This window comes from Cervus elaphus, chromosome 15, assembly GCF_910594005.1.
Source record: "Cervus elaphus chromosome 15, mCerEla1.1, whole genome shotgun sequence".
In the NCBI taxonomy this organism is placed as follows: Eukaryota; Metazoa; Chordata; class Mammalia; order Artiodactyla; family Cervidae; genus Cervus; species Cervus elaphus.
The window spans coordinates 5,241,860-5,386,038 of NC_057829.1; the positions used below are offsets into that span (position 1 = coordinate 5,241,860).

The 144,179-nt window shown below is 42.1% G+C and overlaps 4 protein-coding genes and 2 non-coding genes across 10 annotated transcripts in view; 3 read left to right on the forward strand and 3 right to left on the reverse strand.

Moving 5' to 3' along the window:
- The first annotated feature begins 9,704 nt into the window (after nt 1–9,704).
- On the forward strand, nt 9,705–57,300 carry HEATR1 (HEAT repeat containing 1). Of its 2 annotated transcripts, none has more exons than XM_043926989.1 (45): nt 9,705–9,835; nt 10,151–10,311; nt 10,832–11,048; nt 12,910–13,051; nt 14,542–14,643; nt 15,065–15,205; nt 16,186–16,397; nt 16,556–16,689; nt 18,481–18,583; nt 19,709–19,819; nt 20,233–20,350; nt 21,473–21,580; nt 24,875–24,970; nt 25,428–25,516; nt 26,479–26,690; nt 27,030–27,151; nt 27,717–27,908; nt 29,529–29,712; nt 29,861–29,997; nt 30,966–31,158; nt 34,450–34,619; nt 35,003–35,161; nt 37,044–37,286; nt 37,546–37,677; nt 38,488–38,591; nt 38,730–38,873; nt 39,507–39,625; nt 39,720–39,841; nt 41,560–41,688; nt 43,080–43,310; nt 44,065–44,191; nt 45,383–45,543; nt 47,992–48,038; nt 48,144–48,267; nt 48,893–49,033; nt 49,541–49,830; nt 50,791–50,941; nt 51,867–52,025; nt 52,185–52,319; nt 52,464–52,568; nt 52,653–52,821; nt 53,498–53,652; nt 54,154–54,312; nt 55,675–55,783; nt 56,756–57,300. In XM_043926989.1, exons 2-45 carry the CDS (start codon nt 10,170–10,172, stop codon nt 56,842–56,844), a joined length of 6,429 nt encoding a protein of 2,142 aa, XP_043782924.1. In that variant the 5' UTR covers nt 9,705–9,835; nt 10,151–10,169; the 3' UTR covers nt 56,845–57,300. The 2 variants fall into 2 exon arrangements, with proteins under 2 accessions (XP_043782924.1, XP_043782925.1); XM_043926990.1 differs by having other exon boundaries at nt 9,738–9,835; nt 10,154–10,311.
- Nucleotides 57,301–57,881: 581 nt separating this feature from the next.
- Nucleotides 57,882–81,135, reverse strand: LGALS8 (galectin 8). 4 transcript variants are annotated; one of them, XM_043926994.1, is made up of 11 exons: nt 80,140–80,555; nt 78,551–78,694; nt 68,554–68,642; nt 67,474–67,684; nt 65,912–66,031; nt 65,231–65,287; nt 64,399–64,425; nt 64,156–64,278; nt 63,569–63,657; nt 62,476–62,641; nt 57,882–59,949 (listed from the first exon to the last, which is right to left on the reverse strand). In XM_043926994.1, exons 2-11 carry the CDS (start codon nt 78,590–78,592, stop codon nt 59,800–59,802), a joined length of 1,074 nt encoding a protein of 357 aa, XP_043782929.1. In that variant the 5' UTR covers nt 78,593–78,694; nt 80,140–80,555; the 3' UTR covers nt 57,882–59,799. The 4 variants fall into 4 exon arrangements, with proteins under 4 accessions (XP_043782929.1, XP_043782926.1, XP_043782928.1 ...); XM_043926991.1 differs by lacking the exons at nt 64,156–64,278; nt 80,140–80,555 and adding an exon at nt 80,863–81,135; XM_043926993.1 differs by lacking the exon at nt 64,156–64,278 and having other exon boundaries at nt 80,253–80,555.
- Nucleotides 79,754–84,076, forward strand: LOC122709176. Its single transcript, XM_043926325.1, has 4 exons — nt 79,754–79,786; nt 80,430–80,817; nt 80,899–81,398; nt 83,613–84,076. The coding sequence occupies exons 1-4, from the start codon at nt 79,754–79,756 to the stop codon at nt 83,685–83,687; spliced, it is 996 nt and encodes a 331-aa protein (XP_043782260.1). The 3' UTR covers nt 83,688–84,076.
- Nucleotides 84,077–96,713: 12,637 nt separating this feature from the next.
- EDARADD (EDAR associated death domain) overlaps nt 96,714–144,179 on the reverse strand; it is a 67,955-nt gene continuing 20,489 nt past the window's right edge. The window contains exons 4-6 of the mRNA XM_043926996.1: nt 139,239–139,297; nt 116,022–116,067; nt 96,714–102,504 (exon numbers count right to left, since the gene is read on the reverse strand). Coding sequence (XP_043782931.1) covers nt 102,122–102,504; nt 116,022–116,067; nt 139,239–139,297 — 488 coding nt within the window. The 3' untranslated portion in view covers nt 96,714–102,121. The remainder of the gene's footprint in view (nt 102,505–116,021; nt 116,068–139,238; nt 139,298–144,179) is intronic.
- TRNAW-CCA lies at nt 131,282–131,354 on the reverse strand. The gene has a single exon. It is a non-coding gene; the product is annotated as a tRNA-Trp (tRNA).
- On the forward strand, nt 140,162–140,234 carry TRNAG-UCC. The gene has a single exon. It is a non-coding gene; the product is annotated as a tRNA-Gly (tRNA).

A 144,179-nucleotide genomic window follows, 5' to 3' on the forward strand; every position in this document is an offset into this window, starting at 1 on the left:
TTCTGTTACAGAAATCTGATTCCCAGAATTGAATATCTTCTTCAAAGTATGCTCTTTTGTTCCAAGGCTAAAGAAAAGCCCTTGAAAAAAATAACATAATTCAAAAGGTGCAAGCATCGAGTTATAAGTATGAAGGATGTACTGTACACCATGGTGACTATGGTGACCAGTGCTGTGTGATAGATAGGAAAGTTATTAGAGAATAAATCCTAGGAGTTCTCATCACGAGGAGAAACATTTTTTCTCTTCCTTTTACTGGATCTATTCAAGAAGATGGATTTTAGCTGAACTTATTGTGGTAATCATTTCACAATATATGTAAGTGAAACCATCATATTCTATGCCTTATATAGTGATGTAGGCCAATTATTGCTCAATCAAATTGGGACTAAAAAGCATATCCCAAAATGTCCTTTTTTATTTAAATACTTGTTAACAGATTTTCTTTAATCAATTATGTGGAACTATTTATGAAAAACACTTAACTATATTACAGTTCAAATATTAGAAGCTGACTGAAAATGAAAACTAACATTATGTAAAAATAGTTGGTATGCATAGATAATTCAGGATTTGATTTTTTTTTTCATTTTTCAATTGATCTGTGATTATTTTTGTTTTAAACTGTTAAGCTATATGCTTATATTTAAAATCTATACTTGTAATTAACTGTACATTTAATTATATGTAACTTTACTTTTTAGAATCCACCATTCCACATAATAAAGTGACAACAGTCTTGTTTACAGCTGTGGCATGTTGGGTGGCTACAGACTTAACAGAAATGAAATTAGGAAGTTGATGGATATAAACATATTTTGAATTCCTGCTGCATATTTCCAAATTGCGTCTAAAAGGGTGATACCGATTTATAGTATCACTTGTAATGCATCAAAATATAAATTAACATCTGCTTTTTCCAGGAATAAACATTACTTTGTAGAAAATTTAGTAGGTATATGGAACATTAGTTTAGTAGGTATATGGTACATATTTAGTAGGTATATGGTATATTAATCTAATCTACATTCCTAGAGTTGAACATTTTCCTGTAAATTTGATAATTGGACTTTGTACATGTGAATCATTTGTTTATATTTCTTGGCTGTTTTTCTATTGAACTCTGTTTTTCTCATTATTATTATGAGCTGTGTGTTAAAAGCAAACATATATACATAGTTTATCCTTTTATTTTCTGTATTTGTTGTTTTTTCACTCTGTTGCTTGTCTTTTAAAGGTCGTTTAGTTTGTTTACCCATTATTTTAAAAAGCAGAAGATACTTAAATTTGCCATTTATATGTAGTTATATCTGCTGAACGTTTCCCTGATAATTGTTTTCTGAAATGTCTAGAAAGTCTTCTCTGACATCATTCCCCATATTGATAAAAATGCAGCTCCATTATTTTCTGGGTTTTCTACTACTTGTTTTAATATAAATTTTCAGCATTTGATTATGATGAGACTCGGTGTTGTTTTCATCATGTTCCTTGTGTGGGTGTTTATTGAGCTTCCTGGGTCTATCTATGGATGATCATTCTTCATAAATTTGGAAAATGTCCAGTGATCGCCTCTTCAAATATTTTTTCTGCCTGCCCCATTTCTTTAGGGACTCAAATTACAAACACGTTAGTCCACTTGAAATTGTTCCATAGTTTACTGATGTTTTGTTCATTAAACAAACAAACAAAAAAACCTCTTTTCTCTGGATGTTTCATTCTGATTCCTTTCTATTGCTATGCTTTCAAGTTCTTTTCTTCTGTGATTCCGGTGTGTGTGCTCAGTTGCTCATTCACGGCCTATTCTTTGCAACCCCGTGGACTGTAGCCCGCCAGGCTCCTCTGTCCATGGGATTTCCCAAGCAAGAATGGGAAGTGGGTTGCCATTTCCTCCTCCAGGGGATCTTCCCGACCCAGGGATCGAACACACGTCTCCTGCTTCTCCTGCACTGGCAGATGGATTCTTTACTGTGTCACCTGGGAAGCCCGCTGTGGTATTTGCTTTGTCATTATTCCCATGGGGTGTTTTTTTCATCTCACACATTGTAGTTTCTTTCTCACTGGTGAAATGACTGAGATGGCAGCCTCATGATTGGATAGAATTTCATTCCTGGTCATGTGTGAATACAGGTATTGTCCCCTCTGATTCTTTCAGACTGTTCTTTCCTCAGCTTGAGGTCGTTCCCTCACCAGCAAGTGCCGACCGTTACTCGAGGGCGCCCTCTGCAGGTCTCCAGAGCCTTCTCTCAGGTTCTCTCTTCATACTCTTCTACAAATTTCAGCCGCCTCGTCTCCCCTGGACTCTTAGGTCCATTTCTTCAGCTCAGAGGGTCCATCCTGCTCGGCCTGGGTTTCCTCTTCTTGGGCCGCGGCCAGGAGACTCACCCAAGGTGGTAAACTGGGGCAACCATGGGGCAAACCTTGCTTATTTCATTTCTTTCCAGGGTCCTTGACAACTTAGTTGCCTGATGTACAGTGTCTTGAAAAGCATTGTTTCGTATATTTGTCCACGTTTTGGTTGTTTCCAGTGGAAGTGTAAATAGGGTACCTGTTATTCCATGCTGTTCAGAACTATACTTTCTTTAGGTATCTGGAGTCCCTTCTTGCATTTTGATTTTTTTTTTACTCCATTCAAAGTATTTACCCCAACACCAATTAGTGAAAATTTTCTTCCCTGATTGTTTTTGATACTTACATTGTACTATTTTAAACGCTTACTAAAATTGGGGTTTGTTTCTTGATTAGCTAACTCTTTGGGTAATGGTGGTGGCGGAAGCGGTGGCTTAGTCACTAAGTCCTGTCCAACTGTTTTCTGACCCCAAAGACTATAGCCAGGCTCCTCCGTCCATGGGATTTCCCAGGCAAGAATACTGGAGTGGGTTGCCAGACCCTCCTCCAAGGGATCGTCCCAACCCAGGGATTGAACCCACCTCTCCTGCATCTCCTGTATCACAGGCAGGTTCTTAACCACTGAGCCACCTGGGAAACCCAGCTCTTTGGGTATTGAGGGTCTATTTGTCTGATTTTTCCCCAGAGCTATATTCTTTTACTGGCAGCTGCTTTGTCATATATTTTTAATACATGATAATGCTAATCTTCCCTATTATACTTTTCCATTAAGTGTTCCTCTGAGAATTTTTAAGATGTATTCTTTTATATCAATTTAAGAAACATTTTGTCAAATCTGGGATTTTTTCTTAAGACTGAATTAAACATGTATATTAACTCGGAGATGGCACACAGACATTTTATATAATATTTGTCTTCCTATCCAGGAGCATAATATAGCTATCAATCTTCTCCATTCATTCATTTTAATTTTCTAATGGCTTTTGTAGTTTCTTCTCAAAGACCTTATACATTTTTCTCTCAGGTACATTTATGTGTGTGTGTTGCTATTGGAAATTGGTCTTTATTTTCTCAGTTTGTTTTCTTGAAATTACAGATAAAATGTTCTAGACATCACATGTATGTCTGTATGTGTATATATATTTGCACTGATTTAATGTCCTATATTCTATACTATATCCAATTGTTTTCAGAACTGAATCCTTGACTTTTCTAGTATATAACAATATCACTAGGAAACACTTTTTTTGTTACTTTATTTACACTTAAATAACTCCATAAAATTAGACTGACTTACTGAGTCATGAAGCTAGCTACAGCATAGTTATACAACAAGAAATATTAGTCTGGATCCCAAATAGAACTGAAAATAAATTGAAATCTTCATAGAAGTCTTTTAAAAACACCAAAGGAAGAATTCAAATGTAATACAAATCAAATAAATTGTATTTTTTTTTTCTGTTTACCTCTAATCTGTCTAATATGTCATACAGAGAACTGGTCTTCTCTTCAATTTATCCCCCAAACTGCTCTCTCTGCCCCAAGTTCTTCTTCAAATTTGACTCACATAGAGCCAAGTCCTTCCCCCCACCCCCACTCCCACCCAAAGTTTTCTGATAACTATTTATTTCACTTTGCTGGCTTTCCTGGTTCTCTACTTCACCATTACGCTAATAAACAAAAAATCTTTCCAGTGGCAAAAATTTAATGGAATTTAACTTAGGATGGGGTGGGAGTGAGGGGACTCAGGCCACCCACACCTATCATTTAGGGTACTTATTAAACAGATGATTGTGAATGCTTCTCATTAGCTAAGAAAATATAAACATTTAGAAGTCCCATCGCTTTCCAAATAATGTTTTAAAACATTATTTTTATAAAAATCTTAATTTATGTGGAAGAGTTAATGAACCAATTTTTATCATTGTACATCACATTCAAACCTTAAATTTGAATACTGTAGATCCTTTAAGGTACCTGGAGATACAGCTGAATTCACTCTGGGGTCAGAAAAATGCTCTGGTGCTATCTGCTGGTTGTTAAAGATATAGCAGCTATTTGCTGTGGTTTGATTTCCAATTTTTTTTTTTTTTCCCCAACTTTCTACCAGTACCTTTCAAAATAACCAGAAAAAAATAGTTGTAATTTTGGGTGACAAGACCACAAGTGCTCAGCTTCATAATAATGTATATGACTTTGTACAGGACACAACATGACGAAACAAATTCTTAACTTCTCAGTTCTCATTGAACCAGTCATCTATTTGTTGGCACTTGGCTAACGTAAGGTTTCACATGCTGCATTTACAGTGTTAATTATGTACATCTTATTTTGTTTCTCATCAATAGATACATTTTCAAGAAGACAGTATGCTATCAGTTGTGATATATGGTGAGAATAATCTGCTAATATGTGGTGAGAAAAATCTGCAATTTTGAATTTTCTGAATAACTTTCTTTTATTTATAGTTAGAATAATTCTAAGTTATTCCTGTAACAATGCTACTCTTACTTACTTGCATTCTGATACACACTTCTTGAACAGGAAGGAGATAGGGCTAGAGCTTACACGCATTTACATTCGTTAATAAATATTTACTGTCAAGCATATGCTAGGCATTTTACTTTGGAGCAGTGATTCAGTCACAACCTTGGGAAAGTCCTGTCTTCAACAGCATCCTTGGACCAGCCTAAGGTCTGCACATCAGTTCAGTTCATTTCAGTCACTCAGTCCGACTCTTTGCGGCCCCATGGACTGCAGCACACCAGGCTTCCCTGTCCATCTCCAACTCCCAGAGCTTACTCAAACTCAAACTTACTCAAACTCGGTAATGCCATCCAACCATCTCCTCCTCTGTTATCCCCTTCTCCTGCCTTCAGTCTTTCCCAGCATCAGGGTCTTTTCCAATGAGTCAGTTCTTTGCATCAGGTGGCCAAAGTACTGGAGTTTCAGCATCAGTCCTTCCAATGAACACCCAGGACTGATCTCCTTTAGGATGGACTGGTTGGATCTCCTTGCAGTCCAAGGGACTCTCAAGAGTCTTCTCCAACACCACAGTTCAAAAGCATCAATTCTTTAGCACTCAGCTTTCTTTATAGTCCAACTCTCACATCCATACATGACTACTGGAAAAACCCTAGCTATGACTAGACAGACCTTTGTCGACAAAATAATGTCTCTGCTTTTCAATATGCTGTATAGGTTGGTCACAGCTTTTCTTCCAAGGAGCAAGTGTCTTTTAAATTCATGGCTGTAGTCACCATCTGCAGTGATTTTGGAACCCAAGAAAATAAAGTCTGTCACTGTTTCCATTGTTTCCCCATCTATTTGCCATGAAGTGATGGGACCAGATGCCATGATCTTTTTTTAATGTTGAGTTTTAAGCCAGGTTCTTCACTCTCCTCTTTCACTTTAGTCAAAAGGCTCTTTAGTTCCTCTTTGCTTTCTGCCATAAGGGCGGTGTCATCTGCATATCTGAGGTTATTGCTATTTCTCCTGGCAATCTTAATTCCAGCTTGTGCTTCATCCACTAGCATTCATTCAGCCTGGCATTTCGCATGATGTACTCCACCTAGAAGTTAAATAAGCAGGGTGACAATATACAGTCTTGACACACCAGTCTGTTGTTCCATGTCCGGTTCTATCTGTTGCTTCTTGACCTGCATACAGATTTCTCAGGAGGTAGGTAAAGTGGTCTGGTGTTCCCATCTCTTGAAGAATTTTCCACAGTTTGTTGTGATCCACACAGTCAAAGGCTTTGACATAGTCAATAAAGCAGATGTTTTTCTGGAACTCTCTTGCTTTTCCTATGATCCAACATGTGTTGGCAATTTGATCTCTGGTTCCTCTGCCTTTTCTAAATCCTGATTGAACACCTGGAAGTTCTCAGTTCACATACTGTTGAAACCTGCCTTGGAGAATTTTGAGCATTACTTTGCTAGCATGTGAGATGAGTGCAATTGTGCAGTAGTTTGAATATTCATTGGCATTGCCTTTCTTTGGGATTGGAATGAAAACTGTCCTTTTCCAGTCCTGTGGTAACTGCTGAGTATTCCAAATTTGCTGGCATATTGAGTGCAGCACTTTCACAGCATCATCTTTTGGGATTTGAAATAACTCAGCTTGAATTCCATGACCTCCCCTAGTTTTGTTTGCAGTGATGCTTCCTAAGGCCCACTTTGCACTCCAGGCTGTCTGGCTCTAGGTGCGTGAGCACACCATCGTTGTTATCTGGGTCATTAAGATCTTTTTTGTACATTTCTTCTGTGTGTTCTTGCCACCTCATCTTAATATCTTCTGCTTCTGTTAGGTCCTACAAACTGCAGAACAATTATACCAAAAAAAATTCTAGCACTGTTAAGAAAGTTCTAGGACCCACAACAGATTTCCCAACCTCGGGATCCAGCAAAAGACTGAGAACCCCCCCAGGGAATTTGACTTTGGAGGCCAGTGGGATTTGATTACAGAACTTCCAGAGGACTGGGGAAACAGACTCTTGGAGGGCACAAACAAAACCTTGTGCACACCAGGAGCCAGGAGAAAAACAGTGTCCCCACAGGAGACTGAGCCAGATTTGCCTGTGAGTGTCCAGGAGTCTCCAGCAGAGGCATGGGCCGACAGTGGCCTGGTGCAGGGTCAGGGTCACTGAATACAACAGTGTGTGTCCAAGTCCTTTTGAAGGAGATCGCACTACCTTCATTACCCCTACTGTAGGGGCCTACTGTAGGCCTCAGACCAAACATCAGGGAGGGAACACAGTCCCGCCCATCAACAGAAAATTGGATTAAAAATTTACTGAGCATGGCCCCGCCCTTCAGAACAAGACCCAGTTTCCCCTGAAGTCAATCTCTCCCATCAGGAAGCTACCATAAGCCTCTTATCCTTCTCCATCAGAGGGCAGACAGAATGAAAACCACAGTCAAAGAAAACTAACCAAACTGATCACATGGACCACAGCCTTGTCCAATTCAATGAAACTATGAGCCATGCTGTGTAGGGCCACCCAGGATGGATGGGTCATAGTGGAGAGTTCTGACAAAACATGGTCCATTGGAGAAGGGAATGGCAAACCATGTCAGTATTCTTACCTTAAGAACCCTGTGAACAGTATGAAAAGGCAAAAAGATACGACACTGAAAGATGAACTCCCCAAGGGCTGCACATGAATATCACAAATACATGAGAAATTTGTTTTAAAATGTAGAAGTCTGGCCTTCAGAAGCTGCCATCTAGCACTGCTGTGGCACATTCCATAACTCTGAATCTCCAGTCTTTGATTTATATACTTAAGCTTCAGGAAAACAGTTTCTCACCCTGTGTTCTCAAATAAAAGACAAACTTGTCTGAATGTTCTGAAGGTTTGTGGATTGTACTGTTTCTGGACACAGCTTTAGCATAGGGGAAGATTCAAATCCAGAAGTGCTTAAGTAAGAGAAAGACAAATTGATGAACTTGTCACACTTTTCCTTTTAGACTGCATGTACATATTAGATTTTTGCATAGAAAAGTATAAAGTATTATTTCTAAGTAGTTCCAAACATGCAATTTCTTGTTTCCTTTTGTTTTCCAATTTACAGTTCTGGAGGTACTCATGAACTACTGTACTACATATTCTCAACAATTGGATGTGGTAATTAAAGATCCTTTAACAGCATTAAAAAATTCATATGACCCTTAAATTTGAAAATAGGTAGATATACATAACGGCTTCCCTGGTGTGCCTGCAATGTGGGAAACCTGGGTTCCATCCCTGGTTGGGGAAGATCCCTTGGAGAAGGGAATGGCTATCCACTCCACTATTTTTGCCTTGTGAATCCCAAGGACAGGGGAGCCTGGCAGGCTACAGTCCATGGGGTTGCAAAGAGTTGTACATGACTGAGTGACTAACACAGATATAAGTATAGCATGAATGAAAGGGAATACTGATTTTTCCTTTTTTTGGCAGAGGGGATGTGGTGGGATATTGATTCTTTACACTGGCAACTAAATAGACATAGAATGACAAACTATTCATAACTTTTATGAATAGTTTATTATAATAAAGTAATAATATTTTCCAAAAATAAAAATTAGCTTTATTTAATTTTATTTAAAATGTTGACATTATAACCTGTGCTTTTGCCTTGTTGAGGATAATTCTTTTGAAAACATTGAGAATAAGTGAAAAATATAATGTACGGATTTTTTACATAATTTATATTTTTATGAAATACATTCAAATTTTGTACACTTTGAATATAATTAAATTTTATCTTTTAATCTTTTCGATCATTTTTGTCAATAGGACACAATTTGTGAAAGTCTGAATCAAACAACATAATTGGTAATTATGCTGACATGAAGGCAAAATTCTATGGGCTAAATATATAGGAAATCTATTAACTCTCAATCAATATTGTATCCAGTACGTGCATGTGTGCATGCTTAGTCACTCAGTTGTGTCCAACTCTTTGCAACTCCATGGACTGTAGCCCACTAGGCTCCTCTGTCCATGGGATTTCCCAGGTAAGAATATTGGAGTGGGTAGCCATTTTCCTCCTCCAGGGGATATTCCCAACCCAGAGATTCATCCTGCCTTTCCTATATTGCAGGCAGATTTTTTTACCGCTGGGCCACCAGGGAAGTCCATATTGTATCCAGACAGGTATGATAATAATTAAATGCTGTCATCTTTTGTATTTTGCTGTATTTCAGTCACATGAAAATATTTTTGTTTTGTCATTATACTTGTTTTTTTTTTTTTCGTCAAAGTTAAAGGTTATACCATATCCGAGGTTACAGTGTGTTAGGTTGATCTTTATCTCTTAAGTATTTTAGACTGACAGCTGCGTCTCCATCTGCAACTTTGCCTTGGTACCAAAATCTTAGGGATGGGCTCCACGCCAGTGTGAAGACAGTATTCTGTGAGTGGATACAAGAAATAAACAGGTAAGCAAACAAATCAGATCATTCCAGGTAGTTGCAACTCTGTGAAGAAAATACAAACTTGGTATACTTGATAGGCAGAAAAGAGCCTTGCTGTGATTGGAGTGAACATCAAGATTGATCCTGTCTAGGTTATTTCCTGGAGAAGCGGGTATATTAACCCGGGCTGCGACGGCATGGCTCCGTTTTAACCACTGCGTCATGCTACCATACGTAGTAAAAATCTCGATAAGTATGTTGAATGAAGGATTCCTGCTACGGAACGTCAAAGCTCACAAAATGCCCAGTCAGAAACTGAAACCCAGCAGCGAGCCAAGCACAGACCGCAAGCCTCCAACAGATCAGGACCGCGCGGCGGAGGGGCGGGGCTTCGCCGCCTGGGGGCGGAGTCATCGTTTCGCTTTCCGGCAAGCTTGTACCTCTTCTCTTGCCGTAGTGCCTGAAACCGGAAGTTCGCGCGAGGCGTGCTCTACAGTTCCGGCTGAGAGCTGGACTTCTTGGTACCCATGTGGGAGCTGCTGTGAAGATTCATTGGTTTCTGAGTCCTGCCCAAAGTCGAGCTCTGGTGAGCAGGGGCTGTGAGTCGGGGCGGTATGGAGGGGAGGGTTAGGTGTCCTTGAGTTTTCGAGTCTCCCCGGAGTTGGAGCTGAGAAACGCTTGGCGCGGCCCTCGGGGATGTCATTAGCTATTAGTGCTGTGGTTTTAGGGTTTGCACGTTTGGCGTCTGGGGGTTCCTGGACAGCAGGTGATGTGTCCGCAGCCTCGCTGAGTGCGGAGGAAAGTTGCTTGTACGTGAGACATTTGCTGTTTGCCGTTACGCCGTCTTACAATTTTGTAGAGGGTTCTCACGGTGGGTCTGCTTCTTAACCTGTGTTTTTAGAAGTCTGCCAACGTGAAAGATGACGTCCTTAGCCCAGCAGCTCCAACGGCTTGCCCTCCCTCAGAGTGACGCCAGTCTTTTATCTAGAGATGAAGTTGCCTCTTTGTTGTTTGACCCCAAGGAAGCGGGCACCATCGACAGAGACACCCTCTTTGCCATTGGTGAGCTGCCCTTTAACTTACAAAAATCCCTGGGAAGCGTGTGTTACCCGGATGTTGCTGTGTTTTCTGACCCGCTCTCTTAGCGGTTTGTATCTTGCTAACTCGACTTACGTTGTTAGGGAAAGAGAATGGCAAATAACTACGCTCTAGATGCTTAAAATGTGTGTAGGTAGCGGTGTCTGAATTTCACACCACGGTTGGGGGGAGTCATCTAAGGTGTAGAAAGGAAGAGGCTGGAAGCAGTGGTTGGGGGGTCAGGGAGGGGTCTTCCAAGGACTGGCCTAGTTACTGTACTGAAATTGTATTGAAAAAAAAAAAAAAGGCTCCCTGCCTCGAGGTACTTTTTCTTCTCCTTGGTGAGATGAAATTTATTTTCTATGTTGGATAGAAATCTATGTTTGGGACTGTATTACAGATTATTCTAAAAGAATAGAGAGTATTAGAGAAAACTTCAACTGTAAAAGAAGGGTGAGGCATGTTTACTTGCAAAGAATTGTTAAATCAACTGGAGTTTTCCTAGGATGCACTGGACTGGAAGAGCTGCTTGGAATTGATCCTTGCTTTGAGCGATTTGAAGCACCGTTGTTCAGCCAGCTAGCAAAAACCTTGGAGCGCAGCGTTCAGACCAAAGCGGTGAACAAACAGCTGGATGAAAACATTTCATTGTTTCTTATTCACTTGTCCCCTTACTTCCTGCTGAAGCCGGCACAGAAGTGTCTGGAGTGGTTGATCCACAGGTAGCAAATGAAATTACAGAAATAACTATGGGATGATAACATTGATGTTTTTAAGTAATGAGAACGTTTATTAATTTAAATATTGAGATAAACATGATTTGTATTGGGTGAGATAAGCATGCCCTTCTATGTTGAACTCATTGATAGTGAAAAGTAAAACTACTTTTTAAAAGATCTTGAGTAAAAAAAAAAAAAAAAGATCTTGAGTAAATAGTCTAACCTCATTGGTTCTAAGGGGCTTATGTCACTTCGCTATTACAAATTACTTTTGCATATTTGGGGCAAAGAGTGTTATTGAACTTCTTGCCAAAATAACAAAAATGGTGGTTTGGGAAAAGAATAATATTATTCTTTAAAATACTATAACTTAAGGAAAACAAAAAAAAAAAGAAAAGCAGTAATTGCTAATGTGTATGGAACACTTTACACCAGGCCTGATGGTAAGCACTTTGTATGCCTTATCAGTGCTTACAGCATTCCTGTGAGCGAGGTGGTGCTTTTATCCCCATTATACAATTGAGAAAACAGGTGTAGAAAGTTAAGTTGGCAGAGTCACATGACTAGTAAGCGGCGATATAAATTTGTTTCCAAGGTCTGATCTTTCATCTCCTTTTGAAATTGTCTAAGTTTACTCAGTTTATTTTCTCATTTATTTACATCATGTTGGTATCACACCATAGTTTACACTTTTTTTTTTTTCTTATGGATGTTTTAAAAGTAGAAAGACTTCCAATTCATTAACTGGAGGCATGGAGGTAAGGGAGGCCAGTGAGTCATTGAGAAAACATAGTTTAACCTGATTATCACATCATTAGATTCTTCAGACAAAAAAAGAATCAAATTTGTACTATTTCTCTCTGTCTTCTAGCATTTAATTTCCCCCAAATAGATCATTATTGTAAGGAGTACTTTTTGCCTTTGGTTTTGCATTTATTTATTCATGTAACTTATTTAGCAAACATTAAGTTCAATACAAGGATAAATGTGCTGCCCTTTCTTAAACCATTGTGAAATGAATGCCACAGTGAGGGTGTATGCAAGGTTTTGGGAGTGTGTGGTGCTGCCTGAAGTAGTTGAAGAAAGCTTCATGGAGGAAGTGAAGACTAGCCACTAGTCTTGGCTAGTCCTAATGCCCTATTAGAGAACTAATAAAAGGCAAGAGGTGTGGTGCTATAGAGAGAAGGGATAGGAGAGCTTCGACAGAGGGATCACTTGGCTGGGAGAATTAGTAAAAACATCTCGAGAAAGAAACCTGGAAGGGATTTAGATCTTAAAGGCTAGAAAGGATTTAATGAATCTGACAGAGTTAATACATCTATCTTATGTTAATGGGTGGCATGACCAATACCAAGTTTTGTAAAGTTCATGGACAAATTAAATAGGCTTGTAATTTCATAATTTTTTTTATTCAAAGAAGGTAATATGATTTTCTTTGTAATTAGTCTTCTGGTTTTAGGATGATGATATTAATAGTTAGGTAAACTGAGGAAACAGCTGTGGAAGGTGAACTTTGGAGAACAGAGAGAAATTGAGTGTTACCTAGTTGACCCAGTTTGCTTTTCTGTTGGTTTGACTGCAGTGATCCCAAAATTATGTTAATGTAATAAATGGGTTTTTTAAAAAGTTGAGAAAAAGTGAATGGATGTCAATTTTGATATTGAATATTTAAAAATATTTCTGCATAAGAATTGGCCAACCCTATTGAATACTTTAATGCCTGTGCTTTAAGTGTGCTATACCTTGCTTCTAGTTTTATCGTCGTTTTAAGTGGGTTTAGGTCACTGGTGTACCATTTGGGCACATAAGGAAATATATGCTTGTAAGTTTTGTATCAGTTTGAATTGTTTGCTTCTTTCTCCAGGTTCCATATCCATCTTTATAATCAAGATAGCCTCATTGCTTGTGTTCTGCCATACCACGAGACAAGAATATTTGTGCGGGTTATACAGCTTCTAAAAATTAATAATTCAAAGCACAAATGGTTCTGGTTATTACCAATTAAGGTATGATTGTTGAATGATATGTATCTGTATTAATTGCAAGCCTTCATAAAAGGTATTATTAGGAAAAATTAAAGCCATTGGTGTTCCTAAGAGTACACCAAGTATTACCTCCATCACTTTTATTTCCTAGCTTCCATTTGAAACTATTATGAATAATAGCTGGCTTTTATTTGGCACGTAATAGTAGGATAGGCAGTTTGTATTTTGTTATCTTTGATTCTCACAAAAAAACTTACAGATGAGTACAGGCTTAGAGTATTAAGTTACTCACCAAAGTTCAAGCAGCTCTAAAGTGGCAGAGTTGAGATTTGAATCTAGATCTGATTCTAGAGCTTGTCTTTCCATTATACTGTGCTGTCTGGCGTTTAGAATTTTGGAACTGAAAAGCTTAAAAAAAGTTAGGTGAGGAAAAGCATAAAATACTTAGAAAAAGTTAAAAAAAAAAAAAAAAAGAAGGACTTCAGGAAATTAGTATTGGAAGAAGATGCTAAGAATTAATTTACAGATAAATAATAGGGTGCTTGCCTTACAGGAAGGCTCTGGCTGAGATCAGATAGCATGATTTTGTAGGAAAACAACTGACTTGTCATTACCACCTTGTCTGTAACTATAGTAAAGAAAGTAGATGTATGTTGTTAGCAAGAATTTGATTAAATGTTGAATGGTGATTTGGGCCAGCAGGCAGCAAATGGGATGAAAGTAGGCTAACAGGTTGTTACCATGGAACAAGTAACTCTCTGGCTGATGACAGGCAGTCCATGATCAGAATTAGTAAAGAGAAAGGAATGGGAATTTTAATTAGAAGAAGAAAAGAATTTGGATGTAAAGCACTTAATCTAAAGAATATTCAGGAAGAAAAGGCCAACCTGTAATAAAGCCTATCAAACTTTTACTCAGTATTCATTCTGCTAATAACATTATTTTTTTTCTCTAATCTACACACAGACTTTGCTGTTCTCTAGACACACTTGTTTCGGGTATCCAAACCACACTTACCTATTAAAATTTGCTGCAAATTATCTTTTCATTGATCTATTCAAAATTTATTGAGCACTTATATATGCCATGCACAGTGCTAGGTCATGGGAAGAGCAGTATAAGTTGACTGGGTTCCTAGTCTATTTCTGTTACTAGTGTTATTGTAAAGCAGTGACAAAACCATATCACAGTGACTGAAAAATCAAGTCTAACTGGTAGAATTACTAAGAATCTAGAGAATCTGGATTTAGATAAATACATATCAAAATGCAACACATGATAAGTAACCATTTTTCACTGAGTACCTCCACACTCATTGCTGGCCCTTCTCTTTTGAATTTCTTAAGTTTGCACAATTTTATATGTTACTCTCTTCTTTACCACCAGTTATAATGGAAGACTATATTTTGTATATGAACTGTAGCAGTTTGAAGCTGTTACTTTGGTAGGTACTTTAATGATGAGTTGATGAATTATCCTTACTAATAGTTGGTTCTTCCTCTCTGTAACAGCGGTCTGGAGTGCCCTTAGCTAAAGGAACTTTGGTTACCCACTGCTACAAAGATCTTGGATTCATGGATTTCATTTGTAGTCTGGTGACAAAATCTGTGAAGGTGAGTAATACGCTGTTTCATGAACGTGTAATTCCGTTAGCATGTTGCTTCCTCGGCCTGGAAAAAGCGAATGAGGGCCTTCTGTAGCAGCAGTGGGACTTTGAAGAAGTGCCTTTTGTTAAGTGCTGTCCTCTTGTGGAGCATGTGCAGCTTAATCCGTCTTTCACCACCAAAGCTGTTTCTCTACAAAAATAAATTATTGTCTTCCTTGCCAAATACTTTACAGTGACTGTTTAAACAAAGACACAGTCTAAAAATGTCAGGAAGGTTGTTCATTCTTGCCATGTTTAATTGTTTAATATTATACGGTAAAAGTAAAGTGTCAGCCTGAAGTAGTTGAGGAGAACTATAAATATTTTCATAATTCTGTCTCATTAGCTTTTCACTCCTAAATGTGTTTGGTTTGTGGTTTTTGTTCCAGGCCTTTGCTGAGTATCCTGGGAGTTCCACTCAGTTGAGGGTGCTCTTAAGTTTCTATGCCTCTACCATTGTGTCTGCTCTCGTGGCTGCCGAGGACTTATCCGACAATATAGTTGCCAAGCTGTTTCCATATATTCAAAAGGTTGGCCCTGCTTATGTGTAAAATAGATTATTTTGTACTGGAAGAAATTTTCTTGCTTTTGAAAATTTCACTTAGGCATAAATGTTTTTACATTGGCAGTTTATTTCAGATGGTTGATGAAATTTAATTTTTAGGTAAAAAATATGACTTCTTAAAAACTTACCAGAGTGGAACCTTAGTTAGGAAGCTCCTTAAGAATGAACACTGAAAAAAAAAAAAAAGAATGAACACTGGGGGACTTCCTGGCTGGTCCAGTGGTTGAGATTTGGCCTTCCAACGCAGGGGGTGCAGATTCAGTTCCTGGTCAGGGAGCTAAGATTCCACATGCCTTGTGGCCAAAAATCCCAAAACCTGAAACAGAAGTGATATAGTAACAAATTCAGTAAAGGCTTTGAAAAATGGTCTAAATCAGAAAATCTTTGAGAAAAAAAGGAAAAAGTGAAATTGTTTTTAAAAGAGAATGGATTATAAAATCTCTTGAAGGCAGAGGCTCTCTTTTAATTCTTTTTGTATTGACTTCTGCTTCTTGATGTTTCTTCTACCCAAGTACCTCATAGCCTCCCGCCTTTCTAGGTTCCCCATAGACGAACTGCAAAAGCCCCCCCACCAAGGTCCCCAAATTATTGTCTTTAGTCAGATACTGTTTTGTTTCTGATTGAAGTCTCCCTTACACAGGTGAATGTTTGCATACAAAAGAAGACTCCTTTGTTCTTTTAGCATGTGTAGTGGATATTTGAGTTGGGAGACCTTCTGAGATCCCTTCTGTCATCCATGAATCTTGTCTCATTTCCATGTCCCCTCAGGAAAGGGGGCCAGCATCTTGATTTTTCACTTCCGAGGAGTGTTGACTCTCAATGTGCATTAGGTTGTATTTACCTCTAATTTATGACACTTCCAATTTGTCAAAATAAAGTAATATTTTTCAGCAGGCTAAAATAACATAGTTTGTCGCTTTTCCTTATATTTTAAAAAATATTCAGGGATTGAAATCATCTTTACCAGATTACAGAGCTGCAACGTACATGATAATATGTCAGATTTCCGTGAAAGTGACCATGGAAGATACCTTCGTTAACTCCTTGGCTTCACAGATTATCAGAACACTGACCAGAATTCCCTCTCTGATCAAGGATGGATTGAGTTGCTTGATAGTTCTCCTTCAGAGACAGAAGCCAGAGAGCCTGGGGAAAAAGTACGTACGATTGAATTGAGAATGATGATAACTGGAGGTGAATGAAGTTATTTTGAGTAGTTTTTTTCATAGGATAAATTTTATGCTATTTTTAAAAATTGCCATTCATTGTCTTCTAACATGTAAAGTCAACATCTTTTGTCCTTGCTTCTTCAAAGGCCATTTCCTCACTTGTGTAATGTTCCTGATCTTATTACACTACTTCATGGGATTTCTGAAACATACGACATTAGTCCTCTTCTGCGTTACATGCTTCCCCATCTGGTCGTCTCCATGATTAATCAGGTTACAGGTAAATGGTTTTGCTTGTTGTGTCCAAAAACTTACTTTCTCATATTTGATTTTCTTACGATAAAAATCACACCCTGGTTAATATCTTTGAGATATCTAGCGTTTCTGCTGTCCACCTCTTTTTGTGTAATTTGTCTGTTTTTCTGACATGAGAATCGTTTAGGGTGGGGAGCAGGTTGGTTGAAGAGAGAACCTTGTTAGTTGAGTGATACGCTCAGTATTTTTTTTAATTAATTTTTATTGAAGTGAAGTTGCTTTGCAATGCTGTGTTAGTTTCTGCTGTCCAGCAAAATGAATCAGTTATAAATGCACCTGTATCCTTTTGGACTCCCTCTCAGGTTACCCAGAGCATTAAGTAGAGTTCCTTATGCTATATAGTAGGTTCTCTTTGGTGCTGGTGGTTTGGTTGCTAAGTTGTGTCCGACTCTTGTGATCTTGTGGACTGTAGCCTGTGAGGCTCCTCTGTTCGTGGGGTTCTCCAGGCAAGGATCCTGGAGTGGGTTGCCATTTCCTTCTCCAGGGGATCTTCCAACCTGGGGATCAGACGCGGGTCTCCTGCACGGCGGGCGGACGATCTCTCAGCTGAGCCATGAGGGAAGCCCAGGTTCTCCTTAGTTCCCTACTTTATACAAAGGGCCAGTAGTGTGCATACGTCAGTCCCAGCCTCCCACTTCCTCCCGCCTGCCGCCTTTGCCTCTTGGCATCCATACGTGTGTTATCTATATCTGTTTCTCTATTTCTGTTGCAAACAAGATCATCTGTATAATTTTTCTAGATTCCACGTGTATGTGTTAATATACAATATTCGTTTTTCAGACTTACTTCACTCTGTGACACTCTCTAGATAGTTTTTTTTTTTTTTTAATGTGTGTTCTTTTACAGTTTCTACATGAAAAAAGACTGTGGAATTATTTTAAAACAGTTAAAACACATTATTGAGTCAAACTTTCCCTTTTCATCTAAATATTTAACAAACTTTAGTGATTTCTTTCCAATAAATATCTAGTTGCCCAAAAAAGTTTTTCTCCCTTGAGTCATTGAAAATATAAGAAGAAAAATCTCATGTGTGAAAATCCAGATTTAAAAAAAGGCCAGAAGTTAATTAGAAACTGATTATTGGCATTATATGTTTTTCACCTTTCAATAAGTATGGAAAGACAAGGAAGACATTCTTGGTGCTCTTGCTACTAGACTTAGAAAGACATAGTAAGAAAGTCGTCTCTAAAGTTACATCCATTTATTGGAAAACAAGGCTTACTTAACCCAATCTCAGTTTAAATACAAGTTTCAGAAACACAACTAGCACAAATGAAAGGGTACATTTCCTGTTCAGATGGTGAGTAATGAAGTCTGGGCCCACATTCAGTCTTACATAATGGAAGATGACAGCTCTGGATTCAGTAAGGAGGCATTGAGATGAAAGTTTAGCCTGTATTCAGATAGTTTATTGAGATGTAGATTCAGGTCCCAGCTTCACTGCTTGTAATGTGGCTTGGGGAAAGACTGTGTTCTTTGGACTTCTGTTTGATTAATGAGAGAGTCATGATAGTACTTGTTTTTAAAAAATACAGAGGATTTCAAGTAAAGGATAAATGAGGGTAATATATACAAAATGATTTTAAAAGATACAAATGACCAAATAGGTGAATTGAAAATAGGTATAAAGCTGGATGTGGATATATGTTTTAAAGTTATTCCTATAGAAAGATTTTCTGCTATAAAAAAAACCTAATAGTATGCACATGCAAAAACATTTTTCTCCAGTCAATTTTAATTTGTTATGTATGCTAAGGAGAAGAAACGGAAGAGATGGATGGTCAAATCTATAGGAGACTCTTAGAAGCCATACTTACAAATATATCCCTGAAGAACAACTTAGACCATTTGTTGGCTGGGTAAGCTCTTACTTTTGACATGCTTTTGATATTTGTATTTCTGTGGCTTAGTATCCTCCTTTTCAGGGTTGGTTAACAGTTTTCCAGTATCCCTTTATAATGTATTTCTTGCTTTGTCCATGTTCATTTAATTGCAAGTACTTAGTAAAGTGATTGTGGCAACAGAAAAAGAAGTAATTTCTCTTGTTTGTCTTTAGTGTATATATGTGATCATGCAGAGTTAATAGTGAAGATAAATTTGCGTTATATTATATGTACCTTTGGTTGTTTAAAATTTCCTCATACTAAGTGGACCAAAATGCAGGAAACAATATATCACAGTTGGTAATCAGTAAATGTCATTAAGAAACTTAAACCACTAAGTAAAAATAGTTGAGAGTCTCCCATTTTCTTTTCTTACTGGAAGGGCAACTTGATACGGTAAAAAGAATGTCGTCATAGTAGTCAGAAAAAAAGTGGAGGTGTTAGTTGTTCAGTCACTCTTTGTGACCGCATGGACTGTAGCCCGCCAGGCTCCTCTGTCCATGGGATTCTCCAAGCCAGAGTACTGGAGTGGGTTGCCATTTCCTTCTCCAGGTGATTTCCCAACCCTGGGGATTGAACCTGGGTCTCCTGCAGTGCAGGCAGATTCTTTACCCTCTGAGCCACCAGGGAAGCCCAGACATAAGTTAAATCCTTCCTCCTATCACCTCCAGGCAGGTAGAGTAGTGAGTTCTGAAGGTCAGGCTCTGGATCTGGCTTCGTCTTTGTGTATCCTTGGGCACATTTATCTACAGGGTGTGTCACTTGTGCACCCTGCTCCCAAGTTGTCTTGTGAATTAAGTGAGTTTAAGTATACAAAGTACTGTTGAGAGCCTGGCTGTGGACTCAGACAGGGATTGAAAACTGTGCTCCACTTTTTATGATGTAATAGTGCTCACTGAGTATTGCCTCTTGTTGCTGTTCTTGTTTAACCTCAGGCAAATTATAAGACTTCTTAGTCCGAGTTTTTGTATCTGTAAAGTTAATCTAACTTTTACCCTGTGGAGGTCTGACAGAGATAATACATTCTAAAGCACGTAGTACGTAGTAGGTGTTCAATACATAGTAACTCTCATGCCTGCTGGTATTTGCTTTGCTTTGCAGCCTTCTTTTTGAAGAGTATATTTCATATAGTTCCCAGGACAAAATGGATTCTGATAAAGTATCTTTGCTTAATGAACAGTTTCTTCCACTTATCAGACTTTTAGAAAGCAGGTAAGCTGTGTGTATGTGTGTGTCTGTGTGCACTTACTAATGTGTACCTCTGGTTTTATAGAGATGATTTACAAGTTACTTAATATAGTGAAGGAATTATAAAGGGATTGTTTTTCTTTTCTACCTTTTGGGGAGGGACAATTATAGGATTTAAATATATTTGAAATATAAGGGAATAAAGGTTGTATGGGGGCTTTAGAGAGTATAATTTTTTATATAGACTGTTGTTGAAATAGTCATAGTAACAAACTTGATCAATGTCATTTGGTTTTACATATTCTGTTTGTCAAAAATTTAAGTCTTAATCTCAGTAATATTAAAAAGTTAGATTTTTTTTCTTTTATACCTAGATGGTCTGTGTAGTTTAATAACTATATTAAGCATAATGAACTGACTCTTTGATTTCATCCCAGATACCCCAAAACATTAGATGCTGTATTAGAGGAGCGTCTGAAGGAGATTACAGACCTGAAGAAGCAGGAGCTTTTTCACCAGTTTATCTCTCTTTCTACAAGTGGAGGGAAGTACCAGGTAACTTTTTCTTCAGGGGACTTGTGGCACGGATATTCATGGGATTATTTGGAGAGCTTGGGAAGGAAATTTGCTACTTTCCTCCTGTTTGAGAAGTTCCATGGAGAGAGAAGATTTACTCAGTTTGCCCTAGGTACAGAGTAAGACTCTGAGGCAGGAATTAAATAATTGCAGAAAGGTACAGTAATTTTTAAATAACTGAACCTGATGCTTATTTCAGGAAAAGTGTTGTTTGGAAATTTTATGTCTAGTGCTCATTAGCAGTCACCAAAAGATGGCCTAACTTAGATTTCTAGAGATCCTTATCTTTCTCCTGTGTCTTCACTTCTTAGCACAGCACCCGCCAGCCACATGTGGCTATTTGAGTCAATGATTAGGAAAAGGGAAATAGATTTTGTTTCATGATTATGTTAGGACTTCAGAAGTTTTCTAGGGACAATTTGCCTCAAGTCTTTATGCTAGAAGTTAGATACTTAAGTAGTTCTTATTGTTTACCTTGAAAACAAATGTTATGAAGAGAAATGTGATTGTTTTGGTGTTTCTCTTCCATAATTAGACTTTCATCTTTAGTGGTATTTCGTTTGCAGATCACAGGTTGATAGACTTCCTTCTTAGTCTAATTACATAAATAAATGAAGTTGTCAACAACTCCAGTGCAGTATCACATCATTTTCTTAATAGATGTAATGCATTCTCTCTTCAGTGATCAATTTTTTTGATATATATTTTCATTTAGGTCCTAATACCCAGTGGTTTATCTTAGGTGTTTTTCCCTTTGCAAACTTACATATAAAACTTATGTATATATGTTCAGATATACATAAAGAACACAGAATCACTTCATAAATTACTTCACTGATTAAAACCTACATATAGACACAAGTATACATGAAATCACAGCATTTGCAGTACAAATTTTTGTATCTATTTACAAATCATACTGTGTTTTGGAGGCAAAGATTTTGCTTTACTTTTTACTTTCGGTTTACTTTACATTTTGCTCTCTGAAATTAGATGGTTATTGAATATGTCAGCATGGTGTGGTTTTCTTTGGTTCTTCTTGATTATATGCTGCTCAGATTTAATGGTGAGATCATTTGCTAATTGTGATGAATCCTGTAGTTTTTAGCAGATTCTGATACCTCCTTGTTGCTCAGTCTGAATCATCCGCTTGCTCCTGTGAGACTTCTGGCCGTTAATCATCTGAAAAATGTCATGACAACACCAGAGGTTTGTGTCAAATAGCTTTCATTTGTGATGTTTTTATCCTTGTGATGAACAGTGTAATTCTAGAGTAAGAAATTGAAGTTACCACCTAGAATCAATATTGTTTAATTATAGAGGTTTACCTAATAAAGCAGATGGGAGTTCATTGGACAAAAATTTAGGACCATACATACTGGAAGCCACCATTTTTAACCTGTATGTGTCCTAGCTGGTAAAGAATCCACCTGCAATGTGGGAGACCTGGGTTCAGTCCCTGGGTTGGGAAGATCCTCTGGAGAAGGGAAGGGCAACCCACTCCAGTATTCTGGCCTGGAGAATTCTACAGACTCTATAATCCACGGAGTCGCAAAGAATCAGACACGACTGAGTGACTTTCACTTTCTTTCATTTCCTAGTAACAACTTGTTATCAGTATGTTTCCACATTGCAGATGATTAGCTTTAGTTGAGAGTTTTTCAAGCTGGGATTAGGAATGAATTTATAGAGGGTCACAAATTATCTGAGTTTTCAGTTTTGAAATTTGAATTTGACAGTCTTACTTAACGTGAACATATTTGAGGATATCAGACTGATAGCTTTTGGAACCCTGTTCACAGTTTTGGTACCTAGAAGTCTCATTTGTGTTTAAAATTTTGGTGACTCCAAATAGTCAGTACAGAAGCTGATGTAATTTGTAAATAAAGCTTTTATGCCAAAATAATATTTTACAAAGACTTTGCAGTGATTTGACTAGAGTGGTATTTTCCGAACTTTAGTCATTCAGCCACATTTTTTTTGTTGTATTAATTTACAACTGATGTTATTTTTTAGCTTCCTTTAAATGGACTCACTGTTTTTTCACGTAGCCTTGTTTGTTTATTTTCTTAAAATATGGTGGATTTGGGGCTTCCTTGGTGGCTCAGTGGTAGAGAATCTGCTTGCCAAAGAAGGAGACTTGGGTTTGATCCCTGGGTTGGGAAGATCGCCTAGGGAAGGAAATGGCAACCCACTTCTAGATTCTTGCCTGGGAAATCCCTTGGACAGAGGAGCCTTGTGGGCTGCAGTCCATGGGGTCACAAAGGAGTCGGATATGATTTAGTGAGTAAGCTACAACAACAATGGTTGATTTAAGTATTGTATTTCTTTTTTTTTTCCTAACTTTTTATTTTGTTTTGGGGTATAGCCGATTAACCAACAGTGTTGTAATAGTTTCAGGTACAGTATTATATTTCATGTGAACAGCTTAGTAATTCAGTATTTTTATAGGTTATGCTTCATACAGAGTAAATATAAAATATTGACTATATTCCCTGTGCTATGAATGAATTCCTTATAACTCACTGAATTTATACCTAGCAGGCTTGTACTTCTTTATCCTCTTCATCTGTTTCACATAGCTTTTACTTCATGAGTTTGAAGTGCTAATTGTATGTACATTTTATTATAGTTAGGACAGTCGGAAATGTTCATCTATATAATATCTAAAATCACCTCATGCTCTGCCACTTGCATATTTGGGGAATTTTTGGACTAGAGACAAACAGTAGGAGAAATTCATTTCTCCATAGCACATAGCAGTGTAAACAGGCTGAACTCTAAACTTGTGTCTTGGCTGTTAAAACCAGATTCATTAGTGCACGTAGAATTTAATTTCAGCTAATCATAATTACCGCTTTAAATTTATTGATGACTTTTTTTTTAGTTTTTTAGCTTTTGACTTAGAATTTTATAAATATTTTGAAAATATTATATTTTATATTTTTAAAGAGTTACACTTTTTAAAATGGTTGACATACTCATATTTGAAGAATACTGCTTTGCTTGATTCATTCCTGATCTGGTACAAATTATGTTTCTTTCATGAATTGCTAGTAGATTTGTCTTACTGACTTATAGGATAAGTAAACTCAGTGAATACTGTTCTTTGTTGTAATAGGAAAATTTCAGTGAGTAGACTAAGAAAGGCGTTCCTGAAATCTCCTAATATTCTTGAAGTCATTCTCATCCTTCTTTCACTCTTAATCCAGTCCTACCCTGGATTTGTTAGTTTTTCAGTGAAGGGCAGTGTATATGTACGTTCAGCTTACAGGCTTTAGTACTGTAATTGCAGTTAATGTCTGTCTTCGCATGCATTGATTTCCTTTCACTTCTCCATTAATGTCTGGACACAGGTTCTGTTCCCGAATTCCAGATTGAGCTATTGGGCTATTTGTTAGCTTTTGAGGAAAATTTGACATTATACTTTGACTTAGTTTTGTAGATTTGAAGGATTTTACTTTTTCTTTCCCAACCTTCCCTTCTGATCTACATTTTTCTTCTGTAGGATTATTTACTTTTTTTTTTTTCTTTTTACCACCTACAGGCAGAGCTATATTCAGTTGGGTTAGGAGTCTTATATTTTTTTTGTGAATGATTTTATGTTTTGTTTTCTTTCATAATTTAAAAGAAAAATATGAACTTTTTTTGGCAGAGTGCATGTCATCAGTGCATGTCATCATCCTTATAAAAACTTTGAAAGTTAATATGCTTAATTTTAACATTGCTGATGTCTAAGGCACTGTTTTAGCATTGATATGTATTATTTGATCCTGTAGCAACCTTTTGAGGGAGGTACTGTTATTTGCCCTGTGTTATAGATGAGAACAATGAGGCTTAGGAAAGTTAAGTAACTTACTCAAGGTCTCGCAGCTTGTCCAGTGGTAGAGCTAGGATTTCAACCTAGACATTCTGGTTCTGTAATCTCTGCACTCGCAATATGTAGGTTTTCTCTCATTTTAACAAAATAAAAATTGCATTTCGATTATACATGTTATATTTTAAGTGGAAACTGGAAAAAGTTTGTACCAAACAGTTATTCCTCTAAAAAGGACTTCTAGAGATTGCCTGCTGCTGCTAACTCACTTCAGTCGTGTCCGACTCTGTGCGACCCCTTAGACGGCAGCCCACCAGGCTTCGCCATCCCTGGGATTCTCCAGGCAAGAACACTGGAGTGGGTTGTCATTTCCTTCTCCAATGCATGAAAGTGAAAAGTGAAAGTGAAGACACTCAGTTGTGTCCGACTCTTAGCCCACCAGGCTCCTCCGTCCATGGGATTTTCCAGGCAAGAGCACTGGAGTGGGTTGCCATTGCCTTCTCCAGAGATTGCCTAGTTCAATGCAAATTCAGTTCACGTGAGCTTAGTTTTGAATGTGCACCAGGGCAGCAGAGCCTGTGCTCCTTGAGTGGAATTCTGGAACGCCTTTCACAAACCATACTTCCTTTCTAATTTAACGTCTCAAGAGATTTTAGCAACAACTGATTTTTCCCCCTGTTGTTCAGGAGAGTATCGATGAGTCTTTCATAAAAGAGGCTATTTTAACCCGATTAGATGATGACTGTATGGATGTTGTTTTGTCGGCTATAAGTGCTTTTGAGGTGAGTGACTTTGTTGTTCATTGAAGTGCATGTTTTGCTTGTAAATATTTATTTACCCTTCTCACATGAATCACCTCTAGGCAAGAATATATTTGTAAATTATTCTTTTTTTGGAAATATGTTCTGTTGCGATCACAGACTTTTAATTGGGGAGAGCACATAGGAGTAATTAGATTACACAGCTTTATATATCTGGAAGTTCTAAAATGGAAAGGTGCTTTTCATTGATAGTAAATTCCTGAGGTTTATGGGAAATTGGCTCCTCAGTGCCACTTTTGAGAAACTGCTCACATACAAGTTTTAAATTATGTTGGGATTCTTGGGAGATAAATTCTTTTTTTTTTTTTTTTGGAGTGGGGGAGATAAATTCTTTATAATTCATAATTTTTTAAGGTTTAGTAAGCACCATATTTGAAGCCAGTAAAAATTTACTCATGGGTATTTTTTTTCTCTCTAGATTTACAAACAACACTTTACTTCAGAAGTGACAGTTTCACATCTCCTGAATCTCTTTCGAAGAGCAGAACTTTCAAAAAATGGTGGATGGTAAGTATTTATATCTCCTCTTACAAATAAATTAGTGAAATTCTTGTATTAAGTTCACTTTTATTTGGGTTTGTATGGGTCAAAATATTCTCTGTGTTTGAAATTTTTCTTAATAAAATGGAAAAAGAAATATAATGTATGACATAATGCTAAGATCTGGGAAGTAGGGTGGGAGGCGACTTTAATTTTTTACTTTATATAATTTTGGGGGGTCTTTTTTTTTTTTACAAGAATAATATAATACTTTATAACTAAAAACATACAAATATACTAAACAAAAAATAAACTCAGAAGCACACAACACTTTTTGTAATATTTGATGAGCTTTTATTATTTCGTTTTTGACACCTACGCTTTTTACATGGAAAACTGACTAAGCTCTTTAGAGAATGAGAGCACGTCTTACAAGTTTTTATATCCTAAGTAGTTGAACAGAACAGAATATCTGTTCAGATATTATTTTTTGAACTTAAAAGAGTGAATCTTGGATTTCTAGTGGAGTTGAGACATAATATAGTGTGATCTGTGTTTTATGTTATAATTAATGATCTCTCAAAAAAAAAATTTGGGCTTCCCCTATGGCTCAACTGGTAAAGAATCTGCCTGCGATGTGGGAGACCTAGGTTCGATCCCTGGGTTGGGAAGATCCCCAGAAGGGATCTTCCTGTATTCTGGCCTGGAGAATTCCATGGACTAAGTCCATGGGGTTGCAAAGAGTCAGACACGACTGATCGACTTTCACTTTCAAAAAAAAAATGATTTGACAGAATTGATTTAAAATTCATGTCCCAAATCGCCCCTTTGTTAGCATGGATTTTAAGTGATGTCTTGGTGTTTCTTAGTAATGTATTTGTTAAAGAGATCAGGATAGTGTCAATTGAGCTGGGAAAGTATAATGATGAGTTTTTGCTGAACTGAAGTCTCTAATGTGTCTCAACCAAATGTGTTTATGTATTTTTTAGGTACAAAGTGCTTGAGATAGCAGCAGACATACTGATTAAAGAGGAAATACTGGGTGAAAATGATCAGTTGTCAAATCAGGTGGTGGTGCACCTGTTGCCATTTATGGTCATCAACAGTGACGATATGGAATCTGCTGAGATGAAAATGGCTGTTTATTTATCAAAATCAGGAATTTGCTCTTTGCATCCTTTATTAAGAGGCTGGAAAGAAGGTAAGAGATGAAGTTGTTTTTCAGAAAAAGTGAACAAGTGATACTTTAAAGGAAGAAGATAATGACAATTAAAAATGGGCAGTGATTGTTATTTGAAATTGTTTATGTTACCTGCCAGCAAGATTTTTAAAAATCTTTGCTAATATGAAAAGTATACTTTGAAAAGGAAGCTGACCCACTGATGAATTCTGAATTGTATGAAAAGAAAAATACAAAGCAAACCTTCACAGGAAGATTGTAAAACTTTTAAATTCCTTACCCTGTACTCAAGTGAATGTTGGTGACTAAGAGCCCCTGGAGTTCGATTCTTATATATACATATGTATTTTTTTTAAATAGCTCTTGAAAATGTGATTAAAAGCACAAAGTCAGAAGAACTAATTGGTGTAGCAAATCAGAAGATGATTGAGTTGCTGGCTGACAATATAAATTCAGGGAATCCCTCTTCAATGTTAAAGATGGTAGGTACACTATTGAAGTTCACCCCCTGGGTTTCCTTCTCAGAATATTTCTGGATTCTCAGTGGTTGCTTTACTAGAGTCTTCTTTTTTAAAATATAACTTTTCCATTCTTGAGTATTTTGTTTTGTTTTAAAAATATATAGTGTTATATCTTGCAGATAGTTTGAAATCCTTAACATTTTGGAGAATTTATTTCATCGTGGTTGTTTATTGAACCAGTAGGAATATAATGTATACTTTTTAACCTTTTTTCCTCTCATTTAAAATATTAAAGTCATGTTTTTCTTAAAAGAGCAAAATCTAAAAGAGGAGAAATTTTCTTTTGCTTTAGTAAATAAACCTTTTAAAAACATAAAAACATTTATCTAGTTGGCAGGTGCAATTATGTTCATTGTAATTTCTGAAATTATTTTTATAATTACTCAGAAGTCAGTGCTTATTACTTATTTAAGGTTTTATATTTATCATCTCTGAATATAGAAGAAATAATACCTAGATAGGCAGAGGTTGAGAAAGTTGTTTTTATGCAACCAAGAGCCACCATTAATGGAGTTTATTTTTCAAGGTGGAGGATTTAATAGGAGTTGGAGAGAAGGAGTCCTTTAGCTTGAAGCAGAAAGTGACTTTTCACGTAGTCATGGCTGTGCTTGTCTCCTGCTGTTCGTCTTTGAAAGAAACTCACTTTCCATTTGCAACAAGAGTCTTCAGTTTGTTGCAGAAAAAAATAAAGAAGCTTGAAAGTGTCATTACTACAGTGGTAAGTAGGAGTGCAGAGTCTCTGGAGAATTGAATGTTGAGACCACTTTGTCAATCACAGTAGAACTGAAAATTGGAGGCTGAGATGCTGAGTCTGGATTCTAGGAGTAGAATATGAAGTGGCCTTTTGTAGTAGTAGGTAGTGAATTAGGCACTCTCTTCCTTTTGCAGAAAATGTAATTGAGTCGTGGCATTTCAGGTTTGCGGTGTTTGTGTCTGATAATTGACTCTACTCTGTGTCATCTCTATTGGGCCATTTTCCGAGTTATAATTAACTACATTTGGTGATAAGAAATTCACTAGATACATTACTGTTTGAATAATAATGTTTTGTTCTGTTGTTTACTAAAATAGGTCTTTTGTATTATTTTTATTTGGATTTTGCAAGCATATTATTATCTTTGACAGTCTTACATACTGATATTTTTACCTATTACCACACCTTGAGGTTACAGATTTTTTTCTTTTTATATCTGCCATAAATAGCATCTTATAATAGTGTCATTTTTATTTGTTGGGTTCCTTGTTGTAGGAGTTGCTCAACAAATCTCATCTTTTTCACATTCACTTATACTCTTAGGATTTTATAAGTTCTATCACAGCCATTATAGCTGAATTTTTGTAAACTTTAAAGAAATGAATCTTCATCTTTTAAAAAAGTAGCCCAGGGAATTCCCTGGTGGTCCCGTGGCTAGGCCTGTGCTTTCCCTGCTGGGGCCCAGGTTCGATCACTGATCAGGTAGCTAAGGTTGCACAAGCCATGAAGCTCAGCCAAAAAAAAAAATTAAAAAAAAATAAAAAGTAGTTCAGATGAGCCCTCTTAACTTCTTTATTTTTTTGAATGTGTGGTGACCTGGACTCTACTTGCTCTCACTGGTAAAGTGTGGACAAATTGAACATTTTATTAATGGATAGATAACATGTTGTTTTATATCTGATACCCTTTCTGAAAGTTTTGAACATCTTTTTGGCTGTAGTAGCACATTGAGCCAGTGAAATCCACTATCAGAACTGTTATCTTGAAAAGTTGTTATCTTGAAAGTCTGGCTTTGGGTTCGTTTACTTCCAAGTTATTACTCTGCACTTCCCTTACGAAGTCTGATTTGTCATTTTCCTGCACCACTTCTCATGCTTCCTGTTGGCATTTTAGTGTAATTTCTATGCATCCTAACTTTATGCTTCTTGTTTAGAATCATCTGCAAATCTGGGGATTTGACCATGTATTAATACTTTCTTCAGATCAGCAGTCAAAGTGTGAAATGAGAAAAGTCTCCTCAAGGATTTCTTGGAAATTCAATTCCTTATCTTCTGTTTAGAAACATGCCTACTCTTTATTTGATAAGCATAATTAACATGAGTAACATTTGATTTAGGGATGGATTTTTAAGAAAACAAAGATAAAATGAAGCCATGCTGAACTTATTTGTGTCTTTTCTTGTGTATAGTGATGGTGAGACCTCTTAAAAAATCTGATTAAAATAACTAATCTCCCTACCCAAATACATGTATAGACAAAATTTTGCAAATTACACAATTGTACAGCCGTTGCAGTCCATCTCTATAACTCATGTTCAGGACACCTTTGAATTAGTGCTCTTTTTGTTTTGCTTTCACATTTCAGGAAATCTCCTCAGAATGGCATTTTGAGCTGATGATGGACAGAGGGATACCGTTGGAGCTGTGGGCACATTACGTAAAACAGCTCAAAACTGCCCAGCAGATTGCCGTGGAGGACTCAGTTTTACTCTTGTTTTCACTGAAAAATTTTATTCATACTCTAAAGGCTCCTAAATCTTTTCCTAAAGGTAGGACAGGCTGTGAATCCCTTGAGTGTGATACTGTGGAAAACTGAAGTATTGATTCTACAGTGTTCTTTGTCTTGAATGAAAAGTTCCCAGCAGTGTGTTCACATAAGCTTATGCGCCATTTCCCGTTCTCTTCACGTCCCGGTAGATGATACGTGGTGGAATCCTGAGCAGCTGCAAGAAGACAGCAGGGACTACCTGCGTCTGCTCATTGGGCTCTTTGAGATGGTTCTCGGTGGTGCCGATGCCATGCATTTTCGGGTTCTGATGAAACTTTTCATAAAGGTACCAGGTCATCTTTTTCAGACATGCTCTTCCTTTGAAGATGATGTTATAGCTTATTTCAGTTTTGGCAGTTTTTAATGAAAAAGAAAGCAGACCTTTAAACAGTGAAGTGTGTGATGATGGAGGCAGACTGGTAAAGCTGTGCTGAATCATGACAGCAGTCCATAGGTTGGACAGAGACTGACGTTGCTGCCGGCCTCCTAATGTATTAGTCCTGCTCAGGTGTTTAATAATCAAAACAGCCCAATAAATCTGGCTGATTGATGCCATTACCAAAGAGAAACTATGGTTCAGAGAGACAGTTTAGGCTGTGCAGAGTCACTCAGTGGAGAGATTGCATCACAGCACCATGACCTCCATGCCGCCAGGCCCAGTGGTCAGTTCTCTGTCCTGTCTTAACCTCTAAACAAGCGTTTGACACAGTTGACATGGGTCACTCTGCCCTTAAGGTACTTTATCAGTGAGGCTTCCTAACATCATTCTTGTCTGGGTTGTCTGCTTGGTGACCTCATCCTTTTTATTGTTTGAGCCCCAAATTATAGAGAAGTCCTCTGAATACCACTGCCAGTAAGTCCTCTGAACTCGTCTACATTCTTCCCAGTGGGTTAAAGTACCCAGCAGAGATGAATTTTAAGTGACTAGACAAAGCAAAACATTGCAGTAAATTGTTTTTTGTAATTGTACACCAGTGGAAAGATTTGGAACCAACTTATTTGAGTAAAGGGCTTCCCTGGTGGCTCAGATGGTAAAGAATCTGCCTGCAACGCGGGAGACCAGGTTCGATCCCTGGGTCAGAAAGATCCCGTGGAGAAGGGAGTGTCTACCCACTCCAGTCTTCTTGCCTGGAGAGTCCTGCGGAGAGAGGAGCCTGGTGGGCTACAGTCCATGGGGTCGCAGAGTCAGACACGACTGAGCAACTAACACTTTACATACTATTTGAGTAAAATTAACTCTTTTTTTTTTTTCAGGTACATTTAGAAGATGTTTTTCAGTTATTCAAGTTCTTTTCTGTTTTGTGGACCTATGGTTCTAGCCTTTCAAACCCACTCAACTGCAGAGTGACAGCAGCATTGCAGACGCAGGCTCTCTATGTGGGCTGCGCCCTGCTCTCTCCTCAGAAGGCGCAGTGGAAGCATCAGCTGGCGTCTGCGTCTTCTCCAGGTACCGCAAGGAGCCTTGTCCTGTTCGTCATGGCCAGCTGGTGACGCTTTCTCTGTGTGAGGTGCATGAAGGTTGTGGTTTGGAGAATTTGTTTTTATTAGTGTGAGTGCACACTCTGTCTCTCTGTAGGGTGTGTGTATGTGTGTGTGTGTGTTTGTGTATATGTAGACTGTTTCTGGTTACTTTTATATTGCTTTTAAGTTCTAAATGTCAATTGCAAAATCTTGCCAAAACAGATAACAAAAATGGTAGGTGATTAATTTTGGGTTTTTATCTATCCAACTGTTCATTTTTTGAGTAGTATCAGGGCTATCTAGGGAAACCAAACCATCTTAATACAATTCAGCATTTAAGTGATTGATTATATAAAATTGGTCTCCATTCAGGCAGCCCTTCTGGATTTATCTCTTTTATCTGGTATAAAGTAATTTTCAGGTTGGGCACTCAGTAATGAAACAGCCAAAAATAAAGCTTACCTTTTTTATAAGTGAAATTGTAAATTTTGCAAAACATGCAGAATTTCATAAAGTTGATGAATATGATTTTGAAAAGTGGATTGACTTATAAAGTTATTCACAAGAGGATCTGGAAGAATCAGACCCTATATTGACTGAAAGTGAGAAAGTTGATGAGGATGATGCAATCATTTTAGTATGAGAGGAAGAAGAGTGGCCCGGGGGAAATTTGAACATGCTCTTGATTTTGTCTTCCCAAATCACTCTTTATAAGTGGTCTGTGAAAGCAAAGTGAATGATCCTACATTTTCCTCAGAACAGTTTCTCACTGTTTTTCTTTTATTAGCTCCTTGGAAGAGGACATAATTATGATTGTAATCAAAGTTTTGTTATATGTGAGATAGATACAATTTTAAGTTTTACTTAGTAAATCCCATGAATGTAATTCTTTTTCCACTGCATCCTTTTTTTAAATGGATTTGCTTTTTTTTTTTAATTTATGTTTTGGCTTTCTGGATCTTCATTGTTGCATGCAGGCTTTCTCGAATTGTGGTGAGCAGGGGCTACTGTAGTTTCGACGCATAGGCTTCTCATTGTGGTGGCTTTCTTGTTGAGGAACACAGTCTCTAGGGTGCGCCAGCTTCAGTAGTTGTGGTACACAGTGGCATGTGGAGTCTTCTCAGAGCAGGGGTTGAACCCATGTCCCCTGTATTGGCAGATGGATTCTGGACCACCAGAAAGTCCTGGATTTACTTTTAAGAAGATGTATTTAGGTGTTTTGGATGTGAACTTCCTGCACATTTCTTAAACTTTTTCATTGAATACATTGTAAGCATTTTTCTATATTAATATATAAATTATATATATTTTAAATGTCTGCAGAATATTTTATATGGAGATATACCATATTTTATGAAAATAGTTATCCACTGTTAAACTTGTGAGTTAAAAAAAAAAAAGTCACAAGTAGTTAGATTTTATAGTTAGGTGTGAAATGTGCTATTCTTCAGCATCAAAGGCAGTGGCTTCTGAGGGCCATGTCTCTTTGTAGGCAGCGTGACAGAGGACCTAACTTCTCCTGTGGTGTTGCAGCAAGATGAACTCCCTTCATACTCCTGCTGCTTTGCTTTCTGTCACCTCCCCCTTCCTAAAGTACTTTTGCATTTATGCTCCCTAGACATGTCACAGGACTGTTAAAAACAGGAGAGATGTGTTCCGTTCTGCTTGAAAGCTCAAGGACCACTAGCATTGCCCAGGCCCAGATAGAGGGTGCTTACTCGTTGCACCTGTCCTCAGACCACTCCACTGCGAGTCTGCAGTGAGCTGCTGCTGCTGCTAAGTCACTTCTTTCATGTCCAACTCTGCGACCCCATAGATGGCAGCCCACCAGGCTCCTCTGTCCTTGGGATTCTTCAGGCAAGAATACTGGAGTGGGTTGCCGTTTACTTCTCGAATGCATGCTAACTCACTTCAGTCATGTCCGACTCTGTGCGACCCTATGGACAGCAGCCCGCCAGGCTCCTCCGTCCACAGGATTCTCTAGGCAAGAACACTGGAGTGGGTTGCTATTTCCTTCTCTGCAGTGAGCTATACCATATCCATAAGGAGTGTTGGCTGATGTTTGTTTTCATACAATTACGAAAAACATGATGTTTAAGAGAAAAAGGATTTGCAGTATTAAAACAGTACAGTGCAGTTGTGTGCGTTAACTTTCTGTCCGTGACTTGAGAGCCTAACCACCATTTATTACTCTCTCTGAAAACATGTATTCAGCTCTGGCTCACGTAGAGCAAATCTTTGCTGAATGAATAAGCATTTAACCTTTGTAAGCTGGAGGCTGCTGTTGGTTTGATATGCTCTATCAGTATAGTAAGTTTATAAGTATAAAAGCAAAACTCAAGTATTTCTTCAACTTTTATGTAAAATAGGCTATTTTAAATCTAAGTAAAATTAGTTAGTTGAATGAAGTCACGTAGATTTTTAAATGAAAGACATTCCTAAAAGCGGATTGTTTAAATAACTTAGTTATTTAACGTTTAAATAATGTAGTTTTGACTTATCTTGGGTTCTAGTTTCTTACTTGAACATAGTAACCATGGTAGTTAGTGCTTTGAATTTGTTTTTGAATTTTTATTTTTCTGGAAGATCTGCCCCCTCTAGACTGGGAATTTTAGCAAATAGATACCTGGGCCTGAAGCTGCCCTTTGTGTGAATTCAACTTTTCAGCCATTCATTTCTGGCTTTATTTTATAAATTAATTTTCTGGAGACCAGGAAAGTCTAACTTTTATATGACCTCAGAAAGGTATGAACGCTTGTCATACTGTTTCTTGGCATTCCAGAAGTAGTATATATAGAATGGATCATTTCTAGCAAGATAAAAATCACCAAAATTTGCCCCAGTAAATAGCATGGAATAAAGCATAAATAACTATCTTCTATAAAAGGAATTTAATTCTCTTTATCCCAGAGACTTCTCTCTCAAAAAACCCTTATTGAGTTGCTTTCACAGATTCATTTTACCAGATCGGTGAAGCCAGGGATTGATATGTATGCATCAATACTGGTATGGGAAACATTCCCAGTATACGTTGAGATGTGACAGCCCCTGTGCAGAATAGGACGTGTCTGCTCTGGTCTCATGTATTTTCAGACAAGCACACCAGTATACATCTAGCATTGCTCTAGGGTAGTGAGCAAATGATTAAACAGTGACTTCAGAGAGGGGGTTTGAGCTGAGAGGAAAACTTTCATCATATACCTCTTGGTACAGTTGAAATTTTATACTGTTTCGATGTTTTCAATTGTTACTTAAATGTTTTTCCCTTTGGTTTTAGTGGTGATATCTCTACTCATTAATCTGGGTAGCCCCATAAAAGAGGTGCGCAGGGCTGCCATTCACTGTTTCCAGGCCCTCAGTGGAGTGGCATCCCAGTTTCATCTGGTCATAGATCACGTGGTTCCTAAAGCAGAGGAGATCACCTCAGACGCCTCCTACGTTGTTCAGGTAAACTCAGTGGCAGAGAAGATGGAGTGTGTGCAGACCGTTGTGGGCACGCGAGCCATTCTCCCCGTGGCTGATGTTCTGCTTTGCAGGGCATTTGATCAGCTAAGTCATTGAATTTAGAAATTGATATGTCAATATCTGCACATCTTTGTCCCCTAATCTTAAAAAGATGGCAATATCATGTTGCATTTCTGCTATCTTGTCACTGGCTAAAAGGCCAGTGTTGGTAGTAAGCTACCAGATGGGTAGTGATACCATTTCCTATTCAGGTTTCAAGGGGAAATGAAAATTCGTGAGCTGTGTCGCATCACTTGAGAAAACATCTTTCCTGAGTAGTAGTACATGGAGCTAGTTTTAAGCCAGTTTTCTTTTTTGTATCCTAGGATTTGACAACTTTATTTGAGGAACTGCAGAGTGAAAAGAAGTTGAAATCTCATCAGAAGTTATCTGAAACTTTGAAAAACCTCCTTTATTGTGTATATAGTTGCCCATCTTATATTGCAAAAGATTTGATGAAAGTACTTCAGGGCATCAATAATGAGGTACGTGTAATTTAAGTGGGCTCATCCATTCCAGGTGATGTTACTGAAGATTATTTTAATTGGTCATGTGTGCACAAGACTGCGTGAGATTTATATATATACGCAGGCGTGAATACTTTGATATTAATGTGAGAGAAGAGCTGAGGTGGAGGAAAAAGATACAGGGTACAAAAAACAAGCTGTAGTGCATTTCTTCCCATTTGAAAATTGTGTGTTATCCCTGTCTCATCACTGACCTGATGTTAAATGAATTTTAAAAGCACAGGGAAAACCAGTGACAACGCATTGATGAAAAGCAGTTTGTGTTTATTCTCAGGTGAAAATCCTCCACAGAATAATAATATTTGAACATAAAAGTCTATGTACATTTCAAGATTGTTTACTCTTTTTTAAAATATACATGGCTGTACATTTCTGGAGAGGTGAGGGGGAGAACCAGAGCTTTCTCTATGGTTCCAGGGAAGCCCATGTTACAAAAGAGAGGTTTATGAACCACTTGTGTGATGGTTTGTGCTGGTAAGCAAGAGAAAACTGCTCCTTATCCTTGTGTTCCAAAACCTCCTCTGGACCTTACCAATCTTGGGACTTGACTGCAAGTTGGAGAAGTAAAAGAGGGGTAGTGCTATTCAGTTGCTGGGTCCTGTCTGACTCTTGTGACCTTGTGGACTGTAGCCCGCCAGGCTCCTCTGTCCATCGGACTTCCCAGACAGAAATACTGGAGTGGGTTGCCATTTCCTTCTCCAGGGGATCTTCCTCACCCAGGGATCAAACCCAACTCTCCTGCATTGACAGGTGAACTCTTTACCACTGAGCCACTAGTGAAGCCCAAAAGAGGGGTAACATGGAGTAAAAGCCGTTTCATTATATTGTCCTGGTGCAAGGAAACAGATGGCCTATGTCAGCTCTGTGTCATTCCTGGTATAGCTTAAACTAGGAATTGACCATCTTGTTCCACAAAGCGGTGGTCCCCAAGCTTCTTGGCGCCAGGGACTGGTTTTGTGGCAGGCAGTTTTCCACAGAAGGGGTGGTGGGGTGGTTTCAGGGTAATTCAAGTGCATTACTTTAATGTGCACTCTCTGTTTTGTGGCCATCTTGGGATATTGCGTCTTGACTTTAAGGTTAGGGCTCATGCTCCTGTGAGAATCTAGTGCCACCACTGATCTGACTGTAGGAGAAATTGAGGCGGTAAAGCAAGTAATGCGGAGCAGCTGTAAATACAGATGAAGCTTCGCTTACTCGTCTGCTGCTTACCTCCTCCCGTGTGGCCCCGGGGCTGGGCTGTGGATCCCTGCTATAAAGGACCAAGTAATAAATATTTTAGGCCCTGTGGCTGTACAGACTCCGTTGCAGATGCTCTGCTCTGCCATCATATTGCCAAAGCAGCCTCAGACAGTATGTAAACAGAAGAGCATGCCTGTGATTTTCAACAAAATTTACAGAAGCAGATGGTCCTCTGAATGTGTCCTGCAAGCCATAATATGCTGGCTCCTGCTTTACTTATTGAAGAATTCACACATATATAATTTGAATTAATATTAATTATACCAAATTGGAAATGTTGTGTGGAAAAGCTTAATTTTACTTTTGTAGTCTAAAACTTCAGTTTGTATTTCCTGTTTTTAGAAAGTCTTAGAATGCCCACAGATTATTACTGCTGAAAGATTCAGAGCTTTTGATTATTACAGACTGAACTGTCATGAGGGACCTGGGTGCCTTAGTTGGATTAATAGCTATCCTTATGTCTAAGAGGTCATTACTGTTGGTTTTTTTCTTCTGTGCTAAGCCTCTAGTCTTACAACCTATCTTTGGATGTTTTTGTACAGTAAGCAATAACTTGCATCAGTATAAATAACTATTTACTAATAAATTTTCCAAACTTTAGATGGTGCTTTCTCAGCTGTTACCAATGATTGAACAACTTTTAGACAAGAGCCAGAAGGAGCCCACAGCTGTCCTGAAAGATGAGGCCATCACCCTGCATCTCACTCTGGGGAAATATAATGAATATTCAGCTTCCCTGTTACATAAAGACCCAAAGAGTCTAGAGATATTTATAAAAGCGGTGCACACAACAAAGGAACTTAGCACGGGAATGCCAACCATTCAGATTACAGCTCTCGAAAAGGTCAGCGATTTCTTTCAGAGATTAAAGCATGTTAAGCTTTTGAAAATCTGTAGTGTTTTCCTTCGAGAAAATAAAATGGTCTGAACATGTTTCAAAGGAATATGATATATTTGACCCATATGCAAAACTGGATAATGTACATGAGTCATTTAAACTGACAAAATGGGGGCCAATTTCACATTGTAAGACAATGATAGAAACATCATTTTTAGAATTCAAGTTTGTTCATTGATCTCAATTGCCTTTTTTCTGCCTCTAGATTACGAGGCCATTTTTCGCAGCTATAACAGATGAAAAGGTTCAGCAGAAGCTTTTGTGCGTGTTGTTTGATTTATTGGTGAACTGTAAGAATTCACATTGTTCTCAGACTGTTAGCAGTGTTTTCAAAGGGGTAAGCTGCAAACTTGTCATTTATTTATTAATATTTATTCTCTTCCAAGTAATGCCATGTTTAAGCCTTCTCCCTTTTGTAATTCCTTTAGGAAGTCAGATATTCCCAGTAGCCAGAATCATAGAAAAGTAGGTCATAGAGAAGTACAAAATCAAAGTTGTAAGTCCTCACTATTACTTTTATGGTATGAAATATTTAGTTTTGAACAGTAGGGTATGTGTTAGTTTAGGTGTTACTTATCTCCTAGGCAAGAACAGGAAGGAATGGTGACTTGAAGTTCAGCAGGGTCACGGATTATTCTACTTAATTTACATTGTTTAATGACACATGGAATGGAATTGAGAATCTGCTCATTGATTTATATGTATATTAAAAGCTAGCTGTAGATCTGAATAACTACCTGATTACCGTACGTGTTGTTTTGTTGTGCTTTTTAGGGAAATTTTCTTTCACAAAAATACATAATAGCATGGTGAAGTCCTAGTATCCAGATTCTGCAGTTCTCAGAATTATAACATATTTTATTAGATTTCTAAGATAAGTGGAACCAATTAAGGTACAGAGCAGTGTGATCGTATGCTCTGGTGTGTGTCTAATCTTTATAGAGCTGTTGGTATATGGAAAATTCCCCAAGGAATACATAAGGGATTGTCAGTGAAGTTTCCCTTTGGGTATTAGACTGGGCTCTAGGGTCATAGGGAGACATAAAGTGGGACACAGACGTTTTCATTGTATCTTTAAATCTACGTAAACTGCTCTAATTGTATCCCGTGGAATCCTTTCATCACCCATACCTCCTTAATATTCTAGATTTCTGTTAATGCTGAACAAGTCAGAATAGAACTGGAGCCACCGGATAAAGCCAAGTCCTTAGGCTCAGTTCAGCAGACGAGGAGGCAAAAGATGCAGCACAAGTAAGCGTGGCTGTCCCCCGGCCGTGAGTGTTTGCAGCCACTGTGACCCTCTGATGCCCATCAGTGCGGCATAATGGGTTACAGCAGTTTGTACTTAACACTGACAGTGTTTGCTTTTCTGTCTCATCCGGTTCCCAGAAAATCACAAGAGCAAGAATCTGTCCAGGAGGTTGGAGGTTCTTACTGGCAAAGGGTAACCCTTATCCTGGAATTACTGCAGCACAAAAAGAAACTCAAAAATCCTCAGATATTGATACCAGCCCTTTTTAACCTGCTGTCAAGGTAATGACACTTGCCTTTGATATGTGAGAGAAGAGGACTCTAATTCTTGCCTGTCTTATTTAACTTTCACACTCTCCTCTTGCTCAGCTAGTCTGTAAAGCATTGCAAGTTGAATACTATAGTTGGAAGATTTAAAGAATAGTGATAGGAACCTGTTGCCAAGGCCTGAAGCTAACCTTCATCCTGTATTGTATAGTAAATGAGCACTCACCTTGCGGCCTGCTTTGCTTCTTCGTTTTCAATACTGTGTCCCTGGGGCGTCGTTACTTCTGTTTAAGGATATAGTGTGACACCTAGTATATTTTTAGACATGCATCGTTAGATAGCCACAGTGTATGCCTTGCATGGTGGATGGTGCTCTCGTCTGAAGAAAAAGTAATTCTCAAGGTTGTCCTCTAAGAAGGTTCAAAACGGGATGATGGAAAGTTCGGTAGAAACGAGAGGTAATGTGACGTCAGCTCCTGCCTGCGCTAGAAGAATCAGAGTTAGAAATCTCACAGTGTGTTATAGACATAATGTTAATATTTTAGTTCATCCTCATTTAAGATATGCTCTAGGCATTGGTCATTACTGCAACACTCAAACTGTACAACCCTTTCATTTCCCATCATTTCTCTTCTGGGGCTCCTGAAGGTGTTTAGAGCCTTTGCCACCGGAGCAGGGAAGCATGGAATACACCAAACAGTTAATTCTTAGTTGTCTGCTTAACATCTGCCAGAAACTCTCTCCAGAAGGTGGCAGAATACCCAAAGGTGCGTACTTTGTTGGAAGCAAGTGGGGAAGGGTTATCTGCTCTGAGTGTGAATGTACCTACTACTTGGAGATTTTTTATTTCTTGCCCTGTAGACATTCTGGATGAGGAGAAGTTCAATGTGGAACTGATAGTCCAGTGCATCCGTGTTTCTGAGATGCCTCAGACCCATCACCATGCCCTTTTGCTCTTGGGTACTGTTGCTGGAATATTTCCTGTAAGTGTTAATGATTTTAAGGCTTATGCAGATATTTCGGATGTTTTCTTCCGTGGACATACGTAGGCGCACATGCTTGGGATTCTGTGGCGTTCTGGATCTTACAGTGCAGGTGGGCCTCCCAGGCCTGCCTCTGTAGTCGAGGCAGTGAGCTGGTTGATCTGTCTAAGCTTTGGCTCCACCTTTTGTAAAGTGGAAAATACAGTAACCTTCATAGAATCGTGAGAGTGGGATTGGATAATTTATGGTTAGCACTTAGCGTGGCACTTCATGCAAGGTAACTCCAGTAAGGGGACTTAAAAGTAATTTGATTATGAACTACCTCAGTTAAAGAAATCGTGTTCCTTATAGAAATATATCATTTAAAGATTTTTGAAGAGATGGAAATTATTTTCATCTAAGGGATATGTTCCTAACTGACAATTTTTGGTTTTCCATGAGCTTCTGTGGGATTTTAATCTACTAAAATCATGTGCAAGATTTAATGTGTATGGGATTTTTTTTCCCCTTGGTATAGAGTCAGTAGCCCTCAAAGGGGTTGATAATCCAGAAACAATTAAGAATCATATTTTTCTTTTGTTTTTATTGAAATATAGTCCATATTGTTACAAAAATCTACCCATGTGAAGTGCACGATTCAGTGGTTTTAGTTTACTCACAGAGTTGTACCGCGGTCACCATTATGTATTTCCAGAACACTCAGCAACCTCAGAAAGAAACCCCATATGCACCAGCGTTCAGTCCCCGTTCCCTTTACCAGCAGCAGCACCACCTCTGGCAGCCACTTATCTACTTTTCTGTTCTGGACTTTTCTTGTGAATGGAATCATATAATATGTGCCTTTTTTGTGTCTGACTTTTTGCACTTCGCATGCTTTCAAGGCTAATCCATTTGGAAGTGTGAATCAATATTCCTTTTATGGCTGAGTAGTAAACCATTGTAGGACTTTTCCTAGTAGCTCAATGGTAAAGAATCCACCAGCAGTGCAGGAGACATGGTTCGATCCCTGGGTTGGGAAGATCCCCTGGAGGAGGGCATGGCAGCCCACTCCAGTATTCTTGCCTGGAGAATCCCATGGGCAGAGGAGCCCGGCAGGCTAAGTCCATGAGGCCATAAAGAGTCAGACACGACTTAGAGACTGAACAGCGGCAACAACAATAAACCGTTATATGTACATGTATTTTGTTTTTCTGTTCACTGATTGTGGGCATTTAAGTTTCCCACTCTGCATCTGTTCATTAACTGACATGTTTGTTGTCTCTGCGTTCTGGCTGTTAACCAGGCTGCCGTGAACATTCACATGGGAGGTTTTGTGTGAACCTGTTCTCGGGACTTTCAGCAGGAGTGGGATTGCTGGCTCTGTGCTACCTTTGACCTTACGAGAAACTGTCAGGCCATTTCACAGTGAGGTCATTTTGTGCCCGCCACGCAGTGTCTAGGGGTTCTAATTTGTCCACCCCCTCACAGTTATTCCTATCTGTCTTTTTAATTATACTCGTCCGAATTGGTGCTTTCTGATTTGGATTTTGCATTTCCCTCATAACTGATGTTGATCATCTTTTCATGTGCTTATCAGTTGTTTATTTGTGGAGAAATGTCTTTGTGCATCATTTGACTATTTTTAAGCTGGGTTATATTTTTTTATTGCTGAGTTGTAATGACTCATTGATATTTGATCTGCTTAAGTGGAAAATGTTGAAAAATGTGTTCTCTTTCAGGATAAAGTTCTACACAATATCATGTCTATTTTTACATTTATGGGAGCCAATGTGATGCGTCTAGATGATACTTACAGTTTTCAGGTTATCAACAAGACAGTGAAGATGGTTATTCCAGCACTTATTCAGGTGAGTTTTCTATCGTCATTGGTGTTAGATTTTTTAATTTTTAAGATTTTACATAGCGTGAGATTCAAGTAGTAGTTAATAAATGACATCAAAAGCCTCTCCAGAATGCTCAGGTATTAGTGCCCATTAAATTTTAGAGTGGTGAAGCTAAGGAGTAGTCTTGGAAATATCCTCTCCAGAAATATCTATAAACTGATTGTGCTGTACTGCAAGGGTATAAACTATACAAGTGCCTTAACGTTCTTCTTTACAGTCAGGGTGTATCTCAGGACATTGTATCAGTTTGATGAGACCCTTAAGTAGGTCTGTGCAGATAGGAAGTTTTAAAGCTACGGCGGCAAATGTGTTAATGTACAATTTAACAGACGTTTACCAAGTGTTCTCTGAAACTTAGTACACAAAGAGATGACTGAGACCTGGTCTCTAACAGCCTAGTCTCAGGAAGGAGTGAAGACTTTGAAACTAAACAGTAGCCTTGAAGATGAACAGGTGTGGTTATCCACTTGTGTTTTCTGTTTACCTCCACTGTTGTTACTTTCTTTTCTCATGTTATTGACCGTTTCCTCAGTGACCATACCAGGCACCTTCTCCTTTTAATCTTGGTGTAAGGTTGGTATTCTTTGTGTCCAGCAAATTAGCCAGAGTGACACATATATAAAAAGGAAAATAACTATGCATTCATGTGATGTATGCCAGTGGGATAGATAAACACTGAGGAGTTCATTGTAGGGGAAGGCCCATACGGGCCAGAATGACCACAGACTTTAATAAGAAATGGACTTCAAACCGGTATGAAGAGGGTAGGATGTATTCTCTGAAATGGCTGGCAGTCCCGGCCTGGGGTTGTGCACAGTGTGTGTGAGGGATGTGGAAAGCAAAGTCGGGTGGAAATAGGGGCGCTGGGTTAGCTGTTCATGTGTCTGTCTTCATTCTTTCATTCATTCAGCAATTGTCTTTCATGCACCCATTCCAGATGGTCAGAATGGTATTCTGAAAGCAGCAGGGACCTATTGGCTTGTACTGCTCTGCTTGTTAGATTATACCGTCCTTCTCCAGGCATAGCTCAAATCCTGTTTGGTTTTTCTGGATGCCCCAAGAGTAGCCTTGCTCTCAGGGTCCGTCGTTGGCCTCTGCCGTCTTTTCACTGGAGCGTCGTGTCTGGCGCAGATGGTGCGCCTCCTTCCCGCAAGGCTCACGTCTTGCACCTTGTGGTCCCCTCATGGGAACGTCCTCTGTACTCCTTGAATACCTACTGATTGGTCTTCGATTGTTAGAACTCCTTTGATGACTCTCTTGGGGGCACATCGGAAGGCCTTTTCGAGTCTAGTTAAAGCTTGTCTCATGGCGGCTTGGTGGCTTCTCCTTGCTGTCCCCTGCTTGCTGCCCTGCAGTCTGATGGTGGCGACTCCGCCGAAGTCACGAGGAACGTGGAGGACATCGTGGTCAAGATCATTAACGTGTTTGTGGACGCACTGCCCCACGTGCCCGAGCACAGGCGCCTGCCTGTCCTTGTCCAGCTTGTTGACACGCTGGGCGCAGAGAGGTTCCTCTGGGTTCTCCTGGTCCTGCTCTTTGAACAGTACGTCACTAAAACCGTGCTGGTGGCTGCCTGCGGAGAAAAGGTCAGAGCACAGAGCGGGGTGGTAAGAAAAAATGGGAGGCGTTTCACATAGATTTTGCATTACTTTTCACTTTAAACTTGCGGCCGGTCATGCTTAATGCACATGGCTTCACCTCTCGAGCTCAGAAGTGCTTTTAAAAGCATTTTTTATATTCTTTGGACCTACTTCCAGAGCCTGAGGCACTGAATATCCTTGGGAATAACAGGACTTCTCTTGAGGGTGACTGGAATTTAAGAAACAGTTGGTGCCATGCTGGGTGGGTCTGTTTTAAGCCCAACAGCATACAGATGTGCAGGAATTAAACTGTCTCTTAAATGTGTTTTTGAGGGCATTTCAGGGGGCAGGGGAGGTGAGTCAGTGTTATAGAGGTCAGTGAGAGGCAGGTAACTGTTTTGAAGCACCCTGTTGAAAGAGATGAGGGGGGACTTACGGGTCCAGGGCTGTTTCTAAATGACTTCTTAGACAGTGGGATTCAGGAATAGATCTAGAACCTGTGTTAAGTAATTCAGTTCTACCAGAAACCATAATGCAGTTTATCCTGGATTTATACCTCTTAATCCTTGTAAATTGGCTTTTTTATGTAAGGAGCTCACTATCTGATTCTTCTAGTCATACACATGACCATCCTTATGGTCAGTGTGGAGTAGCTTTGTGTGCTGAGAAGTATATTTAAAATGTTTCCCTTATTTGTACCGGTTAAGTAATGTAAATTTGAGAGGTGCAGTTTTATTACTTCTTTCTCTCCTCTACACAGGATGCTGTTTTAGAGGCAGACACTGAATTTTGGATTTCTGTCTGTTGTGAGTTTAGTGTCCAGCATCAGATCCAAAGCTTGATGACGATCCTTGAGTACTTACTGAAGCTGCCAGAGGAAAAAGAAGGTAGGCATAAGTCAGATGTTAATTATTGTTTGATCTGGAAGCTTGAGAGAAGCAGAAGACTATGCACTTTATCCTCAGAACCCATGACATGTATTTAGAAGGATTTTTTTAAAGTAAATCAGTAATTTATATGGCTGTCACCTTCTCAAATCTTTGTAGAAAACAGTAAGTAGGATTTCTACCTGCCATTCCTCAAACATTGGTTTTTGTGTCTCTGTGTTGGTATGTGGGCTGTGGAGTGTTCTGAGTGGGATGAATTATAGTAAAAAAAAAACAGCAAGTTAGTAGGACCTTATTAGCTGTATCTTAGCTTTCCCTTAAAATGTGAGCCATGTGTGGTGACAGGCTAAGTATGGCAAAGCCTGAATTTTGCTTCACCCACTAGCACAGTGATTTGTAAGTGGCCCACCAGTGGACATATACCTGTTTTATATTAGATACATTTGAGGGTGGAATTCTACAGAATTTAAAGACAAACGCCCTCAACTTTTAGGTTTAAATGTTGAAGGGGAGGGATGACCCTCCTTCAGTCTGTTGTGGGACATCACAGTACATGCCTGTGTAGCTTCAGAAATGGGGCATGGAGCCAGTTTAGACTCTTTTTGCAATATTTTTGTCTTCCATTTGTTTGTCTCAGTTACCTTGTTTTTTGTTTGTTTGGTTTTGTCTCATATACTGTATTCTCAGGGCTGTTGGATATTTTATTTGTAAATATATCTTTCACTAGTTTAGAAGAGGAAAATGGATATAACAAATTATATATATATATATATGTATGCATGTATGTATGTATGTATGTTATAGGGCTTCCCTCGTGGCTCAGACAGTAAAGAATCTGGGTGCAGTGCCGGAGACCCAGGTCTGATCCTTGTGTTGGGAAGATCCCCCGGAGAAGGGAATGCTGTAATACCCACTCCAGTATCCCTGCCTGGAGAACTCCATGGGCAGAGGAACCTGGCAGGTTAAAGTCCGTGGGGTGGCAAAGAGTTAGACATGACTGAGCAGCTAACACTTTCACTTTCTTTTCCTGTATATTATATGGATATGTTTAGTAATATACATGTATTTTATGCATAACAGAGTTCTCTCTGAAACTTGTATGCATTTACCATGCTCATTAATATCTGTGTCTGTACACTAAAAAATCAGGTCAAAGACGAGTGAGGTCACTTGTTCATTGTTCTTCTTCAGAAACCATTCCCCAATCAGTATCTAACAAGAGCGAATCACAAGAAGAAGTGCTGCAGGTCTTTAACATAGACGCTCACACTAGCAAGCAGCTGCGGCATTTTAAATTTCTGTCTGTGTCCTTCATGTCTCAGCTCCTGGCTTCCAACAATTTTATCAGAAAGGTGAGCTGTTCTTTAAATGTATTTATGATATAATTTTGCTTTTTCTGAAGAAATTGTGATTTAGGCCTCATGAAAACATGAGGCATGCCTATAATAGAAAAGAAAGAGTGCTGTTCACTTCAACATGAACATGTGTTGGGCACGACCTAGTAAGATTGTATATGCATAAACCCTCTGGCTCAGCAGTTCTATCTTCAGATGGTACATACCTGCAGAAGTGTATGAATGTGTGCACCGAAAGACTTTGAAAGGCATGTTAATGGTAGCATTGTTGATGTTGCCAGGACTGGGAACAGTCCAAGTGTCCATTAACATTGGAGTGGGTAAAGTGTCTGTCATCATCACTGGATGTGGGTGAACCTCACTGACACACTGTTGCCCCTCATCAGTATCACATCGAAGGAGAGAAGGCAGAAAGAAGGTATCCTGTGGCTCCTGTCGTATTAAGTTCAAAAACAGGCAGAACACACTTGTGGTCTTAGAAGTAATAACGGTGTCTGTCTTTGGAAGGAGAAGAGGGTCAGGTAGGGGAGGAATTCTGAGGTGCCGATAATACGCTGTTTACCACATATAGGGAGCTCCGCACACACTATTTGTGCACCTTTCTGTTTGTGTGCTAAACTTTAAACAACGAGAGGGAAAGAAGGACATATGGAAACAAAACAAAGACATGAAGAAACGGAAAGAAGAGTCTCAGAGTCCTGAGCAGGAACACACGAATGGCTGAGTGTTTGAATATCTGTGTCCTTATAATGCATGAACTGATGGAAAGAGGAAATCTGTGATCACTGAAGGATTCAGACAAACAGCTTAGTGAATTCTGTACTTACTCATGACTTAAGGAAAATGATTGTCAGCATCATGAGGTAGGTGGAACTCCCTGGCCTGATAAAGACATGGTTTATATCACACTTCATGATGAGACATTAACGTGTGCGCATCGGAGAAGTCACTGTTCACACTCAGCTAAAGGAGCGAAGTGTAAGAATCAGAAAAGGACTTGACAGACTTGCTCAACTAGTAATTAGCTAAGCAAGCTTGCTTGAGAGTGACCAGTGTAGACACTGATTGTGTCAGGCAGAGTCGAGGACGGTGGTGGTGCCTGATGATGCGAGTGGATCAGTGTGGCTGGACATCAGCTGGCTGCACCCACGTGATGTAAAAAGCACTTCCTGTGTTGGGCGGCGCCGTGTGACAATGGGGAGAGAGAAGTGTGTGAGGCCTAGGTCTGCTGTGGTTTGTGCCGAGTCGGGAGGAGAGGCGGATGTCACATGTAAAGTTAGATTAACAGAAGGTCAATTGAAAACTTCAGTGTGAAAAGGAGTGCTTGGCACTTTGAGAAGAAAATCAAAGAAAATACAACCAGAGGATGGAGAAGAATTTCTTAAGAACTTCAATTAAAAAGTCACCATAAGCAAAATGAAAAGAAAACCAGAGACTAAGGCAAGATTATTGCTGTTCGTGAGTTCAGAGGCATCCGTTTCTATTAGAATAGTTGGCAAGCAATATGAATTCACTGAAGAGGAAATCTCAAATGGCCAGTGAGATGAGACAACCTCCTTAGTAAGAAGGGAAATGCAGATTAAAGGGGATGCCACTGTGATGTTATCAAATTGGCAGAAATTTTAAAGTTTTTAATGCAGGAAGCAGCAAGACTGTGGGGACACGATCATTGTTCTACAGTGGTGGGAAGTGGGACTCAGTATGCCACTTCAGGAAGCGCCAGGCAGTGTCCAGTCAAAGTGAGGATGTTGTCCCCTGTGACCTAGCAGTTCCCTTTCTCTACAAAAACTTGGCTCGATGCTCAACGAGAAAAGTTCTTTTTAGCACTGTTACTAAAGGAAAAAAGGGTGAGGGGGGTGACATAAGCTATCCACAAAAAGAGGTGAATGAACAAGTTGTGATACTTCAGGGGGAATGGTGTGTACAGTTAAAATAAGTGAACTCAGGCAACATGAGTCACCGTAGAGACCTCCCCAAATCTAGTCACGGGAAGCAGCTGCTGCCTGGTATGTGCTCTCTAATGACGTTTAACTGCAGGTTGAAGTGTGTGGGGCTCGGGGTGGGGGGAGATTGGGATTAGAAAGCAGTAAAGGGGGGACTCCAGCTGTACCCTTCATGTTTATTAACATCTTAAATAGATACAGCCCTCACAAAAGATTAACATTTCCTAAAATAAAGAGGTAAGTGTTAAGCATTTGCTGTATTTTTCTGAATCTTTGTAGTACTTTACAGATGCTATGAATATCTATAAAATGTAATCAAAATAAATTAAGGGAAGTGGAGTTGATACAGTATGATGGGGTGATTTGGACCTAATTAAGTTGTAATATCAGAAAACACTGGGGAGTGAGTTGAAGAATTTCCGAAGTTTCATTTCACTTACTTCAAGTGATTTTTCATCCCTGACTTCCATATTGTTCTAATGATGCCTTCTTTAAAAATCAGGTAGTTGAAAGTGGCGGCCCTCAGGTGTTGACAGGCCTGGAACAGAGGTATGTTCCCTTTCTTTCTTTAATCTGTATTTGGAAATAATTTCAAACTTTTCATCAGAAAGCTGGAAGAAGTTAAAACTCTCATACGAGTCTCCTGTGTTCCAGGTTGCTAGAAACAGTTCTTGGCTACATCAATGCTGTAGCACAGTCCATGGAGAGAAATGCAGACAAGCTAACTGGGAAGTTCTGGCGAGCGCTCCTCAGTAAAGCTTATGACTTGCTGGACAAGGTGGGCATTTATTTCTCTCCGTCTTCTGTGTTTTGTTGCTGTGCTATGTCATTGTCAAGTTATTTATCAGAAAGTTTTACATTAAGAATAAAGTTAGCGATACCTTCTCTTAATAGAATGCAGCTCAGATTTTTCTTGGAAAAGAATTTGATGCCTAGAGATCATTTTATCTGAAAAACAGTTGCTTACTTACTGATTATGAGATCGTGTATCTCAGTAAATTTAAAGTAAATTTAAAGCATCAGCTTTAAATGTTGAGTCATATCCTACTGTATAATGTTCCAGTTTATTTAAGTGGAATAAATGATACCTATTAGATGGAGTGTGTAGTTCATCAGTAAAATCACTGGCCAGGACCACTGTTTAAAATTGAGCTGAATTGTTTAGCTATGTGGCACTGAGCAGTTAGCTTAATGATAGCATCCTCTTTTGTTGTTGTGTGTTTGATAAATGTGGTTAGTCATGTCTCCCTGAAACGTGAGTGTAAGAACTAGATAAGAATTGGTGTGTGAAAACGCCTCATACTTTGAAGGTGTGCAGCGAGTGGAAGTCTGTCTTAAATGAGTCATCTTCCCTTTTGTATTTTATATTTTCCTCTTTTGTTAAATGTGAAACTGCTGTGTAGGTCAATGCCTTGCTGCCCACAGAAACCTTCATCCCTGTGATCAGAGGACTGCTGGAGAACCCACTGCCATCTGTTCGCCGGAAAGCTTTGGATCTTTTGAACAACAAGCTACAGCAGAAAACCTCCTGGAAGAAGAAAATTGTAAGTGAAGACTGTGCTACAGACCCATTACCCATCCCTTGGTTTATCAGAGCTGCATTTAACTCGTTGTAGTTTCTCTAATGGTACAATTTAAAGAAGTATGTTGTTATCCAAGTATAATGCTGTGATGCCTGTGTGTTTAAATGTGATGTTAACTCTGGTAGGAGCACTATATATGTGTTATATGAGCTATTAGAGTGGAATTGCAGCCAAATGGAATTCTTGCTTAATATTGACCACATGTTGCCTTAACTTTAGCATGATTCGAATCCTTTTTCACTCCAAACTGGTAGGGTGCTTTATATAAATACAGAATTGATTGCAAGCACATGCATCCATTTATTCGTAAGTAACACAAGTGGGGAAATGGTTGCTTGTGTATAATTGTATGGCTTAGGACTTCTTGGTCTGATCTCCATTTAAGCAATCTCAAGTAGTAAAAATGGACAGAAGACTAGCATTTCTTTGCAGCTTTAATTATTTGGGAATTCTGGCTGTCTTCCTCAGATTTACCATTTCCTCGACCTGATCCCCGTCCTCGTGGCCATGGTGAAGCATAAAAGAAAGACGTTAGAAGACCAACCAATAAACAGACAGACGGCTCTGTATACCTTAAAGCTGTTATGCAAGCATTTCGGTTCAGAAAATCCAGAGCCCTTTGTCCCGGTGCTGAACACCACTGTGAGGTTGATTGCCCTGGGAGCAAAGGAGGAGAAGAACGTCCTGGGCAGCGCCCTGCTGTGCGTGGCCGAGGTGGTCTCGACCCTGGAGGCCCTGGCCATCCCTCAGCTCCCCAGGTATGCCGAGGGGACCTGGGGCAGGACCACCGCACAGGGTTTCTGCTACCAACTGGGAAATAAAAACCTTAGTGACTTTTTTTTCTGCCCATCAGTAGAAGTTTCATTAAATTCGATTTGTTAGAGAAGTGATCTTTTCTTCAAACCGGAAAACACAGCATTCTCATTTACCTTTATGATGCGTGTTGCCCCCAGTTTTTGCTCCACTTGGACCAGCAGTCCTAGGGAGCAGCGGGGACAGTGCCATTTCGTGGAGGAGCCCCTCTGGGCGGGCCGTGGCTGGCGCGTGCCGGCCGTGCCGGAAGTGGCCACTCCTGGCTGTCTCGCTGGCTCCGTATCTGCTGGCCGTGCAGCCTCGCCAGGGTTACTTAGCCTGTAGAGCTCTGCCACCTACAAACCGAGATAGTGCCTGTCCCATGGGGTAATGATGGGGCAGTAGATGCAGGGCTTTTTTTTTTTTTTTGAGTTTAAAAAAAATTTTTAATTGCATAGACTGCTATTTTCGTAAAATACACTAAAAACAACTAGAAAACTGAAATAACACAGGCACACAAAATTTCTTATTACTATTAGAGTCACGGACATAAAATTACTCTGCCAAACTGCTATAAATGTTTTTTTCAGAGCTTGCTCCCAGTCTCCTTACTTACTGCTTTGTAGACTAATAGGTTTTTTTGTCTTTTTTAAAAACTGGAGTATAGTTGCTTCCATGCAAGGCTTTTTTACCTGACACGTAGCAAGTGTTCAGCTGAAAGGGGTTGTCATTCTTTAAGTAAAGTGATAGTGTGTTGGTACTGTGGGCCCTGGGAGAGCGCTTGCTCTTGGTCACGTGAAATGTATAGATGTTTCCTGGGCTCGGACATCATGGATGGTGGTTTGGATTTTTCATGGTGACTTCTGCTCCATCTTCCATTCTCTGTTTCTGCTTTAAGTTCTGAAACTTGTGTCCTCTCTTTCCAGCCTGATGCCGCCACTGCTGACAACCATGAGAAACACCCGCGAGCTGGTCTCGGGGGAGGTCTACCTGCTCAGCGCCCTGGCGGCCCTGCAGAAGGTGGTCGAGACCCTGCCGCACTTCATCAGCCCCTACCTGGAGGGGGTCCTGTCGCAGGTGCGTCGGTGACCACAGCAGGGGAGGGAAGAGTTACAGACGCGGTCACTGTATCTGTGCCCGCGGTTTTCCATCTGGCAGGGAGAGTCTTACTCTGAAAGATGTACCAGCTGTGCGCCTCGCTCACTTCGTCGTCCCTCCAGTTCAGTCCTGACGTTGGTGCGGGCGTTGCTTCGTCATGAGGCTCTTTCCTTCTTTGACTTTGCAGGATGTATTTTACTGCTTTCTTTTGCTGTGAGCTCTTTGGACTTGGGCTGATAGAGCTTCTTGTAGAAATGGGCATGCCTGCTTTGTTCCTAACGTGAGGGTTTCTTAACCCTAAGGTGTCTTTCAGAGTGGAATGCCTGTGCTGCAATTCAGACAGTGGGCCATTGGCATTTCTGGCGAAATGCCGATCTGTTGTGTTGTGTTGATCACTGGCCATTTATGAGGTTAGGAGCCTTAGCTGCTTTGATGCAGATGACTTAATTGATTCACATACTTTCTAGCCACACCTTGAAGGTAGACATCATGAAGAAACGGACCTCTGCATCTGAGCAGCTTTCTCGATTCTTTAGCATAGAACGTAGCTTTCCTCATGGTCCCTGGATCCTTGTCCTCTAAGATCACTGTCCTGAGCCCTGCCCTCTGTGTCCTGCCTCCCACCATTTGCCTGCATCCCTAACTCCCTTGGAAAGAGGCATCTGTCCATTTTTTTCTATTTTAATTTATATTAAATATTAAAAATAAGTGTTCATTTTTATTTATTCTTACGTTTGGGGTTGGGTGTATGAGGATTTCTGTGTGAGGCTAAATGCACTGAGCATTCCCAGTCCTGGCGCTTGGACCGACTTCTCCATCCTCCCCGTGACTTTTCTGTGCGTGTGTAGACACGCTCTCGGTGACGCCCTGTGGTGGCCTTAATGGTGGTTGTTATTTCCTACAGGTGATTCACTTGGAGAAAATCACTAGTGAAATGAGTCCTGCCTCCCAGGCTAATGTCCGTCTCACGTCCCTTAAAAAGACACTGGCTACCACGCTGTCACCCCGGGTGTTACTGCCAGCCATCAACAAGACGTACAAGCAGATTGAGAAGAACTGGAAGGTTAGACTGTACAGGGTATTAGACTTGGGAGGAGGGAGATGTGGTACTGAAATTTTTAGATTTTAACTTAAAGAAGAATATAGTTATTTAATGCCATTACAGATGCATTAATGAACTCCAGGAGTATTAAAAACGGGCACATCTCCTGTGTGTTTTCAGAATCTCATGGGCCCGTTTATGAGCATCTTGCGCGAGCACATTGGGGTGATGAGGAAGGAGGAGCTCGCCTCCCACCAGCCCCAGCTCACCACATTCTTTCTGGAGGCCCTGGACTTCCGCACCCAGCACTCTGAGGTAGGCATGTTTCCACCTGCCTGTCCTGAAGTTGCCACCTAGCTCAGAGCCAGAGAAAAGCCTAGCTGTGTAACCTGTTGTACCTGCCAAAGTTAGACCTAGATGTCAGTACTCTGGCTAATAAATTAGCTCTTCTGTTTTTAGAATGATCTCGAGGAAATCGGAAAAACGGAAAATTACATCATTGACTGTCTTGTAGCCATGGTGGTCAAACTTTCTGAGGTCACATTCAGACCCCTGTTCTTCAAGGTGAGCTTTCTTCCTCTACTTCTCTTACTCACATATCAGTCACAAGATCCATAGAAGAAACTAATATTACTTTTATCTTTTTAGCTGTTTGATTGGGCTAAGACAGAGGATGCTCCCAAGGACAGACTGTTGACCTTTTACAACTTGGCAGATTGCATTGCTGAAAAACTGAAAGGGCTTTTTACCCTGTTTGCTGGTCACTTGGTGAAGCCTTTTGCTGACACCTTGAACCAGGTGAACATCTCCAAAACAGGTAGGTAGTTGACTCTAGATCAGTTGGCGTGCTTGCTCTGTGTACCTTACAGAAGGTATAGTAAGGAAGATACATTTCTCACTTTATAGTCAGTTGTCAGACACTGTTTTAGCATGTTACTAACTGGGGCTTCCCTTGTGGCTCAGACAGTAACAGAACCTGCCTGTGATGTGGGGGTCTGGGTTCGATCCCTGGGTTGGGAGGATCCCCTGGATGAGGGGACAGCTCTCACTCCAGTGTTCTGGCCTGGAGAACTGCATGGACAGAGGAGCCTGGCAGTCCACGCGGTCACAAAGAATCAGACACGACTGAGCAGCTTTCACACACACAATATTAATTTAACTCACTTGGAAGAAAGAATAAAGGGCATTCCTCTGCTTCTGGAATTAACTCTAAAACATTAAAATTGTTTTATTCTTTAATGCTAATAACAATCAGTCTATTTGCCAAACTAAGCAGTCTTAACAGCCGAGAATGTTAACAGCTCTGAAGGAATGAGCCAGTCCCCTGAGACATTTTATTTGTGCTCTGCCTTCATCCTGATTGATTTCTAGATCATTTTAGAAATACCCCTCTACTTATAGTTCTTATAATAGTGATTTGAATTTAGATACTGGAGATTTGAAATTCAGCTTTTTTTGGTTTTGTTTCCATTTTTACTTTTCCCAATCTACAGATGAAGCGTTTTTTGACTCTGAAAATGATCCTGAAAAGTGCTGTTTGCTACTGCAGTTTATTCTGAACTGTTTATACAAAATCTTCCTTTTTGACACCCAGCATTTTCTAAGTAAAGAGAGAGCGGAAGCCTTGATGATGCCCCTGGTGGATCAGGTAACCACATGGAACCATCCTCTGTTGAAAGTTGGGACGGTCGGTGGTACATGCCCACAGGGTTTATGTTGACCAGAACCACAGTTTGCTGGGTTTTCTTTTCCTTTTTATGAAAATTTTATTTCAAAATTGATCTCATCTTTCTGATGAATGTAACTCGTCTTCACAGTGGCATTGATGGAGTTTTTAATTTTTCAAATAAAAGGCATGGTATAAGGTCTATTAGTTGAATTTTTAATTCTTAAAAACTGAGTTTCTTGAGAATGTGTAAGGGTCTGGCTGCTCTTCTCTCAGTTTCTGAGGAGGGAAAGGGGTGAAGCTGTGGGCTGTGATTCCACTTGAGTTCCTCAAAGGTGGTAAATTTGCTCTAGAGAGAGTAATAGAATAAGCAGTACCTGGTTTTTGAGCCTGCTGATATTAGGGAGGATAGTAAAATACCATATACATTGAGTTTTTTCCAAACAGCAAGAGACCCACTGCTCAGTCCTTGTCTGTCAACAGCTGGAAAACAGGCTTGGAGGAGAAGAGAAGTTCCAAGAACGGGTGACGAAGCACCTGATCCCATGCCTTGCACAGTTCTCAGTGGCCATGGCAGACGACTCGCTCTGGAAACCACTCAACTACCAGATTCTGCTGAAGACGAGGGACTCCTCACCCAAGGTCAGGCGCCGTGGTGTGCACGTGGGCGCAGGACCGGCACTGCTGTGTTTAGCACCAGGGCTTGGCCTGTGACAGGCAGAAGACTGAACCTGATCCCATTTACAGGCCGTTTATAAATAGCAGTCCTTCCCACACCCATGGTGTGTTAGACAGGGCGACCAAAATGCTTTATACTTTTAAATATTGAAAAGACTTTAATTCGTCGTGTTTCTTAAGCACCATTTTCATGTCAGTGTACTCCCAGACGCATGCTGGGTTTGTCCTCAGAACATTCCTCTCAGTTAGAGCAGTGTATTACCCTGTTGTACACACATCTCAGGCCTCGGACTTTGTGGAGTAATGTGCATCAGCACGGGTGGGCGGGGGGAGTGAGTGATGTGTGGAGGTTTGAAGCTTTCAAGCTGTCCTAGTGATGGATCACCATTTCTCAAGCTGATTATTACACTGAATTTCAGTGGATAAACAGACTGAAGCAGAATTTTATTAATAGACTGATTGGTTGAAATTCACAGCATTTGTTTTTTTGGAAGTAATGGAAACAATGAGGCTCTTCCAGTATACCCCTGCATTTTAAATTGTAGGTTCCTACAAAGTTGCGGCACTAGATTTATTGTAACATATGTTGTTTTGATTGTACCAGATCAGGAAAATCCTGATTGAACATAGGCAGTTACAAATGTTTTTTTAAACATCTCACTTTGCTGTATCCAGATATTCTTTATATCACCCCAAACCAGAAAGAGGACTAACATGGCTTTTGTTTCAGAGTGAATCACTAACAGAGCAAACAGCTGCTTGGGTTCCTTGTCACAGACAAGACATGTAAGCAGCACTCCAATCTTTAAGTTACAAAACTAGGACATTTATGACACGGTGAGTGTCTTCTAGTCAGGCTGAGGAAGGTGACCCCTCTCACCACCACACGGTGGCCCCGGTCGGGGTTGAGGGCAGGGGCCCTGCCTGCAGTGGCTGGGGGCCCCCACCAGGTGGGCCTGAGCCAGGCCAGCCAGCAGCTCCCGTGCAGCCACATTTGGTGACACACTCCAGTTTGCATGTCGCTTTTTTACTGTTTCTGTTTGTTTTAAGGAAAATGTTACAAAATAAAAAATCACATGAAAGGCCTGCAGCACTAGAACACAGATTGAAAGGCTCCGACTTTACAAGGTTGCCCAACTTTACAAGGTTGCCCACGTTATAAAACAGATCTCAAACTGTTAAACAAACTGGTATGCTAAGATAAAGCTTGAATGGAGAGAGTAAAACAGTTTAAAATTCAGAGCATGTCTCAAGTTAGATCATAAATTAACAAACATAGCTATAATAGTTTTTTGGTTTTTAAAAAATGATTCATCATCTTTTCAGGTTCGATTTGCTGCTCTGATAACTGTGTTAGCACTGGCTGAAAAACTGAGAGAGAATTATATCGTCTTGTTACCGGAATCCATTCCGTTCTTAGCTGAATTGATGGAAGGTAATTCCCAAACTTTTAAGAAGTAATTAAACCTCTGTGGGAATGTGCCCGGTGGGAATACCCATTTGGAGAGACTGTGATGAGCTCTTGGCTCCAGCCCTCTGCCTGGAGGCTGAGCTCCTGTTTTGAGTGGGGTGGAGGGAACAGTTAGAAAGCAAACGCCTCCTCCTCATTTGAGATTTGTTTACAGCATAATCCTTACTATCTTTAGCTTTGTGTTTTTTGCTGACAGTACAGACTGTAGGAGTGTTTTGCTTTAATCTCATACATGACTGTGATTGAATACTTTGGTCCACAGGTGCAGGGTTGTTATATCAAAGCACAGTGCCACTGAGGATGCAGGGGAGCAGCTCTGTTAATGCCCAGCGCGTATCTGTGCTCTGTGTGGGTGAGCTCATTAACCCTCACCAGGCACATGCCCTTATCCCCCTTTTTTCCATAAAGGGAAAAACTAGGTGCTTTAATAGGATTAAGCAATCTTATCTGATAACAAGTGTGACAGGTGGGACGGGTTGACGTCCAGGTTTGTGCGGCTCTGGACACACAGCAGTGAGCACGGTGCTACCTGCAGCCCAGGAGACGGTACAGAACGAGCAGGGGTGGCGGAGGCAAGGACGGAGCGGTCACATCGGGCCTTCGCTGCGCATGCCACACCAGGGGCCTGCACCTCTGCTCCCCCCGCCCCGCCAGGGGCTGTGTGAACGACTGTACCGAGCGGCATTGCTGGGCGTCTGCAGTGTTCACTTGTGCACCACTGTTTGGGGTCTTTCTCCGCTTCCCAAGTCTAAGACCGTAAGAAGGGGAGGCAGGCAGGAAGGAGAAAGGCAGGAGGCACTTCCAGGGTGGCTTCCGCCTCAGGACCGTGTTCCACTTCGCTCCTGACTCAGGGACTCGCAGCGACAGCAGGACGTGCGGACCCAGGCTGATGAGAACCGAGGCAGGAAGACTGACTTGTGTTCATTTTTTTTTTAGATGAATGTGAAGAGGTGGAGCACCAGTGCCAGAAGACCATCCAGCAGCTGGAAACCATCCTGGGAGAGCCTCTCCAGAGCTACTTCTGAAACTCTGGGTTTGGGTATTTCATACTCTGTTCAGAGGTCAGACTGCTTTTTCATATCTTTATTCTGGGTGTTCAGGACCATATTACTTTTGGTGCCTTAACCCTACTTGGACTTCTTTACAAAATTCCCACCTGATTTGTGCGACCACAGAAGCCTTTCCTGCCAGTTGTACAGAACCTACAAAGAGTGAATGATACGTGGTATTTTTATACAGACTGCTGTGTTTGTTTCAGCGTTGATTATGTGTGTAGTGTGTGCTCAGTTGCTCAGTCTTTGGGACCCTTTGGATTGTAGCTCGTCGGGCTTCTCTTTCCATGGGATTCTTCAGGCAAGAATACTGGAGTGGGTTGCCATTTTCTCCTGCAAGGGATCTCCCCGACCCTGGGGATCGAACCCAGGTCTCCTGCATCGCAGGTGGATTCTTTTACCAATAAACCACTGGGGAAGCCCCAGCACTGATTACAGTCTCTTCTGATTGATGTTACTGTCACTATATACATGTTTAATGTTAGCATTCAAAGCTAACCTGCACTTGGACTGTAAAGCCTGAATGTCCATGGTAAAGGAAAGCTTTTGTACATGGTGTCCATGTCAGGCATTTCACTCAAAGTAGCTCTTTACTTCAAGAAAATGAGTTATTCAGGACCCAACAAGAATGCTTTCAGCCCTGAAGCCATTGGATTTTTACTTTTCGTTCTGGGTGGATAACACTTCAGTCTTGTGTGTGCCCCATAGAGCAGGTCGTTCTGGAATGCATCGTCTACTCTGGACTATCTCTCCTTTATCCTTCAGTCTCTTGGGGGCAGGGTGGGGTGGTGGAGGCAATAGACTGTTTATAGAACCACCACACCCAATGATCCTACAAATAGCCAGGGCCTCAAAACAAAAGGAGCCCCTCCAGAGTTAGATGTGCTCACATTGGCAGTTAACCAAGAATTGAGGAAAAAAGTAAATAAAAGAATTATTTCAAGGCTTTAAAGTTCTCTTATCTCTATACCATGTCATGGTGAAGCTAGAAAGTGAACACTCAAGCAGAATTAAACAAATCTGCCTTTATTTTAAGACATTAATTGATGCCTTTTAAAATTTAAGGCATCTAAGAACTGTTCCATAGCTGTTAAAGTCTGAAAGCCCTTGATCTAATTTAATATAGAAATTTAGTGTGGAATTGTGACAAGCAGAAGGCTGGTTTGCATCTGGAGACAGAGCTTGCTAGGAGTGCGTATTCTCTTTAAGAAATGTCACAACAGGGTTTATTAATAAATGCTAATAGCTTATTTTCCAAAAACAAGATTTTATATTTACTCTATCAAAGAATTGACTTACTATTGTCCACATAAAAGGAAAATGTACTATGGTTTAAGACTTAAAACAAGGTAAGTGGGCTTTTCTTTTTTCCTAAGTGGGCCACAGTTTCTGCCAAGCTCTCTGATGTTCTTTTCTGAAGGAAAAAAATACCCTGGGGATTCTAGACCTTTCTTGCCTTGTACAGCTTTCCCAATATCCCCACCTCCACCATTTTTTTTTTTTTTTTCAGTTTGGTGAGACTCAGCATAATAAAGTAACATGAAAAGATGGAAAAGAATAAGTGCTAGAAGTTTCCACACTGAGTACCTTTAGGAGTAAGATTGGTAATAGTATTTTCTGCAATATAGGGATACAAATAACACCTAACCACAAACTGTTACGAAAATAGCCCCAAATCCTGGCAGAATTCAGCCCAGCAATTTAACATGATGAAATGATGCGACTGATCTAGCCTTTTCTCTCCCCTCTCACAAACGTCTGAAATTCCCTGTAACAAGATCTGACCTGTAAGAATTCTACAAAGAACTTCTGCCAACTTGCTTCAAAGAATAATAGACAAAAATTACAGAAATGCAACAGTTTAACTTGCTGATACAGGTTTTGATTTTAATCACTAGAAGCAGAACAGTGTTTTGATCTCTGTCACTAACGACGATGGACCCGTCTCAGACGGGCAGAGGCAGTGCTGGTCTGTGCACTGACCAGGGACCGCATAAGCGAGCCTCTCCACCTCGGGTCTCGGCTGCTGTGTCTTACTTCTCTGAGAGGCCTGCTTCATAAACAGTCATCAGATCTAATCTTGACACTGCTTTGTCACCCACAGACGTTTTACAAATTGAGACGTCTCTTGTCTACCTTACACTCTGTAGAGTATGTGCATAGGAGACCTCTGGCTCACTCGAAACTCCAATATTCTAAAATATGCATTTACTGGTACAGACATCAGTGGCCTTGAGACTGACGTCAAGTTAATTTCAACATCATTTGGTTCAGTTTTGCTTTGCTTTTTGCCTTTATCTTTGTGCTGTGTTTAGATTTCATAGTGTTAAATCATTTGGTAATGCTTGCAACTAGCAGAGCTAGATATTTATCATGCTAAAGAAAATCTCCAGACATAAATCAACATCAGTCCTCCCAATTATGGGATACAATCAAACCCTGAGCCCGCACTGGAGGAAGTGTCGCCTGTAAATTTGTGTCCTTAGGTGATTAATAGAGTAATCCTTCTAAGTCCCTGGTGTGTGAGGGAGCAGCAGTGGCCCAGAGCTTGGCAGAACAGGGGAGGTATGCGCCCCACTGTGTGTCCCTGGCTCCCACCACACACGCAAAGGTAAGTGCTCAGTGCAGGCTGGCTTTCTCTGTTACCGTGGACACTTCCTAAACACTTGCTGAGCGCAAAGTAGGTTTGAAAGAGGCGGTCAAGGTGCAGAGGAGAGAGCAGGAGAGCCTGTTACAGCAACGGCTGTGACCACTGTCGCATCAGTCTTCTCACTCTGGGCTCGGCAAGGCGCGCGGCACGGACTGAGGATACCCAGCGGGACATAAGGACTTAACAATGTATATAAAGCGTGTCGTGACAGATGTGTTTTACCAAGGCCAGTGTTACAGAGGTCATGCTGTAGGTCAGCGTTGGCAGCCTTGTGTCAGCTACCAGCTCCGCACTTCCAGCAAGTGGATGTCCCCGTCGATCTCCAGCGTGTCGATTTTACTCAGCTCCTTAAATCTGTGCTTGTACTCCAGGCTGTGGACACCGTTTACCGCGACTTTGAATTCTCTCACGTCACAGTAAATTATCATCTGGAAGGAAAGCACACATGAGGGTTCCCCAGGCTTTAGAAGTTTTTGTGTCTTGCACACAGAATGTTAAAAAATAAACCATTTAGTTCTTCTCCCAGCCTGCCAGCGCTGACACCCTGCCATGGTTTCTAAGCTCTGATGAAAGTGTATCTGGTGGTGGCACTTTCTGTCTTGTCCCACTCAGGGAAGTGACTCGCACGTACCTGGAACCTCACTGTGGCCTGAGGCCCACTGGCCGCTCTGTCCCCTGCTCCTGCCCCGGCTCTCAGGGAAGTGGAAAGTCGCCCTCCTCGAGACACGTGGGAACTCAATCGAAGGAGAAGAGGGAGCTGCTTCGTGCCCACAGCCCAGGAACCCAGGGGCTTGGGTCCTCACCTCTCTGCCTCAAACTTGGGTTTGGGGCAGCTCAGAAAATATGGACCCCAGATCAGGGCACCTGGCAGGGACTGCACCACTGCCTGGTGACTCGGACCCCCACCCCACTCAGCACACTGTTTCTCTAACGCTGGTCAAAGCTCCTTGTTCTGTGAGCCTCTGCATTCTGGCAGAGAGGCAGTTCAGAGTCATCACTGGTGTCAGCCCGTCAGTGCTAACAGAAGAGTCTGCTGTCCTTTACATCCCCCGTACACCTCAACCTTTTCCCCTGCTACCGTGTTCCTTGTGCCAGTCCGGCCACCCCCTCCGCCCCGTTTCCCCCCTCACTGCAGAGCCCCCTGGGGCGAGTCCACGGTTCTCCCCTCGCTCCCTGCCCCCACCCCAGAGGCAGACAGAGGCGCAAAGTCTGGATCCTCAAAGCAGCAAACTGAGTGTCTCTTTTCTTTCGATAGGACTAGTAGAAATGACTGCTGGGGGAGATTAGGAAGGGGGAAATTCCATGGATGATAGCAATAAGTGACACAGATGAAGGCAGAAGGCTGATGCAGAGAACTGGGGGAGCGCTCCGTGACTGGGGGTCCCTGCGCTCACAACAATGGTGGAAACCCCAGTTTGAACCAGGCAGAAAGACTTCTCTGGTGACGGACACTTAACAGTCTCCACAGAGCAGAGGACACACCACCCCAACAGGCTCAGAAGGGAAAACGGCTCCTACGGGACCTCAGAGCACGTGAAGAGCCAGCATGTTACAAATGGGAGAATTTATTATTGTCCTCTTTCACATTAATGCAGTAGTCCCAAACTTGGGGCTCAAACTGGTCAAAAAAGAAGACACTAGTTCCCAGTCACCAACCACAAGGATCGACCTTCCAGAGCATCCACCGCTTCTTCAGTGAACCCACATCACCCACACACCCTGACATCTGCCAAGTCAGCAACCCCAGGGCTGCACTTCCCACCTCAGCGACTTGTCCATACGTCCACAACATCTGAAAAACGCAGTGTACCCACATCCTTCTGAATCCCAAACCAGTATCCATCACTTCCAGAGAACCTGTGCTTGGCTTACTTCTGTTACTTCACACACGCCAGGGCATGCCTTAGACTGGAACTTATTAATAAAACTAATGTCAGATTGCCACCTTATATTCAGCCTGATGTTCGTGCTTTCAGCAACTCTGAGGAGTCTGGCGAGCTCGAATTGTCCAGAGCACGTGACAGTTTAAAATGTGGAGGCATGATCGAAATCAGTGACCCTCAGTGACCACATGAGGAGTCAGTCACGTGAGCTAGTGAGGGTGTCCGGCCAACCACGCGGCATCCGACGCCTGGAGGCACACCTGGGGAGAGGCTGTGTTGTGAGACTCCACCTCTGGGGGCTCCAAGTCCTGATGGCCTAAATGTGTCTTTCTCTGAAGATACACAAGCAGGATCGCTTGGAAGAAAGTGCTGCCTCCTCAGCTGCATGTCAACAAGACGACAGGGCAAGGAGGCTCAGCTCCCATGTCCTCGTGGTCACTTAGGGTTCAACATGTTACTCAGCCCTGAGACCAGGTTCCTGTTAAAATTCCTATTAACTAATAGGGGCTACACAGAAACTGTCATCATGAAAACACATGTCAAATAATTCCAATGTAAATAATGTGGCACTCGACTGGCTTGGCCGTTTATGCTGATTAACCTATGTTACAAAACGGCATTCAAAATAAGTCTCCAGCTAAACAAAACCACACACAAGCTCCACATATTAAGCTGTACTTGATCTAAATAGTGAAAGTCGCTCAGTCGTGTCTGACTTTTTTCGGCCCCATGGACAAAGTCCATGGAATTCTCCAGGCCAGAATACTGGAGTCGGTAGCCTTTCCCTTCTCCAGGGGATCTTTCCAACCCAGGGATCGAACCCAGGTCTCCCACACTGCAGGCGGATTCTGCACCAGCTGAGCCACAAGGGAATCCCAAGAAGACAACAGTGGGTAGCCTATCCCTTCTCCAGTGGATCTTCCCAACCCAGGAATCAACCAGGGTCTCCTGCATTGCAGGTGGAGTCTTACCAACTGATCTATGACGGAAGCCCAGGATGGACAATTTATCCTACCCCTGCCCCCAGGATTCTTTTTCCTATCTCGTTTTAAAAAAAGATAATCATCTCACCTCAAAGTACATCCCAGGACTAAAAGGGAAACAGGTAATATTTCTCTCTTCTTCTCCCCAGGCCTCCCGAAGAAAAGAATTTCTTACAAATGCTTTCATATTCAGGCGTGGGTTCAAGTGGAGAGCAATATCCTTGGATTTTCCTGATAGCAGATCAACAGTAAAGCTTTTGAGAGAATTAAAGAAAAAACTAATTAGCCAAGGAGAAGAGAGGGGTGCAGTTTTAACAATAAGAATTAAGCTGATGACACAGCACACATAGACTCAGGACCCAGGAATGCCAGTGGAGGTGATCTTTAAAATTGTGAGTCAGTATACCATTGGTATAAATATGTTATTTGCAAAATAAAAATATGGAAAGCTTAAAGATCAGTGTTTAAGACTATAAATCCGATTGGGAAGAAATTAATGGGTTAGAATAAGTGACCCAAAAGACCACATCTGTCACGGGAATAGGGTCCCTCCAAAGTAGAAACACTAAACATTTACAAGTATCCTGTTCTTCAAAGTGTACTGTGTGTGCTCAGCCGTGTCTCTTTGCGACCCCTTGGACTGTAGCCCGCCAGGCTCCTCTGTCCATGGGATTCTCCAGGCAAGAACACTGGAGCAAGCTGCCATTTCCTTTTCCAGGGGATCTTCCCAACCCAGGGACTGAAGCTGAGCCTCATGTGGCCTGCAGTGGCAGGCAGGTTCTTTACCACTAGCGCCACCTGGGAAAATAGCTCTCACTTCAAACTTTCAGAACTCTGGACATCTCTGGAAAAGATTATAAAAGCAGGAATTCTTTAAGTCCCATGACGAGAGAAGTCCTGACAAAACTGATATGCTCTCATACGCTGCCCTGCAGTTCAAGGCAAGGGCGTGCCTTACGGACAAAAAGCCACCCTCCTGTGTAGCCACAAAAAGCCTAGGACTCTGCCACCAACTTATCCTTAGCAGTCTGCCTGCCTCTGGCTTTAACTGGCTTATTTCTCAAATGAAGCTTATGACGCTAGCCCGACTTGCACCTCACGAGACTGCTGTGACAGGGTTATAGCCGTAAGAGACACCCACGGCAGCATCTGCACTTTTACGGTCACTTAACGACACTGACCCTTTGGCGTTTGTATTTACTTCTCCTTTTATGACGACAGTCCGTCCAGGGCCCATGGAGGAGTTCAACCTTGCTACGAACGGCAGAGTCTGCAAAGAAACCCCAGTCAGTGCCAGGCGACCTCAGAAAGAGATCTCGGGGGAGAACTGGCTGAAGACACCGGGACATGTTTAAAGGCCGTGACCCTGTGACCCCCGCGAAGGGACAGATGAGTCTGCCTGGGTCCCAGGTGGGTCCCCGGCCGTTAGCACTGTGCCGGCTCCCAGCAGACTCTCCGAGAGGCTGTTTCAGACCATGAAGTGAATGGGTGTGGGGGGGAGCTGGGCCTCCCTGAGTGACACTCCCGCTGAGATGTCACCTCGGCTGGGGTCTGACGCGTGCTCTGTGTCCAGCCTGGAGGGGAGGCGGCCGAGGCGGGGGCAGTTACGGAAACACACTTGGGGCTCAGGGACCTGCTCTCCGTCCACGATACACAATGCCAGTGCCAAGTGGCTGCTTCGGGCTTGGACTGGGGGTGGAGGTTATGCGACTAGCTAACTAAAACTTAACTCGCTACACAGAATTAGGAAAATTTTGGCTCTTCAAACCTTTGACAAACAGTTGATAGGTAGTATTTTGGTGCAAGTCAAAGTGTGATTGGCTGGCGAACCTTTGCTCTTGGTGTAGACAGTTCTGGGGACGATTTTAGAAATGTCTCCTCTATTACTAGGCTGTAGGGAAACAGTTCTGTGATAAGGTATGGAATAAGTGAAGCTGTCTTCCAAGGTTTAAACTTCATCTCCTGGACACTCATAAAAAGGTTCCACATGTTATATAGCAAAAATACTTACAAGCTGTGACCCGCCAGACTTTTGTACCTATTGGAAAAGAAAGACAAAATGAGAATGTGTGACAGACAAGCAAGAAATAGACTGTGTAACATGAGCAATCATTTCCTGGTGGTACGACTGGGACAGCGGGGCCTCCCGGCCCTGGGCGGGGGGACAGGCAGGGGCCAGAGCTTTCTGAACACGAGCAGGGCGCTGCAGAGCCACGCAGGCTGGGGGCAGCCCGCCTGTCCTACTCATCGTCTCAGTTCCGTAACTCCTCCGTGCGCTAGGCATCTTCCAGAGGCCACACGTGGGGTCAGACATGGCTTACTTCTTTCCAGGGTGCGCCCCAGATGCTGAGATTAGAGTCTACTTATGAACGTGTCGAGATCGGTTAAGACCTCACTTTTCTCCACTAATAACAGCTAAAAGGTCTGAACTGCACTTGTTTCCATGGGGAACAAGTGGAAACGTGGAAGTTGTTTACTGATTCATTGGCTGTGCTCACTATGTATAAACACCTCCTGCCAGCCCTACTCAGCAGCTAAGAGTTCTTTGTACATTAAGATGGGTGGGGAGTGGTCAGATCACTGAGTCTAAACAGCAAGACTTAACGCAACCGGCACCCTGAGTACATGCCTCAATTTTCAACTTCCAGCATGTTAATTATTAAAAATGTAAGTGTTCACATTAAAAACATGGTTTCATATTAAAAATGTAAGTGTTCATATTAAAAATGTTTTCATATTAAAAACATAACTTAAAAAAACTCAGCCTGCCTGCCACCTAGTTTACATGACAACTAAAAAGACATTTTTAGACATTTTTAAACTTTAAGAGATTTAATAATTACATTTTCTTTACTTATCCCTGTCTGTTCCAGAGTAGATCCTTGGGTACTTCCTAAATCCTGAAAAAAAGTTCAGATAATGTTTAACATCCATCAGAATTCTAAATATAATCTTCTTGACATATCAAAAAAATCATAAATGGTACTAAACATGAAAATATGGAAGTATCAAAAAATGCAGGCACATTAGCATTCTTCTCCTACTACCAAACTGACAAAAGTTGGAGGTAAGAAAAAGTGTGAAGACTGAGCGAATGTATACAGATCTTGAGACTGTAATTTGTTTTACTGTCTGTGGAGGGCAGGTTAGCAATTTCAAGTGGACATCCCACTGCTGGGAAACAGTTTTAGAGAGAACTACTCCACTGTACTCCCACGTCAAGGAAATACCCCCACTCCAGCTATAAAGGGTTGGTTGGCTGGTTGTGGTTATCACTTCAGGTTTTTTGTTAGAACCATGCTAGATTTGAGATCTACAGGCAGTAAGCTCTAGTCAATGATTAGCATCCTACTAGTCTGAATATTTACTTCTAAGAAATGAACACACTAGTGAGGGATATATTTACACTGTTTTCATCTCAACAGATGATGTTAGTTAAAGATGTTTCTTACCATTTCATCAGAAGACGCCACCAGAGGAGACCCCCATCCCCCCTCCCCCCCCTCCTGTGGAAGGGCCCTCACCGAGCTGAAGCTGAAGCCCACAGAGTGAAGGATGACGCTGCCGTAAACACCCAGCGTGTCGATCCTCTCTGGGCTGATCCTGTGGGCATACAGCAGGGTGTGCTTTCCATTGACAGCCACCTGGACAAACGGAAAACAGCAGCCTCCTCCAATAAAGCACTTAATAAATGAATTTTATTAATTTATCCAAGTTTAAACCTGCTGACTCAGATTTAGGTTGAGACTTTTCCCCAGTGGTCTCCGCATGACACGTCTGACCAAACTGTGATGAAAGCACCCACAACTGGCAGCACTCTCAACTTCCTTGGAGTTCTTCATCTGACTGAACACCAGGGACACTCTCCAGACAGATCACGCATCTGTGAACGCATGACCACATCCCCGCGTGTAGCAGGCCTGTACATGAGACACCCTGGCTGCCCATGAGCCCTGGCAGAGACCTGCCCCACGACCTCATCACCCTGCTGTCCTGAGGACCAGACTCTGGAGACCACCCCGCACGAGGCCGGTGCTCCACACACATCTGGGTACTTTGCTGAATGAATGAACCTGGGCAAGTGACCCAAGCTCTCTGAAATTCCTATCCGTGAGCAGGAAGCACGCGCCCTCCAGACGCCGCTGCTGGGAGGAGATGACCCCCTCGTGAGACTGCAGCCAGTGCCTGACCAAGAGGGCACCAGTGCTCCGGGCTCCTCCTCCCTCCCTCCCAGATGCCAGGACACGTGTACGGAGTGTCGGGAAGACACGCAGAACACAACATGGTCTCTGACCTCAAGGAGCTGAAAATCCCATTGGAAGGCAAGAGAAATGCAGGGAAAAAAACCAAAGCACAACAGTACAGTCAGATGTTTAAAAAAAAGATACAGACACAAGGACTCCAACAGTGAGAAGAGGGAGGGGTGGTAGGAGGGGGAGGTTCCGGGCAGGAGGGATGGTGGGAGCAGGCTCTGAAGGTCAGAGGAGTCTGCACCTCGGGTGGGACGTTTCCCTCTGTGCTGTCGAGTCTCTACTCTGCGAGGCTCCACAGGCTGGAGCAGCCTCGGGACCACACCCCACCTCTGCGCACACTAGGGATAAAGTGCTCGGCGGTCCTGATGACGCGTGGGCTTTCTAAGCTCCTCTGGTCAGAATCGCTGGATCCTATGGGACGAGGCACTGCAGGACAGAACCGACCACCCCCCTGGGCCCGACTCCAACGCCAGGATCCTGTCCGTCTGTCAGTTCAGACTCCCCCACACTCAGGGTTCTAGTGCCTGCAGTTAACCTTCCATCATCAGTGTAAGCCTGAGCCAGTTCAGAACGAACTCAGTCCCGCAAGGAGACACAGTCCAGCAAAGATCCAGTCACACTGGACCTGCATGGCGACATCAGCAGGGACACAGGAGCCAGGCTGTGCCCACCTCACAGGAAGGTGCCCACCGTGCCTGCCTTCTGAGAAGAGTTAGAAAGCCAAACCCTTCCTCTGGGTTTAGGAGACGTAAGGGCGAGTTCACGCGTGCAGAGGGCTTCCCTCACGCTCACTGTCACGAGTGAGGAGTCAACCTCCACCCTCCAAAACCTGCCTGGAACTTCTCTTTCAGCACCATGATCACAATCTCGAACGACTTCTCTTTCTTGAAAGGCATGTCGTAGGTGATCTCCTCCCTGCCCCACTTCTCATTTCTCAGAGTGTTGCAGACAATGCAGTTGGCCCTTTTGAAGCGTGGATTGAAATGGAAGGCCACATCCGCTCGGGGTTTCACGCTGCTGCCACACTGCAGGTCCACCTGGAACCTGTGGAGGGAAGAGACGGGCCACGTGGGGACTCAGGAAGGCGGCCGCGTGGAAACCCAGGCCTGTTGACACCTGACCCACCCAGGGGGCCCAAACGGTCCAGAACAAGCACCTATTTACTGGCCTCCCTGCAGGAGGGCTGGCCCAGGGGTCCCAAGCTCTGCCAACAGGGTGGAAGGGAAGTATTCACAGAAAACTATAGGAAATGGCCTCAATAGTTGACATCTGTCTTCTGTCCACCCCGCCCCTTCCCCCCAAAAACCACATATGGACCCAGGCAGCTACACAAACAACGTGAGGACCAGAGTCCCAGCTTCCAGGAACCGTGAGAAAGAAGACATCACCCTGGGACCGCGGGTGCGGGCAGGAATGGGCTCCCGCCTGACAGCTCCATGGCCTGCCCTTCAGCCGTCTGGACTGTCCCCTTTAAAGGTAGCATTCACCTCTTACTTAAACCACTGTTACTCGGGCGTCAGTCATACAGAGCCAAGTCCAACTCCAGCTGATACAGCCTCATCCAGACTTTGTGCCCAAGGCAAGCATTACACAAAACCACCTGCGACAGGCCCAAAGAGATGCTGTGGGAAAGTTACACTGTAACTAGGCCACATCCTTGTCATCTGACCACAATTCCCTCCACTAGCTATGTTTCTAATTCTTTACAGTAAAGTCAGACTCACGGCAATAAAAAATCCAAATCACCTGTATTTCAGTTTTTCATTCCAGATTCCTCAGCACCTTGGCCAAGGCTGCGGTAAAAGCAAAATCAGCCTCAAGTCCCCTAATGGTCTCTCTGACGTTATTTTTTGTTGTCCCACAATCACAAAGATGCACTTTACTTGTGTTCTCATCTAATACCATGACTTTACCTGTCCGAGTCACTAGGAACATGCCCACGTAGTACAATCAAAGTTCCCGGCTCCAATTGCTCAGAAATGGTCCCAACATAGGGGATTACCTAGGAAAAATAATTTTAACAAATGTTCATTTACAAAATCAAAGGACTACACTCTTAAAGGCTGCACATGAATTTGCTCAGACCCTAGCATTTTTCCAAGTCCTCACTATTCAAACGGCTGTGTGGGAACAACATAGCTTGGAGACACAACACCTGCAAACCACTCTGGGTTCTTTAGAAACAGACATACTACTTACAGTACTTTTTATCTGGCTGGAGTGTGTGTGCATGCTCAGTTGTGTCCAGCTCTTTGTGGCCCTGTGGACTGTAGCCCACCAGGCTTTCTGCCCATGGAATTCTCCAGACAAGAATATTGGAGTGAGTGGCCATTTCCTCCTCCAGGGGATCTTCCCAACCCAGGGACTGAACCCGCGTCTCTTGCGTCTCCTGGCTTGGCAGGCGGATTCTTTACCACCTGAGCCACCTGGGAATATCTGGCAGAGGGTTGTATGAAATGCCACGCCTTGCTCCTGTTTTTCCTAAGGTTCCACGGATGATCCCAACATGATGGAGGCCGGGCCAGGCCCTACCCTAGCGCTGAAGAAGACAATGACAAGCACTCACTGCCTACAGAGGGCCTCCAAACTAAGCCGCTCCACCTTCCCTGGGACCAGGTGCCTTACCTTACCCGCTGGGCTCCCACACTGCGCCCCACATGGGAACCAGAGACCTTCACGTCTGAAGGACGCACTCAGGGTGCCTGTGGGTCTCTCAAGACTCAGCATCTACATACCTCGCCTGGTCCCGGGCGCAGGCCTGGGCCCTGACAGGAGGTCCCACACAGGATTCGGGTCTCCCACCTGCCCCTTCCTCACCTGGAACACAGCATTTTTGTCTGGGGCCTGACACAGGATCAGATCTTCTCACTCCCCTCCCCTGGGTGGCTCTACCATCCTCCCTGACCACTGGTTATGTGGCTGCGCCTCCTGCACCCCAACCACATCCCACTTCCACCTGGAGCCTCTGACCGACCGAGGCAAGCAGGCCAGACGCCAGCATGCCTTATACCGAGCTCACCTGGGTTATGACACCTATGCTAAAATTGACCAAGGGAGCTCTGATTGTCAAGAAGTAAGAAATAAAAGAGGCCATGTAATGCCACCTCAGACACAATCTCGGGTGTGAAGCCTTTTTCGGACTCTCTGGGCCAACTGAATCAGCCCTCTGTGAGGGTCATCATGGTACTTGTTACTCTGTTCCTGTGCAAACACATGCCTAGATTTTGAGCTGCATGGGGCAGGACCCAGCCATCATCTTTACACCCCCCAGGACAGAGGTCAGGCGATGATCCACAATCACTTGGTGAATGAATGAGCTCTCACCATTCTGGAAAAAGGGTTCTGACAGGACTCACAAACGCAGAGGCGTGGCAACTAAACAGCTGCTGAGCAGTGTTGCTGCCTTAAGCAGTAAGACAAGCTATCACCAAAGCCAGTGACCATCTGGTGTCACAGCCATTGCTGGGGGCAGCGTGGGGGAGATGAACAGGGCAACAAACCAGAAAAGGAAAAATGTAACAGATGTGCAGAGCATGGCCACAGCCACACATCAGACTGGATGGTTTCTGTGTATAGAGAATGTGGAAGTCATCACTCCTCTCAGCCACAGCCAAGAATAAACAGCAGCATCTTTCATGATGTATATCTCTTAATAAAATGAGAACCGTTTTTGTAACTTCAATTTTTTTTTTATATGTTCAACTTATATTTGGACTTCCCAAGGTGGCTCAGAAGAACCCACCTGCCAATGCAGGAGACACAAGAGATGCAGGTATGATCCCTGGGTCCGGAAGATTCCGTGGAGGAAATGGCAACCCACTCTAGTATTCCTGCCTGGAGAATCCCATGAACAGAGGAGCCTGGCAGGCTACAGTCCAAAAAGTCGGACATGACTAGCAACTGAGCACAACTTATATTTATGCAGAATATTTAATAACACAGAACTGTTAGTAAAATAATTACCAGTGAGAAAGTAACCTACAAAACTCCATACAGTGTGGTCTTAACCAAAAGGAAAAAGAAAACACTAAAGAAATAAGCCAAAAATGTTACAACACTTTTCTTGAGGAATGAGATTTTAATTTTCTTCTTTATGTATTTGTATACTTTCCAGATTTATATAATAAGCATGTATAATGTTTATTACCACAGATTTTTTATTATATCAGTCTGAGAAACAACTGTGCTGCAAATTTGGGCAATTTGCTGTTTTCCATATTAATGCTTTCTATTTAGGAATGTACCCTGATTTATATTAATATCACTGCTGCTGCTGCTCAGTCGTGTCTGACTCTTTGTGCCCCATGGACTGTAGCCTGCCAGGCTCCACTGTCCATGGGATTTTCTAGGTAAGAATAGTGGAGTGAGTTGCCATTTCCTCCTCCAGGGGATACTCCCAACCCAGGAATGAACTGGGGTCTCCTGCATTGCAGGCAGATTCTTTACCTGCTTAGCCATCAGCAATACTCAACTTTTTTGGACCATGTGAAGGAAACAAAAGCCCCTCAGCCCACTTACTCCCTCACAAACAGGCTCCTGTGGAAAGGGAGAAGGGTGCTGTTTTCAAGGCAACTCCAAGCTTTGAGGCTTTGATGTTTCACAGATAATTTACATAAAACAGTACAATGTAGATCTGAACACACTGGAGACAGTATCATAAACTTAAGCCTTACTCAGGTTTGGCATTAACCTGCCTGAACATCCCAGCTGATTCATATGCTTTGCCTTTTTTGTGTCATTTATCAGATGTCTGCTCTACACCAGGGTCGGGTCAGGCAGCCTGCAGCTGGAAAGAAGTATGAGTTCCATCTATCCGGGAGGAGCTGAAGATACAGTTGGGAAGAAGTCAGATACCCTCGGAAAGATGATTAGTGGAAACGTGACACTCTGTTCAGCTGTTCAAATCGGAACCTCCTTCCAGCTGGGAAACCCTCTATGTTATGAACACGAGCCCTCATCCAAACTGTGACGAAGGCATATGATGCAGATCTGTCCGTCGGCACCCCCAGTTCAGACTCTAAGCTAGAAGCCATGACAAGCAGCAGCCAGGATCCTGCAGCGCTCGCTCCGGCCGAGGCGGGCAGCAGCTCCACCGGGGTCAGAGGCAGCAGTGGCGGGCGCGGCGGCCCTGCCAGGGCACAGAGGACCGTGTTGGTCACTGCGGAGAACAGCCCTGAGCCCGGCGTGGGCTGCTGCCTGTGATGACATCGTTGACAAGACTGGTCCTTTGGTCCAGCCTGCTGACATCACTTAATTCCTTTTCTGCTCAAATTAGCGGCTGGTTTCTGTTTTTGCAACTACCAGCCCTGGCCAAGTCAACATCTAAAAAAATGGGGCAGGAGGGAGGGGTGAATAAATGCTTCAGAAAAATGTATAAAGAGCTGTAACTGAGGTGGCCACAGCTGATGAGTGTGGTATGATGTGACCTGGGGAAAAAGTATGGTTAGGCAGAAAGGAGAAGGAAGCCAGTTCCGGTAGAAATGTCCAGTTACAAAGGCAGAGAGGCAGGGAAAGACAAAACTTATCTGGGAGACGGTAAACAGTAAGGGAGCAGTTAAAGACAAGAGTTAGAGTCAGACTTTAGAATAACAAGACAAAAGTGGGGGTTGGAACAACAACCCAGTGGGAGTAAAATAAACTGTCGGGCAGAGTATCTGGGAGGCTGCCTGGCAGTAAGCAAGACGGCACAGAGAGATAAGAACGTGATCCTCGCTGATGGCAGCAGACGCTGAGGGGGTGGGGGCGGGAGAAGATAAACACTTTGAGCTATATCAAAGAAAACTGTCCATTTGGGGCCACCACCTAAAATGGTCAAACTGTGGAAGAAACAGATTTCAGAAGGAAGAGGATGACTTAAGTTGTGCACACCCGTAGTGTGAGAGGTTGGCAAGACACCTAAGCGGAAATACACTGAAAGGAGTGGGAGACTCAGGACCAATATGAAGTGAGTGGCCAAGACTCAGAAGTCAGAGAAGAGATGATGACTTAATAAAATGAGAGGTACTAGACAAGCTGAGAGAGGAAGTCAGGAGCAAAGTCTCAATGGTGGTCAGTTACGGGGTGTGCGGCATCAACACAGCAGACCTGGCGGCTGGCTTTGAAAGGCCTCCTTCCAAGGAACTTGGATCTGGAGACAGCACCCACCACCCTAACTGAGAAGGGTGGGTTACCCACCTCAACTATTTGTGCGAACATGATTTATGCTCAACACCTGCTTTCCTGCTGAGAGTCTGGAGTTTTGGTAGCTGCTAGGCAGATGCTATCTACACAACATCTCTCAATAAAGACCCTGGGTGGTGAGTCTCTAATGAGCTTCCCTAGAGGAGAAAATTTCACACATGTCACAGCTAGCTGCTGGGAGATTTAAGTCCATCCTGTGTGACACCCCTGGCAGGATACCCTTGAAATCCTGTACCGATTTCCCCTGGACTTCGCTCCATGTGCCTTTCCCCTTTGTGGTTTTTGTTCTACATCCTTTCACTGGGACACATCACAGCCACAGGTATGACTGAGCTGGTGAATCATTATGACTGAGGGTATGTGGGAGACTTCGATGCAGGGAGTGAGAAGGATCTGACAGAGCAGGGCAGTCATGTCAAGGAAGTCAATTTCAAAACGGGAATGTCTCTAACATTGAAAAATAAGGAAGACCTCACCCCTGCCTCCACCAAAAGATAATGAAATGTATATCATACTCTCTGACATAGTGATTCTGCTTTTATAGACTTCTCTTGTAAAATACTAGCACATGTGCACAAAGATGCACCTCTAAGGATGTACACTACAGCCCTGGATAGTCATAAATAGATCTAGCCCTTTAACAGGGGGCTGGTTAAGTAAGTCACAGTACATCCACACAGTGGGCAAATTATGTAGCCACTAAAATAAGTGAGTAAACTCTATGCTGATACCTCCAAAATGTGTTAAATGGAAAAAAGCACGGTATAGCACAGTTTATCCAGTATGATGCATGCATGTAAAGAAACAGAATATACAAAAGGTGATACACACAACATATGTTCACTCCTGGATATTCACATATAGTCTCAGGAAGGATATACAAAAACCTGGTAGAAAACAGTTAGTTTTAGGGAGGGTAAGTAAGCACCAAGGTAGAAGGAAAATTTATGTTTTAATGAAATCCTTAAATACTGCTTGAATTTTAAAAACATTGTACATATCTTTTCTTTGTATTTTTAACATAACAATAAGGAAAAGTCATTTGAATTTGAAATAAATGAATTTAAAATTTTGAAGACAGATTAACTTCAAACTGCTGGGGGCTTGGCAGCATGGAAGGACACTGAAAGAAATGGACATCCACAAAAGGGAAGCTGGTTCGGAAAGGAAGATGAGAGTTTTGTTTTGAACTCACAGTCCTGAAGGGCTGGCAGGCATCTAAGTGAGCTGGAGGTCACAGAACTATATACAAACTGTACACATATTCAAAAGGCGATCAGTCAACACAGAAATAGATGAAGCACAGGCTGGAATCAAGATTTCAGGGAGAAATATCAATAACCTCAGATATGCAGATGACACCACCCTTATGGCAGAAAGCGAAGAGGAACTAAAGAGCCTCTTGATGAAAGTGAAAGAGAAGAGTGAAAAACTCAACATTCAAAAAACAAAGATCATGGCATCCGGTCCCATCACTTTATGGCAAACAGATGGGGAAACAGAAACAGTGACAGACTTTCTTTTCTCGGGCTCCAAAATCACTGCAGATGGTGACTGCAGCCATGAAATTAAAAGACGCTTACTCCTTGGAAGAAAGGCTATGACAAACTGAGACAGCATATTAAAAAGCAGAGACATTACTTTACCAACAAAGGTCCGTCTAGTCAAGGCTGTGGTTTTTCCAGTGGTCATGTATGGATGTGAGAGTTGGACCATAAAGAAAGCTGAGCGCTAAAGAATTGATGCTTTTGAACTGTGGTGTTGGAGAAGACTCTTGAGAGTCCCTTGGACTGCAAGGAGATCAAACCATGTGTCAGTTGCTTAGTCATGTCCGACTCTTTGTGACCCCATGGACAGTAGTCCGCCAGGCTCTCCTGTCCATGGAATTCTCTAGGCAAGAATAGTGGAGTGGGTTGCCATTTCCTTCTCCAGGGGATCTTCCTGACCCAGGGATCGGACCCAGGTCTCCTGTATTGCAGGCAGATTCTTTACCATCTTATAAAGAAGTCCCTGAGATCAAACCAGTCAATCCTAAAGAAAATCAGTGCTGAGTATTCATTGGAAGGACTGATGCTGAAGCTGAAACTCCAATACTTTGGCCACCTGATGCAAACAACTGACTCATTGGAAAAGACCCTGATGCTGGGAAAGACTGAAGGCAGGAGAAGGGGACGATAGAGGAGGAGATGGTTGGATGGCATCACCGACTTGATGGACATGAGTTTGAGCAAGCTTAGGGAGTTGGTGACGGACAGGGAAGCCTGGCCCCACGCAGTCCATGGGGTCACAAAGAGCTGGACACGACTGAGTGAAATGAAAAGACAGCAAAGAAATAAAGAGAGACACTGAAGACAAGAGTGGTAAAAAGACAAGAAAGAAATGAAACTTAAGAGTTAAAAACTCAAGAGGGCAGGGAGGAATCCATTAGGAGCTTGGGATTAACATATACACACTACTATTTACAAAATAGATAATCAATAAGGACCTACTATATAGCACAGGGAACTCCACTCAGCACTCTGTGATTAGCTACATGGGAAAAGAATCTGAAAATGAATGGATATGTGTATACTTACAACTGAATCACTGTGCTGTACACCTAAAATTAACACAACCCTGTAAATCACCAATATGCCAATATAAACTTGGAATTTAAAAAAAACTAGGATTCAGAAAAAAAAAATCAAAATGCAGAGTCATGGTGCAGAAATCAAGACAGCAGAAATCTATTGTCTCAGGAAGGAAGTTAGCAAAAGACAAGGGAACAAACACAGGAATGATCTTCAGAGAGTAAAAAGAAAATTTTATCGTTTTGTGGGTTTTTTTGTTTTTCATTTATTTTTATTAGTTGGAGGCTAATTACTTTACAATATTGTAGTGTTTTTTGCCATACATTGACATGAATCAGCCGTGGATTTACATGTGTTCCCCATCCCAAACCCCCCTCCCATCCGTTTTGTGTTTTAAGGTTAAACTGCAAGGTAGAAAGGGAGGTCCTTAGAATACTAAGGAAAAAAGAATCAGTGTAGAAGTAAGGTTCCTAAGGAAATTGGAATCATGAGCTTTTCAGGGGGGGATTAATATTAGCAAATGGCTTGTTAACTAAAAGCGAGAACCAACTGGATTAATTTCTGAATAACTTCTCAGCTCACACCTGATCACATCCTAAAACCTCTATAAACAACAATAATAAAATATTTAAGTAGATTATTGAGCTGCCGAACAGATTTCACTGAAAGAACTTCTGGTATGAAGACACTGTTGTCCAAATTACTCACTCAATTTCAGTGGAAAGAAAAGTGAGCCGGACTTTCTTAAGTCTTGGAATTCTAGCAACTGAACTTGTCAATGAAATATACTAAATAGGAAAAAAATTATACAGGCCAGTTATACAACTGACTTAATCTTTTCCAAGAGTGAATATGAACAGAATTTGTCTACCACAATTTTTAAATATATTTTAAGTCATTTTTATTGAACTGATTTTAATTACACTGTTTTAGCTGGTGGCAGCTGCCCCAAACCAAGACAAAGCCCTTGTGAAGGCTATTCAACATCCTCAAAGTAATCCAGTTTGTTTTTGTATTTGGAATATATTGTTAAAATAGTTATACTTTTGAAATTATATAATCAAGCAAACAATGCAGACAAGAGTGGTGGCCAAAATGTTCATTTGGGTTTCTCCATAACATGGAAAAACCTGAATGAACTTTTGCATCAAGTCAATATATTATTCAAAAAGACATGCATTTCGTTAAAAAATAATTTTGAAAGAAGCTTCAGCTTTATTATTGACACATTCTGTACTTCATGCTCTTAAAGTAAGAAATGCCCTAAAACTAACTCTATGTTTTTTTGCTGATATGAATGAATAGAATTCACATCAGCAGGAACTGAAATTTAACATATAAGAGACAACACATGTGGACCAAAACGTTAGAAACGTCAAGAGATAAAAAGAAAGATGGCAGTTCTGTGTCTTCACGAGGCTTAATGAAGAGTATAGTAGAAACTCCATAAACACTTTCCGGTTGAGTGAACTGATCACTAAGGAAATACCCAGAATGCAGGAAGATATCTACTCTGGAAACACGCTGTCATGAACCATTCTCAGAACAGCACCAGGAGTCCTGCAGCATCTGTTCCAAGTGCCCTGTCCTCAGGAAATGAAATGTCAGCTGATTTTTTTTTCAACTCTGTAGTTGAGGGTGCTAACCCCAGAAACCACAGCAAACATCAGGATCTCAGGTTATAAAATTTTGTTTTCTAAATAACACTCAAATAAGGTGTCTCTGTGATGATGCAGGGCAGAGTTGAACTTTAACCGACCATCCATCCCTCCTGGCTTGAGCAAGGGTTACACTTCAGTTCCCCTTGGCAGGGAGAATATTTCTTTTTTTTCTTTCAATCTTTACAGAAAGTCAAGTCTACAACTTTGAGATGTTTTTAATTCTTGAGATGCACAAAATCTTTTAAAATGTCTAGCTGACTTCAAGTTCAGCAAGTGTTCCTTTTTAAACCTACTAGAAGTGAAGGCTATTTCTTCTGAAACTGATTTTGCTTTATATGGTGGTTGTACCTCATTCTTACACAATGACAGTAAACCTTAGGGGGGAATAAAGAGCTAGAGCTACAAAGTAAATAAAAAACTGAACTCACTTACACTAATAAGACTGGCTGAAGGTCTTACTTGAAGGACTCTTACCAGGAGTCTCCTACAGAGGGTTTACCACAAAAAAAAACAAACAAACAAGCAGCAACTCTGTCTTAGACCTAAATTCAAGATTCAGCTTTGGACAAATGGAAACTAGACATTTCTAAAGATTCTCACACCATATGAACTGAAACCAGTTCATCACTGAAATTTCTAGCAATTACATTCAGGAGTTCCTGGACTGGCCTGAGGCTCACACAAGACTATTAGTTTTTCTCCTTCTCCATCTCACCACTGGCTTTGAACATTCCCCTGCTCAAGTAACAAGCAGGATTTGAAAGGCAGAGGGAAAGCTGAGAAATGAACTTCTCATGAACAGGTCTAGTGAAAAAAGAAAATGAAAACGTGTACAGAAAGAAATCCATTCCCTCTGAAAATTACGTCTTATGATGGTCTGAGCCTTCTTCCCACCACGATCAGAGTGGCTTCCCCATCACTCTCCCTGTGTTCTTTATTCACGGCACGTCTCGTCACCTTGTACAGCCGACCTCTGAACAACACAGGTTTGAACTGCGCAGGTCTGAATCCACTTACACTTGGATTTTTTTTTTTTTTTTCAGTAAGTACGTGCTATCTAATTGGCGGTTGGCTGAATTCCCAGATGCAGAATTGTGGGTACTGAGAGGAGAGCTGAATATTGAATTTAAGCATCTGTGGGGCTGCAAAGGCTGGAAATGCTTTTTAGTCAACACCCACTGCAGTTCCATCACATAGCAGGTGTTCTATTTATGTTTACTGAACTTTACTTCTGCCCCCACCCACCACCTGCAATGAAGAATTATTTGTTGTTGTTCAGTCGCTAAGTCGTGTCCCGATTCTTTACACTGCAGCATGCCAGGCTCCTCTGTCCTCCACTATCTCCCAGATAATTACTAGGTTGGCCAAAAACTTCATTTGAGTTTTCCCGTAAGATGTTACTGAAAAACCTGAACTAACTTTCCAGCCAATCCGATATTACTCTTTGGACTTGCTCTCAACACTGCCACAGGCAAAAAGTGATTGTGGAGATCAGTTACCGGGTTATAGATGACATTCTGTAGATTGTTTAAGGACATCATTCTTTTCCACCTTATTGTTGACTGGGCTCTCTTCCGGTACGGTCTAAGATTTTAAATACGTTTCACTTAAAGAATTCCCAGATTGAAGCTGAGGCACGTGCCCTATGTAAAATCAAAAGGGAAAGAAAAATAAGCATACACCATTTTTCTTCATATTATAACTATTTTTAAATATATAAATTATTTTACTGATATTTATCAAATAACAGGATGCTATTACAATCAAAGATCTGACTCCAACTCTTATCAAATGTACTCTACTAACTAATTTTGTATTATGAGGACAGGACATATTAATTTAAAAAATACATCTGTAGAACATTTTTAACTTGGAAACGTTATTAAAAATACTTATTACTGGGAGTTCCCAGTGGCCTAGTGGCTTTCACTGCTGTGGCCCAGGTTCAATCCCTGGTTAAGGAACCGGGATCCCACAAGCTGTGTGGCACAGCCAAAAGAAACAAAAACTTACTATTAAAATACTGAACCAAATAGCAGGAAATACTCCTATACAATCATCAGAGACCTTCACTTCAATTTTCTCACCTGTACAATGAGAATATAACAGTATTCACCTCATAGGTTTGTTCTACGGATTAAATGAATAAATAAAACAATGGAACAGCACACGCTTTAGAAGTTTTACATATTGTTAACAGTAGAAGGGAATGCTCTTCCTCCTCCAAATTAAACAAGTTGAAAGAAAAAAAAAATCCAATGCCTCAAATATTAACTTCCCTGTGGCTTAGAAAAAAAGTGGGGTGTGGAGCATAAGCCACAGTTTTCAAGATAAAGGGACCCATCAGGGAAGACCTGAAGATGAAGGAGAACTAAAAGAGAAACAAAACTAAAGCTTCCGACATTTTACTTCCACTAATTCTATCATTATACCAAAGGGAAATACACACTGATCACATCTATCACTTTGAATCTATTAAGAAAAAAAAATTGCACTTTCAACGCTGGATGTAACAAACTGAGTAGTTTTGTTAAATTACATCAAGAGAGATTTTGCAGGTGAAATTACAGTTACAAATCAGCTGATGTCAAGACAGGGAGATTGTCCTCGATTATCTAGCGGGCCCCATGTAATTACATGAGCCCTTAATAGAGAAGGAAGCCAGAGAGATGTGGTAGAAGAAGAAATCAGAGATGTGAAGCATGAGAATTCAACACGATTGCTGGCATTTGAGAGTGAGTGTAGGTGGGCACACAAGGAAACTGTAAGAAAGAAACTCCGAAAACAAACTCAAGTATCCTGGAAGTGGGCTCTTTCCGAGAGAATAGAGCCCAAACTGCAAAACACCTGCACTTAGCTTGTGACACCCTAATCACCTAACTTAGCTAGTAACACTCATCCTAGTCCCCCTAAGTTCTGATCAAAGATCTGTAAGAAATAAGTGGGTGTAATCAAAACATCAAGTTTTATGCCCTAAATATATACAATTTCTATTTGTCACATATACCCCAATTCCCCAGAAATTAAAAACAAAAACAAAACTGTATCCCTCCTGGTTTATAAATGTGACCGCAATCTATTAACTTACTACGTTAGTCAAAAATCTCAAAACTTTTTGTTTTGCTCCATCAAACTCGGGAAGTATCAACAAGACCAAAAAAGAAAGGATACAGAGATTCCACGGCCACATTCAGAATTTACTTGTGACCAGAGAGTGATCCAATTTAAGCCCAGACCCGTGTGAAACCAATCATTCCCGGAAACATCCATAGGCACGAGTCCTGCTGTAATTAATTAACACTTGGTTCGCATCCCAAGAAGCCATCATGATGCTGAAGCAGTTAAAGGACTTGCGTTCCCTAACGTTTAATCCTGCAGTCAGTGACTCTGCATCTCACAAAAAGCGTCTTCAGAGTCAGGGAGGACCACGGAGGTCTGTCATTCAACTTGAGGAGCCCGTCATTCAAAACACTGGGAAGGAAACGACCCCGATCCCACCGAGTGAAGGCGGCGCTCGGCCCCAGGCGGGGAGGTCGCTGGTGCGAAGGCAGTCCCGACGGAGGGGGTGGTCAGCAGCGGGGCCAGTGCCGGGGGCCCGGGGGCCGCGACCCGGGACCACGACTTATCCCTGGGGCGCCGCGCGCCGGGCAGTGCCCGCCACCCAGCCGGATCCTCCGCGGTGACGACACGCGAGACGGGGAGACGGGGAGACGGGAGCCAGTCCCACCGTCTGACTCTGACGCGGGGCCAGAAACGCCCGGCCCCTGTTCGGCCGGCGCACCCCCCACAGCGAGAGGCCCCCACGACTCACCCCGGGACTGGCGTCGCAGGCGCTGAGCGTTGGCAGTTGTCGCTCCGCCGCGGCACGTCGTCCGCGTTCCCGGCCGGCGCGCGCGGGCGGCGACCGGAAGTGCGAGGAGTCAGTCCGCCGCCATTTCCCGGTGCGCGCGCCCCGGGCGTCGCCGTCGGCCTCGCGTCTGCGTCCGGGTGGCGCTCGCGGCTCCGCTGAGCTGGGGGCCCGGCGCGTTGCTGCCGGCCACCGGGCTGAGCCTCATGCACAACCTGGGGACTCGGAGCGCGACCGGCTTGCTGCGGGACGAGCAGAGAGGGAGGGGCAGAGTGTGTTTCCAAAATGCCCAGACTCTTCTGCAGTCGGGACTGACGGGCCGGGAATTGCGGAAGAGAGGGAAGACCACCTGCTCCCTCCGCCCGCTTGTCCCCGGCCTCCAGCGCCGGTGTGGACGCACACAGGCCCCCCCTGGGCCCGGCGAGGGCCCCCTCCACGCGGACGGAGGGGAGGCGTCTCTGACCTTCCCTGCTCGCGCGGGTCAACCGGCTAGGTGCCAGGTATTTATTTTTCTAGGTTTGCTTCCTTGTCTGCCTGGGGTCAGAGTCCAGCCAGTGCAAAGAAAGATAACCTGATCTGGAAGCACCCCGTTTGGGGCCACACCTTCGGGTGTAAGTAAAATGATGGGGAAATGGGTTCAGTGGAGTTGGACTTTGTCCAGTCTGGAGCCGCCAAACATTTACTCTAACTTGGACTTAAGTCACTGCGGCTTCTCCGCCAGTTTTGTGTTGCCGTTTTCTCAGTTTTATCAGGACTTCCCCGAGGAATATGTCAGCAGTACAAAGCCCGGTTCTGAGCACGGTAGGTGTTCAGAAATAACCAACTTTCCTGTCCAGGGCCCATGCTGACTGCCAGTTTGACCTGCTGGCTGTAAAGAAACGTCAGCGACAGGCACAAAGTTACGTAAGCTACCTTGAACACGTGGTCCACATTGTTTTCTGATAGGGATCATGAAGTTCTTATCTTCCTACTTGTCTCTGCTTGACTTTTATCCAGGTTTCCTTTGAAAGGCAGGTTTTGCTGTCCCTGCTCTGGACTTTCTGCTCTGTATCTTTGGGCTTTATTATTTTTTATTTAAATTGAGAAATTCATTACACACTCCATACCACTGGACTCACATTCTAATTCCCTATTACGTTTCTCTCTTCCTATTCATTTTCCAAGTTTGCTTCACTCTTCAGGATTCAACTTCAGAAGTTGAATTTAACCTTTAACACACACTACCTGGAATTTGTACTTGGCCTTGTTCGATCTATTCAACACGGATTTAAATCGAGAAGAGGAAATTGTCCTGTATATTCCCCAATGCCTAGTGTTATAATGCTTTGCATGAAGTTGACACTCTAAATGTTAGGTTAAAATGACAGGTTATTGATAAAGTGAGGAGCAGTTGAATGTCTTCACAACTTTGCCTGGGTTGATTACCTTTCTCCACAAAGTTGAAATAAATATAGATCAGTGCTCCATTTCTTTGGTAAATGGAATTTAGGTATAAATGGGACTGTGTAAATAGGCTTCCCCAGTGGCTTTGGCCATCTGATGCAAAGAGCTGACTCACTGGAAAAGACCCTAATGCTGGGAACGATTGAGGGCAGGAGGAGAAGGGGGAGACAGAGGATGAGATGGTTGGATGGAATCACTCACTCAATGGACATGAGTTTGAGCAAACTCCTGGAGATAGTGAAGGACAGGGAAGCCTGGCAGCTCTAGTCCATGGGGTTGCAAAGCGTCGGACACAACTGAGCGACTAAACAGCAGTGGCTTAGCAGTAAAAAACATCTGCCCACAGTGCAGAAGATGCGGGTTCGATCCCTGGGTCGGGAAGATCTAGGAAGGCATGGCAACCCACTCCAGTATTCTTGCCTGAAAAATCCCATGGACAGAGGAGCCTGGTGGGCTACAGTCCATGGGGTCTCCAAGAGGCCAACACGGCTGAAGCTTGACATGGGACTGTGAAAGGGCCAGGAAACCAGGGTTGGTGCCGTAATGTTGGACTAAAAGGTGTGCAAATCCAAAACATTTACTCTTAAAAAAACTTCTTTGATCCCTGTTTTGTTCAGTGAACTATGTTTTTTATATCTTTAAAAATCAAGGAATATATCCTCAGTGCCCACCATGACAAGGCACAGTGGTGAGGAACACCAGTATACAAAGAGCTTTGTAGTATTTGCCTTTCAGGGCCCTTCTAAACGCAGAGAAGAGATATAATACACCGAAGTCCCTCCTCTTTTCTTGGGTTATTACAATAGCTTCTTCATTGATCTCCCAGCTTTTGCCCTTCCCCCTGCAGTCTGTTCTCAACACAACAGCCAGAAAGGCCATGACAACACATGATCCAAACAATGTTACTCCTCTCTCAAACCTTCCACTACTTTTTGCTCATTCTTTGAGTGCAAGTCCATTACACTTCATGATCTGGCCCCACCCTGTGCGCTCTGACCTCACTTCCTACCATGTTCCTCCTCCCTTACTCTGTCCTGACCACACCCGTGCGCTTGTCACACTCCCAGATCAGAACCTCTCCTTGTGATGTCTCCTTTACCTCCTTAAAAGTCAGTGTCAGTTCTCGGTGAGGCCCTTCCTGACCACCGTATTTAAAATTGTAGACACCCTCCCGAAACACACACACACAACCGCCTATCACTCTTTCTTGCTTTATTACTCTCCAGCATTTACCATATTCTATCTAATATGCTGTATTATTTACTTTTTAGTTTTACTTCATCCACCAGACTACAGGCTCCATGAGGACAGGAGCAGTTTTGACTGCTTTTGTTTATGGCAAGTAGTAATTTTTTTTTTTTTTAGACCTCATTTTGCAGCATGGGGACATTAGTTCCCCAACCAGGGATTGAACCCCAAGCCCCCTGCATTGGGGGCACATAGCCTAACCCCTGAGCCAGCAGTCTTTACCCTGACTGTTCCTGTTTCAGTGGGACTGCATTCCAGTGAGGGACCCAGGGAGTGATGCATTGTGGAGAAGATTAGGGTTATGTAATTGGGAGCGTTTGGGTGACTACTTTAGTTGCATGCCTGGGAAAGTCTCTCCAAAAAGGTGAAGTTTAAGCTGCTGGTAAATGAAAGAAAGGAGACAGCTAAAAAAACGAAATGACAACTTATGGACTGGGAGAAAATATTTGCAAGCATGCGACTGACAAGGGCTTAATGTCCAAGATATATTAACAGCTCATGCAGCTCAATACTACAAAAAAACAGCCCAATAGTAAATTGGCAGAAGACCTAAATAAACATTTCTCTAAAGAAGATAGACAGATAGCTGACAGGCACATGGAAAGATGCTCAGTGTTCCTAATTATTAGAGAAATGCAAATCAAAACTATAATACGCTATCATCTCTCACTGGTTAGAATGGCCATCATCAAAAAGTCTACAAATAGTAAGTGCCGGAGTGGTAAGGGTTAGTCGCTCAGTCGTGCCCGACTCTTTGGGACCTCATGGCACCCCCTGCAGCCCACCAGGCTCCTCTGTCCATGGGATTTTCCAGGCAAGAATGCTGGAGTGTGTAGCCATTTCCTTCTCCAGGGGATCTTCCTGACCCAGGGATCAAACCCAGGTCTCCTGCATTGCAGGGAGATTCTTTACGGACTGAGCCGGAGTGCTGGAGAGGGTGTGGATAAAAAGGAACCCTCCTCCATTGTTGGTGGGGATGTAAATTGGTGCAGCCACTATGGAGAACAGAGTGGAGAGGCCTTTAAAAACTAAAAATAGACTTGCCATATGACCCACCAATCCCACCCCTGGGCATATATCCACAAAAGACAAAAACTAATTTGAAAAGAAACATGCACCCCAGTGTTCACAGCAGCACTATTTACAATAGCCAACACATGGAAGCGACCTTAGTGTCTGTCGACAGATGAATGGATAAAGAAGATGTGGTACATATATGCACATACACACATAAGTATAACAGAACATTACTCAGCCATAAAAAAGAATGAAATAATGCCATTTGCAGCATTGCATGGACTTAGAGATTATTGTACTAAGGAAATAATGTCAGACAGAGGAAAACAAATATCTATGACATCCCTTCTCTGTGAAATCTAAAAGAAAAAATGATACAAATGGACTGATTTACAAAAAAATAGACACAGAAAACAAAGTTTTGGTTACCAAAAAGGAAAAGGAGAGGAGGGATAAATTAGGAGTTTCAGGTTAACAGATATACAGCAATATGTATAAAACGGATCATTTCTACTGTATAGCATGGGAAATTATATTCAATAACCTATGATGGAAAATAATCTGTAAAAGTATACACACACACACACACACATATATTTATACACACACCCTCTCCAGCACTACTTATTTGTAGACTTTCTGATGATGGCCATTCTGACCAGTGAGAGATGATAGCCTATTGTAGTTTTGATTTGCATTTCTCTAATAATTAGGTATGTTGAGCATCTTTCCATGTGCCTGTCAGCCATCTGTATATCTTCTTCAGAGAAATGTCTATTTAGGTCGTCTGCCAATTTTTTATTGGGTTTTTCTTTAATATTGAGCTGCATGAGCTGTTTTTATATATATTTATATATAGACTTCCCTGGTGGCTCAGTGGTAAAGAATTCACTTGCAAGGCAGGAGACAAAGAAGATGCAGGTTCAATCCCTGGGTCAGGAAGATCCCCTGGAGAAGGGAATGGCAACCTACTCCAGTGTTCTTGCCTGGAGAATCCCATGGACAGAGACAGGCTACATAGGATTGAAAAGAGTCGGACACAACTGAAGCGACTTAGCACATATATATATAATATATATATTATATATATCACTTTGCTGTATACCTGAAACATGACACTGTCAATCAACTATATTTCAATTTTTTTTTAAAAAAAGAGTAAAGCAACTGTACTCCAATAAAAATTTTAAACTAAGTAAAAAAGCTGGGAGGCAGTCACATGAAGATCTTGGGGAGGCGCACTGTTGACTGAAGGAATAGATAATGCAAAAGTCTTTTGGGCTCTTGAGAACACATTGAAGGTTTTCAGGCACAGAGACCGCCAGCATGGCTAAGCAGAGTAAATGAGGGAGAAATGATATTTGATGAAGTCATGGACTTTGATCAGGTCACAGGGGAGGGTAGATAGATGGAGAAGTTGACCTGGACAGAGCCCTCGGGAGAAAAAAAGAAGAAAAACCAGTAAAAGAGACTGAGAAGGGGCGGCCATGGAGAGCTGCTGCAAATGTGTCAGAGCAGCCAAAGGAAGGAAGTGCTTTAAGAGAATTGAACAACCAGTCCTGCTGTTAAGAGGTCAAGGAACACAGAAGTGACCAGTGAATTTAGCGACATCGAGGTCATTGGTGCCTGACTCTGAAGTGGACTGAGGCATGTGAGGTGGTGGAAACAACGAGTATAAATATCTTAAGAAGTTTTGCTGTGAAGAGGAACAAAAAGTGCTAAGGCTAGGGAAGCAGTGAGGTGAAGGGAATATTTTTATTTTCTTGTTTTGTTCCTATTTTTTTTTAGGCAGAAGATACTACAGTGGTGCCTCTTGTCAAGTAAGCCACAATAAGAAATACATTTACGTTGTGACTTGTTACATACCTATTTAAAATCATGGAAACAAAAATTTCACAAAACCATACTATTGAATGAAGCACTCTCATTCTTCATTTTAAAATACTGCTTATAACTCTCTAAAATGTTCACAAGACTAAACGTTACAAATTGTTTATAGACAATTGCCTTAGACTTCCAAAGATGAAGGGATCGTTTCTGGTTGGATCAATTTTTTTTTCATCTATCTTTATTGTCCTCTTTGTTTGCTCAAGAAGCCACATTCATAAAGTACAAATTTAAAAATAGTGTGATATAAAAATACTAAATACACACACACTACTATATATAAAATAAGGACCAAGGACCTACTGTATAGCATAGGGAACTATATTCAATATCCTGATAATGGAAAAGCATGTGAAAAAGAATATATATTGGGTTGACCAAAAAGTTTTTCAGGTTTTTCCATGAGATGTTACAGAAAAACCCAAAGGAACTTTTTGGCCAACCCAATCCTATATATATATATATATATATATCCTATATGTATGTGTGTATATATCTATATGTATATATCATATACGGCACTGAATGGCTGAGTGCCAAAGAATTGATGCCTTTAAATTGTGGTGCTGAAGAAGACTCTTGAGAGCACCTTGGACTGCAAGGAGATAAAACCAATCAATCCTAAAGAAAATCAACCCTGAATATTCATTGGAAGGACTGATGCTGAAGCTGAAGCTCCAGTACTTTAGCCACCTGATGCAAAGAGCTGACTCATTAGAAAAGACCCTGATGCTGGGAAAGATCAAAGGCAAAAGGAGAAGCAGGCAGCAGAGGATGAGATGGTTAGATAGCATCACTGACTCAATGGACATGAATTTGAGCAAACTCTGGGAGATAGTGGAGGACAAGGAAGCCTGGCGTGCTGCAGTCCATGGTATTGCAGTTAGACATAACTTAGTGACTGAACAACAATATATGGCACTGAATCATTTTGATATAAACCTGAAACTAATGTTAACATTATAAATCAACTATAATTAAAGAATTAAAATATGAAGTATTATATGTTGCCCCAATTTAAAAAAAACTAAAATATCACATGATTTCAGACTTATTAATTTAAACTGTATTGTTCACAGGATTAATTGACTAAACAAACACGTGCCATATTTTGTCAATGATGTGAACGATGTTGTGTCAAGCCAGGAAACATTTCTGGTAGTGCTTTTGCTTATTGTTGGGCTGCTGTGTTATTTTTGTTATTATAATAATTTTTTGAAATATTGGCCCTCCAAACACTCATTTAAATGGTGGTGCCACTGTTGGGAAAATATGCTCCCATATCGGTAATTTTGGAATACAAGTTACGTGTGATAAAACATTATAAAGAAATCTAAAGAATTACTTTGATTTTTTTTTCCGCCATGAATTTATGAGCCAGAACTCTAGAACCTTTAGCAATAATAATGATAAATAAAAGCAGTATTAAAAAGTTGCCACAATACATATAGATTTATGAACTCTGAGAACACATACACTGCTTTCCATTTATTCTTGTGAGAAAATTAGTCTTGAATTTTGCAGGCCTTAAATTATGCAGTCTTTATGAATGCATTCTTCACACAATCATGGCACTCATATTTCTTACATGTATGTCTACTTCCCAGGGAAATTTTTATGGTTGGTGTCATCTACTTCTTCTGACTCTCCCCACCATTCTACATGGACTCCTGTCCTCTTTGAATCCTCTAGCTTGGAACTAATGTCTCCCACACCCCAATACTGGTACCACGCATAGAACTCAAAGTCTTTTATCACCCTCTAGACCCCCTGTGTTGATTGATTAGGCTTACCTCTTATGTTCTACAGGATCATGTCCCAAATCTAGTCTTTTCAGGTCTGAGAAACAAGCTTCTAGAACTATGGCTTTGTCATAAAATAAAAGAATCTTGGAGACAGGAGAAATCTTCAGAGGAGCGTGGATTAATTTATCCCAGTGGCTCCAATAATGAGATGCTATCCCATTTTCAAAATACTTTTCTTGAATGCCTTGGCAGACTATGGTATGTTAACTAGAACATGTTGTACTATTATTTGATATAAGGATATACCTGAAATTATTTAAAAGTCAAAACAAAATAGAACCCTTTAAAAGTTTATGTATACACACACACACACACACACACACACACACGTATATAAATTGAACAAAATGTTACGCACTAGAGATACAGTGGGTAAAAAATATAGCTTACCCAGGGACTTCCCTGGAGGTCCAATGGTCCAGTGGCTAAGACTCTGCATTTCCAATACCGGGGACAAGGTTTGATCCCAAGGTGGGGAAATAAGATCCTACATGTTGCACAGTGGGCCAAAAATGTGTGTGTGTGTATGCATGCCCATGTGTCCTCGGAAGCTCAGTCTTTGCGACCCCATGGACTGTAGCCTGCCAGGCTCCTCTGTCCATGGAATTTTCCAAGCAAGAATACTAGAGCGGGTTGCATTTCCTTTGGATTCTTGACCACTGCGCAACATGGGAAGATGAAATGAAAGTCACTCAGTCATGTCCAACTCTTTGCAACTCCATGGACTATACAGTCCATGGCATTCTCCAGGCCAGAATACTGGAGTGGGTAGCCTTTCCCTTCTCCAGGGGATCTTCCCAACCCAGTGATCGAACCCAGGTCTCCCACGCTCCAGGCAGATTCTTTACCAGCTGAGCTTCAAGGAGAGCCCAATCCTTCCTTAAATCTAGTGGGAGTTAGACATTCAGTAATCACGTATATGAATTTTTTAAAAAGTGCAAAAGAGTGATATTAGTAACTGTTAGTCTTCATTGTGATCTTTGTTCCTACATAGTTGCTGCAATACATAAAATCGTTAAAAGGCCTCCCTCAGCCTCCCTATCTCAATATTTAACCAACCCCTCCTGCACACAACTAATCTCCTTCCAGCTTGTGTTTACACAGCTTATTATAAAATAAAGTGACAAGCAAAACCTCAAGGGAAGAATTTTTGTGACAGGTTGGAGCAAGTAAGAAATCCAGGTGGTTTTTCCAAATAGAAAAATGTTATTGAGTCCAAATACTTATAAAAATTAAAAAAAAAATTATTTTGAAAATTTCAAAACATACGCATTAAGAGACAGTGGGGAATTCACATCCACTCACATTCTAGGTCCAGCATGGACATATCTTATCAGCAAGTCCTATCTTGTTTCATCGGCTCCTAACCCACTCTCTCCCCACCCCCCCCAGATCACTTTGAAGCAAATCTCAGACTCCATTTAATCTGAAGAACCTCAAAACTGGTTGGTAGACTTTAATGTTAATAAGATCAGGTTCAGTTTCTTGCCCAGATGACTTTATAGTGGAATGTATTTCCAATTACAAGTCAGCAGAAGAAGTTTAAAGTCTGGTTGTTGTTCTTTTCTTTTTAAATATTTCTTTATTTATTTGACTGCACCAGGTCTTAGCTGTGGCACGCGGGATCTCTGATCTTGGTTGCTGCATGCAGGATCTTTAGCTGTGGCATGCTAACTCTTGGCTGCGGCGTTCAGGATCTAGCTCCCTGACCAGGGATTGAACCCGGGCCCTCTCTGGGAACACAGAGTCTCGGCCAGTGAACCACTGCGGGAGTCCTCTGGTTGCTTTCCTGTTTGCAATAACCACACCTCAGGGAAACTGCACTGGGCAATGATACTTCACCTGGTTTTTCTCTGTGTGATATCAAGACTGGTCAGTGGTTTGAGGTGTTCTCAGCCTGATCCATCGATCTAGTACAAAGTTCCCATCAGTTATTTTTCTCCCCACCACTGCCTGGATCCATTATTTCATGAAAAACTGAAAAGTGATATATCAGTGATAACATTCCTCCTGCATTTATGAGCTGGATTTCTTCTATGAGGGAATATTGTTTCCTATTTGGTAACCCCAAGGTGAAGTTTATGCCAGAAAGGCAGGCCATTTGCTTGATTCCTCCCCTTCACTTAGTTTTCTTAATAATGAGTTGGTTTCCTAGCCTCCACAAAAGGTAACCAATGAATTTTTTTAAAATATCATTATGAATTCATGAATATTAATATATTTGATATGTTTCTATTTTTCCTGATACTTAAGTTATCCCATCTTTAACCGTCTCTTTGAGTTGGCTTCTGACTTCTTTTGACTCAACATAGTGATCTTAGCTTCCTTGCTTTCTCGCATGACAAGATGTCCCAAGCTACCATTTTCATTTCCTGCCAAACTTGGATTTAGCAGTTTCTCCAAGGAAACTTGTAGTGGGAAATGGCATATGGAGACTACACTTTTGACGAGGGGTATTCGTGGCATGTGGGTTGGTTTCTGGACTTCCTAGTGAATAGAGCTAGAAGGAGAGTTTTATTTTTAAATATCTGAGTCTATGCTGATTCCTGTCAGTTAAGCATTACAATGTTTTCACTGAGCTTTTAATTTTATATTTATACCTCACTATTCTTGTAAAAAAGCTTCTGACAAAATTAGTATAATTACTTATTTGCTTTATCTTATATAATAGTTTCAGGGTAAAAGGATAAATATTATCATAACCATATGATTACAAAACCAAACCAAGGTTTATTTGTGGCCTTTTTCTATCCTTAGGCTATCTCTCATAAGATACAGATATATACACACATATATATACATATATTAATAATTACACTTCTGTGTTTTAAAGTAATTTGATAGTACTACCAAAGTGATCTATAAGTTCACTGCAAGCACTATCAAAATCCCAACAATATTTTTGCAGAAACAAATCCAAAAATTTATACGGAATCTCAAGGGACCCTGAAAAACCAAAACAGTCTTGAAGAACAAAAAGTTGAAGGTCTCACACTCCTGAATTCAGAAAGCAAGTTAGTAGGCAAAATAATGTAGTACTGGCATACAGACAGACACCTAGACCAGCGCAACAGAATAGAGAACCTTGAAATGAACGCTCGTGTGTGTGGTCAAGTGATCTTTAAGAAGGGTGCCAAGACCACTCAGTGGGGGGACAACAGTCCCTTCAACAAGTGATACTGGGAAAACTGCATCTCCACATGCCAAAGAGGGAATTTGAATGCTTATCTTACACTCTATATGAAAATTAACTCAAAATGGATTAAAGAACTAAACACAAAACCTAAAACCATAAAATTCCTTGAAGAAAACTTCATGACATTGGATTTTAGCAATGATTTCTTAAATATAACACCAAAAGCACAGATAATAAATTTAAAAATAGACCAATAGGACATCAAACCTAAAAATTCTGTGTATAAAGGGCACAACCTATAGAATGTAAAGGCAATCCATGGAATGGCAGAAAGTATTTGTAAATTACATCTGACAAGGGGTTAATATCCAGAATATATAAAGAACTCCTACAACTCAACAGCAAAAAGACAAATAATCCAATTCAAAAATGTGCATAGGACTTTAAAAGACATTTCTCCAAAGATAATATGCAAATGACCAACAGACATAAGAAAAGGTGCTCAACATCATTAGTAGTTAGATAAATGCAAATCAAAACCACAGTGAGATACCACCTCACACCCATTAGGATGGCTATAATAAAATGATGATAATAATGTGTTGGCAAAGATATGGAAAATCAGAATTGTTTTGCACTGTTGGGAGTACCAAGTTGTGCAGCCCCTATGGAAACCAGTATGGAAGTTCCTCAAAAAATAAAAAATAGAATTACCATATGATCCAGCAATCCCACTTCTGGGTATATATCCAGAAGAACTAAGAACAGGCTCTTAAAGAGATATTTGCATACCCATGTTCATAGCAGCATGATTCGCAATAGCCGGAGGTGAAAGCAACCCAAATGTCCACCGACAGATGAATGGTAAACCAAATGTCATATATTCATGTGATACGGTATTACTCAGCCTTAAGAAAGGAAGGAAGCTTGGTCACATGCTACAGAATAGATGAAAATTGAGGACATTATGCAAAGTGAAACAACTCAGTCACAAGAAGATAAATACCCTAGGATTCTGTTTATATGAGGCATCTAACGTAATCAAATTCATAGATAGAATGGTCGTTGCCACTGGCTGTGGGAAGAGGAAATGAGAAGTTGCTTAATGGGTAGAGAATTTAAATTTTGAAAGATGAAAAAGTTCTAGAGATTGGTTGTGCAACAGTGTGAATGTACTTAACACTACTGAACTGTAATGCTAAATTTTATGTTATGTGTTAAACACAATTTTTTTAAAGAAGTAATTGAAATAATGTATCTCTGTGAGTAAGCCACCACCGTAACATACCATTTATACTCATTAGTTTCATTGTGCTTTCAATTCTTGGGGCTTGCTTTGTATTTATTTAACTTTGGTTTAATTCTGGTTTGCAATTGTGTGAAGTATTTACATGAATTCAAAGCCGAATTTACAGACAAGATACATTCAAGGAATTCTAACTTCTCCCCCCCCCCCCCCCCCCCCCCCGTGCTCCCCATCCTAGTTCCTTCCTCTTTCTACAGGTAACATTTGTGGATGGTTGCCTCTATCTATTCTTATTCTCAACTTAGACAAAGAGTAGCACACCATGAATAGTTTTGTACTGGCCTCTTTTTACTCCACTTACAGCTTGAAGATCACCCCACAGTAGCACACAGAGATACTCCTCATTTCATTTCTATAGCTGCATGCTTCTCCATTGTGTCAACATTCCATAGTTTACTTAACCTGTGGATACCTGGGTTGTTTCTCATCTATCACAAGTAATGCTTCAGTGATGACTTTGGGTACGTGTCTTTGTATATAGCCACACTATCTCTTTGGGACTGATTCCTAGAAGTGGCACATTTAATATTATCAAGATGTCAGTTCTTCCCTAATTGATTGATAGACTCAATGTAATCCAAATCAAATGTAATCCAACTATTTGATGAATATCAACAAACCAATTATAAAGTTTATATGGAGAGGTAAAAGACCTAGAATAGCCAACACAATATTGAAAGAACAAAACAGAAGGACTGGCACGACCTAGCTTCAAGACTTACTATAGAGGTACAGTAACCAAGAATACCGTAGTATTCTGGAAAGAATAGACAAACAGATCAACAGAACCAAGGGCCCAGAAGCAAAGCCACGTAAATAGAAGCAATTGGTTTTTGACAAAGGAGCAAAGGGAATAAAATGGAGTAAAGAAATCCTTTTCAGCACATGGTTCTGAACAATTAGACCTCTACATTCAAAAAACTGACTCTAGATACAGACCTTACATCCTTCACAAAAATTAGCTCCAAATGGATCTTACACCTAACTGTTAAATGGAAAACTATAAAACTCCTAGAAGGTAATATAGGAGAAAAGCTAGATGACATTGGGTTCAGTGATAGCTTTTTAGATACAACACCAAAGACAGGGTTCATGAAATAAATAACTGATAATCTGAACTTGGTAAAATTAAAGACTTCTGCTAGCAAAAGACAGTATGAAGAGAATGAGAGGAGAAGGCCCAGACTGGGAAAACATGCGGGCAGAGAACACCTCTGATAAAGGGCTTACACAGAATATATCAAGAACTCTTAAAGCTTAACAAAGCAACAAAAGACACTCAGCTTAAAAATGGATCAAAGACCTTAACAAACGCCAAAATGCTTTTACTGTGTGTTCCAGCAATTGCACTCCCTGGTATTTGCTCAAATAAGCACAAAACTTTATGTCTACACAAAAAACTGCACATAGATGTTTACATAGCAATATAACGTAACTATAACTGGCAAAACTTGGAAGCAACCGAGATATCCTTCAGTAAGGTGAGTGATAAACTGTGTTATAACCAAATAATCAGTGCTAAAAACATGAGCTACCATCTGTGTTCCCACTGACCTCTCCCTCAACTTGAGCCTTTAGACCTAAAGATGCCTACATCTGTTAGTTCCTCCTTAGGTGCCTTTCACTCTTGTAATTAGTTCCTTTATTAAATTGTCCTGATGGAACTTACCATTTGTTCCCCCATGAAAATACTGACTGAATTATAAAAAGATAAACTTTGGCTTCCCGACACAACAGTTGCCTGTTTTCTTGTCTGTCTTCATTCCTGGATTTGGGGTCCGTCACTGTATTCTCAGAACTCAGTTGAGGGCTTGACCATAGTAAATGCTTGGTAAATGTTTGCTGACTGACTTAATGTGATTTCCCCTATTAGTTTCTATTTAAAACTAGAAACAGAAATCATCTAAAAGAGGTATAAGCAGCTCTTCCAAATCTGTCACTCCAGAAGAATACCCTTTTTTGATCTGGCTTTTTTCAGAGACGTACACATAGAGGAAGAACCAGTCCTTGCCATTTATTTCTCTTTGCTGCCCTTTTTCAGTCAGTTCTCCCATTGCCACTTTACTGAGTCCACAGCAAACATGATGATTTTCTGCACCTTGGACAAATCCAACTGCTACTGCCCTGATCACATGGCTGTCTCGGTGTTTTGGCCTGTGTCTTCCTGGGAGAGAGGCTGAGGGGCCTGCAGGTAAAGAGGTGGGATGGAGGGTGGTATTTGGAGCAGGGACCTTTGCTCCACAGCCCCTCTGAGGAGCAGGATCTTCAGCTCTGCAGAGGACAGCAGGGGTCCGGAGTGCTTTCAGCATCCTGGCTGTCATTAGGGAGATGGATGGCAGGCACCCTGCTTGGTTGGACTCACAGAGCAGTCTTCACTGGCTTCAAGACCAGCCTCCTCCTCACTTTCCCCTCTGCCTTCTCCCGGCTCCCCTCAGCTGCTGGGAGCTGCTGTTTTTGCTTCACCTTCCCCTGTGGGGACAGCTTTATTTTTTATGTTTGTTTTTTTTCCTATTGGGACACAATTCACATAACATAAAATTCATCATGTGAAAAAGCACTTTAAGCACACAGTTCAGGGGCTTTGTAGTAGGTTCACAGCTCTGTGAAAGATTCATTGCCATCTAATTCCAGAAGATTTTTGCTTTGATCTTTGAAGACAGAAAATGAATGGAAAGGGATGAACCTCATTAAAAAGCATCCTGTGTCCCAGAGGCATTCACGGTTTGGTATGTAAAACCCCTCATCTGGTATTTTCTATTTATAACATTTTTCCTCCTCAAGAACCATGATACTGTTAAAAAAATTTTCTTAAAGCTTTCACTTTATTTGAAGTATTACTTTCTTAGTTCCATTTCATTTCTTCAGCATATTTTGAATCACTCCAGGCCAGTTAGTGCTAATGATAACAGTGAACCACAAACAAGGCCCCATCCTCTGTGGTTTGCAGCCAAGCGGAGCGGGCTTGACATCAGTAATCAGGTTATTGTGATGAGTGCTGTGGGGTAAATATAACAGGAAGACAACCAAGTCTGGGAGGCAGGGGCACTTTCCTGGTAAGAGCGGTGTTAGAGGCAAGACCTGGGGCCTGAAGAGGCTGGGCTGGGGCAGGCGGCGGGGCCAGGTCTGAGTGTAGCTGGTGTGTGGGGAGCTGAGGACCTCCTCTAGTGCGGCTAAGCTTCAGGAGCTGCAGGAGAGTGGGCACGATGACAAGCCACACAGGCAAGTCGCGGGGCCTCAGAGCCCACGCTGCCAACTTGGGGTTTCACCTTCAGTGGGAGCCCATCGAAGGAGTTAATGTGGGGGTGGCGAGATTCGTCCCGCGGTTGGAGACCACCTGGGAGGCTGTTGCAGGATGAGAAAGGGTGGCTGCCTGGCTTAGGACGGTCGTGAGGATGGAGTAGAGGGGAGAGATTTAAGAGACATTTGGGAGGGGGTCTTGAGGGTGATTTACCAGCAAGGTAGATGGTCAGGGAACTCTGGTGAAGAGGAAGTGTGGACGGGGGAGTCATGGGTTCTCTTCAGGACAGGTTGGATTTGAGGTACCTGGGAAGCAGCTGCATGGAGATGTCAAGCTGGTAGTTGGGGTCTCTGGCAGCTCAGTAGACCAGCCTGGGCCAGAGAGAGAAAGTTAGGAGAGGCGGAAAGTGACTGTGAAAACACTCTTCATGTGCAGGTATTACAACATCCAAAACACTTCATCAGACTGCTTGTTCACCTGAGTTTCCTGCTGCCTCAGTGATTCTCACTTCATTCTGCCCCTTCCTGGGTGTGTGTGACACCCTCTCCAGGAGTGTCTCTCGTCATGTACAATGATTCTCCCTCATCTAAAGCTCCTGGAGGGTAGGAGGGTCTTACTTACCTTTGCATCCCCGGGGTGTATTACAGAAAATCACTAGGTTTCTGACTGATAAATGACCAAGAGAAAAAAGGGAATCAATGATTGTGTTAGGATCTGCATAAAAGCACCAATTAGAGTTATGGTGGACGTCCATTTAATTTTGCAGCACCCATTATGATAGTTTAAAATAATCTCTATTTATAAAGAAGCATATAAAATCATGCAAGACATCAAAATGAAGGCATCTTCAAAAGTACAGCATGAAGACATAGAATGGATCACAAAAATTCAGTCATATAAAAGCATTGCTGAAGAAGCCCTCCATGGAGCTTTCTCAAAGGAAAATGGTCATTGGAGGTCACATCAAGTATAAGAGCTCAGCTCAGCTCAGGGGCCATAAGAAGCTATAATCTTTACATTTCCAAAAGGGTTGATAAACTCGATCATTTCATTTCGAGTTGCACTGTTGACTACTTTGATCTCTTCAACTGTGGAGTTGCTTTCAGGCGTGTCCTCGGCTAAGATGGCCACGGAGACAAAGAAAACAGCCTCTCCTCTGCTCTGGGTCTTCCTCTAGGTGATGGGACCCCCAGCAATGCAGCGCCCACTTGCCTGGCACTTGATTCAGCATCACGGCTGCAACCCTCCAAACAAGTGGGAAGCAAGATTTGCCCTTGTCCATTTATACACAACTGTACACATTTCAGAAGGTGGAACTGGAACTCCCAGGCAGGAAATCACAGAATCAGGAGGGAGACTGCTTCTCAGTCACTTCCTTGAGTACATGCAGTTGCAGATGTTTTGGTTACGCCACTCCAAATTTTTGTTGTGACAAGACAAAGAACCGAGGAGCATACACTCGCCTGACAGTTACAAGGGTAGAAAACAGTTTCAACGTTCTTAAGTTCAAAGTGTCATTAAATATGAAAGACAATCCTCTATATGTATAAGCAAAAAAAAGGAAGCCAATGTTAGCAGGTCACCGGGAGTTAAGAAGGCCACAGGCATGTAGAAGAAATCTGATTCAAAGACGGAGGAACTGGCCCTAAAACAAGCAATACAGACAGCAGAAACATGAACCCAGAGGAGAGGAAGATTCTATAACGGAGGACAGAAGTGGAAAAATGTTATTAATATAAGGAGTATAGTCTTGCCTCAAAACTAAATGAAATATATTCACTCATCTGAAAAAGAGAAAGAAAATTCGCTAGATCTTAGTTATTAGGACTGTATTTAAAATACTGTGTTTCTTTTATGTGTCATAGAGGAAGACACAGTTAGCACTCTTCCTTGAAGTCTGCTGTAACTGAGGGAGATCAATCCCTTTGCCTTTTTACACAGAAATCACTATACCTGTGATGTTCAAGATGAAGCATCATTAAACTGAAAGCAAAAGAGACCACAGACAGCTAACCTTATATCTCCACAGAGAAAAAGTCCTACTGAGTGTTTAGGGAGAACTCCCAGGGTGACGAACTGCAACTAGGGTTGACTGTTCCACATTTCATCTGCGTGGTGATGTTGTCATGATGGGGATACCTTCAGGGGACAGGAACCCTCATCTCAATTATGCCAGCCTCATTCCATTAATATTTGCCAATCTGTAAAATAATTGCACTCTTCTGATTTTTTAGTGGGCTACTTCTAAGGGTTCTAACATACAACCAATAATCAATAGAAGGTTGGTTCTAGGCTGGTCTTAGGGCTTCCCAGGAGGCTCAAAGAATCTGCCTGCCAGTACAGGAGACGCAAGAGACAGGGTTTGATCCCTGGAGAAGGGAATGGTTACCCACTCTAGGATTCTTGCCTGGAGAATTCCATGGACAGAGGAGCCGGAACCTGGCGGGCAGCAGTCCAGGGGGTCTCGGCTTAGTGACTGACACACACACTGGTCTTAGCCAAGCCTGAAAGGATGCAAGCAGATTCCATTCTCCAGCAGAGGGCAGCGCCCCATAAAAATTACCCAAAGGTGCAGCATCTTTGTCTATCACCATGCATTTGCTGTATTGTTATTTTATGGCCATGTAGCTTGTGGGATCTTAGTTTCCCAACCAGGAATTGAAGCTGGGTCCCCTGCAGTGGAAGCACAGAGTCTGACCACTGGATCGCCAGGGAAGTCCCTCTGTATTATCAAATATTTATTATTTAGTGTCACAACAATGGAAGGCTTGTTCATACAAGTTATCTTGAATACTGATGGGCAATCCAGGCAAACAATTTAAGCCCTAACTATTTAAAATCTTATAATTTTAAGATTAATTGAAATTAGTTAATAATTTAAATGACTCTGTGCTTTATTTGTGTCTTCCTTCCACGTGAGTCTTCCTCTGTGTGCATGTGTCCTGGGTGTGTATGTCGTGTCTACTTTGCTTTCCATTCCCTTGCAAGTAGTAATTTTCTATTGCAACCAAATAAAATGCATATTACATAGAGCCGCAACACATAACACCATAACATTGCAGGTGGGAGTTTTGTTTAAAAGAGTGTAACTTGGAACTTAGCTAAGAAGAATTCATCCTTCTGATAGCAAAAGGACATCATCAAAAGCGGATTAGTTCATAGTATGATCAATTCAACATGGATTCCTACAGAAGAAAGCTTTTAAGTATTAATGAATACATTTTAACAATGATTTGATCAATCAGTCATAAAGTAATTCCCTTCCTTTCCACTTTGACCTTTGTAAAGTATCAGCATAGTCAGGCTAACACAGTATTTATCTACTAAAAATAAACTTTAAAGAAAATTATTTGGGGTTACTACAGAATTGTGTTATAGTTCTACTTCAGGTGAGATTTACTTTTGATATTTCTGTATGTAACACAGATGAAAGTCATCCTCCATTTGGTCAAAGTCTAGAATCTAAATGAACTTTAATTAAAAACAATTTTTGGTTAAATCTCTCTCTGCTAATACACTGTTAATAATTAAAACTTTTCCTAAGGTAAATGCCAATGAATGTAGATGTCGATATGTGCAAATAATGATAGAGTGAAATTAAAACAACATACTTATATCAACTCCTATTTTTTTTTTAAATCCCTTCTATCCTGGCACTTCCGCTATGCAATTATAATAGAAACTTAAGCTTTTATAGCCAGTGATGAAAATTATTAGCCATCAGGCTTTGGAACTAATGCTGCCAAATGGAGAGCTGAGTGGGTGGTGCTCTGTGGTCTCGTGGTTTCTCTGTAATTCCTGAACATAAAGATAAAGGAGCGTTCTTAGCTCTGCCCATAGCTGAACCATCTGCATTCTTGTGTCTTAACATTTCTGATCCAACTCAAAGGTAATTTCAGCCGACATTTATGAACCACAGCCACGTTCAGGTATCTATGAGGGTAAGTTCTGTCTAAGCTTGGGGGGAATCCCCTGGTGGTCCAGTGGTTGAGACTTTGCCTTCCAATGCAGGGGGTACGGGTTCAATCCCTGATCAGGGAACTAAGATCCCACACACTTCTTGGCCACAGTACATTTTGGGCTAACATATGAGCACATGTCACACGCAGCCTAACGAAAACCCCGCGTGTACATGCTTGTGCATGCTCAGTCGTGTCCAACTCTTTGCGGCCCCGTGGACTGTAGCCCACCAGGCTCCTCTGTCCATGGGATTCTCCAAACAAGAATGCTGGAGAGGGTTTTCATTTCCTACTCCAGGAGATCTTCCCGACAGGGATCGAACCCGAGTTCTCACATATCCTGCACTGGCAGGCAGATTCTTTACCATTGCTCCACCTGGGATCCCGAACACGGTGCAAAATCAAATGTTCTGTACAGTTCCAAGAATACAGCAGACAACCAGCACCTAACAACCACCCCACTGGACATCAAGCTGCAAAAGAACCCAGTTTTTAAAACTTACATTTTATTTCTGACTGCTGCTTTTGGGTACATCTTTTGATAAACTTGGCATTTATCTGCTAAATCTGACAAAACGAGCTAGGTGTGACTAACACTGACTAAGTCGGAAGTGATCAGTAGGTCTCTACAGTACTTTTGCAAGTTTAGAGATAACATTTGATGACTACATACCAGCAACCTCTGTAACAAACTGCTGTAAACAGTGGGGAAAAAATGTCAGTGGTTGAGAAAATAACTTTGAGTTAATCCTAATCTTTCTTGTACTCCTATCAATGTTAGTCATCATTTTTGCTTCTTTTAGTCAGGGATTTATACAGAATCCTCCCACACTGGATGAAGTACCTTAATTTTCTAAGCCTACAGCCAAAATCAAATAGCACGTTTATGAAATTGTCAGGTAAACCAAGGCTTCCCTCCCATCCTCCACACCTTCCACAGTAAACCATCAAACAAGACTAGTGGATATTCTTTGGATCTCATCTTTTCATTTGGTTTAAAATCCTCTAAAATTTGGATTTTAAAGCACAGCTCCCCTTCCAATATCATCATTAAAGATTTCTCTTTCTTGGCTAATGTGTTGGGTAATACTGAGGCTCTGTCTTAAGCTGAGATAGTAGGTTTTAGAGGGGGTTGCCTTTCACCCATGGGCTGAATTGTGATGTACAGTACCTGAACTGTACAATATTGTGATGGTTTTTGCCATATATCAGTATGAATCGGCCACAGGCATTCATGTGTCCCCTCTATCCTGAATCCCTCCTCCCTCCCCAGATTTTTATTTATTTCTCAACTGAGCTTTCTCTCTGGGGCAAAACACTTGACCTGATAGAAAAGATGTAGAAATAAATACTAAATTAACTTTTGAAAAGTCAAAGATACTGGAAGGGCCAACTCTTTGTCAATACCTTTCCCGTGGTCCTTATTACCCTGCTAATTCCTGACTTTGTCTTCCCAATAACTAGTTGTTTTGATAAATATTTCTTTTGAAAATACTCGAGCAAAGACCTCTTTGACAGCGCCCAGAGTTTGAATAAGAAAGGCGGCACCTGTATCCTGGTGTGTATCACTACATAATGCCAGCAACCTGTAAGTTCACTTTGTAACAAAAAGCATAACAGGCTAAAGGGTGACTGCTCTCTGTGTGTGGGAGTGTTGTTACTCATCAGGGATCTTGTGGATGATGACTTTTGGGGGCCATCAGCCATCTTAGTTCCAATCTCAATCTTCTGTATTTAAAGGAGGGGAACTTTTATTTTCATCATGGCATGAATCCATTCTGATTATAGCTTTGGCCCTGGTCCCCGTAGGAGCTTGCAACACATTTCCCCCAATTCCAGATTCAAATATTAAATTAAAACAGATGTGCAAAACTAAAGGAAATTCCACCACCAAAAACATACCCGACCCCTCCACAAAACTGCCAGCTCTGGGGAAAACCAATGTCCACGGTTCCGGGTCCTTCTCCTAAACTTGAAAAGGAACAGAGTCAGGACTCTCCCAGCGGTCCAGTGGTTAAGACTCCATGCTCCCAATGCAGGCAGCATGGGTTTGATCCCTGGTTAGGGAACTAAGATCCTATATGCAGCACAATGTGGGAAAAGAGAAAAAAAGAACAGATTCACATTGCTCCTTAACCTGCGCTTGTTGCAATGTCCGAGAGGCCAATGAGAAGGAGCCGAGGTCTAGAAGTTCCTGGGGTGCTCTCCACGCCCCCGCTTGGGCCACTCCTCGTCCACCCACCTGCGCAGCACCTTCTCCACGTCGGCCCGGTGGTACAGCCGGCAGAGCTCCATCAGCTGGCCCACCGTCCTCTGACTGTTCCGGAGCAAGAACTCCAGGGTGGGGCTCTGGGGTCGCTGCTCCAGGAAGCACAGCTCGTCGTAGGGCATGCCCCACTTGCTGGCAAAATTCCTCCAGTTTTTGACTGTTGGGTGACAGGGATCCAGCTTTATCCTGATCACATCTAGTAAGTCCTGGTCATTGAGCAGGTCGCTGATGGTGGGGACGCGGAGCGCACAGGAGGGACAGGAACAGGTCTCCGTGCAGGACGCATCCTTGCTCACACCTGCAGGGTAAACCACAAGGGTGCGTGTGTCAGCAAGAGGCCCCAGACACGTGCTTATCTCTTCGGTCCTTTATTTTCCTACTGAATTGCTCATAGCGTCAGGGTAAGTACAGCACCTATTTCAGGGTACTCACTTCTACATATTCACCAATAACGTCTTATTCTTCGCGGTCAAGAACAGCTGCTCTGCTGGAAGCAGTGGCAAGACTTTCTAAAGCCAGTGTTCCTTTCTTTCTGAGACTCTGTCCCCCAGGCTGCCCATTTGTGAGCCTGCCGGCCAGATGAGGGCTCCAAAGAGCAGAGCTCTCTCCGTGGGCAGATAGCCAGTCTAGGCGGGGTGGACTCTGCCATCCCAGGAGAAACCAGCGCATTCTCACCTCAACCCTCTTGCCCCTTCCAAATTACAAGTCAGCCTTGTCAGCTTTTTAAGGTCAAGCACAGCATGTCAGGGTGTATTGCACAATTCTTCAAAAGGTCTTTATTAAAAAAAAATTAAAATAACACGCACAACCTCAAACTGGAATATCCACTCCAAATGCATATTTGAAAATGAGTGATAACTGATAATGCCAGACTTTTCAGATTTATGGCCACCTTATCATGGCTTTGCCTTTATTTATTTATTTATTTTTAACACATAGGGCTGCCTTTGAAGTGGAGCCAATACCCTGAGGTGTGTGCAGTGGGCTGGGTGAGTGGGTGGCTTTGAGCTCAGCCTCCCCAAGAAGAGGGCTTCCTTGGTGGCTCAAATGATAAAGAATCTGCCTGCAATCCCGGAGACCCAGGTTCAATCCCTGGGTTGGGAAGATCCCCTGGAGAAGGGAATGGCTACCCACTCTAGTATTCTTGCCTACAGAATTCCACGGACAGAGGAGCCTGGCGGGCTACAGTCTATGGGGTCGCAAAGGGTCGGACATGACTGAGCAACTAACACTTTTGCTTTCACCAAGAAGAGCAGCCCCAGCACAGAGGAAGGGCCACCTTCCCATCCATCATCTCTGGCCTCCCTGCTTTATCTGGCAGTATCTACTAAGAGGATGAAGCTAGTAGGTAAGCAGTAAATAGGTTAGAGGTAAGAGGTTAGTAGGTAAGAGACAACTCAGAGTATAGGTGTAAGCGGGGTCTACACAGCAACCCAAGTGAATTAAAACTCTGCAACTGCACTGAATCTCCTAGCTCCTCTCACTGGGGATATTTAACCACCAAAGACGACACTAAAGACGACTGGCTTGGAAAATTCTGGGAGGTTATGATGCCTTTTTCTACAGCGAACTGTGTGCACAGTCCAACTTAGGAAAGTAAAAAATTTGGAGGAAAAAAAAAAGGAGTCACTCTGGTTATTATAAAATTGAGAACTAGAAACTTTGAGGCAAATACAAAGTAAAAGATAACAAGAGCCATGAAAATTATGCTCATACTCTGACCTACTAATATAACTTCTGAGAATCCAGTCAAAGGAGATCATCTGAAACATGTATGTACTTGAACATTTTTTATTATAGTCTTACTCTTATTATATATTAAAAAAGAACTTAAAATCAAAGTTAGGGGACTAGTGAAATTATTGTTACTATTTGAAGGAATATTATCTAAGAAATTATGAAGACTATAGCAACCTAGAAAATGTGTGTGCTATCATGTTCAGTGAAAAAATGCAAGATGTAAGGAATTTATGTACTCTGATTAAAACTATGGGAAAAGTCTCTGTTAATATTACCATGGAAGGAAATGTATAAAAATAATCGTAGCTTCTGTGGTTAATGTAGGATTATGTTTTTATTTTCCAGACTTTCTCAGCGTGTATGCCGGCGTGTGATCAGGCGTGCGCTGTGTGCTCAGTCGTGTCCGGCTCTCTGCGACCCCCTGGACTGTAGCCTGCCAGGCTCCTCTGTCCATGGGATTCTCCAGGCAAGAACACTGGAGTGCGTTACCAGGCCCTCCTCCAGGGGATCTTCCTGATCCAGGGATCGAACTTGTGTCTCCTGCATTGGCAGGCAGAGTCTTTACCACTGCACCACCTGGGATTGTGTTTCTATTCTCCAAACTTTCTCTAGTGGTGGTTATATTTCGATGATAATGAAAACCATGTATTACATTAACAAACATATTGTTCAGCACTGAGCAAATGTATCAATGCAGCATCCCTCCTTTTTGCCAAGCTTCACTTACCCCTCTGAGGTCACCTCTTCCTACCTTCCCCATAATTTATTTCATCAAATACCTCCTTTCTTTCCCCTCACCTCCAGACACCCATCTCTACTGATTCTCTTTCCTTTATCCACAAATAGGTATACAGCTCCTCTATCATAAAAAGTAAGAACCTCAAACTGCCACTCTCTGGTTTATAATGCACTGAAGGACTTTCTCTTACTCTTCATTTCTTTACTGTTTTAAAAATATTTATTATTATTTTGGGGGCTACACCACATGGCATGTGGGATCTTAGTTCCCCAATCAGGACGAAACCCATGCAACCTGCAGTAAAAAGCTCAGAGTCTTAACCACTGGACTGCTGGGCAAGTCCCAATTTACTGTTAAACTTCTAAAAGGAGAAATCAAAACCTGTTGCCTACAATGCCTCACCATGTTATTAATCTTCACTTTCTTTGGCTTTGAGTAGCGTCTGACCAGCCCCATTCTTGCCAACACTGTAGAGATCAGACCCAGTTCCCCATGCCCCGCCTGTGGACCAGAGTCCAGTTCTGATGGGGTAGATAAATCCAGAGATGCAGATCCCCACCTGGCTTGGAGGATCTGCTGCTGCTAACGCCCCCATCACATCACTCCCCTTGGGCCTGCCTGCCTCTAGAACTGAGCCCAAGATTTTGTGCCCCTTTGAACACTGTCTATTGCACTGAAGACGATGTTTTCCCAGAACTCAGGCCCCTTATCCCCAAGCACATCCTACATTGTCCCGGTCACATCCCTTTTCTTGTCTGCCTGACGCACTGCGATCCCAGCCTGTCTCACTGCCAAGTCCCTGGGAGTTATAAGGAGGTGCTCTGGTCCTGTTCTTAGCCCAAGGCTTTCCTCTTCTGCGTTGTGTCCCTTTGGTCTTCTCTGCTCCCAACAGCCTCCATAAAGATCTCCCACTAGAATGGAAGACCCTTTCTTTTTGTGTCTACAGGATCCAATACAGCCCTTGACACACTGCAGCAAACACTTAACCAACGTGGACTGAGTGAATAAATGAATGGCCAACCCTGCCAGCTCACCTGGGCTCCAGACTGGCTACTAGAAAGCGTCTCTTGATGTTCAGATGACATGTCCAACTCAAAGGACCCAATACGGTACTTATATTTCTCCTGCTATGCACCCAAAGCCCCTCAAGTCCCCTAATGACATCTGCAACTCCTCAGCATCCTTACAGACTTTTTTTTTCTATCTAACCAGTTACCAGGGTCCCAATCTCCCCTGGAAGCTCTCCATACCTCTCTTCCATCTTATTTCCCATGGCTTCCTTGAATATAATCTGGGCTCCAGAGAAAAGGGACTACTTACTTCCTGAATAGACAACCTGTATTTTCTTTGCTTCAAAGTTTAATAAAATGAAAAGGAAAAAATATAAGCTCAGTGTAGAACATTAAAAATTATACTCAGTTATGAATTTTGCGTAAACTTGAACATTTAGGGTTTCCCCATAGTTGCATGACTATGAGTAACAATTTGATGCAGACCCTTACATCTAAATTTTTGACCACCTCTTTAATGATCTCACCAGTAACTACTAGGCCGAAAAATATGACCATTTTAAGGCTGTCAGCGTCTATATCCTAAATTGCTTTCCAGAAGTAAATGCTGTATCAATTTACACTCTGTAAACTCTGAGAATAGTGATGGTGCATATCTCAGTTGACCTTTGTTAGCATCAAGTAACACTTTTATTAAAAAAGATCTTTGTCAATTGCATAGGTGGAAAATAAAGATTTCCTGCAGGACTTTTCTGATGTTTTCTCTCTGTTCAGTTCTCTCTCTTCTTTCTCTCTCCCTCTCACTGAACTTCCTCTCATTGAACTTCCCCTCAGCTACTAAACTTATCTATCCTATGAAACCCACCTCAGAAACACCCCTTTATTAAATCCCCTGGCTCTGCCTGCAATGCCGTCTCATCCACAGTCTCTTCATTGTGTTTGCATCTCCTGACCTTGCCTTGCAGTGAGATATTCCATATGGTCTTTGTTGTTGCTCCTTCAGGGCCCTGAGAAAAGATCCATATCCTTCTGCAATGTGTTACACATCTTAGAGTTCTAGATTGTTGAATTACATTTCTGTGTAATATAGTAAGAGTTATTCTTCTGCTCCATTAATAATGGTGTATCTGGAAGTGAGACTTTAGCTCCATGATGGGATAGAAATTTATTTATAAAGAGTTTTCTAACATTGAAGGTGGTTTTTGAAGTACAAGGGGGAAACTGTGCAATTTTCTTTGCCCTTATTTAAAAGTAGAGTCAAAATCCAGGGAACTCAAATTGGGGCTCTGTAACAACCTAGAGAGGTGGGATGGGGTGGGAAGTGGGAGGGAGGTTCAATGGGGAAACATATGTACACCTATGGCTGATTCATGTTGATGTGAGGCAGAAACTAACATAATATTGTAAAGCAATTATCCTTCAATTAAAAATAAATTTTTAAAAAAGGTGGGAATATAGGAAAAAAGTAATACTTTGTCAAGTAGAAAAGAAAGCAGTTTACCAAAGGGTATGTATAATTCCGTTTTTGTAAAAACAAAATAATACAGTCATTTTTATCCACATAAAGCTTATATTATACACACATTCATGGGCATAGGAAAAATCTAGAAGTATGCATAAAAACATTAACAATGGGTATTCCTAATTTTCTATAGTTACTATGTTTATTTAGATACTTAAAATATAATTTTTAAATGTCACAAAAAATAAACGATTTATATCTCTAAGTCCAGAGTGAAATGTATTGCTTTCTGAAGGTCTGCTCTGTATTACCTCCGTAAGACTCAGGGTTTTAGCCATGTTTTTTCCTTTAGTGTCAAGAAGAATGAAAATCGTTAAGGTTTCTGTGAAGCTCCTCTAAGCCTTCTAGTGTACGAGAAGCTTCTATTTCTTTGAACACCACCACCATCCATTTATCAGTTTGTTTTAAAATGCATGATGTGTCAAAAATCTATTGTTTCCTTTTTTATTTTCAATGACACACATGCTAAGCCATTTACCCAACTGGAATCTACATAAACTGCCAACAGTCATGAAGTTGTCGAATCATAAACTATAATTAGTTCTCTGAGGACTTAAGCAGACAAACTTTTTTCCCTATGAAATACATTTTGTCCTGCCCTGCTGTAAACACCTATCATGTATTCATGTGCATGCAAGGAAAGAATGGCTGATGCTTTGGGGTAAGAAAAATCATGGGAAGAGAAACACTTAGAACCAAAGAAGTTTTCCTCAGAAATGGGGGAAAAAATGGGATTATTATTGGGTGCTACTCAGTGGCAAGCTCAGGATATCTGTACAGGAGAAACTCAAAAACTGTTTACTAAATGAATGAATGAGAATTGTTCTTTCTCCTCTGGAGACAAGGTAGGTTTCTTATTACTGTGTGATGCATTTTAGGACATGAAGAGAGAATTACTAGCAAAGGAAAGAGAATTTACTGGTGTCTGTTGGCTGTTAACAGAAAAGTACAAAAGACAGATTGATTCTAGATTTGGGGGAAGGAAAGGACAGTGTTACTGAGGAGAGAGAAGTCAGTTATGTATAAAAATTCTCTTGGATTCTCTAACAAGTAGGGTCCTTGCTTGTCATATTTTGACACTTGACTTGCATATTTTCCACTGATGCAAAACAAGAACGGGTTGCACCATTAGTTCATAATAACTTCTTAGAGGCCAAAACCCTGGAAGGATTTGCCTTCTGTAGGTTTAGTCTGAGTCCTGGCTTGAACTAAGGAAGAGTTTATCAGTGGAGGAAGGGCCAAATTTCTCAGTGGTTTTTATCATCACAGTAACTGTCATTTATTAAATGCGTTAATATATAACCGGCCCTGCACTGTGCCCTTTTACATCAGGAGTCCCAAATTCTGGGATCTAATGCCTGATGATCTGAGGGGGAGCTGATGGAATAATAATAGAAATAAAGTGCACAATAAATGTAATGCACTTGAATCATCCTGATACCATCCCCCAACTCCCACCCTCAGATGGTGGACAAACTCTTTCACAAAACCAGTCCCTGGTGACAAAAACACTGGGGACTGCTGCTTCACACGCATAGTCCCGAATCAGCTGCATCAGATGGGGCTCATCGAACTGGTGCCCCAGCTTCCCAGGGCTTGACTGCTCAAGGCATTTAACATCCCCGAACTTCAGATTCCTCATCTATCAAATGGAGATGATAATATAATAATTCCTACATCTCACGAATTAAATGAGATAAATGATGTGAAAGCATTTTTGTCAAGTCTTATGTAAATGTTATTTAAGGTTGTTAGGTTTTACAATTTTTTTTTAAGTAGAATGGGGGGAAAAAAGAGTGTGTCAATGTGTCATCTGGCCTCTGCTGACACCTCCCAGCTCATTCCCTTTTCAAGTGCTCTTTACTGCCCACACTTGTCTCTAGAACATATACCCAACCCTGCCTTAGGACCTTTGCACCAGCTGGGTCTTCTCTCTGAAGTCCTCCTTCCTCAGATCTCCACATGGCTGGCTCCTTTACATTGTTTAGATTTGGGTGCACCTTCTTAGCTAACACAGCATCCTTTCCTCGCAGGCAAACCCCACTGTGCACTCATTTATTTTCCTCAAGGCACCTACCACCATATGTAATTATTTGTGTTTATTGTCTGTCACTCCCAACTAGTATATAAGGTCCAAGAGGAAAAGGCTTTAGATGTCTAATGTCTCCACTTCATTCCAGGCACATAGTAGGCACTCAATAATGTCTGTTGAGTAAATCTATTTAATGAAGAACATGACACAGAGAAATAATCAAATCAGGAACTTCTGAGCAGCATATGTAGTGTTATCTAGAAAGTCTCAGACAAACGGAAAGGTTTCTCGTGCTGAGTATATACAAGGCAGAAGAGGGACGACTGGTTGCTATGGAGAAGGAGTACACCATGTACCACAGGGGTACCCACATGAGCTTTAGAAGCATGCTGACCAACTGTTAATACAAGCTGACATCGTGCAGGTATGCAGCGTGGACAGGTTACTCAGCTTGCTAAGGCCATGTCCCCCCTCTCTGAACAACTGAGAGGACTGAATTTCACAAAGTTGTGGAGAGGATTAAATGAGACCATCCCTTAAAGCCTTATCCTAGTGCATGGTAGTTGGAAAAGGAAATGGCAACCCACTCCAATACTCTTGCCTGGAAGATCCCATGGACGGAGGAGCCTGGTGGGCTGCAGTCCATGGGGTCATGAAGAGTCAGACACAATTGAGTGACTTCACTTTCACTTTTCACTTGCACGCACTGGAGAAGGAAATGGCAGCCCACTCCAGTGTTCTTGCCTGGAGAATCCCAGGGATGGCGGAGCCTGGTGGGCTGCCGTCTATGGGGTCGCACAGAGTCGGACAGGACTGAAGCGACTCGGCAGCAGCAGTGCATGGTAAGTGTGCAACAAAGAATTAGTAGCTGTGGGTAGGGAACCATAACAGCAGTGTTCTCAGGACTTTCCTGGTGGTTCAGTGGTTAAGATTCTGAGTTTTCAATGCAGGGGTGGGGGGGTTTGATCTCTGGTTGGAGAACTAAGATCCCATGCATGAATGAATAAATAAAGCAGTAGTTCTCAAACCTTGGCTAAAAATGGAACTCTCGACCCCCTCCCAACCCCACTCTCCCCTGGGGATATTACAAAATCCTGATGTCTGGTTCCAATACCAAGACCCTTATTTAACTGGTCTGGGGTATAGGCAGGACACGGGAAGTTTTCCAAGCTCTCTTGGAAATCCTCGTGTGCAGCAGGGTTGAAAACCATGGCCTTAAACCATATCTACTGAAGAAGTTATCAATCAGATGGGCCAGCAAAAGTAGGTGTTGGAATGCCAGCTACTTCTCTTTGCAGAATACAGCGTGTGCTTGGTGATTGGGAATTTGTGGATAATATTTCTGCACACTCACAAGCAGAAGAATGGATTTTCCTAGGGGGCTTTTTTCCCTTCTTCCACTATTCTTCATCGCACACACTTTTTACATCGTACCTTAAAGAAGACTTCAGAAATCAAGAGTGCTCATTGACAAGGTATGTCCACGTCATTTCAAACAAAGTAAGAAACAGTTCACATCCAAAGATTCAGTGCCTAACTCTCAAGTTGGCGGCTGGCAGATCATAAAATGCTGGTCAATTAACAGTTAATTGTGAACTGGAACAAGATGCAGAGCTCACAAGGGCCCTGATTGGCTGAGCCTGGAAAATGGCTCCAGTCAGGATGCTGGCAGTGGATCACAGATTGACTTAATGTGTCTCCCTGCAGGGGAGGTGCCGTTTTATCTTGTACACCCTGGCTTTTCGAGAGCTATTACCACACGGGCATTTCCCTCCACAGTGCTCAGCGCCACTGCGGGCTCTCAAATCATTTATAATAATGTTCCCCATGATAACCAGGTCTTCAGTTGGCGCAAACAAATAGAAAACATTTTATATTGGCAGCTTCGCAAATAGCAAAACATATTCTATTCTAAAATAACTAAAATAACTCCTAGGTGTCTATAAATTATGAGATTTGGAAAATACCACCAAGTGTCAAAGTACTGTCAAATACTTCCACAGTTATGTTTGTTAATGGTGTAAATTCATTCTTTTTTCTGCGTGTGGTTTCTAACATGGCTGGAAATAAATATATTTAAAATGCCAGTTTACGGCTTTGAGCTATCACTGGGGTGCGTGCATACCACATGACTCATCAGAGGTAGTTATTTGCTCTGAGCTTGAAAATGGTGAAGAATTATTTTTATCTACTAAGAAACTGACCCCAGGGCTTTTGGTGGGTGTTTGATCTCTTAACCAAAGGGAAAAACAATATGATTTCATTTTCCCTCTCTGAAACACCCTTTTAAGAAGACATCAAGTTGGCGGCAGCACTAGGAAATCTAACTGACAAATTGGATGGATCTTGGCAAGTAAATCACACTGGGCCACTGTCATCACACAAAACTGAGGCATAGAAGGTGTGTTTAAAAACAAAACAAGACACACATGGAAGAAAGGACCCAGGTTAAAATTCAGCAGAGGATTTAATGTGAGCTTGCATTCTGAAATTACGTGACACAATGTATTTACGAAGTGTCGGTTTATAGACCTCAGTTGAAAAAAAGAAAAGAAAATCTTTTTGCACGTTCAGTTCTACAGGTAAATTAGGTTTGGAAGAGGCAAGTGCCGAATTATGCAAGGTGGTCAGAAAGTCAAGTCTTGAAAAGCTGGCAACTGTGAAGAGGGAGGGAGGAAGTCATGGTCCAAGTGATAAACAGCACCACCAGAGGGGAGAACAAGAATAGGTTATTATTTAATTTTTTAAATTATTAATTTCTGTAATTTACAAAATTGACATATCTTTTTTACATCATTCTCCCCTTGTGACATGTGGGATCTCAGTTCTCCAACCAGGAATCGAACCTGTGCCCCCTGCATTAGGAATGCAGAGTCTTAACCACTAGATTGCTAGGTAAGTCCCTAGAAAAGGTTTTTAACTTTCCAATTTGTGAGGAGTTTTTTGTTTGTCTGTTTTTTATAACTGAGTCTTACTCTTTTAATGCCCAAATGTTTTCATTTTGAAAAACTGCAGGAAAACATAGTAAAACTTTTATGACTCCTGGGGGCTGGTTTCTGTATTCAATGGTTCCACAAGGGGGCTTTGATTTTCTGGTAGTAGCTGATTCTGAATTGTATTCTTATTCTCCCCTTGATTATCAACTGTCAGCTGTCATTTCTCACTCTGGTTGAATCCCTCCTTTTATCTTAGAGCCCTCCATCCTCTGCACATTGCTTACTTTAACTAGATATAAACTGGATGCAGATAACTAGGGTTTTCAGGTTTTAAGAATTAAATAAAAGCCAGGGTCTGAGTTAAGTAAGGCTAGACCAAGGGCCTGATTAGGGGAGAGTAGCAAGCCTCTGCAAAAAGTGTTTCAATGGCTCAAAGACTGACTCTGGGGGGAGGGATGGACTTTGGCTTTGTTCCAGCCTGAGACTCTGAGCTGGAAGTCTGACCTTCACCCCCGGGTATGATACTGAAGCACCAGACATGTGCGCTACACAGGCGATATGTCTGGCCCGCGGGGAGACAGCATGGTGTGGTGCTGGTGCTGGTGGCGTGGCGGTCAGGCCAGGCCTGGGGCTTGAATCCCACTCGGGACCTGTGCGATGGAGCACCAGTCATGGGACCCAGTGCTCCTTCTGTTGCATCCACCTGGTGAATAACTGAACCCACAGAGTTGTCATTAACACTTTTTTCTAAGGGCATCTCTAAAAAGAGCAGACTCATTGAAAAAGAGCAGACTCATTGGAAAAGACCTTGATGCTGGAAAAGATTGAGGGCAAGAGTAGGAGCGTCAACAGAGGATGAGACGGCTGGATGGCATCACCGACTCAATGGACATGAGTTTGAGCAAACTCCGGGAGATGGTGAAGGACAGGGAAGCCTGGCTGCTGAAGTCCATGGGGTTGCAAAGAGTCAGACACAAATTAGCAACTGAACAACAACAAAAGTACTTGAAGGAGGTCTGGTTCATGGCAAATGCTAAATTTGTGCAAGTACAACAGTAAGTAAACCTTACTTAGGTGGCTGCTGTCATTCAAACGGTAAGGCAGGACTTACCTAGCAGTCCAGTGGCTAAGACCCAACGCTGGGGTCCTGGGTTGAAGCAAGGAACTAGATCCCGTATGCCACAACAAAGAGTTTGCATGCCACAACTAAGTATCCCTGTGTGCTGCAACTAAGACCCAGTGGGGCCAAATAAATAGATATGTAGAAAAAAACAAAAAACAAAAAAGAGGAAATAATGGGGATCCGCTTTTGCCTCATCTTCCAAAGTCAATGCCCTGAAGTCAATGTCTCTCATTTGCTTGTTTATGAAAAAAAAAAAAAAACAACAACAACCCACCCAACCAAACACCTGAACATTCCTCTGGGCAAAGCATCATGCTGGGTGGCAAAGATGTTGACTTCCACAGTACGGGTTCTGCTCTAGGTAACGCTACCTGCGATCACTGTGAAAAGTTTGTTCTCTCTAAAGATCTTTCATTTCATTTTGACACGGGTAAAGATATTTAGAGACACACCGAAATTTGATTAATCTAGTACTGACCTCATCTCATAAGAGTCTTGGAAGGGTTGACAGATATTACTAACCAACTTACTTGATTCATTCTCATTTTAGGTGACGTTTCACATTGGTAGGCAGGATGTTAGTCTTTAAAAAGTTTAACTATAGATTTTTTTTTTAAGAAAAGAAATATGTGCTTGTCACAGAAAATCTAAAAACTCAGATGAGCATAGGGAAAAAAATTTCACATTCTCACCACTCAGGCTCATCACAGTTCACCTTTTAGGTTATTTTACTACTCATTATATGTATTTGCCTACACCAGGTCATTGGTTATATATATATTTGAATATACCGATTAAAGTTTTGGGGGTAGGTTTTTCTGATACCCACTCATGCTAGAAATTTTTTAAATACAGGGGAGTGAAAAGGAAATTAAAACTGCCTCTGCTTGTATGATAAGATACCTTCCGCTCCTCCACCTCATTCAGCGAGGTGCTTCTAATATGAGCCTGTGTCCACTGGAGCATTTGTGGAAGAGGATAATTATTAGCCGTGGCCTTAGCCTCCAGCAGGGGCGGACTGTGGTCCAAGGAAGACAAGTTCCATGGGCTCCTGTTTGGGACCACAGATGTTGGGCCTGTCCCATAAAAGCTGGTGGGTAGGTGCCACTGGACGTTCTCTGGCCTGATTTCTCCCTGATTTCTCTAATCACAGCAGGACAGTGGCTGAGCAGGAACCAGCATCCCAACTTCTGTCTTTCAGAACTGTACCTTTGCCACTTGGCCTCCTCAGAAAGCCTGGCACACAGTGGGTCTTTAAGAAATGAAAATCAAGTGAATGAAAAAACAAACAAACAAAAAAACACCTGGAATCTCACCACCCAGAGATAAAACTGCTCCTAACATCATGTATCAAAAGTTGATTATGCATCGCAAGTTCTGATTTTCAGCATGGTTACCTGGGCACAGCCTGGGATTGATGATAGAATATCCTAAGACTTTTATGAGTACCCCCATCCTTCTTTAAAAAAGAAATGAACAAACCCCTGATGATTTGGGTCATTCAATATGTGTTTTAGAAGATATTTTCAAATGTTGGTGAGGTTTTTTTTCCCCCTAATTATTATTTTGGTAGCTTATTTTAATGCTCACTCCATATTTTCCCCATGATTAATTAATGAGAAATCTAAGTACTGCCTAACTTTTTTTTGTTTTTTCCTTTTTTTGGCCATGCCACATGGCACATGGGAATCTTAGTTCTCTGACCAGGGATCAAACCAGCAACCCTGCACGAGAAGTGTGAAGTGCCAACCCCTGGACTACCAAGGAAGGTCCTTAATATTGCCAAAGTTTCTGTCTTACAATGAAGAAACGAAAAAAGGTGGTGGGGGACGAGGCATTGGAGACAAATTAAATGTTTCTTGTATATGAATACATATATGCATAATCTAGAAAAATGGTATAGATGATCTTATTTGCAAAGCAGAAATAGAGACACAGACATAGAGAACACATGTATGGACATCAAGGAGGGAAAGGGGAGAGGTGGGAGGAATTGGGAGATTGGGGTTGATTTATATACATTATTGATACTACATATAAAATAGATAACTAATGAGAACCTATTGTATAGCTCAGGGAACTCTACTTAGTACTCTGGGGTGACCTAAATGGTAAGGAAATGTAAAAATGAAGAGATATATGTACATGTATAACTGGTTCATTTTGCTGCACAGTAGAAACTAATATAACATTGTAAAGCAACTACACTCCAATAAAAATTAATTTAAAAGTGTTTTTTGGTGAAGCACATTAGAAGCAGAAAACGGTGGGGACCAGCACATAGCCTGGCTCCCTCAGGCGTGGAGATGGAAGGGAGGCAGTGGGTGGCTGAGCGGCCCTCCCTACCCTGACTGGGTTTGCCTACATCCCATCATTTGCTTCCTCCTGACAAAGTTCTCTGCCAACACTGTGGCTCCTGGAACTTGGAGGGAGGGTCAGTTCTGACCCTCATCTGATCCTAAAGCCATCCAGTCAAGAACCCTGCTGTGCCCTGCACAAGCAACGGAGGGTTAACACGAGAAAAGGAGTCTTGTAGGCTTTTGTGAAATCCTGCAAGATTTCTTTGCAGTTCACCATGGAATGTGGTTGGAAAGTTTCTCTAGTTAGTAATACAGATTTTGAAAGTTAATGATAAACACCTTCTCAAATGATCTTGAATTTAGCCATGCTAGCTAGCACTGATGGCCAGATACCTTTAAAGTCAATCATTTACCTGAAAGGGGGTCTCCAGTACTGTCTCGAAAGCCATTTTCTTCTCCCTTAAAAAACAAAAATGCAGTCTTCATTAAAACCATACCCATATGTGATTAGAGATGTTATCAATTTTCCAATTTAGTTAAATTTCCACCAGAACCTGGGAGGTGGGTATGGATCTTAAGAATGGTACTTTACTGAGTAATAAGTCAGACAGAGAAATACAAATATCATATGATATTTCTTGTATGTGGTATTAAAAAAATGGTACAAATGAACTTATTTACAAAACAGAAATAGAGTCAGAGACATAGAAAACAAACTTACAGTTACTGGGGGGAAAAGAGAGAAGGGATAAATCAGGAGATTGGAACTGACATGTTTACACTACTAAATATAAAATGGATAACTGATTAAGGACCTACTGTATAGCGTCCCCCTACAGGGAACACCACTCAATACTCGGTAATGATGTATATGGGAAAACAATTTTTAAAAGAGTGGATATGTGTATATGTGTAACAGTTCACTTTGCTGTACATACGTTAGTAGAAACTAACATAACTATCCTCCAATTAAATCAACTATCCTCCAATTAAAAAAAAAATATGGGTAGTGAATGATGTGTCTCTCCCTGGAATATAAACGCCCAGAGAGCAGGAACCCTTGTCTATTTCTTCTCCGTGCTAGGCCCTCAGTGGTCAGAACAATGCCCAGCACACAGCAGACACTCAACAAATGTTTGTTAAATTACTGTCATTTTTTTAAAGTATAAATGCATACAAGATGCCGTTTCTTTTTTTTTAATCTTACATTATGGACTATTTCCCGTGTTTTATTCTCTATCTGCTTTTTGTCGGGCTTGTTGTCTGTCAGTCCAAGTTATAATTCTTGCCTGTATCTGTTATACTTTTTGTTGTTGTTGTTCAGTTGCTAAGTCACAGAAGCAAAGAAAAACTGTTAAAAACAGTGACTAATTCCCTAGAGGAGCAATGAGTTTCTGCCCGCCTAGTTGAGGTTCTATTTTTACCAAGGCTGTGCTGCCTGGAGGGAGTTACCTGATCTCCTCGCAGTGTGTATGTGGCTGTTTTTGGTGGAGTCAGCAGAGGAGAATGACCCCAGTATATATCTGTTCATGCTAACTCTATGTTATTTTTAAAATTTTTATGTATTTATTTTGGCTGTGCTATGCGGCATGTGGGATCTTAGTTCCCTGATCAGGGATCGAACCTGCATCCCCTGCAGTGGAAGTGCAGAGTCTTAACTACTGAACCCCCAGGGAAAGCCCACATTAACTCTATCTACCTACAACTAAATCTCCCTCAGCAGCTAACGGTCCCCCTTCCATCCACAGTGCTGCAGAAGAAGCACTAAGAGCTGGCCCAAGGCCCCGGGTGTGAGTCCACCTGCATTCACAACCACAGGCACGTCACTCACCTGGAGTCAGAGCACTGGCCTCTGATTTCTCATTTGCATACTGAGGGGGCTGATAGATGACCTTATCCCTAAGAGGCTCTACACTCTCAGGTCTCTGAGAGTTTCACTTAAAGATGTGCTAGCTCCCTAATGTCAAACATTTTAAACAGTCTTTTTCTCTTAATCCCCTAAGAAGCCTTTCTCCTTGCTCTTGAGTTCATAAATTCCCATGTTGCAGGGTTTCCCTAGTGGTCGAGCAGTTAAGACTCCTAGCTTCCACTGCAAGGGTCATGGGTTCAATCCCTGGTCTGGGAACTAAGATCCCAAATGCCACAGGGTGTGGCCACAAACAAACAAATTTTATCCAAAAATAAATGTCCATGTTTCTGCAGAATACAGACAGTGGTCTAATTACAAGCCTAATTTTTTTCTTTTGAACAAGAAGCATCCCTGTGTCTTATCAGCTAGATTTTGTACCCTAACTCATCTATTTCTTGCTTTTGTTTGAATCCTGTTCCTTCTCACTGTCCTCACTAGAACAAAAAGCAACCTGTTCACCATACTGTATATACAGTTTATAAGAGTTATGGGCAGTCTCTAAAAGAACAGAAATTCCTCTCTCTACAACTTTTTATTTCTGCAAGACAAAACCCAGGAGCTGCACAACATTAAGGCCACTATTCAGTGTTCACCGGGTCGTGTGGGGACCTGCCTTTTCCCATCTGTGAGCTCCAGCAGGACTGGACAGGCTCTTCCTCCCACCAGCACAGTCACGGTTATGCTCACTGAATTGGAAACTTTCACGAAGGGAGCAGAAACCGGACCTTCAGGTAGTGTCAAGAGACACAAACATTAGCACTGGACAGATTTTTGTGGTACTGACGAGGTCCTGCTAAAGCATGGGCTGTTCTTTAAGTAAAGATGATGTTACATGGCATAGCTGATTTGATTTCTCATCATCTGGAGAAAACGTTACCAAACTCAGTGTCCGGCTAGACTCACCCCGCTGATGTAGATGAGGGACAAGAGTCAGAATTACTTGTGACAGTCGATGGGGACACAATTTAGACTTTTGTTCTTTCACCCTGATTAGTATGTTGTGCTACTTTTAAAGATGGGTTCCTAAGAGTGAAGTCAGAAGAGACTTATATTTTGCGGTTTCCAGGGTCTTACTGAAACCTCATTCGGCACCTCTTTTCTGAGTAGCTAGTAGGTACCAGCTCCTGTGGGGGAACCCATCTACAAAGGTAAAGGGACCTGAACCCTGACTGCAAGGCTCAGAGGTGCTGGGGAAATAGAGACACACCAGACCAGCTAAAACATAAGGCAGAAGATGGTGCATTCTGATGGGGAGGAAAAGATCAAGTCAGAGGGGGGAGGTTTCTTCCAACCAAAACACATTCTGATTCTTCAAATCAGATGTCTGAGATGAGCCTTTTAGAAGGCCTGGAGAGTGGGCATCAGGAGGAAAGGGCATTGAGCTAGAGGCCCATGGGAGCGCAAAAGGAAGTGAAAACACACGGGGCCCCTGCAGGGCATTTTGTCTGAAGCAAAGGCGTTGGGGGCGGGGGAGGTGATGGAGGGAGATGAGATGGGAAGATGGGCTGAGGTCTGAGACCTGGTTTCAGGCAATGGGAGTCACAAAGAGGCAATCATCAGAACCTGGGAATCCTTGGAGCTGTCGAGGATGAGTGGGAACACCTATCCAACTGTAGGAGGCAGGGACACACGGGTAGCCAGGAGATCTGATGAGGGGAAGCATGACCGGCTCAAAGGCAAGGATTAGGAAGTCTCCACACCACTGCTTTGGGAGAGGAAGGGATAAAGCTAGAGCCATGGCAAGGATACGGCCAGCGTGGGGGCGGGTGAGCGGAAGTGAGACGAAGAGCGAGTCCAGAAGATATGACGGATGAGACCACAAGAGCTTGGGGGCAACTGAAGACAGTGCTGGTCCTCCGGAGAGGCTGGGCCAGGAGACTAAGACACGGATGCTGGGAGAAAAGTCAGGCAGTGGAGGGCACGTGGTGAAGTCTCAACTTCGAGGAACACCCAGTAGCAAGGGAGGGAATGAGAAAGGAGGGAAGTCAGAGGGGAGGAGAAAAAAGGTCCAGGGCCACATGAAGACATGGTCTGGCAAGGAGAGGAGCAGGTTCTGAGAGAAGCTCTAGCAGCTTCTGCTAGGCGGGCAGTGAGGATGTGGGGAATCCTCTCCCCCACCCCTCCTTGCTGCTTCACTTTCTCTGGCCTTTAAGGCCTCAGCTTAGGCATCACCAACTCTAGGAAGCTGTCCAAGCTCACAATCAGGGTGATGTGCCCTGGGTACTCCTAGAGCCTTCTGGACCTGAATGACCTTGGTGACACACAGGGTCAGTACCAATAATCCTCAGGGGAGAGCCTGGTGGTGGGAACCTAGGCAAAGTACAGCTCTGGGGACAGGAGTCCAGGGCCGAGGAGCTGTGACTCGGGCACGGAGGCCAGCCCTGCAGCATCCTGGGGGCGCTGAATCCAGGTCGGAGGGTATGAGTGCAGTTGAGCACTCGCTGCTCCATTAAAGCTGATCCGGGAACAGAGGACAGAGTTGCGGGTCAGAGCAGCACTGGGCTTAGCTGTAAGCAACAAAGAATGGCAGAGGACATGAAACAAGGGCTTAATCCTCTCTTTTTCATGTCTGTCCCTTCCCTCCAAGGGATCCTACCCCTGGGTCTTTTCTGAGCCAACTCCTGAAACCAGTTCCTCCATTCTGCTCCTTCCTACCTTCCGAACTTCTCGATGGCTGACTTCTGCCGAGTGCATACTATGTCCCAGGCAGATGACACTTTTTTTTGGGGGGGGCTGGGCATGAGGCATGCGGGACTGTAGTTCCCTGACCAGGGATCGAACTCATGCCGCCTGCATTCAGAGTGTGGAGTCTTAACCACTGGACCGCCAGGGAAGTCATCCCCAGGCCAATAATCTTTATTGGGTTAGCTCATTTCCTCCTCCAGATGCCGAGGAGCAGAGAACCACCACACGCAAATGATGAAACACTGCAGATTTCTGTTTGGAGGACTTGTTTTAATTCTGAGTGAAGTTCAAGTGCAATGCATTGGTTTTGTGGAAGAGAATACTTTCTGGATACCATTGGGTCTGTGTGCCAAAGGGAAATGGTCTAGATAAGAAAAAAGGTAGAAATGACCTAAATGTCCATAGAGAGATAACTGGATTAACAAAATGTGGAATATTATTCAGCCTTAAAAATGAAGGGAATTCTGACATGCTAGAATAAGGATGAACCTTTATTCCATGATAAGTGAAATAAGCCAGTCACAGGTGGACAATACCATATGATTACATTTATATGGGTCACCTAGAGGAGTTAAATTCAAAGAGACAGAAAGTAAAATAACGATTACCAGAGGGTGGAGCAAGGGTGAATGGAGAGTTAGTGTTTAACGGGTATAGAGTTTCAGTTTGGGAAGATGAAAAAGCTCTTCAGATGGATGGTGGTGATGGCGGCACAACAGTGTCATTGTACTTAACGCCTTTGAACTGTACACCTAAAAATGGTCAAGATGGTAAACATCGTATGTGTATTTTACCACTTAAAAATTTTAAAATATCTCCTTAGGAAATCTGAAGGTAACCACAAAACTGAACACCAGTGTTGTATAAATTCAAGCCAGCTAAAGAAAACACCCATTTTGCAAAACCTTTCCATTGTGAATATGTGGAAATTACCTTATATTTGGGCAAATGTATTAACTGCTGCCAAGAATTCTTTGAGTAGAAAGAAAGTTGGCTAGGTGACATCAATTTTGCACTTGGGTGAGTTTATAACCTAGTCGTTGGGTCCCATGTCTGCTTAGGGAGCTGCAGGAATCAGGTGATGAACAAGAGTCCGCCCTGGGGACTTACACGTGGTGACTTCACACCAGGCTCCAAGCAGCAGCAACCGCAGGGCCAAGAAGACACTGGGGGGAAGGAGAGATGAACACACGATCGATGTGCCATCCACACACGGGGACAGACTGATGGGCTGAAGATGCTGACAGATAGATGAAGAAGATATATATAAACCAGCACCGAGGAGCTAGGTACCGGTTTTCAGGGAAACACGATTTGCTGGGCTCTTTCGTCCATCTTTTTTCCTTTCCTTTTCTTCCTTATTTCCTTCCAGAGCACTGCACAGCATGTGGAATCTTAGTTCCCTGACCAGGGATTGAACCCGAGCCCCCTACACTGGAAGCACCTGACTGTCTTCCAAACTGGGAAGTCCCAGTTTGGTCTATTTTTATGTGTCTGTGCTTAGCTCACTCATAAGGAGTCCCATCTTTATGACTTGGAAAACTAAGGAGAAGATAACTGAGTGGGGAAGCACTCAACAGGTTGGTTAATCCAGTTGTAGCCTAAGTCTGAGTGGAAACCACCATAAAGACCAAAGTTGTCACTGCCCCCCTGTTGGCAGCAACTTGCACGACAGGCAACGAGCCAGAGAAGAAATGCCTCCTTTGAAATAACTAGCTTCTTTGGCAGAACAACCAGTGCTAAAGCTTGATGTCTCTGCTTCATGAAAATATTTTAGTAAATGGCTTTGAAAGTGTGATTTTAAATGCCTGAGTGTGCCAGGGAAACAGGGCTTATATAGCACGGGTTTCAGTTCAGTTCAGTAGTCGCTCAGTCGTGTCCGACTTTTTGCGACCCCATGAACCGCAGCACACCAGGCCTCCCTGTCCATCACCAACTCCCGGAGTTTACCCAAACTCATGTCCATCGAGTCAGTGATGCCATCCAGCCATCTCATCCTCTGTCGTCCCCTTCTCCTCCTGCCCCCAATCCCTCCCAGCATCAGGGTCTTTTCCAATGAGTCAACTCTTCGCATGAGGTGGCCAAAATATTGGAGTTTCAGCTTCAGCATCAGTCCTTCCAATGAACACCCAGGACTGATCTCCTTTAGGATAGACTGGTTGGATCTCCTTGCAGTCCAAGGGACGCTCAAGAGTCTTCTCCAAGACCACAGTTCAAAAGCATCAATTCTTTGGTGCTCAGCTTTCTTCACAGTCCAACTCTCACATCCATATGTGACCAGACTGTTCGCAACTTTCTCCCATTGCTTGCCACTGCAAGCAAGCACCTTTTGGTGCTATGAATTCCCAGGGTAGACCTGTGTTCTGTGTAACTCTTCTGAATGCATTTACTGATTATCCACTTATAAACATTAGGACTGGACTATCAGTCTCCTGTTGGGTTTTTCTAAAGCAGTTTATACTCAATTCTTTTCCTGCAAATTAATTGCAATTTAATAACTGTTTACATTTATTTTTATTTCTTACTGAAGTATAATATACATAGGGAAAACTGGACATATCTATTTGAAAGTATACAAGCACAGTCTGAAGATATTGCAGGTTTAGTTCTAGGCCACCACAAGAAATTGAATAACTCAATAAAGTGGTTGTTGTTGTTTAGTCACTAAGTCCTATCTGACTCTTTGCAACCCCATGGACTGTAGCCCACCAAGCTCCTCTATTCAAAGGATTTCCCAGGCAAGAATACTGGAGTGGGTTGCCATTTCCTTCTCTAGGGGATCTTCTAGACCCAGGGATCAAACCCACGTCTCCTGCACTGGCAGGTGGACTCTTTACAACTAAAAGCCACCAAGGACACCCCCTCAATAAGGTAAGTCACATGAATTTTTTGGTTTCTCAGTGCACATAAAAGTTATGTCTATACCATTCTGTAGTCTACTAAACATGCAACTGCATTCTGTCTAAAAAACAATCTACAAACCTTAATTCAAAAATACTTTATTGCTAGGGAATTCCCTGGTCCAGTGGTTAAGACTCTGCACTTCCAATGCAGGAGGTATGGGTTTGATCCCTGGTTGGGGAACAAGATCCCACATGCCTCATGGTGTGCCAGAATGTTAAAAAAATTTTTGTAAATACTTTATTGCTAAAACTACTAAACATTATCGGAGGCTTCAGCAAGTCATATTCTTTTTTGCACCAGTAGCATCAAAGATCACTGCTCCCAGATCATCATAACACATATAATAAAAATGAAAAAGTTTGAAATGTTGCAAGAATTACAAAACATAACACAGAACCATGAAGTGAGTAAACGCAGAAGGGAAAATGGTGGCAACAGACTTCCTGGACACAGGGTTGCCCCAATTTGTAAACAATGCAATCTCTGCAAAGGCAAAGAGGCAATAAAGGCAAAGAAAATAAAACGAGGTGCGCCTATATTTCAGAACTGGCTTTTGGAAATGGGTTTCAGTCGATATGTTCATCAAGCACCTACTCAGTGCTGGAAACAAATCCCTGATGCTGCGGACTACGATCCAGTAATGTGACCAAGACACACACATAAACATCCAGACCACAAGGAAAAACGTGTGAAAAAGGTACATGCGGAGTGAGTGCCAAGGGAACACAAAGGTGTGCAGGTGCTCAAGTGAGACCTCCAAGAACAGGGCAGTTTCGCTAAGGATGAAAGAACTAAATCTGGAAGAAAGGCATTTTGAAATGAACGCTACAGTGCTTCACTAGGATGAGAGCAAATCTGCGGGTTTGTGTACATTTAGTTCTTTCTTCTCTTCAAGGAGCTCTCTATCGAATGACAAGGAAGACCTGCTACTTGTGGAGGTGAAGTGAAGGTCAAAGACTGCAGCGGCTCTTTCCATGACTTCAAGGCGGGGATACTCAGGTGTAATTTCATACATCGGCTACGGTTTCAGAGATGAAAGAGGGAGGGGGTTTCCCTTTGTGTATAAAGCATTAGATGATTATCGTTGAGAAATATCACGAAGTATTTTACAGGAGATTATGGCTTGCATGTGCAAATGCCAGCAGACAACGAAGATATGGATATTGCTGCGAGGCAGGGAGGTTCTGCCTGTATTTCTTTCATTCACAAATCCTGGGTTGGAGGATACAAGGGATGCTAGAGCACAGACCAGATGAAGGTTCCAGATGAGGAAGTGCATTTGAGAACTCCTCATTTCAGTCTCTGATTTTCCTCTCCTGCATAATTAAGATGCTAGCTGAAGAAAGACTGCTTGGCTTCATATGGAGGGCCAATATATGAAAAGGTTACTGAGCCAAAATACCATCTAAAATGCGTATATGATTTAACCCATCACTTTTCTTTGAAGAAAATAACAAAACACGAATAACAAGTATTCAAAACTATACTATTTTTCAAAACAGCAACAAGTGATAGGAAAATTTTTTTCCCCCTAATCTCTCATCCCACTTCCTTCCCCAGATATCATTAGTTACAATCTGGAGTGCCTCCTTCCTCGTTCCTTATTGACAGCCACCCTCAAAACCTACCTAGAGATGTTGTTTAGCCCAAAACCATAATAGTCTACAATTTCGTTTATTTAACATTATATTGTGAATATCTTTTAAGGTCAGTAGTCTCTCCTCTTTTCAATGGCTTAATATTATTACACTGTGTCAAAGTATCAACATTCATCAACCGCCTCCTACCCATGTGCATGTAAGCTAGCAGCAACACTTCTCTGCTTCAAACACACTCTGCAAAGATGTCTCCAGTATCAAGTCCTTACAGGGGGATCACTGGATCAATGAATAACAGATGCTGCCAAATAATTTCCTGAAAGTTCTATCAGTTTACACTCTCAGCTGTGTATGAGGGCAGCTTCCACAGCAACCGAGAGTTTAAGTGAAATTTAGCACACTTGTGAAATTTAAAGTCATTTTAGTTCACAGAGCACTGAATGGTAATGAGAATAGAAGCCACTAAGTCAACTAGAACAGATAAAGTAAAGAACTAGGGACTTCCCTGGTGGTTGAGCGGTTAAGATTCCATGCTCCCAATGCAGGGGGCACAAGTTTGATCCCTGGTCAGGGAACTAAGATCCTGCATGGCACGGCCAAAAGATAAAAATAAATAAAAAATAAATTAAGAAAAGTAAAGAGTTGTACAGTTTTAATGGTTAATAAACTCTTTATGCTGCTCTCAGGATAATAACTATGAAGCGCTAGGAAGCAGGCATGTTTGCCCTTCAGCGTGTACCTGTCTTATCACAAATATTTTCTTTTGACTTGGTACCGAAGTATAAATAAATCAAAGACACAGACATTAATAGATTCTATCAAATTAGAGTACTATGATTTTTCTTTCAAAATTTCATATCTGGAATATTCACTAGAGACAAAAGGACTCAAGGTTCTGAGATGATGACTGTGGTTGGGTGGCATGAATTTGTGGTGGGAGGAATAGTTCACATTTCATCATTTTCCAGGGATCAAAGTCAGAGAGAGGAGGTGGTCCTGGTTCAGCCAACCTAGGACTGGGTCAGCCAGGTTCCACCCCAAATTAGCAAGAGCATCACCAAAACGCCTGATGAGTTGAGACTGTTGCCAGCTAAGCTGATGGAAAGAAGGAGCAAGGGGGAGGAAAAAAAGAAAAGAGACCAGGCTGGGTCAGAGATGTGGGAGAGATTATCCTCGGGAATAATGCACCACAGACGCAATGGTTTCCATGGATGGCAGAGCACAGTGAGGAGGCAAGCAGGTCATCATCCAGGATAAATAAATTACTGGTTCAAGAAAGTGCAATCTGTTTGGACTGGGAGAGGGTGAAGCTAAAGGGAGTCCCTCTCATGAGAGTTAAAAACACCAAGTGTAAGGGTCCTCCAGGGCAGTCCAGTGGTTGCAACTCCATGCTTCTACTGCCAGGGCCCAGGTTCAATGCCTGGTCGGGGAAACAAGACCCTGAAAGCCGAGCAGCACAGCCAAAAATAAAACAAAGGGACTCAAAAAAAAAAAAAATCCAGATCAATAATGCAAAATTCACAGTGTTTGCCATCCAATAAAGAAGTTAGTAAACAAACAGGGGACTTCTCTGATGGTCCAGTGGTTAGGACTTCCCTTTCAACGCAGGGGGGTGCAGGTTTGATCGCTGGTCCGGGAGTAAGATCTCATATGCCTCCAGGCCAAAAAATCAACACATAAAACAAACAACATTGTAATAAATTCAATAAAAATTGACTTTAAAAATGGTCTACATCAAAAAAATCTTTAAAAGAATTTAAAAATCATACAAAGAAGTAGGAAAATCTGATTAATAACCAGGAGACAATATCTGACAATTAAAAAAAAAAAAAAAACCTGAAAAATGCCAAATGTAGGTTCTGGGCAAAGTTATCTAATTTTATCTGGTTCCACATCTCTAAACTTCACATCAGGGTGAAGTAAGGAACGCCTGAATACTTTCTAAATGCAGAATGATCTGATTTTTCCCTTAGAGAACAAACAAAAGGACTCGCCAATCGATCAAACAGATCTTGTTGGAGCTTGAAAGGATTGCTGCGTATCAAGGAGGGCAGGTAGGGGCCTGCTGGGCTGACTCACAGCAGACACCATCCACGGCAAGTGCTGGTGGGCCCATTCCCTGTTATTAAAACACATGTAATTGCTTCAGGTTTGCAGATGGTCTGATGGGCTGCTACCTCTGCCAAGGCAATGAGGCTGCTGGATGGGATTTTGCCAGCCACCTCTCAGCCTAATTTAAAGAAAAGAGCAACCCCTCCATTTACCAATTTTGTTCCCAAAGTTTTTACGCTAGTGGTCTGCCAGACTGACAGCATTGAGAACTGTGGAAAAGCCTAGAATCTCCCCTGGTTTTTGCCAGGAAAGAGGCCCAGCAACAACTGATAACACCAACTGCTACTGATCAGAAATGCTAGGCATAGGGGCGGGGTTGGGAGTGGGAGGAGGGACACTGGATGAGGAAGGCTCCAGGTCCCAACTCTGCCCTTCAGCCACTGGCTCAAGTCCCCTCTGTGAAACAATGTGATTTCTATGCCCCGCTTTAGCTCTAACGATGCCAAGTTGTCAATTTGGGCATCTAAGTCCAAACCCACTATCTAAATGGTCAGGATTAGCAAGGCCAAGCCTTCTCTCTGATGTAGTATCAGGTGGCAAAAGCTCAGGATATAAGGTACAACATAGACGGGACTCCAGCCTCTGTCATGACGGAGGGTGTGTGGAAGGCCTGGGAGGAAGCGGGGAGTCCAGAGGGTCTTACGAAGGGGCAAGGCTATCGGGGGGAAGGAGTCCTGCCTAAGATAACAAAGCATGTGTCCTTAGAAATAAAAGACTTCTGTTTGGTTCATAAATTAATAAGAAACAAAATTAATCATCATCTCTAGCATCAATCATTAACTGAGAGTTTTTAGGCTTCAATGTCTTGGCCATCATATTACACTTTGTGTAACACTATCAGTGGGCTAGAATGCTAGGAGTTTCTGTGCTTTAAAACTGGGTGGATGTTCCCTGCGGCCCCACCCCCTCCACTGACTCTGAGGAACATAATGAGGAACATTAACTTTGAAAGGGTTGTTTAATTTTGAAGAAATCAGTTAGCTGTTGTTAGGCTTTCCATAGAGAAGACAGCATGTTTTTTAAAATTTGGTGGTATTTATGACTAGAAATAGACTTCAAGCCCTTATAGCTTGCTTAGTGGAAGAACTGGCAGTGTGGTCTATTGGGTCTAACCTAATAGAGATGTAAATGGAGTCTAAGGAAATATATAGCCTTAAAGGTGGGGACTGACACATGGACATTCACCATAGCAGTACTGAGAACAGTAACATAACCTCAAAGTACCATAGTCAGGAAACTCAAGTAGCTCGATGGCATAGAATATAACAGGATAGAGGATGGGATGCACACTCCCACAGAGAGGTGCCAGGTTAATCCCGAAGGACCAGCCTTCGGCTGATAGAAGGAGGAGAGATTTCTTTGAAGGAATCAGAAGAACTGAGAGCTGGGGCTGCTTTCCTTCCTCTATCTATACGGCTCTCTGTCCCACCCCCAAGCCAAGTGAAGGGGGCCTCAAGATCACCACGTGTCAGGGGGTGCTTGCCAAAAGAAGGAAATGGCCTCTCACTCTTAGCCTGATGCTTGTTGATCTGCAGACGCTCACAGTCCCAACCGCGCTGGGAGACCTACCCTGTGTGTATAAGGAGCTAAAAGAGCCAGTTTGGAGCTGTTCCTGATGGTGGGATGGGGCGGCAAGTTTGCCACAGCCGAGTGGACCAGAGCCATTGCCATTGTTAAGGGACCTTGCCCAAGGTAAGAGGTGCAGAACATACTCCTGAGAGAGAAGGACCTGGGGTTGGCTGTTGGAGGCAAATGTGAACATTCAGCTGGGAATGGTTTGCCCATATCAGGTAACTGCAGTATTGACTTCCCACTCTGGGGAAGGGGAGGAGAACCAAGGCCACTTGCCCCTCTTTGGAGCCTCAACATTTCAAATCAGACTTGAGTTGGAAGTGAAGAGAAAAGGTTTGAATTGGATGAGAGATTTAACTACTGTATGGAGTTCACTTCACTTAAATATACTAACCAGACATTTAAATATACTAACCAGACTACTGGATGCTAGGAGACATACTATTATACTCATTTTTCAGAGGTGGAAACTAACAGAGAGCTGAACTAACTGTTTAAAGTGATATGGCTAAGTGGCAGAGTTAGGGACCTGGTAGGTCTGTCTAGCTCCAAAGACCATGGTAAGGCTGGCTACAGTTCTAAATATGGATTCTAGAGTCAGACTACCTATGGCTCTACTATGCAATAGCTGTGTGCCTTAAACAAATGATTTAACCTCTCTGTGCCTCAGTAAAATGGGCAGAATAACAGTATATCCCACATAGGGTAATTTTGAAAATGAAAGTTTACACTGCTGTATTTAACATGGATAACCAGACCCTGATGCTGGGAAGATCGAGGGCAGCAGGAGAAGGGGACAACAGAGGTTGAGATGATTGGATGGCATCACCGACTCAATGGACATGGGTTTGGGTGGACTCCGGGAGTTGGTGATGGACAGGGAGGCCTGGCGTGCTGTGGTTCATGGGGTCGCAAAGAGTCGGACATGACTGAGCAACTGAACTGAACTGAACTGAACCAACAAGGTCCTATGTATAGTGCAGAGAACTCTGCTCAACGTTATGTGGCAGCGTGGACGGGAGGAGCGTTTGAGGAAGAATGAATACATGTATAGGTATGGCTGAGTCGCTTAGTTGTGCACCTGAAACCATCAATGTTGTTAATCTGCTGTACTCCAAGATAAAAAGTTTAAAAAAAGACATTCCCCTCTCCAGCTGTCAGAATTTTTTTAAATTATTAATATAAAAAAAGAAAATTAAAAGAGTTCATGCAGGTGAGTGCTTGGAACAACACTTGACCTTAAAAATGTTAATGGTGATGCTTCTTTAAGGCAAAGAATGCTGAAGACGGCGTCACCCACCAGAAGCTAAGGGAGAGAGCTGGGACAGATTCTGCCTTTTGGCCTACAAGGAGCCAATCCTGATGACACATGGAGCTTGGACTTCTGCCTCCAGGCTGACAGATCACGAATTTCTGTTTAAGCCACTCAGTCTGTAGGATTTTGTTAGGACAGCCCTAGGAAACTAATACACATGTGATACATTCATTGCTTCTGAAACGGAAAAAAACAACTTTTTGGACCTCTGTTTTCCTATCAGTGAAGTGAGAAATGGATCCCAGATACAGCTTCTTCCATCTCTGTCGGGAATATCTGCATAATCTCTCCACCAGAAACACATATATTTAGGTGAAGAATACATCTAAAATAACCTAAACTCTTATTCATAAATATAGCACATCAGCGTTTCCAATGTGTATTTCTTGGATTATTGGGCCTCAGAGTTGGAGAACAGGCTTCAGCAGTCAAGGAACCCTCTTCCTCACGCTGTCCACATGCAGCGAGCTGTCCCCTTCCACTGTGCTGACCGACCACTGTGAGGGGACCGACGCAAGGATCGGCACCACCCCCCACCCACTCAGGCCGCCCCACTTCTACCTCAGCCAACCAGCCACACCTGCTGGCAGGAAGGAGCAGTCTGCATCTGTGCCAAATGAAGAGGTGATGCTGAAGACATGTCTGGGTTGTTTCACTGTGTGGACACATGGTCCACCCCAGCCCTTCTCACCCCAGTTACACAAAGTCCTGGAACACTGAGAAGTATCAGAGGTTGGAGTCCACTCCAGACCACTTCAGCAAGACGCTGCAAGGTAACAGCCAGCCATCAATATTCTGCAAAAGTTCTCCAAGTGATTCTGATGTGCAGTCAGGGTCCAGGACCATTCCTTTGTCTACGCAGATCACAGGCGGGCACTAATAACTTTCGGGCTTCCCAGGTGGTGCTAGTGGTAAAGAACCCGCCTGCCAATGCAGGAGACACAGGAGATGCAGGTTTGATCCCTGGGTCAGGAAGATTGCCTGGAGGAGGCCATGGCAACCCTCTCCAGTATTCTTGCCTGGAGAATCCCACACACAGAGGAGCCTGGTAGGCTACAGTCCATTGGGTCAAAAAGTGCCAGACATGACTGAAGTGACAGCGTGCATGCTATAGATAGCTTTTCGTGAGAAAAGTAAATTTAAATCTTATTTTTGTGGGAGCTTTCTTCTAAGTTTTTTGTTTGTTTTAATTTTTTGGCCTTGCAGCATGCGGGATCTTAGTTTCCCAACAAGCAATCAAACCCATGCCCCCTGCATTGGGACCCCCTCAGTGTGAACCACTGGGCCGCCAGGGAAGTCCCTCTTGTGAGTTTTAAAATCTGTCCTCGAGGATTCTCAGTGCTGCCTATAGTGCTGGATCAAATAGCAGCCAATGGACGGTACAAGACCCTGCCCCTATCCAGACCCAATGTTTGCAGTACTTTCTATGTGTAAAGTGATGTGCCATGTTCATGTAAAGTCGCTCAGTCGTGTCCAACTCTTTCTGACCCCATGGACTGTAGCCTAACAGGTTCCTCTGTCCCTGGGATTCTCCAGGCAAGAGCACTGGAGTGGGTGCCATTTCCTTCTCCAGGGGACCTTCCTGACCCAGGGATTGAACCTGGGCCTCCTGCATTGGAGGCAGACGCTTTACCATCTGAGCTACCAGGGAAGCTCCATGCCATGCTCATAGGTTACCCACAAATGGCCAAGAAGGGTAGGGTGGTGAGAGAATATACCAAATGAAGGATAAGAGGGTCATTTGAGACTACTCCCATGATAACTTCAACCACAGATTTGTGTTAACATAAATTAAAATTATTCGGACATCAACCTAGCTGTGCAGTAGGTGACCTTAACCCATGGCCAGACACTTTCTCCCTTCCATTCCATGATTTCACTTGGAGGGAGGCAGCTGGCACATCAGAATCACCTATGAGGCTTACGGAAACTACTTCTGGGTTTGGGAAATTTCCTTGTGCTATTTTGGAAGCTCAGAGCTCCTGCAACACGGCCCAGTTCCCTTCCTTCCCTCACCTGCCTCTCTACTTCATGATGGCTGGCAGGATGGTCTTGCTAATGCCCCCCCAAATAACAGGACTAACTTTATACAGAAGAGAGTCCTGGGAACCCCCAACAGCCTAGACGCCCGTGCACATGTCCAGCCCACGGAGCCCCTGTGTGGTTTCTGGAGGGAGGAACCCTGCTGCAGAGTCCTCTGTGGACCACATGGATACAGCGTGGCGCCTGGGGCTGTGGAGGAGGGCAGGCCATGAACCTGGACTAGCGCGCTCTCGTCCCTGGGGACTTCACATCTACAGCCCTTCATGCTGCTTCCTGTAACACTTCTCAAAAATCCACCATGTGCTCTGCCACCCTGAACACAACATAGCTTGCTTCTGATTCCCTGGCAACTCCCACCCAATCTGGACACTCCCTTCCAGTGATTTTTTTCCCCTGTGTGATTTTTCTCTGCCACACCATTACCAGTAGAAAGATTCTGTATTGTATAGATTCAGTCACAGTAAATCTTATTTATTTGTTACATACCCATAAAGCATTTATGATGTGCTTTATGGCATCTTTTAAAGACTTTTTTTTTTTAAGTCTTTATTGAATTTGTTACAACATTGTTTCTGTTTTATGTTTTGGCTTTTTGGCTGCAAAGCCAAAAGGGGGATCTTTGCTCCCCTACCAAGGATAGAACCCATACCCTCTGCATTGGAAGGCGAAGTCTTAACCACTGGACTGCCAGGGAAGTCCCTTGCGGATATCTTAAGAGCTTAAAAAAATATGAGTTCACTTTTTTTCCGAGTTCCCAGAGAAGCCCTTTTCTTATTTTTCAACAGAGGCCCCACTAGGCACTGCTCACCTGCTGGGACTCTCTGAAGCAGATCTGTAACCCTTTCTTCCTCTGCAGTCTCAAGTCCTATCAGACACTGAACCCTTGACATCTCCAAAATGTATCATTTTGTTCTTTCTTCCCCCAAGCATTCTTAGAGGTTGAATGGTGTCCCTTAAAAGATATACACTGGAGTCCAAACTCCAGCACCTCAGAGTGTGATTGTATTTGGAGACAGCTCAGTGGTAGAATTCTCGCCTGCCACGCGGGAGGCCCAGGTTCGATTCCCGGCCCATGCAGCCCCAGCGTCCCATTTAGGGCTTCCCTGGTGGCTCACAGGTTAAAGCATCTGCCTGCAATGCGGGAGACCTGGGTGCGATCCCTGAGTCGGGAAGATCCCCTGGAGAAGGAAATGGCAACCCACTCCAGTATTCTTGCCTGGAGAATCCCATGGACAGAGGAGCCTGGTGGGCTATAGTCCACGGGGTCGCAAAGAGTCAGACACGACTGAGCGAGTTCACTTTATAAAGGTAATTAAGTCAAACGAGCTCATGAAAGTGAGTGCTAAATCAGTATGACTGGTGTCTTTACCAAACGGGGACATGTGAAAAGAGAGAGCCATGCATGGGGGGGAAGACGATGTGAAAAGACAGAGGGAACAGACAACTGGCTACAAACCCAGGAGACAGACCTGGCACAGATCTTTCCCTCATGGCTCTCAGAAGGAGCCAACCCTGCCCACACCTTGATTTCAGACGTACAGGTTCCGCACAGTGAAACAATACATTTTTGCTGTTACTGCCACCCTCTCTGTGGTGCTTCATGACAGCAGCCCCAGCAAGAGAACACGAACGTCTCAGAATTACACTCCCCACTCTCCATTCTTCCTTCCATAACCGCACCCAGGCCCTTGGGCAAATGATCTTCCTGTGTGACTGCAATAGCCCCTTCGTGTCTCCTGGCCTCAATCTTTCTTCCTACCTATCCCTTGGACAAGCCACTTATGAGAGTAACATTTCTAAGACTCTATTTTCATCCCATCATTTCACAGGAAGACTCTTCCGGGACCTTCCAAGTGCCTGGGAGATCCGGGCCCTCCAGGCTTCCTCTAGAGCAGCACCTCCTATGGTAGCAGTTAGAGACAGGTATGCTAACGTGGGAGAAACAAGCCTGTCTCTCTTCAACAGGTAAGCAGCCTGCTTACCTACTGAACGCGTTCAACCACTGTCTTCTCTCTTTTCTTTTCCCTCTCTATTTCTGTGCTGAGAGTCTCTGAGAATCTAAGGGAGAGGCTCTTAGCTTAAACATTCTGATTCAGCTTTCCATGTGGGAGATTTAAAAATGCTCAATGTCACTGACAGCTCTAAGTGTGCATCACTGTACACCCCTAGCTTTTAACAGTAGTGGTGATACATTCTTGGACTCAAATACTGGATGGATGGGTGGGTGGATGGATGGGTGGAAGTGTCATCAGCTATCCTCTTGTAATCTATTTCCCATTTATCAAACACTGCCACACCACTACCAACTTCAAGAAGGTCTATGGCCTCAGTGCTGTATGACTGGAACAAACTCTTTCATCCCCTGATGTCTTTGCTGGATTTCCTTTCTTCCTGCTCCATCCACATGTCATCATTCAAGGCACAACTCAAATTTGACACTGATTAACTCAACTACTTGCCTTTACATCTAAAAAAGAAGTTTCTATCTTTCTCCCATTTTACCCTTCTTTGCGTCCTGCCTCTGAAAAAGAGTCGAAGTTCTTACTTTTAAAATACAACTCCTCTCTGTGTGTTTTTGGTGTCTTTATTTATCTAACATAGGTGTGCATATATCTCATTTGCCAGATTACAAATTCCTTGAGGGAAATCAATGTGCTGTGTATTCTCCAATAGAAATTGCTAAGGACTTATTGGTAAATAGTTGCTAAGAAAATTAATCCTCTCTGCCTTCCCAGGGAAAACAAATCCCATTAATTATTCCACTTCTCTCTCTTTTCCCTCTTAATCTTTAATCTCTGCACTCCTGGTGACACCATATCCTTTAAAATCTGTTGTTTCCCATCCTTAGAAAAAGAACCTTTTGCCATGTTTTCCAACATCTTCAAATAAAAGCTTACTACTTTTCCTTGCTACCTTAGTAAATCTGACAAAACTACATAAACTTTATCACCCACTCCTCAAGCCTTTTGTAATTATGTTTTTGTCCCTATAACTGAGTTCCTTCCTAAAAGGTCCTTCCTGAAATACCATCTGAAAGGAAAAATCCAAAGGTGTCTTTGTAGGGCCTGCCCTTGACTACAAGATGATGTTGACAGTACTTTCCTTGGCACTTGAAGCAATGCCCAACCCTGACCTTTTGCTGTCTTTATTCAACGTACATTTATTGAGACTTACTATGTGCTAGGCATTGAGGATACACTTATGAGCCAAAAGACATAGCAGTCCCTGCTCATGAGGAGAGACAATGAGACCATCAGCAAACATTTGAGTATAAACCAGGAAAGTGTTGCAAAGTACAGATGCCTCCACCACAGACAGTATTCTTCTCTGGCCACTCCTCTTTCTGCCTCTCAGCTCCTTGTCTTCCTCTGGACTCCAGATGGAAGTGTTCCTCAAGGCTCCACCCTTGGCACCTCTCTTTGCTTTTCAACAAGGACGCTCTCCTTGACAGTCCCATTCTCCTCTCGGGCTTCAACTGTAACCTCTTGAAGCAGGCATTTTAAACCAATCACTTCCTGCCACACATCTCACATACCCCAAACTCTACAGACTTCAATCTCCCTTTTCTGCAGTCCATAAACAGACAACTCTCAATCCTGAAAAATCAAAGTCACTCAGTTATTTCCAGCTCTTTGCGACTCCATACACTGTAGCTGGCCAGGCTCCTCTGTCCATGGGATTCTCCAGGCAAGAATACTGGAGTGGGTAGCCATTCCCTTCTCCAAGGGATCCCGATTCTGGGATCAAAGGCAGGTCTCCTGCATTGCAGGCAGATTCTTTACCATCTGAGCCATCAGGGAAACCCACTCTCAATCCTAACAAGACACAAATCTTATCTTCCCCCTTAATCCTCTACTGATACTGTTAGTAGCATCCCTCTCCTGCTTACAGGCCGAGTCTCATCTCTCTCCAGTTCCCCAGGGCCCCAGATTTGGTCACAGAACCATCCCTGAAAGCCACCAATATCTTCCATCCACCTCCTTCTGGCATTTAAGGTTCTAGGGTCCTGGATCCAAATGATCTTCCAGCCTCACTGCCTCAATCTGCCAACACTTCAGCTCCAGGCAAAGTTGGTTGCTCTGACTCTCCTCAGAGCATTCCTTCTATGAGGCTGCTCTCACCCTGCCCCCAGGCAAACATCCTCAAGTCTATTTCTGTTATCAATAAATATCAGAGGTGACAGTATCATGCAGCCATTGATGGATGGTAAGGCCATGCAGCAAACTGGATGAAATGAGATCCAGTTTTCAAACTGGATAAAAGCTTGTGAGATCATATTATACAATAAAAGCAAGATGCAAAATTGTCTGTAAACAAGTTTTAAAAAAAATAATTATCCAGATAAAAATATATAAAGAATACATCAAAATGACAAAAATAACATTAGAGTGGTGGAATTTTGGATGAGTTTTTTCATTTTTCTAGATTCTAAATTATATTTAGTGTGGTTTTTAAAATATGTGTATGTTTCAGGACTTCCCTGGAGGTCCAGTGGTTAAGATTCTGTGCTTCCCCGGCAAGTGGTGGGGGTTCTATCCCTCATCAGGGAAATAAGATTCCACATGCTGTGCAGCACAGCCAAAAAAGAAAAGTAAATTAAAAAAATATATATATTATACATGTGTGTGTATGTATGTACTGCACGTCTAAGAATACCCAGGCTCAGGACACAGACTCGGTAAGTACCAGCTGTAACAAACTGGACAAGTAGGAAAACTCTAATTGATGGGGGTATTGATTTCAAATTACTAAAAGGAAAGGATTCTTTATGAAATTTTATGAGATGTCAGTTTTCTATTTTTGACAAACAGGACATCACAATGTTTTCCCTTGGCATCATTCAAAAAAGCTGGTTAAAATTAGATCTTACATAGAAATAGATTTTAGTTTATAAATTAGAAAAATCATCTGCCTCCTTAGTGCAGTAGGCAGCGTGTCAGTCTCATAAATTAGAAAAATTGAAGAAACAGCAAATGATAAGTATTCTAAAGAATGTATTTTCAACTTGCTTTTAAAGTCTGAGCTACAGAAAATGAAGTGTTGTTGTGTTTTTTTTTAAACATTTCTCCCCTAGTGAGTTTTCTTTGTTCTAACTGCCAAGTTAGTTTCAAAGATTCTTTCTGGATACCTAGCGGTTAGAACAAGTCCTACAGATTATGCAAAGAAATAACCAACTGAAGTAGTAGGTACAGTGTTACTTTTTATAGGAATATATGACAGCCTGTTTTAAAACAGAACTTAAATAAAAATCCCAAGTAGGTCCCCCCCCTTTTTTAGGGGTGGGGGACCTTCCCAGGTGGTTCAGTGGGTAAAGAATCTGCCTACAATCCAGGAGACGCAGGCAGATACGAGCTTGATCCTCAGGTCGGGAAGACCCACTCCAGTATTCTTGCCTGGAAAATCCCATGGAGAGAGGAGCCTGGTGGGCTACAGTCCATAGGGTCGCAGAGTCGGACACGACTAAAGTGACTGAGCACGCACCCTGCTTTTTTTAGTTGAAAAATCTTTTTCCATCTTTGAAGATAATCTATACTTGATCAAACCAGAACTATAATACTAAAATTAGAAAATATACTGAACAGTGTCCTAAAGCATATTCTGTATCTAATCTTATATTATTTTGGAAAATCCCTAAAACTAAACAAACAACATAACATTCTTGTATCTTGCTGCAAAAAAATGTGAGGAGCAAAACTTTAAGTAAATTAAGGATTGCAAGAAAGGAAAAACTTATACCAAGTTTTCAGTGAATCTAAAGTTCACTAAAATAGTTGAAATTCAATCACTGTCGAAGTCCAGCATCAGGTTATAATTCCAAGGAAAATGCTGAGTATCAGGATTAATAAATAAGAAAATGGTATTCCCAGTTGGCGACTAAAGACTGCCAAGTTAAAGTTAGAAGTAGCACCATCGACAATTTTCAAGAGAACTGTGTTTATGGTTAAAATTGCTTATCTTATCAACTACTGTATAAATCTGCTTTATGACAAAAGCGACTTGATTATCTAAGAATATCACTATTATTGATTTATTACTGACTGATGCTTTAATAGTAAGACTGAAAAAAAAAAACAAAACGTTAATCACTCAGTCATGTTCGACTCTTTGCAACCCCATGGACCATAGCCTGCCAGGCTCCTCTGTCCATAGGATTCTCTAGGCCAGGCAAGGTTCAAATCAGTCTTGTTAAAAATGAACTTGGTATTACAGAGAGAGCAGGACCCAGCCAGTCTGTCTTGAGGCAAGACACCCTTTTTGAGACTTTTAATGTCCTCACTATAGCTAGGCGGATGTGAGGAATTGTGTAGTTTTGCTAATGAGCTTTGAATGAGTAAACAGAGATAGCCTGGAAAGTATCAGAAGTAACTGAAGCACCCGGTGACCCAAAGAAGCTTCTGGAAGGAGGTACAGTAAGTCTCCTACATACAAACCTTCAAGGTGAGAATTTTCAAAGGTGTGAATGTGCGTTCACAGGTCCAATCACACAAATCAGGTCACGTGTCTGGGGTACACTGTCGCGTGTGTGCGTCCTCTACCAGCGGCCGTGCGTTTGTGTACATCACTGTAACTACTGTATACGTCAGTAGCGCAACACCTTTATGTCAAGCCCAGGATGTCTGGGAGCGAACGTAAAACCAGCGGTGATGTAGCTGGCAGTGCTAAGAAGCACCAGCTGCTGTACTATACACTACAGTACTTTTCAAAGTACTATACTGTAAGGTTAAAAATGTCTTATTTTTCATGTTTGCTTTGTTATATATTATTTTTGTGAAAAGTATTATAAAACTATTACAGTACAGTACTATATAGCCGATTATGTTACTTGGGTACCTAGGCTAACTTTGCTGGACTTATGAACAAATCAGACTTACAACTGCTCTCAGAACAGATCTCATTCCTATATAGGGGACTTACTGTCCCTTGCAAGGTGAACAGTAGAAGGTGCCAAGTGATTTTCAACCTTTTGGTACACTTTTGTCTGAAGTTTAAAATAACAAGCACTTTTTTTTTTTTTTTTTTTAACAAGCACTTTTTAAAAGCAGAAAACAACAGCTGTATTTTGTAAAAGGACAATTAAAATAATACGTTAAAACTTGGTATCTGAATGAAGTAAAAGTTTTATAAAACATTACAAAAATGTCTTGAAACTACCCAGTTTTGTTGAGGCTTTAAGAAAAAGTTCCCAACCAGTGCATACCAACAACAGGTAAAAGAAAGCAACTTTCCTTTCTAACTCAATAACACTGATGGCCTGTTTTTGGCATATGGATAAGTATTTATTTCAAAGAGTAGATTAAAGCTACCCAGTTACTAAAAGTAACAGAAGCTATACAGATACACCACAGTACTGGGATGCTTAAAGATCATTTCCAAACTTATTATCCAAAAATCCTGTTCTTTATTTTTAAAGCTCTAGAAGATAATTACTAAGTAAATTCTAGTTGGATTAGCATGTGCCTAGGGGTAAAAATATAACTGACATTATTCTTACCTGGTGCTGCACATCGGAATTTGCTGGGCAGTTCAAAGTAATTGGATCACACTCCTCTTCTACGGATTAAAAAAAAAAAAAAAAGATGCTAAGCTTGATGAAGAAAGCACATGCTCTGCAGTATAAGGCCTGAAATGAAGACTTAATATTACGTTCTGTTTACATCTGGTAAAACCAGGAGGACCTTGAATGGCCCAGTTACAAGTTCCCCTCCTCGCTCTGCTCCTGTGGATAAGACCCCAGCTAAATAGTTCTCCTTCTCGAGGGGATCAGGCACAACCCTTGCTCATCCCAGGGCGGTGGTTCCCTGCCAGACCACTGAATTATTCAGACAGTTACATCCTTCCCCAGGAGCCCTGGGGCACCTCCCCGTTCACAGGAGAGCCTCGTCACCCGCAGCCCCTGGCGTTCACTCTGTCCCCGAGAGCAGCCCCTGTATGACCCTGCATGGCGTGTACCATCGTCCTCCCCCAGGCCATGAGGCTCCGTGACTCATAAGCTGTCAGACTCAGCTGCCCGGATGTCCTGTGCGTGGCCATCCTCATAACCCCATGGCAGGACCCCTCCCTGGCAGCAGGGAGCAGGAGGTGGTTCAAACTTTCCCCTCTGATAATCTTACATCAGATTCCAGGTGTTGGCTGTCTGACTGACAGTTTACTAAGCCCTTCAGAGAGCAGGGAGTGGGATTATACTTATCTTGATAGCTCAGCCTCCTAAAAGTCAAACCGAAACCATTTCAGTTCTAAAGTGGGGATTGCCAGTGAAAGTCAAGGAACATGATAGACATGTGAAACGTCTAACACCTCTCAGAATTAACTGTGAGGAAGGAAATTCCATTCGTACGTTGTCTTACATATGTGTTAATGTCACAGCTCCCCAGTTTGTGGTGAAGACAAATACATTAAAAGCTGATCTGGGGGACTTCCCTGGTGGTCCAGTGGTTAAGATTCTGCACTTCCACTGCAGGGGGCACAGGTTCGTTCCCTGGTCAGGGAACTAAGACCCCACATGTCATGTGGTATGGCAAAAAAAAAAAAAAAGCTGAATTTTTCCATTAGATTTTACTCTTTAACCATAGAATTCAGTATCACACTAACCTTGAAAGCTGACAGAAATATAGTATACTATGAAACAAATGCTTAGTGGCATGTAAAATTTTAGAGTTATAAAGCCTTACACACAGAATCACTTAACTCAAGGTTCAAAAGTTAGGACTGAATGACAGATTGATTGATTCATCCATCATTTATTTTTACATTCTGTAACATGCATTGACCTACTACAGACTGAGCTGATAGATTTGTTCATGTAAGGGGCTATATTTATTGCTGCCTACACGATTCTGACTAAAAGGTCATTTTTCTTTAATATTATTATCTGCGAAATTTAAACTAAAAGCACAGTCTTTTACTAAGATTCCATATGGTATCTTTTTCTCTTTTAAATTTATTTGGCTGCACTGGTTCTTAGTTGCAGCATGCAGGATCTTGAGTTGCAGCATGAGAGATCTAGTTCCCTAATCAGGGATAGAACTCGGCCCCTGGGCATTGGGAGGGCGGAGTCTTAGCCACTAGGCCAGCAGGGAAATCCCTATACCATATCTTTCTAAGCTGGAGCAATGGAGATCTCACCTAGGCTTGTGTTCCTCATGATACAGTTCCAGTTCTCTTGCATGAGAATCATCTGACTGCCTGTTAACAATGCAGATTTCTGGGCTCCACCTCCACAATTTCTGGTTTGGAACTTCGGGGAGTCCAGAAATCTGACACCTAACAAGCACCCCATAGAATTCAGATGCATACTAAAGTGATTTTTCACAGTGACAGACATTTGATTTCGGTCATAATAATTCTCACAATGGCCAGGCGTGCTGTGCATGCTCAGATGTTTCAGTCGTGGCCAACTCTATGTGACCCTTCGCACTGTAGCCTGCCAGGTCCATGGGATTCTCCAGGCAAGAATACCAGAGTGGATTGCCATGCCCTTCCTTCTCCAGGAGATCTTCCCAACCCAGGGATCGAACCCACGTCTCTTATGTCTCCTGCACTGGCAGGTGGGTTCTCTACCACTAGCAACACCTGGGAAGCCCCTCACAATGACCAGCGTCATCACTGTTACCCGAGCATTTTTGAAAAGGCAGGGCTTTTTCTTTCCCAACACAATGTTAACTTGAAATTAAAAAGCAACTTTTCTTACATGGCCTCCCACACACTCCTGTGGTCATATCCTTCTCCCTCCCATCCACCCTCCAGTAAAGAAAAGTTTCGCAGAATGGTCACCTTTGTATTTGTGTTATACTTTGGGGGAGCGGATTTAACTTTTGGTTTGCTATAACAGGAGACTGCCAAGAGCCTGGGTCAAGGCTGGGTGGGAGGCAGTGAGCTGGTGGAATGAGTGGGACCAGGTAACATCATATCACGCAGACAAGAGAGGTTTTTAGTTTGATTTTAAAACAAACTTAATAGCAAAATACCATCAATCAATCGGCAAAATGAGAAATCATATAAAATACAATACATTGGCTTGCTAGTTTGGGGGCAGACATTTTTATTGGGTTGGCCACAAAATTCATTTGGGTTTTTCTGTTACAGCCTATGGAAAAACCTTAACAAACTTACTGGCCAGCTCAACACTTCCAAATTATTTTAGTGATTTCCTCAGTACTTGTTTATTTTCTCCTAATTTTTCCAAACTGAACTACTACATTCTGTTAACAAATTTTTCCAAATATCACCCATGTTGAAGTTCAAATTACACAAAGTTATTAACAATAAAATCAGTCTATTTCTCTTTCACTTTACATTTGCTATATAGTTTTTTTGAACAATGAAAGTCAGAGAAAATGAAGGTGATAAAATTTTGATTAAATCAAATATATTTTTGTGCAATTTCCCCTCACTAGGAATAGCAGCTGTGGAGAAGGAAATGGCAACCCACTCCAGTACTCTTGCCTGGAAAATTCCACGGACTGATGAACCTGGTAGGCTACAGTCCATGGGGTCGCAAAGAGTTGGACACGACTGAGCGACTTCACTTCACTTAGGAATAGCAGATGAAATATCAGAATTCTTTTTCAAAAGACATTTTTCTCTCAAAATGTGAAGAGCCACATTCCCTCTAGAATCCTCAAGCCAGTATAGGAATTCATGAAATAAAGTGAACCCCAATCTAAATGAGTCCTGAGTTTAGTGCCTAAAGACTCTCACAGAGAACCTACAACAGACACTCGACATAATAAACTGCCTGAAATCTCTAAAATCAGGGGAGGTAGAAGCTACACATTTGTTCCCAAGAAAACAAGTATTATAACATGTTTTACCTCAAAAATATGCTGATCATTGAAATTACACTAGATGCCTACAGTTGATTTATGGTAAAAAGCACAAAATTCAGACCCATTTTTGTTTGGACCATGTTGAGGAACAGCGTTATATTGTCCATGGGGAAACTAGGAATATACTAGAATTAGAATGAAGATTTTGTGAAACATGCTTGTTTTCTTAAGAAAATATATTTTGAGGACTTTTTAATCATATGAAAATGGTTCAAGCTAATTACAAATGACTCCTCTATTAAATATAGTGAAAGAAAGTAAAGTGAAAGTGAAGTCGCTCAGTCGTGTCCGACTCTTTGAGACCCCGTGGACTGTAGCCTACCAGGCTCCTCTGTCCATGGGATTCTCCAGGCAAGAATACTGGAGTGGGTTACCATTTCCTTCTCCAGGGGATCTTCCCAACCCAGGGATGGAACCCGGGTCTCCCTCATTTGAGGCAGACACTTTAACCTCTGAGCACCAGGGAAGCCCCATTAAATATAGTGGCCCCCTAGAATTCACTTACGTGTCAGAGTCTGAATCTATACTTAATATAATTCTATTACATTTACTTTTAATCTATAAATTAGTCTCTTCATTAATTTATGTGGGCTTTGTGTTCCTAAAAACAATGGGAAAATAACCATAATCATTTAATACTGAAATTGGCTCCATTATGGTGTGTTTAACAAAATACTGCAGACGTTAAATTGTATTATCAAACGCAAATGTTGGAGTAAGTTTTCAAACTTCTGGACATGGTTCATTACATTTAAGATCATGTATTTCTTGGAGAAAAATTATGTGCTTAAAAATGCTCTTCCACCCCATGAATAAAGACAGAGGAAGGTCTAGAATATGGTTTTTAACAGTCATGTTACTTGTCAACTCACCACCATTTTAACTGAGGTTTTGTAAAACTTAAATTATTGAAGAAACAGTTACAGTACAGTTACTGTATTATCAGGCTGCTAAGCAACAATCTTTTTCTCTTAAAACAGGAAATCACATTCAAGATGATAAAAAAAGAAAAAGATTTCAGATGGATCAGACTGTGGCAATGCCTTCCCAGAGTCACTGTGGCTCCATTTGTGCTTAAAACAGTGGTTCCACTCTCACCTCTGCTACGAGAGCTTTCCACTGTCCTCAACCCTGACTGATCAGGGCTCTCTTGCCACACTTCCCTCCTCCCTGTCTGAAGCTCCTGGGTGCCAGGCGCTATTCTGGTGTTTGATTCTCACGAGCACCCTGGGAGGTGGCATCTACCTTGTCCTAAGCTTTGAAGTCACCTGCTGAGGCTTCTCAGAGCTGGCAAGCTTTGTCAGCCGGTTCTCTCCATCATGTCCCATTGGAGGGTACACCGCATTCTTGAAGCTTCGTAGGCAGGCTCTCAAAGGGAGGTCTGAGACCCACTCACTCAGGTACGCATTAAAACACAGGTTTCAATCCTAATCTCCCACGTGTCTCACCCTCCCCGACCACACTACCACGTGTAAAATAAACAGCTAGTGGGGAAGGTGCAGTATAGCACAGGGAACTCAGCTCAGCGCTCTGTGATGCCCTAGATGGGTGGGATGGGGTGGTTTGGGAGGGAGGTTCAAGGGGGAGAGGATACATGTACATACACA

What these genes read in the sequence shown, in the direction of transcription:
- HEATR1 (XM_043926989.1), top strand. Translation starts at nt 10,170, where the DNA reads ATGACGTCCTTAGCCCAGCAGCTCCAACGGCTTGCCCTCCCTCAGAGT. An exon ending in CTTTTTAACCTGCTGTCAAG is followed by an intron (nt 38,874 to 39,506) that starts GTAATGACACTT and finishes GGGCTCCTGAAG; the next exon opens with GTGTTTAGAGCCTTTGCCAC. An exon ending in CGAGGGACTCCTCACCCAAG is followed by an intron (nt 54,313 to 55,674) that starts GTCAGGCGCCGT and finishes TCATCTTTTCAG; the next exon opens with GTTCGATTTGCTGCTCTGAT.
- LGALS8 (XM_043926994.1), bottom strand. Translation starts at nt 78,592, where the DNA reads ATGATGTCCTTAAACAATCTACAGAATGTCATCTATAACCCG. An exon ending in AGAATGTCATCTATAACCCG is followed by an intron (nt 68,643 to 78,550) that starts GTAACTGATCTC and finishes TATTTTTCCTAG; the next exon opens with GTAATCCCCTATGTTGGGAC. An exon ending in CTATCAACTGTTTGTCAAAG is followed by an intron (nt 63,658 to 64,155) that starts GTTTGAAGAGCC and finishes GTTTCTTTGCAG; the next exon opens with ACTCTGCCGTTCGTAGCAAG.
- LOC122709176 (XM_043926325.1), top strand. Translation starts at nt 79,754, where the DNA reads ATGAGAATTCAACACGATTGCTGGCATTTGAGA. An exon ending in ACGATTGCTGGCATTTGAGA is followed by an intron (nt 79,787 to 80,429) that starts GTGAGTGTAGGT and finishes TTAATCCTGCAG; the next exon opens with TCAGTGACTCTGCATCTCAC. An exon ending in GTCAACCGGCTAGGTGCCAG is followed by an intron (nt 81,399 to 83,612) that starts GTATTTATTTTT and finishes TTTACTTTTTAG; the next exon opens with TTTTACTTCATCCACCAGAC.